Raw genomic sequence first — 144,179 nt, 5'->3', positions numbered from 1 at the left:
ACATTTGTTATTTCCTGACTTATTAATTGTAGCCTTTCTGACTGGTGTAAGGGATAACTCATTGTGGTTTTGATTTGTATTTCCCTGATACTGAGTGATATTGTGCACTTTTTCATGTGTCTGTAGGCCATTTGGATTAAGTGTCTGTTCATGTCTTCTGCCCATTTCTTGACTGCATTTTTTGTTCTTTGGGTGTTGAGTTTGGTAAATTCTTTATAGATTTTAGATACTAGCACTTTATCAGGTATGTCATTTGCAAATATCTTCTTCCATTCTGTCAGTTGTCTTTTGGTTTTGTTGACTGCTTCCTTTGCTGTGCAAAAACCCTTTTATTTATTTTTTTTAAAAGATATTATTTATTTATTTGTCAGAGACAGAGGGAGAGAGAGCTAGCAAGCACAGGCAGACAGAGAGGCAGGCAGAGGCAAGGGAGAAGCAGGTTCCCTGCCGAGCAAGGAGCCCGATGTGGTACTCGATCCCAGGATGCTGGGATCATGACCTGAACCGAAGGCAGCTGCTTAACCAACTGAGCCACCCAGGCATCCCCCCAAATCTTTTTAAATTGATGAAGTCCCAATAGTTCATTTTGGCCCTTGTTTCTCTTGCCTTTAGAGATGTGTCTAGCAAGAAGGTGCTGCAGCCGAAGTCAAAGAGATTGCTGCCTGTGTTTTTTTCTAGGATTTTTATGGATTCCTGCCTCACATTTAGGTCTTTCATCCATTTTGAGTCCATTTTTGCGTATGGTGTAAGCCAATGGTCCAGTTTCATTCTTCTGCATGTGGCTGTCCAATTTTCCAAACACCATTTGTTGAAGAGTGAGTCTTTTTACCATTGGATATTCTTTCCTGCTTTTTTGAAGACTAGTTGACCATATAGTTGAGGGTCCATTTCTGGCCTCTCTATTCTGTTCCATAGATACATGTGTTTGTTTTTGTGCCAGTACTATACTGTCTTAATGATTACAACTTTGTAATTGAGCTTGAAGTCTGGAGCTGTGATACATTCAGCTTTAGTTTTCTTTTTCAACATTCCTTAGGGTATTTGGGATCTTTTCTGGTTCCATACAGAAAATTTAGGGTTATTTGTTCCATTTCTTTGAAAAAAGTTGATGGTAATTTGAAAGCGATTTCACTGAATGTGTAGATTGCCCTAGGTAGAACAGACATTTTAACAGTATTTGGTCTTCCAATTCATGAGCGTGGAACATTTTTCCATTTCTTTGTGTCTTCCTCAGTTTCTTTTGTGAGTATTCTATAGTTTTCTGAGTACAGATCCTTTTCCTCTTTGGTTAGGTTTTTTCCTAGGTATCGTATGGCTTTGGGTGCAATTGTAAATGGGATTGACTCCTTAAGTTCTCCTTCTTCTGTCTTGTGGTTGGTGTATAGAAATGCAGGTGATTTCTGTGCATTGATTTTATATCCTGCCCCTTTGCTGAATCCTGTATGAATTTTAGCAATTTGGGATTGGAATCTCCTGGCTTTTCACATAGAGGATCAGGTCGTGTACAAAGAGTGAGAGTTTGCCTTCTTTGCTGATTCGGATGCCTTTTATTTCTTCTGTTGTCTGACTGCTGAGGCTAGGACTTCTAGTACTATGTTGAACAGCAGTGATGACAGTGGACATTCCTGATGGGTTCCTGACCTTCAAGGAAAAGCTCTCAATTTTTCCACCATTGAGAATGATATCTGCTGTGGGTTTTCATGGATGGCTTTTATGATATTGAGGTATGTACCCTTTATCCCTACACTAGGAAGAGTTTAAATCAAGAAAGGATGTATTCTTTGTCAACTGCTTTTCTGCATCTATTGAGAGGATCATATGGTTCTTGTCCTTTTATTTATGTAGTGTATCACACTGATTGATTTGTGGGTATTGAAACAAGGCCATTCAAATAGTATTTAAAAATGTGAAACTGAATAATATCATTAAGGAAGTGAATTTAGATATAGAGAAGATAAGATCACTTTGTAGCCTCCACCATTGAGGTAAAAGAGGAAAAGAGCCTTCAAGAATGGGAAGTAGTTAAGTAGTGAAATCGACCAGGAGGAGCTGCTAAGTTGTGACCAACGAGATGTACTCAGGGGACCAAAAAGACTAGAATATTACAGTACTTTTCAAATAATCATTGCCATTATTTCTCTCAGCTTATGTCATTTTAAAGTTTTTTTTTAAAATGCTGGGTACATTCTCAAAATTAGTGGGTGATTCTGAAACCATTTCTTCCATTACTGAGAAGGAAATGCTGCACTTAGAAGTGTAAAAAGCTGAAATGCAGTGATTATTCAATACTATTTTCACTTGAGCTGAAACATTTGATCCTAGCTTTCTCTCCCCAGTGAACCCAGACTTTGGCTCCATTCTCTGAGCTGATTACTGAGGCCCAGCGAATGACTCTAATGAGTTATAGTAGCAACTCCCTGGTGATTATTGATTTCATCTGGCTCACTGAACAGAAATAAGTACTTTCTAATTTGTTGTGACATTGAATAGATGTGTTTATTTATTAAAGGATGTTGTAATGGCAGCAAGCCACCTTGTCAGAAGAAAGAGCAACTATCCTTTTTTTAGGACAGAGAGAATATCAAGAAAACATGGGCAAATTAGAGTTTGCTACAAGAGCCCAGCCAAAGGCCATCTATGTAGTTTTGAAATATGACAGAGGCATGAAAAAGAAACTAAAATTAGATTCAAGTACCTCTGAGTTTCTTCTCAACCCTGCCACACATGAGCTTTGAATTTTGGCAAATTACCTAATGTCCTATTATGAGGGTTTTCATCAAAAAGATGTAGATGATGACAAAAAGCCTCAAGGATCATCATATACATTCACTGAAAATAAATGAATGACTCTGAAAGGTTTAAGGTGATATGTAAATATAAAATATTATCAACATTATTAGTGACTAGTTTTCCATTGCCCTTAAACCAACTAAAGTTAAAACCAGAACAATTGTTATTACTCTTGGAATTTCTGCCTTAATTGAATATTTGAGCTTTCTTGAGTTTTAAATTTAATACAATTTGGGGGCACCTGGGTGGATCAGTGGGTTAAGCCTCTGCTTTCAGCCCAGGTCATGATCTCAGGGTCCTGGGATCAAGCCTCGCATTGGGCTCTCTGCTTAGTAGGGAGCCTGCTTCCCCACCTCTCTCTGCCTGCCTTTCTGCCTACTTGTGATCTCTGTCTGTCAAATAAATAAATAAAATCTTTAAAAAATTTAATACACTGTTGAAGATCACCACAATAGCATCAAACTCAATGCATCTGTAAGGAAATAGGTCAGAATATAAAAATTATGTAAAACTTCCACTTGCAAAGACCTTGTTGATGGCTCACTACAATAAAGACAAAATTATCTTCCAGAAAATATAGATGTTGTTATCAAAAAGAAATAAAGTGTTGATAAAAAGATACTTTGAATAAGAGGGTTTCTTCATAGATAGCGATGGATTTTTTGAATTTTTTGTTTCTATATTTATTGGATTTTTAAAAAGATTTTATTTATTTATTTATTTATTTATAGAGAGAGCACATATGCACAGGGGGAGGGAGAGGGAGACAGCCAATCTCAAGCAGACTCCATACTGAGTGTGGAGCCTAATGCAGGGCCTGGAGGCCAGCACAGGGCTTGATCTTACTATTCATAGATTATGATTTGAGCTGAAAGAAACCAAAAGTCTGATGCTTAACCAACCAAGCCACCAAGGCACCCCATTTTGTGATGGATTTTTTAGAAAGTTCATACTCACTGTAACAATAACAAAGGTGTGTAATGAAAACATGAGAAATATATACCTTCTGTATCCCAACCGAACATTTCCAATTTTTTTTTTTTCTTTAGAAGAAACAATGAAACATTTTGTGTCTACTTATCAATCCAGGGGAGTTAGGAAAACAAAAGTCTGTATTATGTTTCCAAATATGCAGGTGTTCGGTACAGTGTGGATAATTATTTGGATGATGGACAAACAGTATATTAACCAATAAAGAGCCAATGTGAAAGCAATATTGAATCAATTCAACTTTGACTTTCCCTCAAAATTAACTAGTTCCCCCTATAAACCAGAGTAGATTTCTCCCTGACTAGCCCCATTTTTGCACTTTACGCATTGTGTGTGTGTGTTTATGTGTATGTGCATGTGTGCCTATGTATATATATCTTTAAATAATAGTATAATATTAGATAAACTTATTAAATCTCATCAGGGACTTCTTTCATAATAATGTGGGTTTTTCATATAATAATATATATTTTTCAATAAAGTAAAATACACATAACACAAATTTTACCATCTTAATAATTTTTAATATACAACCCACATTAATACATTCACATTATTACGCAACTAATCTCCAGGACCCTTTTCTTTTTAAAAGATTTTATTTATTTATTTGACAGACAGAGAGAGAGATCACAGATAGGCAGAGAGGTAGGCAGAGAGCAAGAGGGAAGCAGGTTACCTGCCGAGCAAAGAGCCCAATGCAGGGCTTGATCCCAGGGACCATGACCTGAGTGGAAGGCAGAGGCTTAAACCACTGAGTCACCCAGGTGCCCCCCAGAATGCTTTTTATCTGGAAAAACTGAAACTCTGCTTCTGTGTTTTAAGAGTTTTATAATTTTAGGTCTAATATTTAAGTATTTGATCAATTTTGAGTTAATTTTTATATATATCAAAGTAAGGATACAACTTCATCTTTTGCATATGAGTATCATCAGTTTTACCATCAGCATTTGTTGAAGAGACCATCTTTTCTACTGAATTGTCTTGGCATCCTTGTGGAAAACTAGTTGATCATATAGTAAGAGTGTATTTCTTGGTTCTTCATTCTTTTCTGTTGGTCAACATGTCTATCCTTATGGCAATGACTACGGTTTGATTCCCATAGTTTTGTACTAAGTATTGACATCAGGAAATATGAGATGTCCACTTTGTTCTTTTTTAAGATTGTTTTGGCTATTTGGGGTCCTTTTAGATTCCATGAATTTCAGATGGATTTTTCTATTTCTGCAAAAAACAGCATTGGGAATTTTATGATTTTTTTTACATTTTAATAATATAAATATTTTATAATTATATCATATTTGTAGATTGTTTGGGGTACTAGTGATACTTAACAATGTTAAGTCTTCCAATCTATGAGCAAAAGATATTTCTCCATTTATTTGTGTCTTCTCTAATTTCTTTCAGCAGCATTTTGTAGTTTTCATTGCATAAGACATTTACCTTCTTGGTTAAGTTTAGTCTTTAGTATTGTATTGTTTTTGATGTGGGACAAGCTGGACTCTGTAATACTGAGTTTATGTTAGAATCACACATGTTAATGAAGGGTCTGGCTGGATATTTTCTGGGGCCATTCTTTTCAAAAGTCCTGAGATTTTGGTCAACATGGTCTTGCAGTATCATTCTCATGTTGTAATTACCTATGCAGATAAAGAGGTGGTCTGAGGAATCCCAGGTGCCCCTCTCTTCCTAAGACAACTAGAGAGTTGCACTGGTAGTTCTATCTGAGTCCCTTTGGAGAGCCCATTTTCTAGCCTGCTTGAAATGCAGTTTCTTCAGGATGTCATCACCAGGAACTTCTAATTGTAGAAATATCTCAGAATCACAACTTTTTTTTGAAGCTGCCTATTTGATAAATGCAATGTTTCTAACTTGGATTAAAAATAAGATTTACATAATTTTCACAATTCTGAACATCACTAATTTTATATGTAGTGGAATTTTGAGCCTGAAAATTGGAATCAAACAATCTTAATCCCTAGCACCTGTGAAACTAATGATGATTATTTATGTCCTATGGCATGATTGCTCTTAAAAAGGAGGAAATTATCCAGATGAGCTTGAATTAATCACATGAGCCCTGAAACAGAGAACTTTCTCTGGCTGATAGCAGAAGAGTAAGACAAAAGGGAAGACAGACACGACAGAAGGGCTATCAGAGACATGAAACATGACAAGTTACCCTGTTGTTGTTTTGAAGTTGGAGGAGGCACATGAAAAGGAATGTGTAGGACTTCTAGGAGCAAAAAGTGGTCCCTGGCTGACACGCAGCAAGGAAATAGGACTTCTGATCTAAAACCACAAAAAACTAGATTTTGCTAACATTTGGAATCAGCTTAGCAGATTCTTCCCAGAGCCTACAAATAAGAGCCCAACCTAGTCAACACTTTGCTTTCATCCTTGTGGTATTTTAAGAAAAATCTCAGTGAGTCGAGCTGGACTTTTGACCTCAAGGCATAGGACATTAAGTTTGCGATCATTTCTCAAGCTACAATGGAAAACTAACAAAGGATCCAAAACAGCATTTGGCACATTGAATGTATTGAGCGCTTTTTGCAAGCTATGACATTTGTTTTGCACAGACACTGATTTCATATACCTTTATGTAAGACAACAAAATTGTTACCATGCAAGGCATTACTGAACACCACCTTCCTCAAGGTTTGTCTGATCACTCCTGAGCAAAAAAAGTTTTTTTTTTTCCTCTTAGAACTACCATAATGGTTTTATTTTTATCTTTTTTTATACTCTTACTGTATTGTGATAATTACAATTATGTGTAGGTATCTTCAGAACTAGGTGACATCCTTTCAGAACATAGACTGGACTTGATTCATCTTTACCTCTGATTTTACTGGTTGACCCTATAACTTGTGCACATTTGTATCTCCTCAAATGTTTATTGAATAAATACATATTCACTGATTCATTACTTGACATATTCTACGATCAAATATACTCAACTGACAAAGAGATATCTTATTTCTAAAGTTATACTTATCAGTGGAACAATAAGCTGATAATAACTGTGGAGTAAATATCTGTTACTAAATAGAAGAGAAACAGTACAAGCAGAATAATTACCTTACAGCTACTCATTCTATTCTGAGCCCACTATTTCATTTGTAGCTGTCCAATCATCTGCTTTATTTCTTGTCTTACAGATGAACTGACTTTCCAGCTGCTTCAAGGTAGTAGGCGTCCCATTAATGTTAACCCAGAGAAAAGCTTTGGGAAAGTATTTGAAACATTTAGATTAAAGCTTTAATGTGAAGAATTCTCCTCCATTTGAAGAGGGCCAAAAGTCATCAATAATCATTATAGTACCATGCAAGGTCAATATAACTTAAAAACATTTGTCAAACAATCTTTAAAAAATACTTACCTTAATAAATAAGTATTTGAGAATTTAAAGAGCTATAACATAAGTGTTTATGGGTTCTTTACCTTGTCATTGCTCCTCAGTAGTTTTCACAGAAGTAAATGATTTATATGGAAGAGTATCAAAGATCTACATTTTTTTTTGCTCTCTTTCAAGTCTAAAAATAAATATAAAGGAAGAAACTAATGTTATTTCCAATATTTATATAAATTTGTGTTTTAAGGTATATTTGCACACTAAATATAATGATAAATAGCAAAATTAGAATATCAAATAAACGACGAGAATTTCTACTTGCCACAGGAATAAAATTATGCCTTTAGAAAGGCCAAAATTAAGGTTTTCAGAGGGAATTGACTATATATTTTAATTAAACAAATAAGAAAGCAAGAAATTCACAAACTTTTTAAATAAAATTAAACCATTCATAGCTATAAATGAAGTTCTAAAATAACTTCCAATATTCCTTTAGGAAACTCATTAATGTGGTTAAAAATACTTACCTTTCCTAAATTTTACTTTTTTATGTTCTTAAAAAGTTTAATTTTTCTCAGGAGGTTAAACTTTCATCTGTTGTAAACCAATTGGTTTATGCTGTGTGATAATAAAAATCTGGCTTTGTGTCATCTGCAGTAATTTTAGCTGTGGTAATTCTACAAATATAGCACTCTGTAAATAAAAATTTTATATACATATATATACATATATACACACTTAAATTTGCATATACACAATTATTATCGTCATTTTATTTAGAGTCAGATAAGGAAAGGCAAAGACAGTAAAAACCTGCAGTACTGTATCCCAAATACTTCTAGGGATCTTAATATGTGAAGATATGCTTGAACTGAAGAGATAAAAAGGAAAACATCTGTGCTAAAGGTAAAGAATATAGTTAATTATTAAGGCAAACACTTAAAGGTAGAAAATAAGGTTGAACAGAAACACTGATAAAGAAAGTGTTATTTTTATTTGAAATTCTTGTAAGTAGTTCTGCAAAAGTAAACTATTTACAGAGAATATGGGGCATTACTATCACTGCATGTTTTGTGAGGAAATGAGGAAAAACTAAAAAATGTTGGGCAAAAGCCTCAGCGGAGGCATTGTGTGTAGATGAAAATAAGTTTGTGTAAAATAGACGACTGCAGCAAGTAATCTTTTTGAAAAGTAATAAGGCAAAAGTAATAATAATAAAAATGTAATGAAACAAAACGCTCATCCGGTTTATCTTTTCAGAATTCCCAAAGACTATCCACTGAGATGGTTAGTAATTAGTACTGTGATTATCGATATTATCCGAATCAATACATACATAGAACTTCAAAGTTTACAAAAGATATGTGTATGACTATATGCATATACAGTATAAATACACTGCTATATATATGTACATACACACACACACACACACACACACACGTAGTTTTTCACAACATTTTGGTTATTATCTTACCTTGACATAAAGAAACAGGGTCAGAGAGTTAAAATGGATTGACTTAGAATATATAAGACTATAAAAAGGGGAGATGGACTAGTCAGTAATCTACTTAATAGTCTTGGAAGCTTTTACTTTATTTATTTTTTAAGGTTTTATGTATTTATTTGAGAAAAAGAGAATGAGAGAGAGAGAGAGACAGAAAGAGAGAGCATGAGTAGTGGGAAGGAGCAGAGGGAGAAAGAGACTCTCCAGGGAGCAGGAAGCCCAACTCGGGGCTCAATCCCAGGACCCTGAGATCGTGACCTTAGCCCAAACTTAACCAACTGAGCCACCCAGGTACCCTGGAAGCTTACTTTATAATCCAAGCTATTTCCACCACACTTCCCTGTCATGAAAGAATACATGTGTACTAATTTAGTATAAAAATTATGAATGACAGGGATACCTGGATGGCTTAATAGTTAAGCATGTGCTTTCAGCTCAGGTCATGATCCCAGAGTCCTGGGATGGAGTCCCTCATTCGGCTTCTTGCTCAGCAGGGAGCCTGCTACTCCCTCTGCCCTCTTGTGTGCTCTTTTTCTGACAAATAAATAAATAAAATTAAATATATATATATAAATGACAATATAGAGGACTCTGTTAAATTAAACAATGTTTTTGGTAATTAGTAAGATGGGGAATCATTTCCTCGACCCTTGAGGGCAAGTCAGTCCCAGGATGTTATTTATGTGTACATTTCTATATAGAAAAAGTTGAACATTATCAACGTTGGGAAAACCCTTGGATTTCTCACCTGGTGTCTGCTGCTGTGGTAGCCTCCTCTTGAGTGTGGGTGAGATCTGTAAGTTCTAAGCAATAGAATGTAGGAAAGGTGAGTAATCCCTGAGACTACATTACATTCTACAGATCTTCATTTTAGCAGACTAGAGTATGAAATTCTCCTGGTTGGCTTGGTAAAGTAAATGTCCACCATGTTGAGAAAGTTCACAGAACATGGAACTACTGGCTGTCTCTGGAACATGAGCCTAGCCACCAATCCCTATCCAGCAAAAAGCTGGGGCCTTCAGTCATGCAGCCACAAAGAAATGAAATCTGCCAACCATCTGAACGAATTTTTTTTTTTTTTAAAGACTTTATTTGACAGAGATCACAAGTAGGCAGAGAGGCAGGCAGAGAGAGAGAGAGAGGAGGAAGCAGGCTCCCTACTGAGTAGAAAGCCCGAGGCAGGGCTCGATCCCAGCACCCCAGGATCATGACCTGAGCCAAAGGCAGAGACCTCAACCCACTGAGCCACCCAGGTGCCCCATCTGAATGAATTTGAAAGCAGATTCTTGCCCACACCAACTTCCAAATGAAAATACAGCCTAACACTTTGGCTGTAGCCCTTGTGAGAGCCTTAGTAGGGGATGTTGCTAAGCCATGCCAGATTATATCACACAGAATCTATGTGGTAATTGTTGTGTATTGTGTTTAGCTACTACATTTGAGTCCATTTGTTAGGTAGCAATAGAAAACCATTATCAGTTTGGTACCAGACATGGGGTGCTTCTGTAACAACTGCCTGCACATGTAGGCATGGTTCTGGAGTTGCTAGTGGGTGGAGTCTGGAAGCAATTTGAGGGACATTGTAAAAAAAAAAAAAATACATATATATATATATATATATATATATATAATCACCTTACACCAGTTAGAATGGCCAAAATTAGCAAGACAGGGAACAACATGTGTTGGAGAGGATGTGGAGAAAGGGGAACCCTCTTACACTGTTGGTGGGAATGCAAGTTGGTGCAGCCTCTTTGGAGAACAGTGTGGAGATTCCTCAAGAAATTAAAAATAGAGCTTCCCTATGACCCTGCCATTGCACTCCTGGGTATTTACCCCAAAGATACAGATGTCGTGAAAAGAAGGGCCATCTGTACCCCAATGTTTATAGCAGCAATGGCCACGGTCGCCAAACTGTGGAAAGAACCAAGATGCCCTTCAACGGACGAATGGATAAGGAAGATGTGGTCCATATACACTATGGAGTATTATGCCTCCTTCAGAAAGGACAAATACCCAACTTTTGTAGCAACATGGACGGGACTGGAAGAGATTATGCTGAGTGAAATAAGTCAAGCAGAGAGAGTCAATTATCATATGGTTTCACTTATTTGTGGAACATAACAAATAGCATGGAGGACATGGGGAGTTAGAGAGAAGGGGGTTGGGGTAAATTGGAAGGGGAGATGAATCATGAGAGACTATGGACTCTGAAAAACAATCTGAGGGGTATGAAGTGGCGGGGGGGGGTGGGAGGTTGGGGTACCAGGTGGTGGGTATTATAGAGGGCACGGATTGCATGGAGCACTGGGTGTGGTGAAAAAATAATGATACCGTTATGCTGAAAATAAATAAATTAAAAAAAAAAAAAAGCCTAAATCACTGTGAAGAGAGTGCTAGCAGAAGCCTGGATGTTAAGCAAGCTGACAGTAAGGGCCAGAAGGAACAAGCTGGAGGAAGTGGGTTCTTCTGTAGTGGCAGAGGGGCACCTGGGGGGCTCAGTGGGTTAAGCTTTTTACAGTGGCAGAGAATTTAGGGAAAAGATCTCCTACAGTTATAGGTCGGGCAGAACAAAGGTTTTTATAGCAAAGGAGATTTCCAAGCTAAGTATTGAAGGTTCTGCCTGTTTAGTTGTTGTTCCTTCTCCCTGCAGTTTATTGCAAAATGATAGATTAGAGAGATATATCGAGGGAAAACTGTTTAAAAGTGAGGGGTCAGGATTATAAACTGGGGACCCCCTGAAGGATTTAAATGTGGGGATAATGTGATCAGATTTATATTTTAGAAAGATGACGCTGGGAATGTCATGACCAAAGCAGAGATACTGGCTGAGGATACTGGTTCATCCCTCCTCATAATTCAAAATTAAAAATAATCTTACTTAAAAAGCCCTTCATAAGCATCCAGTAAAAGTCCAACGCCCCTTTTCTGGACTGCCACTGGTATTTGCAAAACTCTCTAATACTCTTGATATTTGTGTTTGATTACTGAACAATTTGTCCACATAAGATGCAAACTGTATATTTCTTTTGGGCAGCTTATTATTTTCATATTCCTGCAAAAGCAATTTCCCACCAATTTAGTGGCTTAAAAAAACAGAAATCTATTGCCTGTCTGTTCTGGAGGTCAGAGGTTTGAAATTGATCTTATGGGTCAATATCAGGATTTTGGTAAGACTGCATTCTTTCTGGAGTTTCCAAGAGAAAATGTTTTCTTTTTATCTTATTTTATTTTTTTCTCTTTTTGTTTTTATGTAAGTATAGTCGACACACAATGCTACATTACTTTCAGGTGTACAATGATTCAATAAATTTATACATTATGCTATACTCACCACAAATGCAGCTACTATCTGTCACCATACAACATTACTACAGTACCATTGATTATATTCCCTATGTTGTATATTTTATTCTCATGAATTATTCATTCCATAACTGGAAGCCTGTATTTTCTGTTCCCCTTTACCCATTTTGCTCATCCCCAATACCCCCATCCTTCTTCCTTCCAGCAACTATCAGTTTGCTTTCTATATTTATAGCCCCAGTTCTGCCTTTCATTTGTTTATTCATTTGTTTGGATTTTTAAAATTCCCTATATAAAGTGAAATCATGGTATTTCTTTTTCTCAGTCTAACTTATTTCATTTAGCATAGTACTTTCTAGGTCCATCCATATTGTTGCAAATGGTAAGATCTCATCTTTTTTTTTTTTTTCCTCTTATGCGTGGGTAATATTCCTGTGGGGGTGTGTGTGTCTGTGTGTGTGTGTGTGTGTCTGTCTGTCTGTCTGTGTATCTCACATCCTCTTTACCCATTCAGCTAGCAATGGATACTTGGGTTGCTTCTATATCTTGACTGTTGTAAAAAGTACGGTAAATGTAATTTTTGAATTAGTGATTTTGTTTTCTTTGGATAAATAGCCAGTAGTTGGAATTATTGGATCATATGGTATTTGATAACCTGTTTTCCTGAGTTTCCTTGGGCTATGGTCCTTCTATTATCTTCAAAGCACATCCCTCCAACTTCTTCTGTCATCATAGTTCTCTCACTATGTCTCTCTTGCCTCCCTCTTTCCCTTATAAAATCCCTTGTGATTATGCTGGCCCTTCCTACATAATCCAGAAAACCTTCCCATCTCAGCATCGTTCTTTTAATCACACTGGCAAAGTCTCTTTTATCACGTATGACAACTTGTTCGTAGGTTCTGGGAATTAGGCTGTGAACATCTTTGCAAGGGTGCGGGGGCATTATTCTGCCTACCATATGCAGGGTTTAAGTTTTCCCTGTCTAGCATTGCTCTGAAGCCATAGTGGCACCACAATGCCTGAATAATCAAAGGTTTGTTGATAGTATAAATATGAGACAAACATCTAGCCTTTTTTACAAAGTGTCACCTTATCAAATGTTTCTTGTTATGACGTGACACTCTCTAGCAAACCTCGATCTTCTGGTGGACTCAGCTGGCTTCACTGTGTAGCCATAGGAGAATCTCTGAGAAAACTATTATTCTTGATGTAATGACGCTATCATCCTGTGACCACCATGACAGAGAGATATTGGAGAAGACACAGTCCCATCTCTTCCTTCCCCATATCATCATTTTTTTTTAAAGATTTTATTTATTTATTTGTCAGAGACAGAGGGAGAGAGAGCGAGCGAGCACAGGCAGACAAAGAGGCAGGCAGAGGCAGAGGGAGAAGCAGGCTCCCTGTCGAGCAAGGAGCCCGATGTGGGACTCGATCCCAGGACCCTGGGATCATGACCTGAGCCGAAGGCAGCTGCTTAACCAACTGAGCCACCCAGGCGTCCCTCCATATCATCATTTTACAAGTTTGTATGAATGTAACATTTCATAAAATTCTGATGTTTCCTGTTGGCACACAGGCTTCTTGGGGAGGATTCTGATAATTTTCCTTGTCTTTAAATCTTCTTCAAGTCTCTGTTTCATCTTCCCGTGCCTTTAAGAGGTCCTGCTCTTTACCACAGCATTCTCTACCACAAGAAATTCTTTTGTCTTAAGATTAATCCATCTGCTTCTATTTCTTCACATCTTACTTTGCCATCATAAAAGTACTTTTCTAACTTTCTACTTGCCTCATGTGTTCTCCAGTTCTAATCAACACTGAAATCATTGCATGGAGGTGAAATACTAATATAAATCACAAACTTCCATAGTTTCTGCTGAATCCTGAAAATGCATTTAATTATATAAATCTGTTGTAGATATGATAAACTGATCACAGCAGAGATATTTTCAGGAGCTTCTTATCTACTCTTGTGGCATAACATGTGAAACTTCCCAGAGAAGTATGGCAAATTGACATTTGCCAAGACACCATTGTAAGCCGCTATTTCCTTATTGACTGAACACCCTGAGGAGCCACTGTTCATATCCTTCCAAGGTCATGTCAACTGCAATGAGAAGTTTTAAGTAAACTAGTGCCTCTAGGTAATTCTTATCATCCATCGTTTCATCTATCAGTCACTGGAAATAAGGATGTTGTTCCTAGATGCTTTGGAGTGTCGTCTCAGACTGATACATTCTTATAAGGCAGATCAAAGCTGTCTTGATGTCAATCTTCAATCACAGGCATTGAATACCACTGGTTATAAAATCTAAACACATAATCACAAGCATACCATTAGGCAATGTTGGACACAAGATACAGCATTTGATTTTGAAAATATATCCAACCTTTTAAAAATAAATTTCTTACAATTAAGATTGAATGGATAGTGCCCAAATGAGACAGATACATGGACTGCGAGACAACAAATTCCTTGGTGATATCTGTAGTTTATAAAGTTCCAAAGGAGGAAGACCTCTAGATTGTTTTCTGAAATGTCACGAATGCTATGATAGAATTCACTTATATTTTCTCAGGGTAGAAATAATGATGATAGAGGACATTTATTGATGCTGAACTGTTGTTATAGATATTATTTTATACATAGTAATATAGTGCATACTCAATGTAGTTATTTAGCTACTATTTTCTTCCCATTTACGATAAGAAGACCAGAAGAAAGTCCAGAGGAATTATATAGTTTTCCAGTGTTTCACAACTAGTGAGTGATAAAGCTCGACTTTGTTCTGCACTCATATGGCTCTAGACCTTGACCTGGACAATCATGGAAAGAGAAAAGTTTTTACTGCTGCCTTGGATTGGCTCCTCGAACTCTTCCCTCCTCTTTCTTTGAGTTACTGGTGAATTCTAGGAATACGAAGTGGAAGAAAGGGAGACATAAATAGTTTACTTATTTTTCTTGTTTTATGTATGTATATGTTCATGATATGTTTCCATTTTAATATAACAACTGTGGGCCCTGTTACACATCAAGCATAAGGTCTATTGGAAAGTTAGTGAAGAGAGAATGCATAATTGAAGGCAAAGAAAGATTCGAAGGAGAAGATAAGGAACAGGCAATGATGAAGTAGCCAAATGGCGCCAGCTATTCTCGAAGGACGGTCAGAAAGTAAACATGATTTTGAGGCGTGCAGATCTACAGGGTGGAAATAGGGCAGTTCATGCATATTAGCTTCAGCTCGTTTGGGGTAGAAAGTCCTCATCAGCAGGGATCAAGGAAGATTATGAAAGTTATGGTACCTGAAAAGTTAACTGTTTCAAATATTTCATGTGTCAGCTAAAAAGACCTAGAAAAACAAGTAGTCAACATTGTTTGTGATTTGCAAGGCTTATTATTGCTGTTGTGTATGTGTTCATTCCTGTGTGTGTGTAAGTGTGTATGTGCATATTAATCTGGTTGTAGAGGCAAAGAAAACACTTCACTTGGATTCATTAAAGTTTAGAGGTTTACAGTGAGTTCTGAGGTCGATAAAGTTAAAGGTGTCAACTGGAAGATTTGCAAAGGCAACGGTGCAGCCCATGCTGGATAGAGAAAGGAGAAAAAGCAGTATGTGGTCAGTGGCCCATAGAAATACAGAGGTTCTAATGTTTTATTTATATCTAACAGGAGATATAGTGACAATAAGGCTGTTGGTGTTCTAGAATGATGATGGTTTAGGCAAGAGGATGTTATGTTAGATTAATGTATCAGAAATAGATTCTGGGTTACTATGACATACTAAATATACTCACGAAGTTTGGTTGTCAGAGTGACTGAACTAGACTGAGGCTTTAAAGAAGGTCAAAGAACTCTGAAGGTGCAGTGTGTGTTCGTTTCCTCACATTAATATAGATGTTACTGAGAATAATAGTTGGAGGAGACAGATGAGGGCTGTGAGTCCAGAGCCACCACTGTCATGGAGAGTGATGGGTAAACCTGCCACTCAGAAATTCTTACATGATTATTCAGGTGACATAAGCCTCAAAAGAGGGTGTTCCTGCCTGATTGCTGAAGAGAAATGATGTGTAAGTGGTCATGTCACTCCTTAACATAATATACATTATACTTAGTTATCTTGTTAATTATCTGCTCCCCCCCAGCAGTATAAAAGCTCCAAGAGAACACAAAATTTTATATAATTGGTCCCTGATTTTTCCTTTTTCTTGAAATTTGCCCGACATATAGTTTGTGCTCAATAAATATCTGTTGGATCAAAGCTAGAAGAATAAGTTCAAGAATGATGAATAAATTGATAATTGGAAAATAAGAATGTGATCTTTTGCTTCCTGGCCCTATGATATAAGCATGAGAATAAGAAGCATGATATAAGAAATGGGGTATGTTGTGGGAAATCTGATTTTTAGTGAAGGCAAGGAGGCAAAAGAAGATTTTGACAAATTATATTAAAAAATGATGTAGTCCAAGATGAAAATATGGAGAGTAATAAGAGAAAGCAATTAATGGCTAGTCTGCTAATTTGGCAGATATGAGTAAAAAAAAATAGTGTTAATTTTATGGCATAAGTAATAGTAAGTAAATTATTATGCCATTATATCAGTTAGGGTCACCATGAGAAACAGATGTTAAATTCAAAGGTTTAATTACAGAGAATATAATAAAGGGCTTATTTATAGGGATGTGGGCAAAGTAAAGGAATCCAACAAGAGATGGTGAAGCCTCCAGGAACTAGCATCACAGAAAGTCAGTGTTGCCTTCCTGAAGAGTAAGGAAAGACTGTGGTGCTATTAAACCTTACAAGAGCTCCTAATGTGAGACGGGCATCAAAAAGGAACTCTTGTCTTAGGTAGAAAATTTCAGCCACTGTCAAACTGCAATCTACTAAAGAGAGATGGAGGCAGGGGCAACAGACACACTGATTGTGCCCTACAACCTCCTGCTCATTCCTAGTGGTGTCGACCATTGGCAGAGCCAAACAAGGAGTGGTAAGTTGTGGAGAATGAATCTGGAGACACACACCCATTTATCATGATGTTGAACACCAAAGGAGATGCAGATGCAGGAATATGTGTATACACTTCTATATGTGTGTGTGCATGAATGTTTGAGACCTGTTCGGTTTGTTATATTACGCATTATGCAAGTGGTTATATCAGGTCAGCATATGTGCTTTTTATTCGTGGTTCACATTTTTATTGTACTGTGCTGATCTAGGGCTACTAAGAAAAGAGGTCTCTATGGGGAATATAAAATTAGATGGGTCTGAGTATTCCTAGGTTTCTCTTGGTAGATGTGCAGAGAGTTTTCTTCTCATATCATCTAACTTTTTTTTTTTAAAAGATTTTATTTATTTATTTGACAGAGAGAAATCACAAGTAGACGGAGAGGCAGGCAGAGAGAGAGAGAGAGAGGGAAGCAGGCTCCCTGCTGAGCAGAGAGTCCGATGCGGGACTCGATCCCAGGACCCTGAGACCATGACCTGAGCCGAAGGCAGCGGCTTAACCCACTGAGCCACCCAGGCGCCCCTCATATCATCTAACTTTATGATCTTAGATAAGCTCTACACATATCTACCCAGAAAGATATACTGATGAAAGTCATGGCTCACAAAGAAATGGTGGTACATTTTATATTGATGCTTTATGATTTCTATAGGAAAATTTCCTTTAAGTTTCATTTAGATTTCTCATCTTTTACCCTAGATCTTGAAAATTTTATCTTTGAGATCTTAATTTATTACTAGCTGAATTGGGAACTTTGCAATATACAAGGCTTATCCTAGTATTTTCATAGTACTAATTCCAAGGTACTTACCTGTCAACTTGAAATTAGAGAAATATAACAGAGTTTGGGTAAGCTTTGATTTTAATTTGTTTCATATCTGTGGCAACAATTTCAAAGGTTTCTTAGCAAAGGACATGAATAATTTAATTTAATTTTTATTTATTTTTTTCTTTTTGCAGTTTTTAAAATTATATTTTATTTTTTAAATTAACATATAATGTACTATTTGTTTCAGGGGTACAGGTCTGTGAATCATCAGTCTTATACAAGTCGCGGCACTCACCATAGCACATACCCTCCTCAATGTCCATTACCCAGCCACCCTATCGCTCCTACCCGCCTTCCCTCCAGAAACCCTCAGTTTGTTTCCTGAGATTGAGTCTCTTATGGAGGGATAAATGAAACAAGATGGGACCAGGGAGGGAGAAAACCATAAGATACTCTTAATCTCAGGGGACTTGAATATTTTTTAAAACCTTGAAAAGAATTTCAATATACCTATCATTCTGTTATCTGCTATATTCTTCCTTACTTTTATATTACACAAATTTCTAGAAATCCCCTGCAAGGTATGTTAAGCATTGCAAAACCGAATAGGACTCTTGGGACTTCATTTATGCCATTTGGTCCCATTATAATGAAATCTAAATCCTAGATTTCAATACTTTTTGGCTATTAACATTCTATTGAACTTTATAAAAGAACTAAGCTATATAAATCTTATGCCTTGGCTAAGCTGCATTGAAAAAATGACATTATGCTTTCCAAGAAAAAGATACTTGCTTCTTATTCTATGCAAAGTATTGCAATATCCAGTGTTAGAGGCTACAAGAAAGATCTTTAGAAGCTGCTCTGAGAATTCCCAAAGTACCAGCTCGAGAAAGTCGAGGAATGGCTATTGTATGGTTTTTTAGTTTTGGTGGCCTGAGCTGCAACATAGTAAGTACTTTGTGTATGTTGTTTGCTCAATGTTTACATAATTTAATTTGACTAGGAAATGTGTATTTTGGAGACATCTTTTCACCAGTTAAGAGGAGTCAGTTGCTGGAGTTTTCTTTTCTTTTCTTTTTTAAAATCTAATTTAATGTAATTTTTTGGTGTGTGTTCCAAAATTCATTATTTATGCACCACACCCAGTGCTCCATGCAATACGTGCCCTCCATAATACCCACCACCAGGCTCACCCAAGTCCCCCTCCAAAACTCTCCATCTGTTTCTCAGAGTCCACAGTCTCTCATGGCTTTCTGTAAGTCAACTTTGGCAGAAGCCCATGACAGACATGTGACCTATTTGGACTGGAACAAAAAAACAAACAAACAAACAAAATTTCCCAAAGTAAACCTTGGTTGGGGGGAACCTTGGAGAGATTACAACAGAATCATAACCAAAGCAAAGCATAGGTCAACTTTATTAAGAGGAAGCCAATGTTTTATGGCCAAAAAAATTTCTGGATTTAAGAGCTAATAAATCTCATATTATCTTTTTCAGGAGATATTGCAATTGAAATTCTCGAATTTAAGGAATTAGCTAATACAAATGGCACATGTAGTGCTTGCTTTGGCAGCACATATACGAATGGCACATGTAGTATCAAATATTCCTGAGTCGTAAGCCACTGATTTAGGAATTTAATACGAAATAATACTAACAATAGAATTAACAGTATTTAAAATAAAATATTTTTTTAAATCTTAAGGCAGGCTTTTTTTAAAGTAATTTACTTACATGTACTGATTTAGTCATCAAAATAACAGGTTAAGTTTTATTATTATTATTTTTGTGGATGGGAAACCAGGCCATCAAGAGTTTAATAAGCACTTGCCCGCAGTAGATGGGAGGGGACATGATGAGCTAGGCTTGAGTTCACACCCATTTGGGGAGACTAACAAATAAGATAAAACAAAGCCTAAACAGATGATCCTGTTTACCTCTGGAGTATGTAGGTTGCAGGGCTACAACTTGCTTGAGCCTGCCTGAAACAGGAAATGTGGTAAGATCACATTTGAGCAAGATTTTAACCATTAGGCCCAGGAAGGAGCTCTGTTTCACAAGGCACTTCATGTCTAAAATTTTCTTAAGAGTCAAACTTCTGGAGCCTTGTCAATCACTTTTCAAGAGATGTGATCTGTAGAACGCTGAGCCCGTGGTCAGCTAGGGCCTTCTCTGGTCTTCTGCATGCTCACTGGTAGAGATGCAATAATACAGTCTTAGCAAGGAAGAGGGGCTTTCCGGAACTATGCAGTTATTAGCGTGTAAAACTCCTCGCACGTGCATAAATCCTGTTATTCTGAAAATTGGAGGTCATACATGATTTTAACCAACCCATGTTACTCAACTCATCTTCATCTGGCTAGAGTACCATTTGATAAGTGCTTACCCTATTTTAGGTACATATCATTTCACTTAATGCTTAAACCAATCCTCAGGTATAGGGACTGCTGTCTTCATTTTTCTGATAGGGAAATGGTGGGTCACAGAAACTAAGTAATGTGTCCCAGGCCACATAACATCTAAGTGACAGAGTAGGAACCTTTGTGTCTGTATCCAAAGCCTAGGTATATAACCCCTATGTTACATAAACATGCACTCACAGATGTGGTATATATACACAGTTTCATTTCAAAGACATAAGCCTGTGGAAAAGGAGAAGAAAAGTGATATTTACTTTTGGGGACAAGATTGAAATGTTAAAAATTCACAATTTATTAAACTGAATTATCAATATATAAATATTACTTGAGGAAATGTATAAATGAGAATCTGGAAAGGAATAAAAGTTTTAAAAATTGATATTTAGTAAATGGGAATGACCAGGTATCATTACATAAGAAAATTTTTTCTTTAGTGCTTAAAACATTTGAATTAAAAAACGTTTATACTTTCTAGCACTAGCCATTTAATACTGAACAATTATTTCACTTGATTCATTTATTTTATTGTTTTCTGATTATCCATTGTATGGATTCAGTCTGCACTTAACCCACATCCTTGAATTCATCTTTCCATTTTCATACATGAGCATAGCTTCTCACTTTGGGGATGAGCTGCCTTCAGACTTCTGGACCCCACCTTGCCCAAGAGCTTGGTGGACTGGGAATGTCTCAGAAATCACGTGCCTCAAATGAAGCTGAACTCCCAGGGATAACAGAAAAGTAGGGGTGAGTGACTAAACATCCTAACTCCCTCACTCTGGCCACACTACTTCTGAAACATGTCTCACACTGTTTCCCAGAGCTTCCTGGGACAGTGACCACAGAAGTTCATTGAACAATATGCCCCTTATTATCTGCCTTCCCTTCCCCAGGTCATTTCCCCACGACTCTGTCAGCATTCCTCCAAAATGACAAATACTCAACCCTTGTCTAAAAATCTGCTTTTAGGAATAATCTCAACTAAGGCATTTCTTACATGCAAAGCACTGTACTGATAGTATACTCCTATGAGACAAAATGTTTTTTGTCCACAAAATTAAAAAAAAAAAAAGCAACATTAACACTATTTCTAATCACTTTTATCTATTCTTAAATGTTTATGCGTGACCATTGAGGGTAAAAGCAATGTGAATAACTAGCATGTCTATACTATATACAGAATATGCATGTAGCATGTGTAGAACGTAAATACATGCACAATCACCTTGGTTATTCTCAGCAATTTTAAATTCATGAGAAACTAAATATAAAATTTAGATCTGGGAGAACTAGATCTAAAATTAGGACAATATATGGTGTAAAAAGTATTCATAAAGGTTTCTTTTTATGCACATAGAAACATGTGCAATATGCAAATCATAAAAATATTATCAAGAATTGAATGACTTCAAAGTTGGCAAGAAAAAAAAATTTTGTTTTTTAGCTGTGGCCACTGAAGCTGAGAAACAAATTCCAATGACATAAGTGTCTTGAGTCAAATATTGTTGCTTCCATGCACTGGATTTTTCTGTGAATGCTTGTCCTGTTCTTTTATTTCTACCTAATTTTACAATTTAAAATATTTTCATATCTAGTAGCAATGTTACCCACACATTCATTATTTAGTATTACTGTTATCACTACTAAAACTTATACTTAAAATCCTTACTTGTGAACCACAAATTGGATGTAACCAAAAATTACAATAAAAAAAAAAGACCAAGTAAAATAATGTGACACATTCTGCTGTTAATTTAGAATTAGACACTCTACAAAATACTGATGTAATGCAGCAAATATTTTAAAAAGACACTAAAGCAGAAATGCTTATAATTTTAAAATCACGATGGAAGGGGCATCTGGGTGGCTCAGTCGGTTAAGCATCTTGTAAGGTTTTACAGGTGAGATAAACACGACACCAGGCGAGGTAGGCACGAGGCAAGATTTATTAAAGGTGCCCTTGGGTGAGGTTCTGCGACTCAGGAGAGGAGAGTAGGGGAAGTCGTGCTGGGAGGGAGTCATCGGGGTCTTTTATTGGGCCCAAGCAGGGCATGGGTTCACATCCATATATGGTAAGGTATTTGGTAATCAGAGGGGGGTGCTCCTGATGCTCCTGTTTCCTGCCTAGGTATTGGGTTACTTGTGGAGACATGACCTGGGCATACATCCTTATGGCAGGAGAGTCAAGTGTTAGAACAGGGGGGTGGCCTGGAAGTTGGTGGCCCAGCGGTCATTTCTGTTGTTTCTCCTGCATTCCTGGAGCCACCGACCCAACACATCTGACTTGATTTCAACTGAGGTCATGATCTCAGGGTCCTGAGATCAAGTCCCAAGTCAGGCTTCACACTCAATGCAAAGTCTGTTTAATATTCTCTCTCCCTCCCCCTCTACCCCTCTCCCTGCTCCGGTGCTCTAAGTAAATAAATAACATCTTTAAAAAAAGAAGAAATGAAGAAAACCAGTATGTAAACAGGCAAAGATGATGGGAAAATGCTTGTGATTGGCTTCAAGATCCACACCATTATCATGCAAAAAATGTGTAGATTTATGCAGTCTGAGAGTATCTTTCCTATATTTTGTATTTATTCCTACAGAGACAAGTAAGTTTTATTTCCCCCCAGTTCTTTTATTTTTTAGTTTCGGTATAGTTAACATGCAGTGTTACATTAGTTTCAGGTTTATAACGTAATGACTCACAATTCTCGGTGCTCATCGTGGTAAGTGTACTCTTAATCCCCTTTATCTAAAAAATAAGTTTTGAATAACATAAATTTTGAATTACAAAGGTTTCTTCCAGAATATATCTCTAGCACAATATGTGAATATTTTTTCCAGGTTATTAAAGTGTGAATTTTACAACATCCTTAGAGAAGGGTTAATTGAAATCTACCTAAAATAATGGATTTGTAAAAGCAACTAGATTTTTTTTTTTACCATAACTTGTTTTGGTTTTATAAAACACAATTGGTTTACTTATTATCACAATCCTCAACATATATTTATAATATCCTTCTGGATATATTTTCTGAATATTTTGTTATATAGGTTTCAAATGGTATAAAAAAGCATAAATGATGTAAAAAACATAATTCAGATATTTCATATTAATTTCTAAATCAAATGCAATATTTGTAATGGAGTCATTTTTGATGGCAGGTTTTATTTGAGATTTTGTGTTGTTTGTGTCAAACATTTAGGTAGTCAAATTTCCCTAGAGAAGAGTGTATCTTTACAAGGATTCTGTGGCATGATTACAAATATGGAATTATTATATATCACTTTTGCCTTGATATCAAATGTGCCAAGTACCCTTAGATATTATCATTATTCTAACATGATAATTAAAGTGTTTGTTATAATTATTATGATTAGTATCTCAGTTTTCCATTTTTATTCTTTTTCCTCCTTATTATCTGTCCTGGTCTATTTCTTTTAATATTTTTAGTTAACAGACACTATTTCATAGTTTCTTTAAATCTTAAGAAGGGAATTCATGAAAATTAACTGAAATTTTTCTTTTCTTTTTTTTTTTAAAGATTTTTTTTTTTTTTAATTATTTGACAGACAGAGATCGCAAGTAGGCAGAGAGGCAGGCAGAGAGAGAGAAGGGTAAGCAGGCTTCCCGCGGAGCAGAGAGCCTGATGCGGGACTTGATCTCAGGACCCTGGGATCATGACCTGAGCCGAAGGCAGAGGCTTTAACCCACTGAGCCACCCAGGTACCCCTAACTGAAAATTTTCAATCTGCATGGTGAAATAAATATTTCCCCTTTGCTATGTGAGTATAGTTTTGAAAATTGTAAACATAGTTGAATAAAATCAACCAAGTGGAAACATATAACTTTTCTTTCTGCATTTATTTCTTCCATATTTTCTACTTCTCTTTCTTTCTCCTACCCTCCTTCTGATATTCCTCACTCTGCGAAAACACTAAAAAATCTTTAACACAGATAAATGCTATGGCATTTTAGAAACACTTTGTACTGACTTATGCTCAATTTCAGCAGGGTGTTTTTCAACCTAAGAAATAAATCAGCATATATATTTAATTAAGTCAACATCAGAATATAAAAGGATCAGATTAAGTGTGTGAAGCATTAGAAAAGCTAAATATTTTCAAACGTTTGTGCTTCTGAGTCCAGGCATGGCATTGGACTTCCATTTCCCCTCCCCAGAAACTGCTTGAGGGGCTTTGGAAAAGCAATACATTTTTTTTTCCCCTTTTTTGTTAACCTCTGACTTTTACCAACTGCCCTGAAGCTAGAGTTCAACAGGAAGGAGGGTATTGACCCTTCTTTCATCTGGGAGCTATATTCGGTCTGCCCTGGGCCAAACATCTGAGCCATGTAATAACAATTTCTACCAGGTGTTAACGAAATTAGGGACACAGTTGTAGGTGGCACATTCGTTCCTGAGCTCACTTCCTCCCTTTTTAGATTTTCATTTATTTATTTTTGCACGCGTGAGAGAGAGAGAGAGGCTGAGCACCTGGAGGGGTGAGGTGGGCAGAGGACAAAGGAGGAGCAGACTCTGAGCAGGGAACCTGATGCAGGGCTCCCTTCCAGGACCCTGGGATCATGACCTGAGCAGAAGGCAAACACTTAGCCACCCAGGCATCTTTTTGGCCCCTGTTTTAACCTAGAAATCAAAAAGACTGGCGTCAACAACCTCTAATTCTGAATACCAGTATCTCATATCACGTTTACAAGAAAACAAAATGATAACAAAAGGGTAGCCCACTGAGAGCACTGAAACAAGGGAGGATTTCTCTGTTTGTGTGAGAAAGTATTTGCCCTGGGTAGTTTCATGTGTCAACTTGGCTAGGCTATGATACCTATTACTCAAGCAAACACTTACCTGGTGGTTTCTGTGGAGATATTTTGTTGTGGTGGTTAACATCTACCATTAGTTGACTTAAAGAAATCACTTTGATAATGTAGGCAGGCTTCATCCATTTGGTTGAAAGTCCCAAGCAGTAAACTGAGGTTTTGTCTCATGTTTGCAACATCAGCTCCTGCGTGAAAATTTCCAGCCTGCTGACCTGTCCTGCAAGTTTTGAACTTGCCAGCCTCCACAATCACGTGAGCCGATTCCTTGAAATAAATGTCTTTATTTTATAGATGTAGATACAGATACAGATATAGATGTAGATTTGTTGGTTCTGTTTTGCTGGGGAACCCAGCTACTGTAGTATTATTTACACAATGCTCAGTAAAAACATCCTCTTCTGCTGGCAAAGCTAGCTTTTTAATTTTTTCAATATGCCAAGCATTATCTAAATTGTTTTTTAAATAGACTATAACCTTATTAAAAGACTGCAGTCACAAAACAGGACTGACACCTGTCTTCATTTTTTTCTCATAATACTGGGATTGCATGATATGATTTTGACGGCAGTATATAATGATTCATATTATAACCATGCGACTTTAGTATATTTTAAGCTGTTTTCACTTGTTTTGCTTTTTACTTGTACTTCTCTTTTACCCCCCCCTCCTATTTAATTTTGGTATACTTTAAATTTTGCCTGCTCCTCTGATATTTTCACTATTCATATTTGCTCTACAGTTATTAAGCTCATTCCCTTAGCTTGAAAGGGAAAAAATGAATTAGTTTTATTTCATCTTTAATTTAATAATTTTTAATAATTTTAATAATTTTTTTAGTGCTATCTGGAAAGCTAAGACTAAGAAGGATTTGTATTCCATATTCCTGATTAGTAGCAACCATCAATGTCTGATATTTGCCATATAGGTGTGGAAGAAAAGAGTCAGGAGAAAATGTGGTATTTTTTGGAAAATGGTTATCTACACATTGATGCTGGAAAAATCCATGTCACCAGCCCTGACCTCTCTTCTGAGCTCTAAGCCTAGATTCAATTACTTCTAGATTTTTCTTTTAAGTGACATCACCATTCATCTAATCCTCTAAACCAGAAAAGATATAAACTTCTTTTCTCTATGCCCTTCGTTCTACCTGACACCAAGCCTTGACAATTTTGCTTTCCAAAACATTTATTTTATCTGTCCACCTCCATACTCCCCTATCATAGCACCTAGGTAAAGGTTACTTTTTGACTTTTCCCAGAAGCAATGAATGTCTGAAGAACAGATTTTTCAAATCGGTCTTTGCACACCTCGTGGCCAAAACAGTGTATGATATTGAAAAGTTTACACTAGAGATGAACCATGAGAGACTGTGGACTCTGAGAAACAATCTGAGAGTTTTGAAGGGGTGGGGGGTGGGAGGTTGGGGGAGCCTGGTGGTGGGTATTATGGAGGGCACCGATTGCATGGAGCACTGGGTGTGGTGCAAAAATAATGAATACTGTTATGCTGAAAAGAAATTAAATTAAAAAAAAAAGAAAAGAAAGGTTTACAATAAATGTTTGTTACATAGAGAAACAACCTCTATGAAGGCCATTCATTCCTGCCAAGAATAAGTCTAAATTCCCACCTCTCTTTATGTCCTTACTTCCTCCTAAATATTTCCTGTAAGATACTGGAGAACTTGCTCACACTTATTCATTAACGTGACTGTATCACACTAGTACCTGTTAAGTTGTTTATAGAAATCATATCCCAAATCATTCTTGTACCACTTGTACTCAGCACAATTTCTGATTTTTATTCTCTCAAAAATGATCTGCTTACAGGAAGGGAATAAGAATTGTTGAGGAAAAGAGCAATCAGGAAAGACATTCATAGTCTAGATTCCAGATGCTTTTCTAGGCACAGAGAACAAATATTCTATTTTAAGTATTTATTTTCTATTCATTTTATTCAGAATTCACATATGAGTGTTCTGGATCAGAAATATTAGTTTTTTTATTTAAATGATAGTAACTTTACTGGCCTTCTTTGCCCCAGTTTTATCCCTGAGATGACATAATGAAAACCAGATGAAAAAATGCTAGTCCATGTGTGGCCACATGTTCCATAGGTGAGGGAGGAAGTAAAATGGATTTTCTTTGCTTATCTCAAGGAGTAGGAGGCAGCTGCCTGTCTTCTCTGCCAAAAGGAAGCACAAAAACCTTCTGCTCCTTGGATATGGGATGAAAGGATCCCAGGTTCTCACTGTCATAATGTAGGATGTGAATGTATCTCTCTAAAGGCTAGATATACCCTACTGTTTCTGGATTTTGCTACTCAGGGTCCTGGGCATGATTTTCCTTTGCAATATAAACATGTATCTCAGGAGTTAGGTAACTCTCTTTGGAGTTCTATCTTTTATTTTTTTTTAATTTTTATTTATTTATTTGTCTGAGAGAGAGAGAGAGAAAGACAGTGCACAAGCAGGCAGAGAGGCAGGCAGAGGCAGAGAGAGAAGCAGGCTCCCCACTGAGCAAGGATCCTGATGCAGGACTTGATCCCAGGACTCTGGGATCAGGACCTGAATCTAAGGCAGCCGCTTAACTAACTGGCTGAGCCACACACACATGCCTGGAGTTCTATCTCTGTAGGTGAATATTAACCTCCCAACACGTGTTTTTAGCTCAGGGTCCAAGATTTCAGTGAAATTTATTCAGAAAACTCTATCTCTGCAGAAACACAAAAATATTTCCTTTATATTGCCATAGTGTGGCTATAATCTTTCAAGACCCAGCCACCCTTCAGTGAAGGTAGTTTTGGGGAATCATAGCTGAACACAGGATGTGGACTAACAGAACCAAAATATAGGAACTTCAAGGCCAGCTTAGACAATTGGACCAAAACAGCTATCTCTACAGAGTGGAGGAACATCTGTGTGAATTTATAAATGTAAGCTTATATCATGATACTATGACAATGAAAAGCAGCCACATGATTGGAATGAAGTGAAAATAATCCTAATATCAGAATATTGTAAAATGTGTACCCCGATACACACTCCTAAAGCATTAAGTCTAACAGAAAAAAAAAAAAAAACTTACCTAACAATATCAGTAAATCAGAGTGCTACATTAAAATGATAATACATGATTACTTGGTATGTTTTACTCTAATAATGAATACAAGGCAGTTTAAAAGTATTAAATCTACATAATTAAGCGCAACAATAATTCAGAATTGAAAACAATTTCCATTACCACTACATTTAACAAACCGATTATAAAGATGCAGTAATGAAAACTGAAATATGACACAGGTATCAAAGGAGAAGAGCAGATCCAAAGGATCACTCAGAAAACTCAGAAGTAAATATATGTATGAACGTGTGTATGTTTGCATTCATTTGGTATAAATGAACAGTTAGTTTCTATATGCTAAGGAAAAGATGGGTCAGTTAATGAATGGTGAGGGGCAGAGCCACCTGGGTGGCTCAGTTGGTTGAGTATCCTTGACTCTTGATTTCAGCTCAGGTCATGATCTCAGGGTTCTGAGATGGAGCTGCTGTGGGCTCTGTGCTCAGCGGAGAGTCTGCTTAAGATTCTCTCTCTTCCTCTCCCTCTGCCTCTCTCCCTGTTCTGTCTTTCAAATAAATAAACAAATCTTTTAAAATAAACGAATAAAATAAATAATGCAGGGCAATTACTTCTTTGAGGGAAATTAAGTGAAAGTATCATAGTTGATCTTAAGTTGTAAAATTTCTGATGGATTGAAGAATTAAATATAAAAGAATTTAAACTTTTTAAAAATATGAAGACATTATGAGTGAGTATTTATCTTGATTGAAGAAGGCTTTTCCAAATCAGGCATCAAAGACCAAAGATGGATAAGAAAACAAACAAGTTATTATTAGTACAGTTCAAGTGATATGGGAAGCAAAGGCAAGAGAAAAAAATTAAGTTTCCTTACTGCCCACATCCCACTGACAAGTCCTAAAATAGGCAGAGTGATATTCCTCTAGGAACTCAGCTGCCTTCATGTTAACACTCTGCTAAGGGAAAAAGGCAATCTTAACATTAGTCCGACCCTCCCCAGATCCTGTAAAACTGCTTTAACATACAAAAATTCCTCTGGAAACGTCCTTTATCTTTATCTTTGAGATACATATTAGCAGTCATCCCCCAAGCATGTGCTAGCTGACCACTGTACATGAGAAGGGTCTCATGACTATGGTTTTACCTTTTCCTAATAATAGCTGACTACCTCAAGGTTCTGATAACCCTGCTTCCAAAATTAGAGACTTATGGTATCCCTAACCCCTTCGCAACTTGAAAAGTGTATAATCTGCCATTCGTCATGACCTCCTGTGTAGTTCTTTCTGCCCATGGTTCCTATTCCTATGCTAAAAAAAGAAAAAAAAGTCATCTTTTTGCACCAAAGATGTCTCAAGAACTTTTTCTTGGGTGTGGGCCCAAACCCTGCATCTTTCCTACATAACAATGGAAGACTAAGAAGAATATTTATGATATATATAATGAAGGAATAATAAATGTCCATGATATTTAAATTGTACTGACACAACATAGAAAAATTGAAGCACATTACAGAAAAAAAATTGAGAAAGAACATGAACAGAATTTTACAAGTAATGTGAATAAGTGATCTACAAAGCAAATGAAAATAAAAATTGGATAAGATTCTCCTCTAATATAATAATGAGAATTATCATTACATTGTATAATTATATCATATAATATTATCATTACATGATAATGTAATGATAATATTATTATTATTGTTGTTGTTAAAATCCCCCACTTTTGCAATTGTTTGGGAAATGGACACTTTCCTGTACTGTTGTTGAGAAAGCAAATAGGAACGATTATTCTAAATGTTTATCAAAAGTTTAGAAGATGTGCATTCTTTAATTCTAATCTGGAAAAGCATTCTCTGTGAATAACCAGAGATTTCAACAGAGATTATAAACAAAAATCTAAGAAAAAGCTTATATTAAAATTTCATATATATGGTACAAACTATGAACCATAACTCTCCTATGTTTGATGAAAGTAACCTGCATGAAAAAGACAGGAAAATAAAAGCAGATTACAAGTTATGGATGTCATTTTTTTTGGGATGTCATTTTTAATTGACAATAAAAATATATTTCTTAAAGAATTACAACAAAATGTGGTTGCTTATAGATGGCAGGTTAATGATTATTTAAGTTTTATCACTCTTCTTCCTCCTTCCTTTCTCCAATACCCAGCTTTCAATGTGTTCTTCTTTCCTTCCTTCAAATCAAATCCTAAGAAATTGTTGGGAATGATGATGTGGGCCATTTAAAAGAGAATGAACATTGTTTTCTAACCAAGATTTTTTCTGTAGCAGCAATCACATGCTTATAAGCTTTCTAATCTGAGTTAAAATGACTTAGAAAAGAAAAAGTTGGTATTATATTTCCATTTCTTAGGTGTTTAGATTTTTTTACATTTATTTACAGTGGAAAAATAAAATTACTTGAAGCTGATCCTATATGTCTATGAAGTACCGTAGTAGATAAAGTAATAAGAAGCCTAGAAAGATTAAGTATAGTTTAAAAAAATCTTTTGGAGACACCTGGGTAGCTCAGTTGGTTTAGCGTCTGCCTTTGCCTCAGGTCCTGAAACCAGGGTCGGAGATGGAGCCCCGTTTCAGGCTCTCTGCTCAGCGGGAGCCTGCTTCTCCTTTTCCCTGCTGCTTCCCTTGCTTGTACTCTATCTCTGTGAAATAAATAAATAAAATCTTTAAAAATAAATAAAAAAAAAAATCCTTCAGGTCAGATTCCTGAAAAAAATATATACTTACATTTTTGCTACCAATTATGCTACAACTTATGTCTACATAGATATACATGCACACATTCTTATATAACTATATACATACGCAGAAGGAGACACACACATGTGAATATAGGCACACACACAGACAATAGAACCTCCATGCCTTCTTTAAGTTATTTTCTCAAAGAACCACTTGGGGAGATGCACAAGGAATTAAGTAAACATAGGTGAACAGCATTATACTTGTGTTGCTCTGATGTAGAAGTTTTATTACAGTTAAATTTTTGAGCACAAATGCCTGAGGCTTCCATTTGCTTCATCAATCCTCGGGTTTTAACTTGGTTAAACACCATACCATGAAAGTTTAGAGAAATAAATTGTAGTCTTTGGGGACAAGTGCAGAGTTTATAGAAATAAATAAAATAAATCTTAAAGTGAACATTAAAAAATAAACGTGAGAGAATATTCTCTGCTTTTACAATTCCACCTCTTGTCTGTTTCCATTATTCATACTTTTTTGCTTTCTTCTCAGTTTCTCTTTGCAAATCTGAGCTGCAAAGGAGTATCTGTAAATCATCCCACTTATTTTTTCAAAGTGAGATACATGTTAATTTATGAGTTACAACTAAAATATTTTTGAATAATGAATCCAACTATAAAATAACAACTTCACTTCATCATTCACTGATAATATTCATATTCTACATGTGTGTATATATCAGTCACGTACTGTTCACTCTTAAGTATCATTTCAGTTATAGAGCATTGAGTTATGTCAGCAGACATGAACTCTACAATTATAATACAAAGCACACACACACACACACACACACCTGCCTGAACACCTAAACTAGATGGTAGAGTTGACATCCTGAACATGCAGGCAAGAGTTCAAAGCTGTCTTCCCATTTTAGAAGCACCTTCAAAGTGATGTGCATTATTTCTTAAAAAAAAAAAAAAGTTGCTGAAATCCACAACTTGTTCTTAAATGTATTCTGTTGGTAGATGAGACGTTATATGAAGTCATGGAAAGATATCTCCTATCATAGCCTCTGAAGTATAAATGCAATAAGAGAATTTGTTCAACTTTTCTTAGAGTCACCTTTGATTCTTCTAGAGTTTTAATGTCAGCATCCAATTTGTTAATAGAAAAACTTTTTTTTTTTTAAAGATTCTATTTATTTGGGAGAGAGAGAGAGAGAAAGCACAAGAGGGGGGGTTGCGTCAGAGGGAGAAGCAAACTCCCCGCTGAGTAAGGACCCTGATGTGGGACTTGATCCTGGGATCCAGGATCATGACATAAGTCAAAGGCAGTCACTTAACCAACTGAGCCGCCTAGACGCCCTGCAAAACTTGTTTTAAATACATGTTTGACATGGTTTCAATCGTTAAGGTTGCTAAGATTTTGTCACTGATGTATTCATGTCAACAAAAAAGGCTACACTCTTGAGGATCAGGGCAGATGCCTAAAGAAAGACCTCTGTGTGCAAAATGTATTTGTGTGAATTTTTGCATTCAGTGCAATAGTACTTGCATTAGTTTGGGCAAGTCATTATCAGAACTATTTCTCACAGCCTATAGAGAGAAGAGAATCTGAAGAAATATTTTCTGACAATAATCTGGCAACCACATAGCCCATTTTACTCTCCTGCACATACATCCCCATATGCAGTCCACCAAGAAGACATGCCTTCACTGTTACATAGAAAAATACTATGATTTTGCAAATAAAAATTATAAGACTTAAAAAGACTCCTTTTTTAAAAATAGTGATACATCCAATAAGAGATGACACTGGGAAAAACAGTGTCTTCTGCAATTCCAGCCAGATATTCATCCCTTATAACACAGGCAAAAACAAAATTCCACCAGACAGGATGAGTGATACAGCATGTGAGTTAGATCTTAAAATGCCAAAGGAATAGCAACTAATAATTTGACAGAAAAGAAGAGGGAAAACATCTCACACAGAAGCAAAACCTATTGATGCTGTTGAATGAAATATTGGAAATGTTGTCTGATTGATCTTGAGCCCAATTTTCTCTTCAGTAAAAGGAGGGTTTAAATGAAAGCTCTGCTTCTAGTGTGGCCCTACCTACTAGCAGCCTCCACAGTCCACAATGGTATACTAAGGGTTCTGTAGATAGCATTCTTTAGAAATACCAACTGTCCTCAGAATGCTGAGAGGGAGGATACAATAACATCATTCATTCATTCGTTCATGTTTTCATGCATTCAAAATCTATTTATTAATTGTTTACTATGTGCCAAGTATAGTGCTATTTCTGAGAATAGAGAGGTGAACAAGACTAAAACCTTATCTCCACAAGTCCTTGTTCATGTGTGTTTATGTGTCTGTGTATGTGTTTGTACATGCAAACAAACATGATCTTTGTTAACCGAGTATGTGAGAAGTGAAAATATATAACTTTGAATCAGAGAGGGAAAAATGATATATGCTGAATCACCAATTCTTGGTACTGGGAAAGTAGAATACCATTGGGCAAGTGCAGGACATAATCACTGATGTACTATAAAAAGATAATTTTGTGGCAATATATCCTACAGATTCATAATACAAGAGAATGACAGGTGTGCCTGGGTGGAGGTTGGTTAAGCCTTGGGTTCTTCATTTAGGCCCAGGTGGCAATCTCTGGGTTTTGAGTCCCACATCCTACATCAGGCTCTGTGCTTAGCACAGAGTCAGGTTCAGATTCTCTTTCCCTCTTCCTCTGTCCCTCCTGATCATGTTCATGCTCTCTTTCCCTAAAATCAATCAATCAATCAATCAATCAATCTTAAAACAAAAAACAAAAACGAGAGAGAGAGAGAATGACAAAAGCTAGGTTTGGTTGTGATTATTATAGAAATGTAAAGGAGGGAACTGAGCTTCAAGTAACAAGCTTGTCTGAGCTGCAGAGTGGTATTATGAGGTAGAGGAAACATGTAATGATGTTATTTTGCAGACTTCACATATCAAAAGCAGTATAGATAGGCAAATTAAATCAGTTTGCTATCAGCTATTTCATTTTGTCTCATTCTTCCAGTGGACCAATATATTTCCTGCTTTTCCTGAAAGATTTACAATCATGGAAACTAAGGTGGGAAAAATAGTCAAGAAAGAGTCAACATTCATAGGCGATACATTCCCAAAAGACTAAGTCAGATTTGCACTCAGTCGAGGCTGCTAGATGTGACTATTATCAACGACCCCTAAAGGAGAAATTTTGGTAGAATCATGGAATGTGCTTTGCAAAACAAAACGTGTTTTTTTTCTACTTCCCACCCTATGACTATTTCATCAGTTTTCTAACCACCATTGGTTTTGGGGACATAACAGAAATTCAGAAACGACTCTTGAATAAATGAGTGAATAATGATCAACTAGGAAGGGTTAAGGACTGGATGTTAAAAAGTAGAGGAAATAAGTGTAATGTATAATCTCTAGCACAAGTTAGTAAATAATGGTGTGATGAACTAGCATACATACGTCTACACCCCTTAAAGGTTATCTCGGGTTAAGGAAAGTTGTTTTGGAGAGTAGAAAAATTGGCTACAGACACTGCCAGAGGAGAGTGACTGGAAGGGAACTTGGGAGAGATACAGTATGAGAGTAAGGAGGACAGAACTGAATGGGGGGGGGGGGCTTAATATGTAAATGAAGATAATCTTAGAAAGAAGAGTCTCTTTTAAAGATTTTATTTTTTTTAGCTTTTTACTCTTAATATTTTCTTCTTTGTTTGTTTTTTTTTTTTTTTTGGTTATTCTTTTTTTATTAGTTTCAGAGGTAGAATTTAGTGACCCATCGCTGGACTATAACACCTAGTACTCATTACATCAAGTGCCCTCCTTAATTCCATCACCCAGTTACCCCATCCCTACACCCACGTCTCCTCCAGCAGCCCTTCGTTTGTTTCCTAGAGTTCAGCATCTCTTATGGTTGGCCCCTCTATTTTCATCTTATTTTATTTTTCCTTCCCTTCGCCTATGTTCATCTATTTTGGTTGTTATATTCCACATATGAATGAAGCCATGTGATGGTTGTCTTTCTCTGACTGACTTATTTCACTCAGCATAATACCTTCCAGTTCCATCCATGTGTAAGTAAACGGTAAGTATTCATCCTTTCTGATGGCTGAGTAATATTCCATTGCATATATGTATCACATCTTCTTTATTTGTTCATCTGTTGATGGACTTCTGGGTTCTTTCTACTGTTTGACTGTTGTGGGCATTGTTACTAAGAACATTGGGGTGTAGGTACCCTTTTGGATCACTACATTTGAATCTTTGGAGTAAATCCCTATAGTACAATTCCTGGGTCATAGGGTTGCTCTATTTTTAGCTTTCTGAGGAATCTCCTACTGTGTTTCAGAGTGGCTGCCCCAGTTTGCATTCCTATCAACAATGTAAGAGGGTTCCCCTTTCTCTGCATCCTTGCCAACATCTGTTGTTTCCTGTGCTGTTAATTTTAGCCTTTTTTTTTTTTTAAAGATTTTTATTTTATTTATTTGAGAGAGAGAGACAGTGAGAGAGAGAATGAGCGAGGAGAAGGTCAGAGAGCGAAGCAGACTCCCCATGGAGCTGGGAGCCTGATGTGGGACTCGATCCCGGGACTCCAGGATCACGCCCTGAGCCAGAGGCAGTCGTCCAACCAACTGCGCCACCCAGGCGTCCCAATTTTAGCCTTTCTTACTGGTATATAAGGTGGTATCTCATTGTGGTTTAATTTGGATTTTCCTGATGTCGAGTGATGTTGAAAATTTTTTCACGTGTCTGTTGGCCATTTGCATGTCTTCTTTGGAGAAATGTCTGCTCATGTCCTCTGCCCATTTCTTGACTGGATTTTTTTTTTTTTTTGGAGGGTGTTGAGTTTGATAAGTTCTTCATAGATTTTGGATACTAGCCCTTTAATCTGATAAGACATTTGCAAATATCTTCTCCCACTCAGTAGGCTACCTTTTAGTTTTATTGACTATTTCCTTCGCTGTGCAAAAGCTTTTTATTTTGATGAAGTCCCAATAGTTCATTTTTGCTTTTGTTTCTCTGATCTTTAGAGGTGTGTCTAGTAAGAAGTTGCTGCAGTCAAGGTCAAAGAGGTTGCTGTCTGTGTTCTTCTCTAGGATTTATTTTTTTTTTAGAGTGGTTTTAAGTTCACAGCAATATTGAGAGAAAGGTACAGAGGTTTCCCATACATCCTCTGCCATCACACAGGCACAGCCTCTCCCCTCTGAGCATCCCCCACCAGAGTGATACATTTGTTATAATTGATGAACCTACACTGACATTCATGATCATTCAAAGTCTATAGTTTATCTTAGGGTTTACTGTTGGTGTTGTACATTGTATGGGTTTGGACAAAAGTATAATGATGTGTATCTATCATGACAGTAGCATGTGGAGTATTTTCACTGCTCTAAAAATCCTTTGTGTTCTGTTCTTATTTTCATTTTCAGTGTTATACTGCATATAAAGGAGTAAGAGGGACAAACTTTCTAAAAGGCTTTTAAAATATTTTTAACATTATTAACATTTTTAGTCAAAAACTGAACTTCGTTTCAAGGTAATCAGGCCAATCAAACCTCAGAGCCAGGTACCTAGGGAGATCAGTATATTTTTCTTAAGGGAAATTTTTAATGACAAGACAGATAGCCATCTGATAGACTCCATTTGATTCAATTGCTTCTGCACTGTTGGAAAAGGTGACTTTGAAATGGCTTCCAGCCCTATATTTTTATGATTCCATGATTCATTTAAACCATCAGTACTAAGTATAGAATAATAATTCAAGCAAATCATAAAATTTTGGTCCCCAGGTTGTGATCAATTTATCTGGGGTCTTGCATCTCAAACAATTGCTTTTATTACAATTACAAACACACACATGAAGGTAGACTCTGCTTATACTTTATTGGAAGACAAATATTACATTCTTAAATTCTCATTCAATAATACCACATGTGACTTTTAATCATTTACTTACCCTGCCAGAGCTCTCAAATTAGTGTACATCATTTTTGAATTAATATTTCTAGTATATGCTAAAGTATTAGAAATGAAATTGTATAACATATATTTAACATAGTTATTTTAATTTCATGCAATAGCTGTTATATCTAGCACTTGTTATTTGATAGTTCCTTTCCTTAAATAGGCGTGTAGGTAATCAAAAGGCAGTATTTATATAGAGGCTACACTAATTTATGATCTGTTAAAAAGCAGATATGTGTCATGGATTTATTTTTGCCAGTGCTTTGCAAAGCTGAAAGAGTAATTACCTCTCTAATAGTTTCTTTTAAAATTGTTAATGAAAGAAATCATCATTGAGGTTCATTATTCTTAATTACTTTAGGTCAATTGATCCAGCATAATACTTATAATACAAAGTAGTATATAGCATACCTTATTGTCTAACAACTTAATAATAGCATAAAAGGAGGAATAAAAATTTTCAGTATAGATTTGAAAAAAATTATGAAAATTTTGAACATAATTTACATTAGTGTTCAAAAACTCATGTATTTTAGAATTGACCAAGTATTCTAAAAACCAAACTGACAGCAATAATTTTTTCCCCTAATTTATGTTAAAATATTTGTGCCCAGAACCTATATTATCCGGACAGGTTTTACAATATCATATCAGATACAGAGGGGAGAGATATAATAAAATCTGATATCCTAAGTTCTTGTTCCTCTAAAGGCTTCTCTAACTTTTCACTGAATAACCTAATTAGCTTTATTTCATGATTATTGATCTCAATCTATCTTGTCCTTGTTAACCAGACTTTAACTCTTTAACTCAGAATCTGCCTTGTATTCTTGTCAATCTCAAGATCTTGTTTTGCCTCACTCTTAACTTGCCATTCTGATGTTTAAAGTTCTTTCCCATCCAGTTTAATTCCTTGGTTCACCTAATATGTGGCAAGACTATGAGCTAGTATGAATTGGATTCCAGGTGAATACCAATCCTAAATAACTAGAATCACTTTTGTTCACTTAACATCTTTTTGACTTAGCAACCAAACCTGCCCTAATTCTTACAGGTAAGACTTGGAAAAAATATATATTTTAATGATAACAATAATACATGAACAATGTTTAAAAAAAGTTAAGTGCTACCTAAAAGTGTAGATTAAAAAGTCAAAGACTTCCCAAGATTCTAATGAACTCTTTGGAAGCAACCACTATTGCTTTTTTGAGGTTTGAATTCTTCTGAAAGTGAAATCCATAATTCTAAGTAATAGTATTCTTTTCTCTTTAGTCATTGTTAGGCAGTATTTACAGACTTTGTTTTGAAAAATGAAGACGACTTCATTTTCTATCTCAGCATTTATTAGAGATACTCCAGGACTGGGGGCCTTCAATACAGAACACTTGGATGGTAGATGACAAACAAAAGCCATTATTTTAAATATAGCATGATTTTCTATATATTAAAGAAAATACCCAATAGCCAAGAATAAAGAAGGCTCCTGCTGAGAATATGGAAACTGGCAAGAGACTGTAGTCCCTTTCTAAGAAGAATAAACTGGAAAACCTACCAAATTATAAAACACTGTAAGGCTTCAAAGGGCTGAGATTGTCAAATAACCTAATAAGTAAAGGCTTCCTAGAAGAGGTGAGGCCCATGCAGTCTCACCTTTGCCAGAGCAGTGGGGGAAGTATTTTTTGGAGTTCATTAATTAGTTTCTCTCTCATTTCTTTCTTTTAATAAGACTCTATCACAGTTCAGTTGTCTGTTGATAGTTTTTGACAAATGACACCTTACTCTTCTCTAGAAAATCCATCCTTTTACTTTTGTCATGTTTACATATGTCAAACTCTTTCATGTCATGTATCATTATCACCTAAGAGATTAGCAAATGTAAGATTAATACCAGTCATTCATTTACTAAATGATTATCCTTTGGTCATCTACAATATTTTAAGCACTGTGGTAGCTGCTGTGTATAAAGGAAGTCATAAAAGAGAATAAATCTTGCCTTTCAACATACACTCTTTAGTGGGGAGACAGACCTTAAACAAAGACACAAATAAATGGCTGTAACTATAATCTGTAGGTAATGATATAAAAAAAATAGAGTGAATAATAGGAAAAAGAGTTTTTCTCATCTCACCCATAATATAACACAGTAGTTTTCCATAACGTGGTTAACTTTTTGAACAAATCTCACTGTTTTCACTAGCTCACATTTTACTTGTGTTATATTTGATAATAATAGGAGAATTCCTGAGAATATTTCTTTTTTAATATTAATAATAGATCTTTGGGTGTTCAAAAATGTGGCAAAATATTTGATATTTAAGGGAAAATGTTAGATGCTTTTTCTAAGAAACACAATACATTAAAATTTATCCAATAAAAAGAAAGATTATACCAGGTTCTGATTATTAGAAACTTATTTTAAATATAAATATATAGAGACATTTAAAGTTTTTAAAAATGAGAATTATAACCACATATAAAAAGATATATAAAAGATATAACTAAGCATGAGATAAGTAGAGTGGTTATTTTAATATCAGAAAAATAGACTCCTGAACAAAGAATATTAAGTAGATAAAGAAGACATTTCATAATGTGAAAGATGCAATCTATCAAGAACATAAAATACCTCAAATGTCTACAGACCTGGGGGGAGAAAAAACCACACTTCTCTACAGCAAAGGAAAGGAAAAACTCTGTCTCTCCTCTGAACACCCTCAGAATGTTTTACTTCTGACACCAAGTATGTGGGATTTTCCACACCAAACAATTCTCCTTCTTTTCAGACACCTCTGGGTATCCTGAAATTCCACTCAATTCTAGAAATAGCTATGTGGAGTTAGCATCAGGTCAAAGGGTTCAGTCCCACAAGACTGCCTCCACTTCAGACACCAATCTCAAGTGACCTATATTTATGACTGACCAGCTATAAATTGGGGATTCCCACAGCCTCCTTCTTGCTTTGATAATTTGCAAGAACAGCTCACAAAACTCAGGGAAACACTATGTTTACCAGTTTGTTACACAGTAAAAGTTATGATAAAGGATATAAGTGAACAGACAGATGGAAAGATATGTAGGGCAAGGACCAAAAGAGTCATGAGCAGAGGAACTTCCGTCTCTGTGGAGGCAGGGTGTATCACCTTCTCAGTACATGGATGTGTTCACCAACCCAGAAATCCTCCAGACCCCCTCCTTTAGGGATTTTTATGGGTCTTTGTTGCATAGGCCTGATTGTTGCATAGCCTTGATCTTCAGGCCCTCTTCCCTCCCTGGATGATGGGAGGTTGGGGCTGAGAGATCCAAGTATCTACTGATGGCTTCATTTTTCTGGTGACAAATCCCCATTCTGAAGCTAATAAAGGGCTTGCCAAGTTGCTTCATTACAACAAAAGGTGCTCCTATCACCCAGAAAATTCCAAGGGATTTCGAAGCTCTCTGATAGGAATTGGAGTCAAAGACCAACTGTTAGAACAAAGAATACTCCTAGTATCCCTATCACTTAGGCAATTACAAAGATTTTAGGAGCTCTATGGCAGGGATGGGTCAAAAAACAAATAGAACAAAATGCTCCAAGCATTAGGAAATTGCAAGGGCTTAGGAGCTCTATCTAGGAGCTGGTGACAAAGAGCAAAATATGTATTTCCTATTATATCACAATTCCACCAAACTTATTAACAGAGCATTTAAAGACTTGATACAAAAATGGACAGAACTTAAGGCAATAGACAAATTGGCAATTATAGTTACAAACTTCAACCAGCCTCTTTCTAACAATTGCTAGAATAAATAGACCACAAAAATCAATGGGGATATAGAAGTCACTAATAATATTATTAACCAAATCAAAGATTGAAGACATTGCTTTGAGAAACTCAAAAAGAATAATAAAATTAAGTGTGTAGAAAGAATAAAATATTAAATATAACAGCAGAAATAATGAAACTGAAAATGTACAGCAATAGAGAAAATCAAGAGAACAAAAAGACTTTTTTAAAAAAGATAAATATGATTTAGTAAATCTCTGGCTAGATCAATCAAAGCAAATATCTCACAAACTTCCATCATTAAAAATAAAAGGGGGGTATCAGTACCTATCTTAAAGACAATGAAATAAGAATGAAATATTATGAACAGCTTTTTATAAACGGATTCAATAGAAAGAAAAAATGGGCAAATTCTTTGAAAGCCACTGTGATAGGCAGAATGAGCCCAAATACATCTGAGCCTTAATCCCTGAAATCTGTGAATCTGTTATGTTACATGGTTAAGGGAACTTTGTAGATGTAAATAATATAATGAACCATAAAGCAGGGAGAGTATCCTGACTTTTTTGCTGAAATCTAATCATATGAGCCCTTAAAAGCAGAGAATATTCTCAGGCTGGTTTTAAAGAGATAGGGCAGAAGAAGGGTTCCAAGAAATTTGACAGATGAGAAGGACTCCTCTTTCTTGCTGGAGAGATGTCACATGGAAAACATGAGAAGGAGTGTGAGTAGATTCCATTTGACTGGCAACCAGGAAACCTGGAACTCAGCCCTACATTTGCAAGGAACTGAATTTGGCTAGCATCTTAAATGAGCCTGGAAGTGGATTTATCTTCAGAGCCTCTCAAAAGGACATCTTTGGGAGACACAAAACAGATGACCCAACTAAACCATTCCATACCTGGGTTTCTGACCTATTGAAGTGTGAGAAAAAAATGTCTTGCTTGATGGCACTAAATTTGTGACAGTTTGTTATGACTGCAATAGAAAACTATTACAAATATAAAAACTGACTCTAGAATAAACAGGTAATTTAAGTTGACCTACATCAATTAAATGAGTATAATTCATAGTATACAGTCTTTTCACAATGAAAACATTATGTCCATATAGCTATACTGGTAGATTTTGTTAAACTTTTAATGAAGAAATAATACCAATGCTATATTATCTTTTTCAGAAAGGAAGAGGGGTGCTATAATAATTCATTGAATGAGGCCATCATTAACACTTAAATAAGAAAAAAATTTACTTTACTATTGAATTCCATGGCATAATACCTTACATTATTACTGATGAATATATCAATACAGAATATATTAATATATTATATAATAATATATTTGCATATAAAAAGCAATGATGTATAATAGTCTAATACACTATGCCTGCAGGGTTTTTTTTTCCCCCTAGAAATTCAAGACATACATTAACTTATAAAAACAAATCAGTAAATTTTTCCATATTAAAAAAATGAAGGGGAAACACTATGGTCTAACATCCTGTCTCCTTTCACCAAGACTGCTACAGTAGCATACTGATCACCTGTCAGATTTCACTCTTGCCCATTCTCTCTGTACAATCTAATGATATTTTAGAAAGTGTTAGTTAAAGCTTGCTATATGTTTACTCAAACCTCTAATGGATTCCCATTACAATCAGTAGAGAAAAAAAAATGAAAGAAAAAAACAAAAAACTAAGCTCTTTATAGTATAGTCCAATATCGCTTTGCCTCTTTCTCTGACTTTGCACCCCATCTCTGATCACTTCTTCTATTGAAAGAACATGGTCTTCTTTCTACTCTTTACCTGTCTGTACCAAGCTCAGACCTATGTAGGGGACTTAGTAATTTCTTTACCTTCTTCCTGGAACATTCTTTCTTAGACCTACCCATGACTTGCTCCCTCATTCCATCTGGGTCTCTTCTCATAGCGCATCAGCTCTGAGAGGCCTTTCCAGACACTACTCTATAAAATCTCCCATTGAATTTCTCCCCCTACATCGCTTTGCTTCTTGTTGTAATATTTACCATAGTACCTCAACATGTTTTGTTAACTTATATTTATTCTTTTTCTTTTCCCCAAGTCAAGGAACTTTTATCCATATGTTCAAATTTTGTAGTACCTGCAGGAGTGCTTGGCATAAACTAGAGAGTAAATATACATTTATTAAGCTAAAAATGAGTGAATTGATAAAATGATGGCTACTGTTATCCCCTGCTAATATTCTCCTTATTTTTCTGTTTCAAGTTATTTGACTATTTCAGGTTTTTCTTAAATTCATGCTGTAGAGGTGGATAATGCCTTTGTATCTAGAAAGATGAAAAAATACACGACTGAAGGAGGTCATTTATGTGAAGTGTAAACCTTGTTGGAAATTATTAGAGAAAATATCATAAATTTTTCCATACAACATTTCAAGCACAACTTTAATGCATTAAAACAGAGTGGACCTGAGGAATTTTAGGGCAATGAAAGTATTCTGTAAAATGCTATAATGGTAGATATGTGTCATTATATATTTGGCAAAATGTATAGAATGTACAAGACCAAGAGTGAATGGGTTTTGCATAATAATGATATGTCAATGTTGGTTTATTGCTTGCAACAAATGTGCCACTTTGGTGAAAGGTGTTGACAGCCCGGGTGTGCTGAGGGGTGGTGGTGCTGGGGGGAGGCCATTCCCGTGTAAAGAAAGGCAGGGGGTATATGGCAACTCTGTACTTTCTGCTCTGTTTTTCTATGAACCTCAAATTACTCTAAAATTTAAGTCTATTTTTAAAAAGAGTAGATTCTTCAATTTACTTGGCAATTCAGTGCACTTGACAAGCATTGACATAGAATGTTTTTAAAAAAATATTTCAAAACATTCTGTGATATTTAATATTTTATGGCAATTACTTGTATTCTTTGAAGTGAGTAGACACATTTATTTGCTCTAACACTTAATGCTGTTTACTTAACCATTCTATTCTAAGGTATTTTTAATTATTATGGGCATAGACAAATGCTTAGGAAAATAATTTATAATGACCACTTTAATTTGTGAGTTCTTGCATATACCCTATACATTATTCCCCATTTATCTTTTCTGAAAGATAACAAGCCATTATTTCTCTTAACCAATAATAAAGAATGCGACAGGCACTGAAAGACTAGTATTTGTCATTAGATCAAATAAGATTTAATTTTAGTAAGAGATTTTTAACTATTGTTTTAAAATAGGCATCAAAGCACATATGCTACAAAAATACTAGAAATGAATTAAATATTCAAGGAGTTTGTATGGATCCTATGGAAATTATCTGTTTTGAGCTGTAATCCAAAGAAAAGGGTTCACCCATATGGAAGAGGGGCTTGTCAGCATTAACTTGGTATTTTATTTTTAGGATTTCCAGAATTATACACTTAATATAGATCTGCAGGCCTTTATTTGAAATTTTACCTGAGACCCAATAAATTCTGAAAATCTGAAGGCTTTTTTAAAATAACTCATCTGTCTGTAAAATCTGCTTTGACTGAACTTGTTTGATGGAATGCCTGACCTGAACAAGTAGAAGGCTAATTATAGTCTTTATTGATTCCCTCCTACTGTGAATATTTATATGTTTTTCTGAAGAGATAATAATATGGTCAATTAAAGAATAGTACCTTAGATCCAACTGAAAGGTATTGTAAAATAGATTGCGTATACACTATACTACTTTTTGTACAATCTAGTAATTCCTGAAATCTAAAAGGCCTCTGGCCTCAGTGGCTCTGGATAAGAAACTGTCAGTCTAAACATGCTTATGAAGATAAATTTTGAGCAATATGGATGGACATTCATTGAAAAGTAATGAGCTTAAATTAACATCTGGTATGTAATAGGTGCTACATAAATGTTAACTAGTATTATTAACCTGAATTATTGGTCTCTCAACTATAAAAGAAGAGGGTTTATCAACTAAAAATCAAGTACAACATCTCAAACTCAACATGAATTCACTCCCACTTTCAAACAACACAGTAAATATTCTTTATTTTTTTTTAAAAGATTTTATTTATTTATTTGACAGAGATCACAAGTAGGCAGAGAGGCAGGCAGAGAGAGGAGGAAGCAGGGTCACTGATGAGCAGAGAGCCCTGTGCGGGGCTCGATTCCAGGACCCCGGGATCATGACCTGAGCCGAAGGCAGAGGCCTTAATCAACTGAGCCACCCAGCTGCCCTGAACAGTAAATATTCTTAATCTGCAACCTTTCCCATCCCATCTCAGTTACTGCAAATCTAGACTTCTAGTTATTCAGATCCAAAACCTTGGTACCATTCTTGATACACTGATACTGCTCATTCTAGAATACAAAATAAGCTCTTTCTAGAATACAAAATATTCATTCTAGAATACAACAGAAAATCCTGTTGGAATCCGTTGGCTCTAACTATAAAATATATTCAGAACCTGGCCACTTTTATTCAGCTCTGTTATTAACCCATGTTCTAAAAAAATCTATCTTATCTGGATTATAGCAATACCTTATATATTTGATGGCTTACCTAATTTTATTTGACCTTACTCCACCTCCTGTGTTCTTAACAAGAGCACCTAGAGATCCTTTTAAACCTAATTCATACTACCCAAAGCAATCTACGGATTTGATACAGTCACTATCACAATGTTAATGGCATTTTTCACAAAACCAGAACAGATCATACTAAAATTTGTATGGAACCACCAAGAACTCTAAATAACCAAAGCACTCTTGAGAAAGAAGAACAAAGCTGGAGACATTGCAATTCCAGATTTCAAGATATACTACAAAGCAGTAGTACTCAAAACAGTATGATACTGGCACAAAAATAGACACATAAATCAACAGAACAGAAAAGAGAGCTCAGAAAGAAACCTATGCTTAAATGGCCAATTAATCTAAGGAGGCAAGAATATACAATGGGGAAAAGATAGTCTTAAATATTTAAGTTATTTTCAAGCAGCCACAAACAATAAATCAAATGAATATTTTTAAAATCAAATCCTCTAAGAATCTTTACTAGGTAATGCACTAAATTTTCTATTAAGCTGATAATGGAAAATCACTAATTCACAATTATATGTACATAGCATATTCTGAGTCTATTTTTACTAATATATGAAGTTGAAAATGATACAGCTGCTTAAATATTACATAATTATAAATCTTCTTTATTATGTTTGCCTTCCCTGTAATTGGTACTGAGACTTTATGATGCATACTTGAATGCATACTTGAAAATAACACATTGAAGCCTACTATGCACCAAATATTAGTATTGTTTTATATCTCTCACTTAATCCTCACATCAATTTATGAGGAAAATAATATCTATATCTACAGATGATGAAATTTTGTGTTACCACATAGATTTAAGCCTCTTGCTTTTTCCACAGTGCTACTTGTGTTAAAAGATATATTAATAGATCTACTTATAAAATATTTTATACTTTTCATTTGATGAAATGTTTGTTCATTTGTCCATTTTTTCTTGCACAAATCTCTAGTGATTTTAGTGCTGTGGGTTTCTATAATAAGCTGGATGCCCATGCCAAAGAGAAATGACATTATCAATAAAGTATGGGTTAATTTACAGAGTGCTACAATTTTCTATACATTTTATATTTCTATACATTTCTATAATTTCTATACATTTTTCTATACATGTTTTAGGACCTAAAGTCTCATTTTAAATGCTGCCTTTGGAGAAAATGAGCCTCCCAAAACAATAAATGTTCTCTAACTGGTTCAAATCTCTGCACTTCCATGTTCCCAAAACAATTTAGTGGCCAAGTTATTCTGCCTATTTAAGTCATTTAAAATTTAAAGTTAAAATAGCCACATCTACTAATTAATTGGGGTGCAGATGTCAGATATAATCCATTAATTCTTTCAACCAAAAGATGGAAATATAGGAAAGTGGGGGATGAAAATGCAAAATAGATAATCAAATTAGATTATTATAAATAACGAAATTATAATATTAATAATAATTATACATCCAAAAATAAGGAGGACCCAAATAGAGAATATTTTCAGGGTGAACAGATTGATATTTTATAGAAGGTGATTAGGATAAATTTTAAAGTGTTAAAATTCAAACTGTAACAAAAATCAATTAAAAGACGTTGTTTGAAGAGGAAATGAAGAACATTTTCAGGCATGGTTCATTCCATGTGCAAATGTCCTGAGAATAAGCCATATTGGCTTATTCCAAGAATTCAAAGAATATTAGAGTGCCTAAAGCACAATGAAGGAAAGATGGCAGTAGTCAGAGAAAAGCATGGAGAAATAGAGAGGAACCCAATTACACAGTAACTTTCGGACCAAAGTAAGTAATATGGTTTGATTCTAAATGCAGTGGGAAGTTACTGAAACACGTAATCTACAGAGAAATATGATGAGATTTATATTTTAAGGTGGTGTAGCAGCTGGATAAAAAATGGATTGGGATAGAAGATGAATAGAAGTGGGGAAGGAAGTTTATATGGTACTGGTAGTGTCTAGGCTAAAGATGATGGTGGTGTGGGCTAAAGTTCTGCAGGTAAAATGAGTAAAAGAGGATGAATGGATTATAATTTGTACATAAGATTGAAAGGATCACTGACATTGATTCTTTTGGAGAGATCATGGAGACATGGAGACAGGCAAAGAAAGAATCAAGACAAGAAGTCTGGGTTAGGAGGACAAGGAGACAATGAATTAATTAGGGAGGCATCAGCAGAGAGTTGATTTTTCAATCTGCTGGAATTTATGATTATCCTCATAAGTTAGAATATTCAGAGACCCAAGAAGTGGACTCACGCTTTTACCCTGGGGAACCTAGATATGTGGAAGGAGGAATGAACAACAGACTGCAAGGCAAATCCAGAGAAGTAAGAGGAAAACCAGGAACAATGGTATAAACGATGCTCCCCCTCCCCTCTATCCACCCACCCCTCTCCAACACACACACATAGCTTTCAAGGAAAGAGATTACTTTGCCACCCTGTCCTAGTTTCTGGAAGGCGAAGTGAGATGAAGATAGACAAATGTTCCCCCATTTGAATAAGTCTTATTGACGGTAGTAGAGGCAGCATCCAGTCAGTAATGGACTAACGAGCAAATGCAGCTGGAGTTGGTGGTGGGGGGGTGGAGGGCTGGCCTTGGACCAAGGGCAGCATTGTTTTGTTTTGGTTTGGTTTATTCTTAAATGCTGTTTTTAAGTGGAGCAGTAGATCACAGTTTAATGCTGATATGGATATCTAGAAAGAGTTTTATGATGGCATGGGGAGACAGGATGAGGGAAATCATGCAGACTTTGAGAATGAGACAAGGAGTAAGATCTGAGCTAAAGTGGGGGAAGTACTCGGATGGAAAGACAGAGGTTTTCATATTGCAAGAATAGGTAAGAGAGAAAATGGGATTCACACATGTACACGTTTGTATACTCAGCAGCATTTATTGCTAACACTGCACATAACATTTATTCAGGCATTTGTATTAGACAAGGACAGTGATTTTTCTCTGCTATTTGTATAATTCTCTTACATTGGATCTCATTAAGAAGTCTTTCTTTTGCCTTTAAAAGTCAGCACTTTATGGGGTGCTTGGGTAGCTCAGTCGGGTAAACATCGGCCTTTGGCTCAGGTCATGATGTGAGGTCAAGCCCAGTGGTTGGCTCCCTGCTAGGAGGGGAGTCTGCTTCTTCCTCTCCTTCCGCCCCCAAACCCCCGCTCCTGCTCTCTTTCTCAAACAAATAAATAAAATATTTTTAAAGAATCAACATTTGTCAGTAATCCCATTCTTGTGCAGAAGTAAATTATGGTTTGAAATATTTAGATAAACACTAAAGTCAAAATGTTCTTTTATTAAGTTACTGTATGTTGTATAGTTCATTACAGAGCACAGAGTGTATTAACAGAAATTGTTAATGCATTTCAAGATTTGCTTTTATTTTTCATAATATTTCTGCAATTTAAAAAATTCTGGGGGCACCTGGGTGGCTTAGTGGGTTAAGCCTCTGCCTCCGGCTCAGGATGATCCCAGGGTTCTCGGATCGAGCCCCGCATCGGGTTCTCTGCTCAGCGGGGAGCCTGCTTCCCCCTCTCTCTCTGCCTCTCTGCCTACTTGTGATCTCTGTCTGTCAAATAAATAAAATCTTTAAAAAAATTCTGAATTGAAATATTTCTTTCAACAGTTTAAAAATATATTTCAAGTAAGAAAATCTCCCTTCCTATAACCAAAAAATGAAATACTATTTTTCTAGTATTACACATGATTTGAATAATTAGTACAAGAAAATTTAACTAATGAATGAAATTGGATTTTGCTTTTAAAACATGGAAAGGATAAAGCATTAGAATCTGGATCATTCTGAGAAATTGATCATAGCTTTCAGAATGTGTGTTAGCTGTGGATAACAGCTGTTTTTGCATGAAGTGCAAAGGAATATACCTTTCATAATGTCAAAGGTACTTGCAGAGTAGCAAACAATGTTTGACCCTCTTTTAATTTCTACCTCTTCAATTCCTCCTTACATAAAGATTTAATACCAACATATTGACAGACCGTATAAAATATATACCAATGATTTGTGACCAACTTAATAACTTTTGGGTTTCTTTCTGCATAATGAAACAAATGATTTAAATTATGGACTTTTTAGTCCATTCCATAAATTTATGTATTCCTTTCTTGAATCAAAAAGATATGGAGTTCCCCAAGGATGGATACATGCTTTTAAGCCCATTTTTTATTTTTCTTTGAAGACATCTCATAGACTACCACTACTATATGGTGTTTAAATAATGATAAATTGTGACAGAATTTCAATGAGATATTGAAAAATTGTGCAGAGCACATGATATGTATATTAAATTATTTCATTTCTCACATATGAGCTATGAAGCTAGGACTGGCCCAACTTGCAATCGATGAAAGTGTCATATCTAATTACACTAATAAAATGTATATTCTCAATCACCAGCTTGTTTAAAATACATTCGAAATTCCAAAGAGTTTACTAAGTGAACAAATTAAAATCACTCGGCCTTGGCATAGTTAGGGTATGATATATGGCACAGTTTACCTCTCAAGCACTCAGTGTAGGCTTCCTCATGGTTTTAAAATACCTTTAGAAATGTTATTACCTTGAATGTTTAGCATAGGTTGGCTCAAAAATTAGGCTTTGGGCTGATGCAAAACAGAATGTGAATTAATTCCTGTCTGCCAAGTACATGTGAAACAACTGTTCTTAATAAGTCAATTTATATCCAGTGTTGCAGGGAAAACTCTCTTGTATGTTGCAAAGAGTCACCAAATATAAGAATCTTCATTTCTGAATGCTTGCTCTTATACAAGCTATTGTATTAAAAATTAAGTGCCTCTGGATTATGTAACTGCCTAAACGTGCGGATGAAAGTTTGTTATGGTAAACAAAATTGGCATGGAGAGTTTACAACCCAAAGAATTCATGAAGAAAGAGATAAAGTGCATACTTTGAAACCTTGCTGGAGCTACTCGTGATACATGGTGATACTCATTGACAGTATACTATATAGTCATCTGAACTCATTGAACATTGATAATGCTTGGCCCAGCCTAGCATCCCATTCTCAGGAGCCTGATACTGGTCAGGAACCAGCCTCGGACAAGCCACAGACATCATGGCTGATTATAGCTCATTGCCTGAGAGCCGCATTTTAATCTATCTCACGTTCTGCTTTGTGGTGCTTGGGACACCTGGGTGGCTCAGTTGGTTAAGCAGCTGCCTTCGGCTCAGGTCATGATCCCAGCGTCCTGGGATCGAGTCCCACATTGGGCTCCTTGCTCAGCAGGGAGCCTGCTTCTCCCTCTGCCTCTGCCTGCCATTCTGTCTGCCTGTGCTCGCTCTCTCTCCCTCTCTCTCTCTGATAAATAAATAAAATCTTTAAAAAAAAAAAAAGATCGGACACAGAACTCATTTTAGAACAACAGCAGAGTTAGCCAATGCAGCAAATAAACTAGGGAGGGAAAGTGTGTGTGTTTGTAGTGTGTGTGTGTGTGTGCGTGTGTATGTGTGTGAATGAGTGTGTGGTAAAAGTGGGATTTCCATAATTCTGTGGCAAAAGTTATTAGTAGAAGTTCACATAGTTTTGCAACATACACATTTCTTTAAAATGTTGTAGGACATAGAACATTTTAATGGAAATTAGCTAAATGAAAAAACCTAAAGATATTTCAAATATTGTTTCTCTCTCTATTTCCCCCTTCAGAAATTTTCTTTCTTATCTTAGACAGCAGTTGATCTCTAAGCCAGAAGTTATTAATCTTTTCAGAGTCACCAACTCTTTAAATTTGATTCCCGGAAGTTAAAAGGACCTATTTATAAAACCAGAATATTTTGCATATAATTTCAGTGCAGTGTGGCTTGCCTGAAGCTCACCTTCAGATTAAGAAACTTTGACTGGAAAGAACTAATAGGTTTTCCCCTTCTTGGTGTGTACACTTCAAGGCAGAGTTCTCCTATTAGTAAAAGGTAAAAGAAAGTTTTCAAGGACACAAAATAAATTATCCCACTAAGGTTTAATATGGTCTTATTTCACAGGGGAGGAAATACTTGGATTTCTCTCTTTGGGGCTTAGAGATGTCTCCTGCTTGCAGACAAGATTTTCATGTGGAAACCAACGTGAATCCAGCTTAACAATGACATGTGGCTTGCATTTCTTGATGTATATCACTAGTTAAGGAGAGCAAATAGGGATTTAGGGGTAATACAGTAGTAAAAAAAGTATGCATGTGGCTGGACAGCCCATTCTTGGGATCCTGACAGAGGTCATGGCAGCCATTGGAGTCAGGGATCAGTTTTTCCCAAGGATAGAATCATATCTCTAGCTTCTGAACACAGATGAATCATTTTAAAATTATGCTAATACTACACATCTTGTTAGCCATATACTCAGAAATGCATACTTGTGCATACCGTCTTTCACATTAGACATTTTAGGCACTACAGTTTTATCTCAGCTTTGCATTTAGTACAGATACCTGAGAGTTGTGATTTCTTTTTGCTCACTCTGGGAAGACATGTTTCTATAGCACTTCTTTTTTGAAGTATCTACGTTTTACATCCCAGAGACCAAGAATGTTATTGGTGTGATTTTGGAAAAAACAAACAAACAAACAAACCAAAAAAACAAAACTCCTAAAATGCAGAAATTGGCTGACATTGTTTTTCTCATTTTGTTGTTAAGTTGATGTTAAGCTGCCTGATGTAGAACTATGTTTTCTTTCTTGGATTTTGCCATCTTTAGAATCACAAACAATGCCTCTAAGATAACTGATGGTAGACAAGAGTAGAATTTGTTATGTAAAGCCTCATTGGGACATATCCCAAGATCTTAGCTTTCTTGTAGTTGTGTTTAAATCAACTGGTTGAGACCTATTAATGGTATACCAAAACATTAGCTATTAAGATTTTTAATTGCCTAAAATTCTTAATATAGAAGTCAAAATCAATGCAAATGGGAGTTATAGGAACATGACTTAAAATTTTGCTTTATAGTTAAGTTTACTGGAACTTAGTATGATATGGATAACAGTGTCCAATTAAAGGTAACTTTATAATCTGCATTTTGAAAAGATATCACTACGTTGTTTAAAATTATTTAAAAGTAAAAAGTAATATTTTAGGTGCAGAATTACTTATCCTTCATTTCTAATTCATGGCTCTGTGGGAACTGTGGTTTAAAGTTTTGTTTTTTTATTTTTTTTAGAGCACTTACTTTTGGTGACTAGTTGTTAAACAACAAGTGGGCAGAAATCTAAATGACCGCTTGCCCCTAGGACACTTCTGTAATTATAATGAACTTTCTAAAATTTAACTTACAAGTTTGAATTTTTTGCTTACTTAGTTCTGTTATCTGAAGTGAATGTATGCCTTTCGTATATATTCATGTATGAAAGTATTTACTTAAAGAATTAAAATTGTTATCAATGGTAAAATGTATTTTGTTCCTTCTCTTACATTAAATTCTATTATAAATGATGGATTTAAAAATCACTGAATATCTGATTTATAATATCAGTTCAAGAGTACTCCAAGATTTTGCTAACAGGCAATCCTGTCTCATTTCTGCAGTGCTTAATGTTGATACAACTTCTTGAGAAGTTGTTGGAACTTACAATGGAAATGTAGAAAAAGCTTATAATAATGTAATACTGCAGCATGATAGAAAGTAAAGAAATAGTGCCACGTGGTATCACAACACAAAATGGATCAAAGAGACAAAGTAATGAGATCTGGATCTAATGCTTCTTCAGGATGTCAGAGGATTATTAAGATCAGTTTTGGCGAGTCCAAAATGCATTCTTTTTGTTACTATTTGGTAGTTAATATGACTTTGTACTAGCAGTGAATTCTCCTGAGAAATATTTATTCAACAGTTGGTATTAATGAGTTTATTTTATTGTTGTTCATATTTTTTGTTCATTTTGTTTAGTTTTTTTTTTTTTTTTCCTTCTTAGCTACTGCCATGAGTGAAGTGATCTTAAAAAGACTCAAGGTATGGCCGAAAGTATACTCTGAAAATTACTAATAGCATGATGCAGACAGGTTATTTAATCTTTCTCAAATTCAGCTTACTTCTTTGGCAAATTGTTTCAATCATACTTTGAAGGAGATTTGTCAGGGTTAAATAAGGGAGCACAGATGAAAACAGCTAGTACCTCATTTGGCACTGTGGTTATTCAATAAATGTTCTTTGTTCCATTCTTGTTTGAGTAATAATTCCTTGGTGAACCCTTATGTTTATAATTTAAAAATGCAAAATTGTGCACATGCTTGGAGACAATAATAACACAATTTTCATTTCATAGGGATATTTATGTTACAATGGATGAGTGATTAGATTTTGTGAGCTTTGTTGACAGCTCATCCATGGACTCAATAGATTGCTCAGGTTTCCTTACTCAAGAAAAATGAGGATGATATTTAATATCTAGAAATCAATTAAAGATAAATTGGGATTAAATTCATTAAAGGGATTTAATTTAGCTGTGTTTCTTCTTTAAATTTATTATTCTCAATAACTTTTATCCCACTTAGGAAATTAAAGCACAACATTCTACTTAAAACATTTCTGGGCTGAAAATAGAATGTGCATATTATATATAACCCAAACCATGCATGTATTTTTCAGATATATAAATGCCCTTCTTAAATAGTTCCATGCCATAATGAAAAATTAATTTATGTTGAAAGTCTTTTATAGTGGAAAATCCAGAGCTTTTCAGTGTAAGGAAGTGAACTGATGATCCATTTCTCTCCCTTATTAACTGTAGAACTTGAAGTAATTTACTTATAACTCTTTCTCAGTTTTTATTTCTACAAAATAGCTCTACTGCTACTACTATAATTGATACTATCTCCTACCACTGTCTCTACTACCTACTTATTAAGACGATTATGAAAGCAAAGTAAAATGAAAAATATATATGAAAAATGCTTAACCAATGTCTACATTGAAGATCATCATTACTACTTCTGAAACTGAAAACAACTCCTCAATATTTTTCAATATACATGGCTCCATCTCCTACTTGGTTCCAATATTCACTTCTACTATTCTAGCCTGTCTATAACTAGTAAAACACTCTTAACTATATGGAAAATAACTTGCCTTGACTTTTGAGGTGTGTGATTGCTTAGATTATTCTGTGATTTGTGAGACTTTTCCTTGTATTTTTCTATCAAAAATTATTTACTGTTATTTGAAAGTGAGAATTCAGAAAGTCATAACCATATATTGGTTGTTCTATCAAATGCAGAAAATTCTATAATTTTCTCTGAATCCTATAAATACATTATGCATATTATTTTTTTTTGGAAGCATCATCCAAGAGATTTGGAATTCAATTAACATTACCATCTCAGGTTATATGATGGAAGTCATAAAGACAGAAATTAAACAAAGAGATTTATTTCTTAATGATGGGTAGCAGCTGATTCAGGACTTCTGGGAGACATGACAAATTGGGAAGGAGAGATACCAGTTTGGACTAAGGCACTGAAAGACTGCATGATTCTGGGAGATACAATTATTACTGAACATACAGTTACTAGGAGTTGATATAAGGGAGGACAGCATACAGAACATATGAAAACAGTAACAAAGTTTTATTAAGTATCTATGATATCTTAGTTCATTAAAGATACAGTGTTTCAGAGTGTGAGTTTTGTAACCAGGAAGACTGTGCTCAAACCTAGGTTCTGCAATTTACCAGTGAGTGACTTTGAGCTGTTTACCTTGCCCATCTAGCTAGGATTCCTTACCTATTAAGTGGGGATAATAACAAGAAAAATAACAATATTTAACTCATAGAATTATTTTGTGGGATTAAGTTTAAATATCTAAAGCATTGAGAGTATGGGAAAGGTCTGTTCTAACTTTACAGATTAGGAAACCCAGACCTGGTAAGGTGAAGAACTTGGTAAGGTCTTTGTAATCAGCAAGTGTCAGGACTGGAATCCATCTGCTTTTCAGTTGATGCTCTTTCCACTGTGCCAGAATGAGGCTATGATACTGACAGCTGTGAAGGGCTACCAAGAAGATGGAAATACAAATGAGCTATGCCTGAGTGAAGGATGAGGGAGGGAGGTTGGCAGGGGAAACAGGTAGACTTGATAATACTTTTTATTACAGCTAATAGAACTTGAATGTCTAACAATGTACTACTTGATATATGTGAGGTGAATTGGGAGGTGTTTTTGGAAGGCTTGATAACTTATTTTTGGATGTTTGCTGGTCTGTGGCTGATTTCCCTCTGTTGATGTATCTACAGCCCTCTCTACTTTTCTCCTTCTCATTAAGTCACATTCAGTGATTTTCTTTTCTTTTTTTTTAAGATTTATTTTTTTTATTTGAGAGAGAGAGAGCAGAGTGAGAGAGAGCTCGAGCCGGGAGGAAGGCAGAGAGGCAGAAGGAGAAACAGATTTCCCACTGAGTAGGGAGCCCAATGTGAGGCTCGATCCTGGGACCCAGAGACCACGACCTGAGCCAAAGGCAGACACTTAGCCCACTGAGCCACCCAGGTGCCCCCACATTCGGTGACTTTTCTATGCAATGGTCCCAGCCCAAGGTGACTAAATTTAAAAAGGCTTTTATGAAAACACAATCATCTTGTAACAAAAAGTTTTATCACCATGGTTGAAAACAGTCATGCCTCCCCTGGTCTAGTTAGCAGACTAAGATTAGATTACAAAATCTTCAGTTCATTCTTCATGTATTTGCCAGCATGAGTTTTCGAACAATGTAAATCAAATGTTGTCCCACCCCCAGGCTTCAAAAACCTTCGAAGTTTCCAAACTAACTTTCAACGAGACCTAAACCACTTACCGTGATCTTACCGTGGTCATACACATTTTGGTGTGTGTTTAGCCCTCCCATATCAGTTCATAATACTATGCTAGCTTATTCAGCTCCAACCACACTGAGCTTTCTTCTTTCTGTCCCTTTACTATGGAAATCATACTTCCACTTTTTGCTATTCCCTTTGCTGAGATGGTCTGCTTTAAGGTCAGTTCTTAACATTTATATCTATTAGAAAGTATTTTCTTTATTAATTTTTTTTTACTTGTCTATGTTCTCTTTCACTCACATATAAAATATAGTATAAGTGCCATGAAATCAGGGATTTATGTGTCACGGTTAGTTCTGTAACCTTATTATACTTACGTAAAATAACATGTCCCTTACACACAAGATGAATCATCAGTATGATCCACATTTAGATGATCACCCCTCCTTTACTACTGAATTTGCACTAATCCATTTTCTTTTGTAATTCATTTACTATATAATCTGTAACCAAAAGGAATTCAAGATGTCTCTAGGGTCAGAAAAGTACATGAAAAAAAGAAAGAATTAAAAATGGAACCCATATGTTCCTGAGGAATGCAGTTTGGTTTTCTGAGGCAATCCATTGAGTGGTTACAATGGCCTCTTAAGCAATTGTATTTTCTTGAATCAGTATGCTGTGACTAAGCTACTTGTGATAACAGAGGATTGATTTCCCTCTTATACTTCCTTTCCAAGTTCCAACCCTACCATAAGAAGAAACAATTAGATTCCCTTTAAATGCGATGTTACTGATGAGCTTGTTCCATGGTCAATGGTGGAAATCAATTTTCATTTAAGAACCTACAGTACTTTGCCTTTTTCCTTTTTTTGTAGTCTTTATTGATTCTTTTTCTCGGGGAAAGACACTATCCATTCTGCTATAGCCATGCACGGTTTCTGAGTTCTATAATAATAGAGTAAAAGTTCCCAGAGAGCTTTCCTAAATTGGCAATATGTCCACTTTTTAATATGTAGATGAGGGCCATTCTATCTTTTCTGGAACATGGGAGAAGACATCCATTTAGAAGAGAGAAACATTATTGTAGCAAGATTCAAAGTGAATTCCTAGATTTATAAAAACAAAGGCATCTGCCTTGTGGAGAATGCCTCTTCATCTCTTCGTTTCATAGCAAGGTTGTTTTGGAGACTTGCCTCCTCAGATTAGACAGTCTTCCCTTCTTTGTTTCGAGGAAGATTACCCATGAAAATTTTAAAAAGTGAAAATGGTCTCTTTCACATTTAGTTTTCACATGTACGTATTTTCTACCGTGACTTTCCGGATAAACATTTAATAAACTCCTCTTCATGTAAAATTACTTCATGTCTTTTGTAATGGATAATGTGTCATTTTTTTAAAAATTAAATTTAATATTTTTCAGTGTTTCAAGATTCCTTGTTTATGAACCACTCCCAGTGCTCCATGCAATACGTGCCTTCCTTAGTACCCACCACCAGGCTCACCTAACCCCCCCCATGCCCCTTCCCCTCCAAAACCCTCAGTTTGTTTCTCAGAGTCATTTAAATGCAGGAATCAATAGGAGCAAACAATGGCAACAGAGCTTAAAACATAATAAAATGTAATTATTCCTGTTATTTTATTTATAAATTACAGTTGAAAATGAATATGCAACCTCTTTTAATAGAAACAGAAAGAAAAAAAAAAAAAAACTGTTTCCAGGATCCAAACGAAAAAAAACTTAAAATAAAACAAGTTTTGACTCCAATACTTTGGCATTGCACCCTGCCAACAAAACTGTATCTTACTTTAACTTTTTTTTTCATTTTTAAAAAATGAAACTAAAATAAAATCATCTAGCCATATGTACTTTTTCTGCCCTACTTTGAGTTATTTCTACTATCCATTTTTTTCCCAATTGAAAATTATAGAACATTTATTATCTGAATTATGTTATAAAGTATTCTAGATTATAGAATTAAAAACTTAACTTGGCAATAAAATGAGAAAATTATTTTCTTTTTACATCATGCTTATGAACACATGTTAATTTATCTAACTTTTTAATTAAAAATACTTCTAGTCATCGATAACTTCAAAAATGAGCTTTAGCTGTGTTTATTAATTGGAAATTTGTGCTCCGTTTTTATTTAAAAGTGTTATATACTGTATGTGTTTGACTACTTCATAATTCTAGAGATTTGGTATGGTCTTTATTTCACTTTCTTTGTGGATCTCTTAGCATTTGTAGCATTTGTAGCATTTGCATTTGTTTTCACCAGTGTAAGCAGATTTTCCCTTGGCCTCGCTGGTGGATTTGAGCATTGCACTCTCTAGTCAATGGAGTTGGATAATCAGACCTTCCCTGGTTTACTTAAGAAGAAAGTCTTTGGAGTACACAGATTTTGGATCAGATTGGCACAGCAACCCCACCATCAAGACTTCGTGGGGTTTCTTAAGAGTAGTCTCTCTAGGGGCGCCTGGGTGGCTCAGTGGATTAAGGCCTCTCTGTCTTTGTCATGATCCTAGGGTCTTAGGATGGAGCCCTACATCTGGCTCTCGACTCAGCGGGGAGCCTGCTTTCCTTCCTCTCGCTCTGCTTACTTGTAATCTCTCTGTCAAATAAATAAATAAAATATTAAAAAAAAAAAAAAGAGTAGTCTTTCTATAGAATGTTTTCAGCTGTGCTGTGACCGCTAGTCTTTTCCCTCCTGGGAAATTCACCTGTATACCAGCAATGCTCCTCGGATTCTAGGATTCTGTTGACCCCTTGGCTGGTCAGTCAGACTTCTCTGATCCAGCCGGTAAATCAAGCAAATTAAAAAAAAAGGGAAAAAAAAAAAGGAAAGAGCCAAATCAACAAAGTAGATGTAAGACCTGGTTTCTATTACCACCTAGATATCTACACTTTCTAGAGTGAAAAAGTATGAGAATCAATTTTTTTTTTTAAAGATTTTATTTATTTATTTATCAGAGAGAAAGGGAGAGAGAGCGAGCACAGGCGGACAGAATGGCAGGCAGAGGCAGAGGGAGAAGCAGGCTCCCTGCCGAGCAAGGAGACCGATGCAGGACTCCATCCCAGGACGCTGGGATCATGACCTGAGCTGAAGGCAGCTGCTTAACCAACTGAGCCACCCAGGCGTCCCGAGAATCAATTTTTAAGATGTTTCATAAGGAAGTTTGAGGAACAATGTGTGTATGTATATATTTAAGTGTAAGTTAATGTTAATAAGGTTAAAATTTTAAATTATCTACAATGTATATATAAGTATATAAAATATATATGTATATAATATATGTTTATATATAATATATATAAATTATATAATCACACAATGATAATATCTTATCATTATATATTTATATATTTTATATATAACCACATAATGATAAAATATTATCATTATGTGATTATATATTTTTCCTTTTTATTGTTACTGAAGTTACTTATACAAATAAGAAATTATCACTTAGTTGAAGCCCACACTGAAAGATTTAGAGAGGAAAATTGGAAGGAAATTTTTGTGCCAGATTCTTCTCCGCTAACCATGGATTAGTTTCTGGCTATCTCCCACTCACTTTGTGGTTCATTAGTATGTTTTGTGTATATTCTGATTATCTTAGTGATCCTTTTTATAGTCTTTATTTCTGGAGACGTTTACATTTAAATTATATAACACGCTCTTCATCTGCAACTTGGAACCTGACAAAGAAATAGTTTCACCATATTCATGCATTGCCCTCCAAATTTAGTAAGCTAAGTGTATGAAATTAAATGGTATGTTTCTAACTAAAAGAAGCATATTTTCTCATGGTGGATAGGGTTGCCGGAGAAAATACATGATACTGAGTTAAATTTGCATTTGAAATAAACAATAGACATTTTTATTATTATGAGGATGTTTCAAGTATTGATTGCATGGGAATACATTAAGAATTGTTTATTATTATCTAAAAATTCAAATTTAATTTTAGTGTAAGTATTACCTTTGAAATATTTGGGACATACTTATAATAACAATTCTATTAATCTTTTTTCTGAAGTAGAAATTCAACTCAATATACATTATATTTATTTACCAAGTTTGAGAATTTAACAGTGGGCAATTAAAGATATGGAAATAATATAAAATATATTTAAATGCATAACTCTAAAATGTAGACATGATTACTTGTAACATTTTTTTTTAAAGATTTTATTTATTTATTTGACAGACAGAGATCACAAGTAGGCAGAGGCAGGCAGAGAGAAGGGGGGAAGCAGGCTCCCTGCTGAGCAGAAATTCCCAGTGCGGGACTCCATCCCAGGACCCTGGGATTATGACCTGAGCTGAAAGCAGAGGCTTAACCCACTGAACCACCCAGGTGCCCCTACTTGTAACATTTTAATGTACTTCCTTACAGACTTTCTATATGATTATTTGACCAGAATTGAGCTCATAATATGTTTTTACTTTAAAAAATATTATGGAACTATTGTCACTAGACTAAAATTTGAACATAAGTGGCTTGAAGACAGGTAATAATATTTGGTAAATGTATTGGTCTTTCCAACTTAGTAAAAAAAAATGAATTATTTTATAACTTTTAAAAGACAAAATATTGTGATTCAGTCTTCTTTTATACAAAAATAAAGTCATCTCAATGCAATTTCAATATATTTATGCTAAGGCATATTAAGAACTGTTTGGTTTAGTGATTCTTCTAGCATGGGACACTGTAAAAATTATTCGGTTTTTCATAATTTAGAAAGGTTGGAAAATCATTTTTCTTCATAGTTCCAATGAAACAGCAAAATAATTAAGCAGTATAGCAACAGATCTGGTGCAGGAACTAAATTCCTAGAAACTGAAAAGAAATGACTACCTAAGAAAGAAAATTAAGGGAAAAGATAGTGAATAAAACTTCATCTTTGTGTAACAGAATCTAATAAAGTGACTCCTGAGTTCTGGTTCTAAAGTACTTAATAAAATACATGAAAATTTCTTTATAAATGATTTCTCATTTATGAATTTTAATTTCTTTTCATCTCTGGTGAAGTAAAATAAATCTAGCATTTCTAAAAAAGTAAATATATGGATGGTAACTTTTCCAAAGCTTTGTATATTTAAAGAGAGTAGTGTTTTCAAATGTAGAAATCATTAGATACATTATTTCTGAATATTAATTTATTCTTTCAAAATTTTGAAAAAAACAAACCGATTGTCTTCTTAATACCGGAGGAAGCTATGAGACCGGTTTTGGTACAGCCTTGTTTTCTGTGCTCTAAATTTCGTGTCTATTTTCTGTACTCACATCAACAGGCCTTTTTTCTTTTGCTTTCATTTGAACATTTATAATTTATTCCTCAGGTACTCAGAGATCCCTTCAGTTCAGATCTCTTCAGAGATCCCTTCACAAGTTTACCTTCAACTCAATTTTCTTCTAGTTGTTGTTTATTACCTTTTAGATCTTTGTTTTTATTTGGATAAAAGATATCTGAATGTAAGATCAACACTCTTTCCTTCATGCTTGTTGTGATATTTTCATTTGCTTACCAACTGCTTTTTCTCCTTTTTATAATCCTTTTGAGACATATTTTTCATTTTGCATATCATCAGGCATATTTTGCAAGTTCACCCATTTTTAGTATGCACCTCAGTGATATTTAATGAATTTATGAAGTTCTGTAATCATTACCATAAATCAGCTTTAGAACATTTTCATCATCCCATTGAGATTCCATTTATTGCTAACCTCTGTTCTCTCCAACATCTGGCCCCAAGGAACCACTAGTTTGCTTTGTTCCCATAGATTTGCCTTTTCTGAATGTATCATGTAAGTAGAATCATACGATTGATAGTCTGTTTTGATTGGCTGTTTTCTCCTCGTCTCTGTGGGTACTTCTAGTTTGTCTTCTATATCAATGATTCAGTGTATCTCCACATTCACACATATTTCAATCTCATGTTGTTACCGTCTCATCTCCAGTAGTTAGCACTATGTGCTAGTTTTTTAGGAGATTGAAATAGGTTTATACCTCAATTAAAGGTAGCATCTACGAAGTACAGAGAAATTTTCCAGGTTGAGCAGATGGTATAGTCCATAGGTCTTTAGGAATATACCATGTAGGGACATGACAAAATGTCTTATGGATAGATTCTTTTCAGGTAATTCAAGTTCTTTAGAAAAATCTTTACAAAGAATTAAATTGGGTGGAGTGCCTGGGTGGCTCAGTGGGTTAAAGCCTCTGCCTTCGGCTAGGGTCATGATCCCAGGGTCCTGGGATCAAGCCCCACTTCGGGCTCTCTGCTTGCTGGGGAGCCTGCTTTTCCTCTCTCCTATCTCCTATCTCCTCTGCCTACTTTTGATCTCTGTCTGTCAAATAAATAAAATCTTAAAAAAAAAAAAAGAATTAAATTGTACCATAATTATTTACCTTGGCATTTATTATGACTGGAACCAAGTAATTTATTTATTTATTTATTTATTTTTAAAGATTTTTATTTATTTATTTGACAGACAGAGATCACAAGTAGGCAGAGAGAGGCAGGCAGAGAGAGAGAGGAAGGGAAGCAGGCTCCCTGCCCAGCAAAGAACTGGATGCAGGGCTCAATCCCAGGACCCTAGGATCATGATCTGAGTTGAAGGCAGAGGCTTAACCCACTGAGACACCCAGGTGCCCCACTAAGTAATTTAAATAGTCAATAAAGCAGTTAAAAGTATGTCATCTAAGAGAGATACATAACTTAATGAGATTCAAGCGTTGAGAAAAGAAAGGATGCTTTGCCTGGGCCAATTGCCACAAACAACTTGTATCAGTGATTAGTTGGGTGGATAGACTTTCAAGAGGTTTAATTATGCCCCAAAATTCTATACAGAATTGTCTTTGTACGTTTATTTTTCTAGGGACTTTTTTAATGACCTACTAAAAGGGAATTAATCCCTGCCCTCCAACTTGTAAGAACTTCTGTCAAGTCTTCAATTAATTTCTTCTTAGTAATGGCACAGAGTCATTTGAGGCATGTAATTGTTTATATTTGATTTCTTTTTAATCTTCTACTTTATTGCCCAGGTTGCCCTATAAAACAACAAAAAAAATCCTTTTTTTATTTCTCTGAGTAAAAACACTTAGATATTTTATAGTCAGCATTCATAAAGAGAAAAATACGATTGATATTCTTTTGTGTATACAATTTCAATGATAAATAATTGTGCTGAGGATAATGGTCCTCGTAAAAATCTTATCAGAGAAATTAGTCTCATAAAGACAGAACTTCTCTCTCATAGGATTGTTCTTTAGGATATCTGACCTATGAACCAAAGCAACATTTCTGATAAAATCTAGAAGCATTAGAACTTAAAAAAAAAAAAAAAAAGATTACAGTGTCAGAATATAAAGCAAATAGATTAACAAAAACTCTATCTTTAAATTATCAGGTCGCATAGGTATATGTTGATGCAATCATAATATATTGTAAAAATGATTCTCTCATTGTCTTTTTTAATCAGATTGTAGTCTGAGAGCTGAAGCTGAATGTTATATGAAATAATCACTACGTCTATAGAATACGCAAATGTTAACAATGACCTTGATTGCCATAGTAAGGGTACAAGGTTCACTGAACAAAATATTGGTAATTAGCTCTGATTTTACTGTTGTTCAAAGTGTTAATTATTTAACGAGTTTTCAAGTGCTTAGCTGTGTTTTTTTCCCTCAATGAAAAATTTATACAAATGGATAATCAACACATTTTTATTTGCCCGTTGAGGGAAGGAAAAAACACAAAAAATGTTTTTAATAACTTTTTAGTCAAAATTTTAAGAGAAATGTATCTCTTCCAAAGCCCATTCCCTTATATTCTTAGAAAAACTGAAATATTGGTGGAAATATTTAGGAAATTTGAAAGCAATTTTCTTTAAGGAATATGCATTTGTTTCTAAATCTGATAATTAAAGGAACTTAAAAGAAGTACTTAGATTCTTTATGGTGTTCTACGATTCTCTGTAAAATTATTCATCAGAAATGTAAAGTCTGCAAGAAGTCAAGTTAAATGAAGTTAAGTGAATAATCTAACAGTGTTTAAAGTTATAATGAAGAGTCACCTCAGTAGATATATTTACTGTAAGCATATATGGAGGAAATTTGCAGTAGTATAGGACAGTCGCACTTGGTGTAACCTGAATTTTAGTATAGTTGGAGGCTATTTAAACTGTGGCTTTGTCACTGAGTTTATCTTCTCTACTATATGGGAGAAGTGAAAGTAGAGGTAAGAAACAAGTATGTCCATCACCATGAAAGAAAATAATAAATAAACAAATATATAAAAAACTCACAAAAGCAAACCACACACAGTTTAGAGATCCATAATAATTGACACATGAATTTCCAAATGTTTGTCTACATCATGACCTCCTGTCCACTGGCACACACTGAAGACATACACAGATCTCATGGAAGCCATCAACACACAAAAAAGCCATCAATACACAAAATGTATTTCTACTATTTCACATTGTAAAAAATAATTTTATTTTTTACAATGTGAAATAGTAGAAATACATTTTGTCCTGGCATGATGAGAGTGTTGTCCAATAAAGAGGCTGGGAGGGAAAGAGAACCAACTTTGTTTTATTTTAGAGTCCTCTACTTCTAAATGTGTAATTTCAGGTTTAGATGATTTGTGTTTAAAAATTAGCACCAAGATTCATTGCTCTTCCTCTCATGAACCAGGACGGTGAAAAATATTGGTTTTCTACTTTTGGGAAAGGAATGCTCTCTGCCTTTACTTCACATTTCAGCCTCTGGCCAAAGAGAAGTCATTTCTGCTCAAATTTTGTCACCTTCTACATTCAGGGGAGCAGAATAAATGCCTCTCTTTCCATTCTCTTACTGTCTTTTTTGAAGGAAGAAAGAGACTGCTATTCTAATGATTCAGAGGACTAAGCATTGGTCATTCTTTAATAGGCATTGAAAGATTCTGTGCATCCTTGAGGAAGCTTTTTTTCTTTCCTTTTTCTTTAGGTAAGCCACTAAGAGTAGAACTGTCAGGGCCTGCTCCGGGCAGCTCTAGCAGTTAAAATCTTACTGAATCCTTAGTAACTCTGTAACTGAATGGAGCAGAGGATTCTACTTCTGGTCTGGAGACAGAGCTGTATCCTTCTAGTATTCCTGAACATATAACTCTTAAGAATTAGTTTCACAGAGAATGTTAGTAGAAACAGATTTGCTCTTTGCTAAGTAACATTCACTAATTCATCATTTACTGAAGTTTAGTCTTGCAATATGAAGCATCTTTTCTATTACTAATCAAGTGTTCACTTTCCTTCATTAGGCTATGGACCACATTGAAGAGGATCAGATCACAAAACCAGCATTTTGTTTTGTTTTGTTTTTAAGATTGTATTTATTTATTTGACACAGAGAGAGAGTGCACGCACAAGCAGGGGGAGTGGCAGGCAGGAGAGGGAGAAGCAGGCTCCCTGCTGACCAGTGAGCCCAACGTGGGGCTTGATCCCAGGACTCTGGGATCAAGACCTGAGCAGAATACAGATGCTCAACCAATGGAGCCACCCAGGCGCACAAAATCAGCACTTTTATAGAATAGATTCCTTATTATTATTATCTTTTTTATTTTGCTCCATTTGTCCACTTTCATTGTATCCATATGAGCATATAATAAGAACTTTTGATGTAAATTTTTATATTTTTAAATAGGTTGATAAGTAGATTAAGCAACTACTTAAAAACTCAGACAGTGATCTTTTTTAGGAATTATTTTCTTAGGGTGCCTGGGTGACTCAGTCAGTTAAATGTTTGGCTCTTGATTTTCACTCAGGTCATGATCTCAGGGTCTTGAGATTGAGTCCCAAGTCAGCATGGAGGCTGCTTAAGATTTTCTCCCCCTTTCCCCCTGCACCCACCCTCCAACTCACATGCATTTTCTCTAAACTAAATAAATAAATCTTAAAAAAAAAAAAAAAAAAAAAGAGGGGGCGCCTGGGTGGCTCGGTGGGTTAGGGCCTCTGCCTTCGGCTCAGGTCAGATCCCAGAGTCCTGGGATCGAGCCCCGCATCGGGCTCTCTGCTCGGTGGGGAGCCTGCTTCCCCCTCTCTCTGCCTGCCTCTCTGCCTACTTGTGATCTCTCTCTCTGTGTTAAATAAATAAATAAAATCTTTAAAAAAAAATTAAAAAAAAAAAGAGTTATTTTCCTTCCTTCTACCCAAATTCTCATGTTGAATTTCCCCTCATTACTTCTATATGGGAAATATTTTACCCAGAACTATGGTTTCCTTATTGATTAAGTGGCAACATTACAAAACCACAAATCAATGTAAGACACAGCCTGGAATTGATTGGAAAAGAGCAACATTAAGTGGTGAGAGGATTCTAGTTATAAACAAACTAAGGAAAGCACTCAAGGAAATCTAACCAGTCTGAGCTGGAAGCAGTTAAGTCTCATTGAAGAAAACAAAAGAAAAATGAAAGAAAGAAATCAAAGAAGAAGGAAGAAGTAGAAAATAAGATGTCAATGAGGGATATCTTACAGGTCTTATCTGGGGAACCAGATATCAGAAGCCAAGGCAAGCCTTTTAAACAGGTTCAACAAAGTTCCTGTGTTTTGCCTTTATTAATTATCTGCATAAGTTTACAAGAATAAGCTAATCTTATTGCCTTAAAAAAAAAAACTAATGGTTTCTTATTTTATTTTTTAAATATCATTTTATTTTGAAGTAATAGAACAGAGCAGAGTAGAAAAATAGGTTTAGGTATTTTTTCAATTAAAAAATTTACATTTTATCATGTAAAATATTTTCTAATTTAATAAAATTAGGAGTTGAAATAGATGATCTTAGGTGGATTTTTCATTCAGCAACTACTTTAATGTATAACACATATTGTGAGCTTTTTAGTTAAAAGTGGAAAACTTTATTTTACATTGTTAAAAACAAAAATTCTATTTGAAATTTAAAGAAAGATATTGCCTGAGTTCAATTTTAGAATTATGAAAGAATTTGGTTAAAATTTATTATTCTGAAATATTTTATGCCATTATCTTAGTTCTTTATTAATGTTTATTTTTCATTATGAGTTATATGGCAAATATATATGGCATTTTTAAAATAAAATAAAATGGTGTATGAACTGAAAAAGTTAAAATGGTTAGATATGTATAAAGACTTCTGAGTAATAAAAGCCCTGAGTAAATTATAACAACATTTATTTACCTTTTGTTGTCTTCTGTACATATGAGATTGATTTTGTTTGAACTTTATTTAAATAAAATTTTATTTCATTTTTCTGGTTGTATTTTTATGATTGCTTACCAAAAGATAGTCTTTTATTCACCATATGACTTTTCTTTCATTTTATGTCAATGAAAAATGAAATTCATACTTTTAAAGTAAGAAACTAACTTATTTTAGAAGGTTGAACCTCTCAATATCAGCTTTTCTCTTTATACCTTTTATTTTCTACCAATTCTTGATTAAGTTAGACTCTGGATGGGAGGCAACTTAAGGGCAAAAGATCTGTGCAGAAAGACACTAAGATGATTCCCATGATCCCCACTTGCTGATGTTCACACACTGTGTCATATTATATCTTTGAGTGTGGATAGGACTTACCTTGCTTCTCAATGTAAAATACCATAGGGTGACAGGACTTTACTCCCAGTATTATATTATATTATGTTATATTATATTATATTACCCTGTCTTGCCAGAAGATGCAATCTGGAGACTATCTCCTCCTTGTCTGCCTTTTAAGAAGAAGGTCGCTAAAAAATTAAAAAAAAAAAAACAAAAAACAATTCTCAGATGGATAAATCATTATCTTGTAGAATCTTGGTTTCCCAGGGCCAAGTACAAAGATCTTAAGTTTCCTGAAAAAGAAAAAAAGAAAAGAAAAAAGAAAGGAAAAGAAAATAAGAGAAAAAAAAGAAAAGAAAAAAAAAGAAAGGAAAAGAAAAGAAGAGAAAAAAAAGAAAAGAAAAAAAAAGAAAAGAAAAAAGGAAAAGAAAAGAAGAGAAAAAAAAGAAAAGAAAAAAAAGAAGGCTGTCAGAAATCTTTCAGGTCAAGGGGTTGAATGAAGCCAATGACACATGGGGCAGCAGATACTTCCCTAGTCCAACCTCCACTGAAATGTTTTTGAGATATAACGTGGTGTGAATTTAAGGTGCACAAGACGTTGACTTGATACATTTATATATTGTAATATGATTGCCATTGTACTCAGAGTTAGCACCTACATCATGTCACATGATTATCATTTCTTTTTTTGTGATTGTAATTGAGATCTAGTCTAGCAAGTTTGATACTTAATATTGACTATATTCATTATACTGTGTTTTAAATCTCTAGGGCTTATTTATTGCTCATTGGAAGCTGATATCCTTAAACAAAATCTATCCTATCCCCAAATCCACGAACCCCTAGTAATTGCCACTTTATTCTGTTTTTTATGAATTTGACTTTTTAGATTTCACATATAAGCAATGTCATAGAATATTTGTCTTTCTGTCTGTGATCTCTCACTTAGCATAATGCTCTCAATATTTACCCATGTTGTCCCAAAAGGTAGGACTTCATTCTAATGGCTGAATCATATTCCATTGTGTTTACACACACACACACACACACACACACACACACACACACTCTTCGTCCATTCATTTGTTAATGGGAACTTATGTTGTTTCCCTATCTTGGCTATTGTGAATAAATCCTAAAACTGCAATTAACATGAAGGACATATATCTGTTCAATAACGTGTTTCCATCTCCTTTGGTATAGACCCCAAAATGGAATTGCTGCATCCACAGTCCTTGCCTGTAGATGAGGACCCAGCTGAAAGATACTCTGCAGCTGTTTTTTAACAGAAGAACCTGCTGAAATGTGCCTGGATTTCTGACCCTCAGAAAGTGTGTGATAACAGAAGTGTGTTATTTTAAGCTGACAAGTAATAGATATCATTACACATCTGAGAAAACTAATACCAGGTTCTAGGATGATAGTTTCCTGAAGAAGTTCTTCTTCTCTCTGTTGCTATCAGCATGATAATTACCTAAACACATATTTGTATATCATATTATCGTCAGGAGCTTTCAAAATTGAAAGGAGAGCAAATAAAATTCAAGTAATAGGAAATGACTAGCTCAGATTATTGGTACAGTGAGTTCCAGGATGTTGCTTATTCTCAAAAGAAGAAAGTTGTTTCATATATTCTGTAGGGAGTGATGAGTTAATCATTTCTACATTTCTTTCTACATTTTCCTTTGGCCCTTTCACTGCCCCTGACACAACTTCAGACTGATTATAGAAACTAATTAATGATAAAAATGATTATTTATTTTGGTGACAAATTATTTTGTCAAGTTGGCTTAAAATATGTGGTTTGTTGAAAATTATGTCAACAAAAATCTCTGAACATGGATGTTTATGGTGGCTTTATTCATAATTGCCCAAACTTGGAAGCAACCAAGATGCCCTTCAGTAAGTAAATGGATAAATAAGCTAAGATACATGCAGACTATGGAATACTATTGTGCTAATGAGTGCTAAAAGGAAATGAACTATCAAGCCATGAAAAGACGAGGAGGAAACTTAACTCCATGTTACTACCTGAAAGAAGCCAATCTGAAGAGACTGTATAATTCCAACTATATGACCTTCCAGAAAAAACAACATTATTGAAAGAGAAAAAAGACCAATGGTATCCTGGGGTTGAGGGCTTGAGAAGGATAAGCAGGTGGGATACAGAGTATGTTTGGGGCAGCAAAAATGCTCTGTATTATACTGTAACCTTGAGTACTTATCACTCTAGGTTTGTCCAAACACAGGCAATGAATAATACCAAAAGTAAACCAGATGGTAAACTAAATATGGGCTATCAGTGACTATGATGTGTCAGTATAGGTCTATCTTTGGTAACAAATGAATCATTCTATTGAGTGATGTTGGTAATAGGGAGGAGGTGATGGACGTGGAAAGGTAAATATATATATATTTATATATATATATGTATATTTATGGAATCTCTGTACTTCCTCCCCTGCCACCGCTTCGTTTTGCTGTGATCTAAAACTGCTAAAAAAAAAATAAATAAAGTCTTAACAAAATAATTTTTATAACTTTATGGTTAATTCCTTACTCTATCTTAAATCTTTTTCCTATGTTCATATAGTAATTTCTTATGGTAAAACATTCTTACGGTAAAACAAAGTAGCCTGTAGAATTTATGTATTTAAAGCTACGAAAGACATTAGCAAACACTTCATTTTAAAAATGTATAATATACAGAATTGTAAAACTTCCTGTTATTACAATAATCAATAAGTACAATAATCAATAAGTCCTTCTACACGGATCCAGTCCTCTCCTTTTTATTTGTGAAAATAGCACAATGTTTGCACCCTAGTGTTTTCCTCCTGGGTTTGCAGTGAAAACAACAACATTTGAATTAATTAAAACACAGGAGTTGTACTGACACATCAAAAATCATTTTATTAATTCTGTTAGGAAGTCATTGGAGTTTGCTAGTGTTTTAGGAAGAGCAATATTTTTGTGCCTGTAGAAAATTGGTCATTAACATTGCTTTGTTAGTACATTACATTAATTCCATGCCATACTAGTATCTGCTCAACTACAAAAACAGATTTGTAATTTTGATAACAATTTTAACTGAACCTCAATGCTTTGCAAAAGTGTTTCCGACAGTGTTTTGCTTCTTGTAACCTGTTTCTAGTTTAGAGAAGCTGAATGCCATATAAAATAATCATTAGTGCCTATAGAATAAGCAAATGCAAACAATGACCTTGAATCCCACAATAAGTATGCAGGATTCATCATGCACACATATTGGGTAATTAGCTCTGATTTCACTGTTGTTGAAAACATTAATTATTTAATGAGTTTGAAGTCCTGAAATATTTGCTTCTGATATGTATATATACGTATATATGTATATGATTATATATATGATTACACTTTAGTAATCAACACTTGGGCTTTAGTCCAATGAATGGAGGCTGAAGTGATTTGTCAAAATCTGATTGACAAATTAAGTTATGTCTTTTGGAAATAAAGAAGCAGAGATAAGCTATTTAGATCCCAGATTATATGGTACTTGATGCTGTAAAATAGATTAATAGAACAGGTAAGAGTGAAGAAATCTGTTCAAGATATTGTGTCTTTAGGCAGAATAGGTACCATGCTACCTTCAGGTTTCTTTTAAAATAAAAAAGTAAATGTAAACAAATTGGAATTTCCAATTTTAGGAGAAAAAAAGTGAAGGTACTCTGTATAAAACAAGATAAATCTTAGAACACAAAGGTCTTTGCTCTAATAGGGTGATGTATGGAAGTGTTGAATCACTATATGGTACACTTGAAACTAATAGTACACGGTATATTAACTAACTGGAATTTAAATAAAAACTTGGAGAAATGCAAAGAATAAATCAGGGGTAAAAAAAAAAACCCAAATCTTCTATGTTCTCTGAAATGCAGATAGGCACCAATATATGATGGTTCTACTCAGAACTTTTTGACATTCTGATGGTACAAGAGCAATAGGCATTCAGTAGAAACTAGAATTTTGTGATCTTTTTCTGGCAGGTGCTCTGCAGTAGGATTCTCATTCATGATGCTGGGCAGAAGTGAGCCACAGCTCCCAGACAGCCACATGATCTGAGGGCGAGCAATCAACACACAACAATTTTGGACCCACACAAACGTTCTTTTTTTTTTTTTTCCTGGTTGTTGCTGGTTTCGTTTCATTTCATTTCATTTCTTTTCTTTCTTTCTTTTCTTTCTTTCTTTCTTTCTTTTACTTTTAGTACAGTAGTCAACAAATTACATGAGTTATTCAGTACTTTATCATAAAATAGACTATGTGTTAATGACTTTGCCTAACTATAGACTGATGTAAGTGTTCTAAGCATGTTTAAGTGAGGCTGGGCTAAGATATGATGTTTGCTAGGTTACCTGTGTTAAATGCATTTTCAGTTTACGATATTATCAATTTCCAATGAATTTATTGGGATGCAATCCCATCAGAAGTAGAGGAAGACCTGTGGATTTAAGGAAATTACCTACTCTAAAGAGTAGAGACCCCTAAAAACAGAACGCATAAAATAAGAGCACACCGTGGTATAAAAAACTTATAAGAAAAATACAAATGGTGGCAAAGAGGGACACTCTCCCCCAGTATGTTCTTTGTTTACTTAAAATCCTTTAACAAGGGGAGAACATCTGGGTCAGTGCACTACAAAGTGCTACAGTGTATTACAAAATAAAAGAACAGCATAAAAGCAGGTTATTGAGGAGTATTTTAGTCTGAGAGGAGAAAGAATGTTTACCCTTCAAAGAAAGAAATGAAAACAGATCATTCAACAGCTCACCAGAAGATAAAATTGCTATCACTTGGAAAAATATTGTGAAATTTTTTTTAAAGGAAAACAATACCATGGACTCGAAAGAACAAGAATAGGATCTTTAAAGTTAAAAAAAAATAGTCAATTGAAATAAGTTCAAATGTTTGAGTTAGCGAGTACAGTTTTAAAAATGGGATAGTTGAGTCATAAACAACTTTCATCATCAGTGAATGACAAGAAGATTGTCTCTCTATGCTATGATTACGGTATGGTACACATTTGCTTTATAAAATAATTATTGGAGCAAACATAAAAAGGAAGAATTGATCTAAAAAGAAAGCCAAAAGGTAGGCAAGACTGAAAAAAATTAAATCATAGCAAATATTAAAGAGATAAAATGAAATTCTGCACTGAAACCTGCAAATATATATATTTCTTTCCTTTTTAATGAGTTATCAATAATATGTAATAAAAGTCAACCATTTTACAGTGTCTTGGTCTGAATTTATATATTTTCACTTATGATTTGGTTTTGGAAACTTCATTCTCCTACAATTATTAGAAAACTAATGTTTGCTGCAAATACTATTCCACCTAGAATATTTCTATGGCAATATAAACTCTTTAAATTGAATTCTCAAAATAAAGATGTCTTCAAGGAGCAAACAATATAAACTGTTATATTGCCAGTTTGTTACACTTTTTGTCTCCAGGAAACTTCTAGGAGAATGAATCTTTTTTTTTTTTTTTTTCATAACTTAAGTGGAATTTGTTTATCCAACCCAACTTTATCCTACTTCTGATGAAATACGTTCTAAATCCATTACAAAAGGAACATCATTATAACAGAGTGCACTAAACTGAAAGTATTTTAGGATCCTCGGTAATGGCCAAGAATAACACTGCTTTTAAAAATCATTTAGAATGAAAATCATTGTCAAAAGTTATTCAGTACAGAAAGTGCTTTCCTTTCCCAGTCCTCCTTCGTATCTTCCTAAGTTAAAAATAAAAAAAGGAGGCCAAAACCTTGATTGGGTATCTTAGCACAAATTCAAAGAGGGCATAACCCCGACTTGCTGTCACTGGAATGAGATTTGACCCGTGCGTGTTCTAAATTTTCTCTTCTCCCAGGGAAGCCTGTATTCTATAGACTAAGAAGAGAGAATCCTTGCTTCATGTTCCCCTCCTCTATGTTCTTTCTAAACAAGTTCTGAAGCTCTTCCAATAACAAGCCATTTTTCCCAGTGAAAATGTCACCGGCTATTTAGAGCAGGTACCCCTAAAGGTGAGTAAGGCTGTGTGCTATAATGTGATTTCTGGATTAGCACTTAAATAGGCTAAATATAGTTCGAGAGAAGGCTCTTCATGAGCTAGTCTTTCCATCTACCTCTGTTCCCTCCGTGTCCCAGCAGACTAGGCTGAACCTTCGCCAAATTCCAGTCCCTTCATTTAGCCAAATGCTCTCCACCTTCCGAGTCCTTTCACATACCACTCTTTCCTGGTGTCTGTTCCTATTAACACCACCAGCAACGTTCTTTGCATCTCTCTTTGCTCACCTGATTTATACAAGTTACTTTTACAGTCTTTGATACATGAAAAACATATGAGATATGTTATATTCCAACAAGCATCGCACTAATGAACTATCATTAATAAGGCATGCAAATGCACTTTTGTCATCCTAGCAGCGGCAATGTTTTCCTCCTAACCCATATATGTATAACCAATTAACTTAAGGGGAAAAAAAAAAAAGATTTAAGATGGCCTTCAAGTATTTTAGAATTTTAGCTGCAGGCCACCAAATAGGAACAATGTTTGTTTAATCTCTTATTTTTCCTACACACTTTACTCTCAACAAATAAATCCCTCTTCCACATTATATTAACCTACTTACTCAGCAAAGCCCAAATGAAAAATAAATTACCAATATAAAGACTCTGGTTTCATGAATTGATTCATAATACTAATAAATACTTGAGAGTTTCCAAATCTTCAATTTATGAGCTGGATAATTTTAATCCTGAAAATTAATTTGACATTTGTGCAATGGCCAACACTTTCACAAATGATTACACATAATTATTTGAATAAATTAAATTTAAATTATTGAACTATTAGTATTTAAAGTATTTTGTATTTTTAAATTGGATAAAGGAAAAAAAAACTTGTTTCTCTTAAAACATTTCATTAGAAAGTATAAGAAACACATGGCTCTGACATAGGGACAGCAGTCAGCAATGAATGCTTGTTTTCAATGAGATAATTTCTTTCCACCTTTGATTTCAGTTGTAGAGAACAACTAATAGTTATGTATGGCAAGATCTTCATTGCTCTGTAGTGCTAATTAAAACTGACACATTGTAACATAAGCCTGAAAGCCTAATATTTGTGGAGCATGAATAATGATCATCTCAAGGAAAATAGCTTTTTTCTATTCATTAGACCTCATCACCAGCATTTACTCAGCTCTTTCTGACTGTAATCATCATTTGCATATATACATACACTGGGTTTACCTAATCCTATATCTGTCTGAGGTCAGGCAATAATATACATCTTTTAAAAAAATATTTATTTGTTTATTTATTTGAGAGAGAGAGAGAGGGAGGAAGCATGAGTGGGGAGAGGTGCAGACGGAAAGGGAAAGGGAGAATCTCAAGCCCACTTCTAGTTCAGCAGGGAGCCTGATGCTGGACTCAGTCTCAGAACCCTGGATATCATGACCTGAACCAAAACCAAGAGTCAAGTGCTCAACCCACTGAGCCCCCCAGGCGCCTCAGTATATATCTTTTTGATGGAAAACAAATAGACATTTAAAAAACTTTTTTCTACCATAGATTGCTGAGAAGGTTTGCAAAAGAAGCACAGTATCGGGGCGCCTGGGTGGTTCAGTGGGTTAAGCCGCTGCCTTCGGCTCAGGTCATGATCTCAGGGTCCTGGGATCGGGCCCCACATCGGGCTCTCTGCTCAGCGGACAGCCTGCTTCCTCCTCTCTCTCTCTGTCTGCCTCTCTGCTTACTTGTGATCTCTGTCTGTCAAATAAATAAATAAAATCTTTAAAAAAAAAAAAAAAGAAGCACAGTATCAGTGAAAACATGATGTTGGTAACACACATGCTTGTTGGTAATTAAGTACAAAGTGATATGATTCTTAATTTTGGTGGGAGGGTGAGAAGAGTCATTACCATAAATGGTGCCGTAAAGAAAACTCAATGTTCACAGCATTTCCCTAGAGGGATTAAGAGGCCAGTAAATCTTGGTTTGCAATGTTGTTGGGATGGAAGACAATATATATATATTTTTTTACCATAATTTACTTTTACTTTTATTTCTGAACTTATAACCTACCTAAGCAGCTATTGTTGCTGCTGTCATTGTTGTAATTCTCCTTCCAATTTTAGTCTCACATCAACTATCTGTCACCTCACTAAGCTGCACTCAATCAGTTGCATTTAAACCTCTTATTTGTTTGCAAAGTTTGTATAATCAAAGCGGTTATTCCCGATTACTACATGCCTTTTCATTTAAGTCAAACAAGGAAGATGATTCCAACTTCATTATCACAAATCTTTCTTTTCATCTTCTCTTCCTGATAAGTGGGAATTTTGAGGTAGCGTGTATTGTCAAATGATATTCTGTCTCCTCTCTGAGTCAATAAAATCCCTATTCTTCTGTGTAAAGGGGGAGGTATGTTTTTTTGAAATATGGTTTTTAATACCTTGATTACTTATAAAATGTTTTGCTAAACATCATGAATATTGCTAATATAAAAAAATTGACATCTGGAAAATATCACTTATTTTTCTCTTGAGGATCAAATGTAGTGATTAAGTAGGGAGGTTTCATAGGTGAGGTTAATTTTCTTTTGTTAATCAATTTTGGTTAGAAGTCTGGTGAAACAGAGGAATTTCATTTATGTGTTTATTTACTTATTAATGTGTCAAGTTTTTATTTAAATTCTAGTTAATTAACATATAGTGTAATATTAGGAATAGAATCAAGTGATTCATCACTGACATACAACACCCAGTGCTCATCACAAGTGCCCTCCTTTTTAGTGGCATACAGGATAATGTTATCAAATAAAGTTGATGTCATTACTTTATAATGATCGTTACCATTAAACAAATAATTATTCTTACATAAATTATTGGATATTTATGATTTTCCTTTAATTATTTTCCTTTTATTTCAAAGCTTTATGAATATAGAAAATAGTACTTCTTTACAGTTTCTCATTATTTTTGTTAATCATGTTTAAACAGGTTTCTGTAGATTTTCTTTTTGTTGCTCACTTATGCAAGAGGTTATCATTTGTTGCTTTTTTAATAGATCTGAATTATTTTTCATTTTTCTTTCAAATACTGATTCCTAAGGCCATATATGTTTTAATGTCTTGCTACACTTGGCTTTCCATCATGTATTATAGATTTATCTTGTGTTATATTTGAACTAAATAAAAAAGATTGAGTTTGCAACTTTAAGACCTTTTTTGATGTTAGTAGATGTTATGACTGAAATTTTATATTTGCAACCAAGGAGTATTTGCAATCCACTGACAGAAGAGAAAAAAAATACATATAATCATAATTATATTTAATAGCTATATTATTATTAAATAAAAATGATAGGAATATATCAGAGTATAATGATATTTTGGAAATGACATGAAAAAAATAATTTAAAAGGATGTATGATGTGTAGTGTTATAATTTCACACTTATTAAGCCAATGTTCAGTTTAATTTCCCTACTGGTCTGCTGGTTTCTTTCTCTCCTTCAATATTAAGCTTACTGTATTCTCATGTGTAATATTTTACCTTGCACTTGTAGCTCTGAAAGAAACATGTGCAATTTCTCCCATTGGATTCTCCTAAGTCCCCCTGCCTTGCATGGTCTTGGGGATTTAACTCTGTCACGAAAAGATATCGTATGTGCATACACTGTTTAATTGCTTTTTTTAATCTAATGGCTTTTACTAGGGTCTAAAATTATCGGTAGCAAAAGCAATGTCTCTAACTGGTTGTGTACAATTCCAAAAAGTATGCTAACCCCTCACTACTTCAAAATCCACTGCTCATAGTTACAATATATCAGAGCATGTCTAACTTGCCCTTCCTTTTCTTTCATAGCAATCATGTCATCTATATATATTTTTTTATCTCTCTTTAAATTCATCTTGTCCATTGAGGAGCTTTCTTTTTACTGTATGATTTTATTAACAACATACTGTCAAGAAAACAGGGCACCTCTTGATGATACTTTCTTTAATTTTCTTCCACCATAGATTTTTATGCAGATGTTTTAAATAAAAGGTACAGTGCAAAGCAACAAAGAATAGTTGTTTCTTTTTGGTAACATGACATGTTATTATTATTACTTTTTCAATATAAGTGTCCCACAGTATCTACCATTCTTCTCAAAATTACTAAGAATACTTGGAGGGACATTCCAGTGACTTATAGGAGGGGGTGCATTTACATCTGAATCTCATAAGATAGAGTACCTCAGTTGATATCTACCTTGCATTTATACATGCTATAATTAACAAAACAAACAAACAAAAAATACGGGCACCTGTGTGGCTCAGTTGCTTAAATTTCTGCCTTGGGCTCACGTCATGATCCCAAGGTCCTGGACTTCAGCCCTGAGTAAAAGGTTCCTGCTCAGCAGGGAGTCTGCTTTTCCCTCTCCCTCAGCCCCTCCTCTTGCTTATGTTTGTGCTCTCTCTCTCTCTCTCTCAAATAAATAAAATCTTTTTAAAAAGTATTTAAAAATGAAAATAAATAAATTGTGAAAAAATAGATTCTAAGAAGCTACTATTAACAAATACGATGAATCAATAAATAATACGGCTAGAATTTAACTCTTGACATCAAGGGGTAGAGAAGCTTTATACTCTCAAGCTTGCTCCTTTGTTTTGGGTAGCATATAGAAAATAATCCCAATGTGGGTAATCCATGACAAAGTAGATCACATGGGTCTGGAGGATTGCTATAAACACAATATATACTCGTGTATATTCACCTAGAAAATAGCATATGCAATTAGACACCCTCAGTAAAATCTGCTGTGTAAATTCTAATAGGTGCAAGTAAATAGTTGTCCTTTTACACAAAGGCTAATAGGATTAACAGATTTTGCACTTAAAACAAACAGATACATCAGTCAGGAAAGGCCAAGCTATGCTATAGTAATAAACACCAAACATTACTTCCCCAGAACAACAAAGGCTCATTTTGTACTTATTCTATATGCTATTCACTCTAAATATGCCATGTTGTCATCGTTCTCAATGTAGGACCCAGGCAGCTGGAGGATCCACAATCCAGAATATATCTACACACTATGCTTTATCCACATAAATCATTGACTAAAATGATCACATGGCCCTACCTCTTCCACAGCACAGGGGAACAGGGAATAAAATGCTACCAGATGGCAGAAAGACACACATACCTAGCAAACAGCAGTAAAAGGCACTATAGTTGGCCAAGAACTTTGTGTCCCTTTTGGCCATTTGTTTTTAGTAAAAGAGAACTACAGTACCTGAAGTGCTTTGCCAACAGCTCCTTTTAAGAGTGATTATGCTTATATTTCAGGTTTCCATAAAGGAATTCTTATTGCCATTAATGTCTCAAATATCAGAAAAATATATTTGAATATTTTGATAGACCTGCATTTTCTGCCTTGGATGAAGTAATAAAAGTGATTGGCTCACTTCTCCCTTTATAAAGTCATCCCCCGTTTCCACTCAAGTGAATTACATCAACTGTAGGATTTTAGGTGGCCACAACTTTGATGAATTTTTACCTTCAGTGTAGGTAGAGGGCAGGGAATCTAGATACCATTTGACACTGTATTTGAAAAGAAACAAACAAACATAAAGAATAAAAACCACAGCTTGCATGGAGCACTGGGTGTGGTGAAAAAATAATGAATACTGTTTTTCTGAAAATAAATAAATTGGAAAAAAAAAGATATTGAAGAAAAAAAAAAAGAATAAAAACCATTTTGGGATGTTTTCTGTCTCCTTTTATATTGACATTTTTATCTTTTTTTATTTTTGACATTTTTATCTTTTTGTAGAAAAAAAAAAGACTAAATTAGACTTTTGCCAAGAGAGGTGCTAAATGCTTGATTCTGATTTTGGTAGGACTGTATAGAAATTGCAATGAAAACACAATTAATTTTGTAATGTGAAGGATTTATGTCCAAGCCTGAATCAAATTAGTTATATGTCCCGAGGCAATTATGTATTCTTTCAGCATAGGGGTTGGCAAACTATGACCTAAGAGCCAAATTCAGCTTGCTGCTTATTTTGATTGACCCACAAACTGGATTTTGTATTTTTAAATCACTGAAAAAATATAAAAAGCTTTATTTCATGACACATGAAGAGTACATGAAGTTTAAATCTCAGTGTCTATAAATAGAATTTTGGAACACTGTCATGCTAATTTATTTACATATTATCTGTGGCTGCTTCTATGCTACAATAATAGAGCTAAATATTTGCAGCAAAGACCATGTGATTGCAAGCTCTAAAGACTAGGTGATTATTCCACATAAAAACTGAACAAAAGGAGGGAGACAAACCATAAGTGACTCTTAATCTCACAAAACAAACTGAGGGTTGCTGGGGGGAGGGGGCTTGGGAGAAGGGGTGTGGGGTTGTGGACATTGGGGAGGGTATGTGCTTTGGTGAGTGCTGTGAAGTGTGTAAACCTGGCGATTCACAGACCTGTACCCCTGGGGATAAAAATATATGTTTATAATAAATAAAACATTAAAAAAAAAAACTGAACAAAAGAAGCTCTGAGATTGGGGACAGCAAACACAAGATAGTAAGGAGATAAGATACCAGACTGAAAATGTAGGGCAAAATACTTCTAAAGACTAGGTTTTAGAGAGATGATGGAAGATTTTGCTCTGATGAAATAAGAAATAGAAGGATATATAAAAGGAAGCATATGAAAATAAGAAAGAACCTTTGGTATCTTATAAAGTCTTCTAAGATTAATAGGAACATTGAAAGATAAAGCAAAGAAATTCTTTAGGAAAATACATGAATATACAAAAACATGGACATGGAACAAAAGACACAAGAAAACTGAAGGTTAAATACTGGAGATCCAATTTCTCTCTAATAAGAATTGTATAAAAAAGACAGCAGAAGTAAAGTGTGCATGGAATTTTAAAAGCAACATTAAAAAAAAAAATGGAGGTAGAGTGTCTCTGGATTGAAAGCTACATACTTTGAAACCTCAGAATCTGAAGTACAAAGACAAGATGCTAATCTTCGCTAGAGGAGAAACGTGATATGTTCAGTTCTCTGCTCAACAACAACATCGAAAACCCTTCTTTTTGTTCACACTAGCCTCCTCTCCCTTCCTTGAGAGCACCATCTTGGCATTTGTTATTTCCCTGTGTGGAATGCCTTTTCCATAGATATTCCATGGCTTGCTTCCTCAGTATAGTCAGGAATTTATCCTTTTATTGTCAAGAAAGGATAACAGATCCATAGTCATTTCAATATGTCATGTATAATGTCCACTAAACAAAACAAATTACTGTTTGTACAATAAAATAGGGAAGTGTAATTCACAATAAAAAGCAATCTGTCTGTCAATAGAGAAAAATCATAAGATAAACAGACTTGGGGATTGGTAGACAGAGACATTAAGACAAACCATAATAAATAGTTTAAGGAGTTAAAGGAAAAGATGTTTAAAATAGGTAGGCAGATGTGATTATTGACAGAGAAATTAAAATTATAAAGAAAACAATGGAAAGTAAAGTTGCTGGATGAGCTTTATAATAGATTGGGGACAGCAAAAAAGTGGGTATTTATTGTACAGATAGATCAACAGAAATTATTTGCTCTAAGCAACCAAAGGAATAAAAATTGAAAGCTAAAATCAAGAGGTTCAATGTCCCCTGGTAAATATTGTTTGGCCTAGTATACACTTAACTGAGTCCCAGAAGTAGAAGAAAGTACATTAGAATGAATATTGAGACTACTATGGCTGAAAATTTTTTAAATTGAGGGGAAATATCAACTCATGATCCAAGAATCTGAACAATAGTTAAGCCTCTTAAAATCAGAGAAAACAGGGGCATCTGGGTGGCTCAGTGGGTTAAGCCTCTGCCTTTGGCTCAGGTCATGGTCTCAGGGTCCAGGGATCCAGCCCTGCATGGGGCTCTCTACTCAGTGGGGAGCCTGCTTTCCCCTCTCTCTCTCTCTGCCTGCCTCTCTGACTACTTGTAATCTCTATCAAATAAATAAATAAAACCTTTAAAATAATAATAATAATAAAAATAATTAACCCAGCGAAAACAGTACCTAGGCATACTGTATTTAAATTGCTGGAAAGTAAATAAAATAAGAAATTCTAGAAAGCATCCAGAAACAAAAGGTACAGTACATTTGGCAAAACAATTATACAAAAGATTACAGGCTAGTGGTTAAATACAGCATAATATCAATGTTGTATTTACCAACTTAATAATTATATAGTGGCATGTAAAATAATGACATTGTTCTTAGGAAATACACGCTGAAGTTATTAGCAATGTGATGCCTGTAGCGTTTAAATGGTTTAGAAAAAATATGTAGATATATGCATGTGGGCTTATGAGAGTTCCCGTTACTCTTTCTACAACTTTGCACTAAGTTTAAAATTTGTAAAAATAGAAAAGACATAAAAGGAGCGAAAGAGCTGAATGTACAACCAGATATGTATTACAGATGATTTATTTAAAACATTCAATTTGCAATGGTGGAAACCATTCAAACTTTAGTAGAGTAAGCAGCCTCTTCTTGACTTGATTGTTGATGTGTAGAAATATGTGTCTGTAATAGAGAGATTTTTAAATTTTTATCTAGATAAACTGGAGATACAGAATTTCATGTAAAGTATTTTACATACCAGTACAAAGTAAAAAGTATGTACTGCACATTTGTGGCCATGAATTTGTAATCTCACTACTGATACATGTGAAAATACTTCTGAAGTCACTTTATAACTTTATAAAATTTTAGGTAGGCTTGATTATTCAATAATATGAACGTTTTAATGTGGAAGCTTTGGATTTTAACCTATCTCTTCTTTAATAACAAATTACACTTTTGATGTTGTTGCTGAATTACAATTCAATTTAAATATTATATTGCAAGCTTTTTGTCTTCATAGATGGATTAGTAAAAATCATGGCTAAGATTTTCTAAATTCTGCACTTCTAATATTTTCATATATTAATTTCTTATATTTTAGCTTTATAAACCTATAATTCTAAATCATGTATATCCCAAATTCCTTCTATTCCTATTCCATTCCAAGACTAATGTAAGCAGTAAGGGTGAGGGTGAACAGCAGGGCTCTAATGCCAGGACTATATTTAGGATTTTGCATATCGTACTACAGGGAACACGGAAACTAAAGACTGGAGCAAAACCATAATAACTTCAGAAGTCCATTAACTCTGAGGATAGGGGAAGTGGAAAGTCACCATAACTGAATGGAGGTAAAGTTACTATTAAATTTGGTTTATAGATTCAGGTTTGTTCAGAAAACAAGACAATCCAGGAATAGGGCAAGAAATGTGCGTTTGTGTGCATGTGTGTGTATGAGAGAGAGGATAGATGGATAGATTGATTATGGTCGTAATGATTAAGGGAATAGTGAGGTGGGAAGGAACAGGAAAACTCTGGTCATTTTGTGAAAATACCTGTTGGTGTCTCTATATTTATTTAAAGAGTTGGTATGGAGAGTGGTGTATACCTGTAAGCCTGACTCCAACAGTCCAAGGTAAAATGGAGTCTCATACTGTAGATAACACAGCCGATAAAATAAATCAAATCCCTTTGCCCATATTAAATTTCAGAAGCTCATCTGATAGCATTTATGTGATTAATGAATCCCCATTCTACTTTTATATGTACAGCAGGTGCTGGTTTTGTGTATGCCATGAGAATTGTGACTTAATTGCCTGATTGATGGTTAGACTGTCAACATTATAATGCTCTTTTCTGAACCTTGAGCCCATATTACATCAAAGAAAAAAATAACTGTTACAGTCCTAATATGCTGTAAAATATGCAGCATTTACCTTGTCCTTCTTATTAAAATATCTCTTACAGTCCTTACTTGTCCTAGATCTGTACCCAGAATTGCTAGTGTGCTCATACTTTGTGGGGCTCAGAAAAAGCTCTGTTTGCATTGCTTAAATACTATCACTCTTCAAAATTTGTTTTCTGTTTGCCTCACTCCCACATTTTCTCAAGACCTTTCTCTTTACTAGATAATAATTTATACCTATTTAAACATAGTACTATGATTAAGATTTAAAGTGACTTATCTCTATAGGTACAACTATTTCTACATTTCTACATTTACCGAATTTTATGTATATGTATATATTCACATATATCTATCTATATGTGTGTCAGTATCTCTATATGTAGATATTTATATTTATATGGAGATGAAATAAAATCAGAATGTAAGACCCCAGAGTGACACAAAACTTCTGAAGTATCTCATTTTAAAGTCTCTTTTTAAATAAAGAATATGATCAATGCATACATTTAAAAACATAATCAGTTAAATTATTTGTTATCCACAGAGCTTCTAATATTATTGTAATAGGCAAAAAGTTTTCTTCCCCCAATCTGAATACATTTGGATTCACATGTATCCATATGTATATATGTACACACATCATACATGCACACACCCATATCAGAGTTCCTACTTTCAGCAGGGATTAAAGTAGGAAGAAACAGACTAGCAGAACACTTTTTTTCCGTTCTTCATTTAGCAAATGGTTATCTTCCTGAGGCACACATGCATCAAAGACTACCTGTCTGACTAATCGTAGCCTGGACTTCACAGAAAGGTTGTTTAAAGGGAGGAGGCATTAGGCCATTGGATTTTTAGTAACACTACTGTGATAAAGTTAAATGGACTAGTTAGAAGACTTTTTTTTTTTTTTTTTGGTTAGAAGACTTTTAATTCTTTCATCTTCTGATCCTTTCTATCACATAGTGGCTCTTGGAAGGTTCCTGTGATATAGAAACCCTCAGGACAGTTTGCTGAGATTATAGCATGGACGAATGAAGGTATGTATAACAATCATTCTGACTGTCCATGAAGAACACTGATATTACTGCCCTAACAGAGTATTTTTCTCATTAAGGTAAGATATGCATGCTCTCCTAAATTCAGAACTACAATCTATTCAAGACTTTACCTGAAGTAAAACCTATTTCCCAGCTTGGGAGGGCTGAGAGTCAAACTATGGTGAAGAACCAGTGTTCTTGTCCTGGGGTTTATGGCTAGGTTTTCTTTTATAACCCCATTTATTGAAAGTGTCTCTAGGAGGAAATTTTAGCATGTTTAATTGACAGAATATGCAAAATCAACCAAAAGAACTGTATACGAAAGACTAAGTTGTCAATCATGGGTGATTTAGACAGTTTAGAAAGGGCTCTCATAATTACAGATATTATTTTTTCTTGTGCAAAATAAACTAAATTTTAAGAACTTTATCTATCACTAATTGCAAAATACAAAGTGCCTGGTTGTTCTGCTGATTTGTGCAGGTAATTTTCTAACTATTTATTTAAACTTCGTATGCATAATGAATTTACAGCTGATTCTAACCATGATTATAAATACAAATGAACTATTGTAAATTATCACATCAAATACAAAACTTGGGAGTAATACTTTACAACTAGTGTTAAATTTAAATAGCAAAAATAGAATCCTTACAAGTCAGTTAATTGTTAAGGTAAAGACAGTAAATATACCTCCCTTTGAGGTTGACCACTGCTTCGGATTACCTACTGTTGAGTTGTTCCCTGCTTTTAAGGTCCTGTTTAATTTATATAAAGACTATGGAAAAGAGCAAAGGCATTCTTTAGAGTAGAACAAATTGATTATGTGCTCGTGTTGGAAGGTTGGTTCTTTACTAATGCATTCAAAATTGTGAAGAATTGAAATAAGTATATAGACCAAATGGGATAGATAGGTGGTATATAAGGACATATGATTAGGAAATTATAGAAAAAATTTGGGTCAAATTAAAAATTAAGCCAAGTCAGTCATTATTTGTCAAATCCACCCATTTAATCAGGATCAAGCACATGCACATATAAAAATAGACACACCTATACACACATCCAGCCTCTGCCTTTAGCCCTGAGTCTTCCATCATTGGTGATTAGGACCTCTTTAAGGTAAACTACACTTGTAGATTTACTCCCATTCCAGAGCCTGGGACCTACTCTGATCCCAACAAAGCTCAGTATAAGTAGTTCTAGGTTAATATATTTTCAATGATACAGGCAATTATATGAGAACTCTGTAATGTGTTATATTCAGATAAATGAAATCTTGTCCATTTGTTCCAGCCAGATTGGTCTTCCTCCACATTGGAGCTCCAGAGTTTCTGCATTTACTGTTCCCTTTGCCTCAAATACTCTTTTCTAGATACATGGCTTCTTTTTTTTTTTCTTTTTCTACAATTATCTGCATAACTGCCATTATGATAATTGCTATAAACAGCATCCAGCCTTGTTATTACAAACTCCTTAATTTCTTCCTCTTTCTCCCCCTGCTGTAGCATTTGTCATCTTCTGACATAAGACATATTTACATTTCTCTTATGTTTCTCTGCCCTCAGTACAAGTCTTCACAGTGCAGGCTCAATGAATCAAAGACATCATTTTGTTTACAGTTATATTCCTAATACCCAAAAAACATCATTTTGTTTACAGTTATATTCCTAATACCCAAAAGAGTTCCTGGCTCTGAGTAGGTGCTTTTTACATTTTTATACCATAAATGAATTAAGATTATTCCAATGCTGTGTTCTAAAAGGAATATTACAATGATTCAGCTATTCAGCCATCATATTATTGGATAAGGATACAGAATACTTCAGGCACAAGTAGAGGAAAAGAGCAGTCTTTTATATAAAGTAGCACATTAACAAAAAGGTTGTCAGGGAGGGAAAAACAAAGGAAATACATCCATCTGGTGAACTGGTGGAAGAATTTCAGGGTTAAGCTCTAATGCTGTTTGACTAAATGGAATTTGTCTTCAACTGAGAAAAGGAATGTCCAACACTCTGTAGCAACTCACTTTAGCAGGAAGTTCATAAATCATGTTTTCATGCTGAATCCTTCTACCTTCTACCTTCATCCAGGCTAAGTCTAATTATTCCTAGACAGATGACTATTTTTTTTTTTTTTAGGATTGTCTTACCTTTTTAAGAAGCCTTAACACTTAACCTTTAGAATTTTAAAAGTTGCACCTGTGGTGATATCATCATCCCAGAACTGACATGTATTGGAAGGCATGGTTACTTTGATAATTCACATAATAGCGATCATTCCCTGTGTATCTAAAGATATTTTCATCGTACCAAAGCTTGTTCATGTTCATTATTTTCAATATTGATTATGTTTGACTGATAAACTCCCTTCTAACCCCCTGCAATTTTAATTTGGTTGCTTCATTACAGATACTGAGAGATGAAGGGTAAGAATCCTTGAGAATTGGCTCTGAATTATTTTCATGAATATACAGCAGAAACTGATGGGAAGTGCGGGGAAAAACACATTGGGAGAGCTAGGGTTCATGTCTTCTCCCCCAAGGTGATGACTCAAGATGAATGTTGCTGCCACTGCCCATCTCGGGAGCTCAGGAAAGGACTGTCCAGGAAAAGAAGTATCTGAGATCACCTAAGAGGCTGGTTGCAGGGGCTTCAAAAAGAACAGAGCTCAAACTTTCTCCTTCACTCCTTGACAACAGATGACTATTTTTCTAGATATCTTCCAAGAAAAAAAAATAAATAAAAAGGACAGTATTTATTAGCACGTTCACAATATGAAATTCCAGGCATCTGCTATGAAATTAGCAGCTTTTCATTGTGAAGGGGCTACAATATTTTTAAGGTTCCCCATCTCACATATAAATGCTAGGTTTGAAATCTGAAAAGTTTAAGTGTTACAAATTTGTGTGACAAATACAGAAATATATTACGTGTATACAATATACTAGACAAAGGGTTAGGAGATTTGTATCTATTAATTCATTGAAAACAGACACACACACACACACACACACACACACACACACACACACTAGAGATGAAAGATTGAAGCTCAGAAGTTAAAAACCATGCTCAAGGTCACAAAACCAGTAAGTTCAAAGCCCTATTTACGCTTTGGTCTTCTGATTCAGAGTCCAGTAATTGCTCTCTTATATCATAGCTACTTCTTCTGATGTTTCAAAATAGATGACTATTTCATGCTTCTATTTTAATATTACCTTTATATTGCTAACATTCTCAATTATTTACTTTATCTCCTATCATGTTTTTGAAAACAAGATTCTTGCTTTACCTGAGGAGAAGTAATTGTCAAAGTTAGTCGTTAATGATATCATTTCTCCTACTTGTTCTACTTCTGAGTTATTTTTATCTGGTGGTTTATTTATTTTGGCACAGCAAGATTCACAGCTTCCTCTGCAATTTCGTAAAATGTTCTTGCCTTGTAACCTTGTTGGCTGCCCTAATTGCAATGTTTCTTTAAAATAAAGTGAATTTGGAATGTTATTTAAATACTTTTAAAGTTTTTTGTTTAATTTTATAAGCTTTAACTGCATACAGAATAGAGCATATTTGTGACTATAATGCACATTTTTTGTTCTCCATCTTTTCTTCTTATCTATATTCAGTGATTTTCTTGGAGACTTTATACCTTATGGTTTTGCCTTCAGAGACTGCCTAAACAAATATTTTTTATTAGTTTCCATATTGGATTGAAATAATTCATATTTCTAAGAGCAGAGCATGTTACTCTTTACCCAAGATTTTTATTCAATGTGCATTTCAATAGTACTGCCCTGTTTTTGAAAATACTAGCCAATCAATTCATTAAACCAGTCATATAGGCATGTTTGCCAGATCAGTATGGCATTTGTGTATTTTTACTTGACGTGTGTGTGTGTGTGTGTGTGTGTGTGTGAAGTGTTTATCCCACTTTGGAGTACACTGTTGTTCTCCAAAATTTGTTCATTCAACAAATGTTTATTGAGTGTTTACAATAAAGCAAACTTTGTGAGAAGTTGGAAATGCAAGGTAAATAATGAAGGTCTACCTCTCAAGGCTTACAGTGAAGACAGAATGTACATCACATATTTCCATATGATGTTGTGCTAAGTCCATTCCAGAGGACCTAGGGTTGCTGCAGGTTTATAGAATAATCAAGAAAGGTAGTGCAGTAGAAAATTGATGTGTAGAAGGCCAGATATCTAAGGCAAGATTGTGATATTGGGAATTTGAAAATTGTTTCTTTCAGCTGCATGAAAATTTTATGGCGTGAATGAGTGCAGACTTGGGTAGGGAGGGAGGAAGGGATGAGTTTATATATAGCTCCAGAGCCTAAGGCATAAAGTTTAAACTTTATGATAGAAGCTAGGGAGAACAAAGGTAAACGTAATACCTGTGGGCCTGTGGGCTTCTTTATAGATTGTTCTGTTTATGGTAGAAAGATTGTTGACCATTGCTGTATTTAAAAAGCCAAAGAGAGAAACTTTTCAATTCAATGCATGATATGTCTATGCTTGAGGTTTTCTGCTATGCTTAGCTTTTGGATAATTAACCTATAAGAAAAATTCAAGCTCTCCATTTCTCACACCATATGTTTGATTATCTCTAATAACTGGCAAAACTCTAATTAGAAGTGCAAAATTTATTTTAATACTAGCTGGTGTAATTGGGATGTAGAGGGAAAATTAAAAGGTCCAAGTTCCAGTTTAATTCTTAACAATTATTATTAGCTAGAAGATGGACTGAGCATGGATATCATTCAGATACCATCCCTAGGTATTTATATACATTTTTATTCTACTACTGTCTATGAAACTAGTTTTATTATCTTTACTGTGTGTGCATGTATAGGATTTTCTCAAACAAGTTAGGTGTATCTTGCTCGGATTCCTAAAGGTAATAGGTGACAAAAAGTAAGTTTTAAACCAGATGTATCTGATTCAGAGTCTGAACTTTCTATCCCTTCCTCATTTCATTCCAGGCAAATTTTTTTTTTCTTTAAAGATTTTTATTTATTTATTTGACAGAGAGAGAGAGAGCACAAGTAGGCAGAGAGGCCAGAGAGAGAGGGGGAGGCAGGGTCTCTGCTAAGCAGAAAGCCCAATGTGGGGCTTAATCCCAGGACCCTGAGACCATGACCTGAGCTGAAGGCAGAGGCTTAACCCACTGAGCCACTCAGGCGCCCCTCCCCAGGCAATTTTAGTTACTAACTTTATAAATCCCAAAATTTGTCAGATCAATGGTTCTCAAAGTGTGGTACCCAGATCAGCAATACCTAGGGACATGTTAGAAGGTCAAATCCTTGAGTCTCACACCAGACCTATAGAATCAAAAACTCTAAAAGTAGATACAGCAATAAGTGTTTTAGAAATCCCTCTAGCTTATTCTTATACACATCAAAATTTGAGAACCTATTAGAATATCATGTTTTACATGATGTTTTTCAACCTTGACTGCACATTAGAATTACCTTGAGGACTGGAGAAATACTGATACTTTGGCAACCTCCCAAGAGATTATGATTTATAATATTTGTTCTGAAATTGGGTGTACTGTACATATATATATATGTATAAGTATATGTATACTTATACACACACACATATATGACATGTATGTAGTCTCCCAGGTGATTCTGAATATGTATTTAAGGTTGAGGAATATTGTAATACATTAGTGCTTACCATATTTAATGTGTATTTAAAATACCTGGGGATTTTGAAAAAATGCTATTCTGGTTCAGTGTGTCTGGTTGAGGCTGAGATTCTGCAGGTCTTGCAAACTACCAGATGATGCTGATATTGTTGGTCCACAGGACATATCTGGAATACAGGATTCTCTGAAAATTTTTAATTCATTGCATAAAAGAGGTAATACTGCTTTGTCTATAAGAGGGTATGCTATGTTCTGAGGTTGGATCTGAAATTTTGCTTAACTGTGCTATATAACCTTGAACAAATTTCTTATTCCCTCTGTAAATGAGTTTCTTCATAATGTTAACTACCTTAGATGATTTTGTGGATATTTAATAGATTAATCAATGAAAAATGATTGTTACAGTGTGTGATATTATGATTCTAAGTAATGCATATTTGGTCAGTCAGATGACCAAAATATATTTCTCACGTATATATGGTCTTCCACAGTTACTAGTTTACAGTTCCCAAAAGCTTTGGAATTTGTTAAGTGATGAAAACCTTATAGCTGTCTTCTGTTAAGTTAATGAGGCAACATCTGGATCTCACCTAAGGATGGAGGCTGTCATTCATGTAAATAGAGGGCTGTAATTTCCAGTCTTACTTCCATACATCAGAAAGGAGGGGCTGGAAACTGAGTTCAATTACAAATGGCCAATGATGTAACCAGTCATGCAAATATAATGAAACCTCTGTAAACCCCCTACAGGATGGTCTTTGAGAGCTTCTAGGTTGGTGAAAATGTGGAGAATTGGGGAGAGTAGTGTTGTCGTGGACAGTTCTCAGAGCCTTGCACCATTTCCCCATTCTTTGCTCTACATATCTCTTCCGCGGACTTTTCCTGAGTTATATTTTCTGATAAACAAGTCATCTAGGAAATAAAATGTTTCTCCAAGTTCTGTCAGCCATTCTAGCAAATTAATCGGGCCCAAGAAGAGGGACATGGGAATCCTTAATCTGTTAACACAAGTACAGCTTGGGCTTGTGAATAACACCTGAAGGAGGGAAGATGTCAGTCTTGTGGGTCTGAACACTTAACCTGTGGAATCTGATGTTATTTTTGAGTAGATAGTGTCAGAATTTAGTTGAATCGAGTTTAATTGTAGAACACCCAGCTGGTGTTTCAAGAATTTCTTGTTCATGTGGGAACACCCCCACCTCCAGAGGAATTGTATCTGCACAGATTTATAATATTTTCCATTTCATAATAACTTATTATTATTAATAATATTACTGTGAACTTTTCATTTTAGTTTGACCTATATTAGACCAGTTTAATACATTTTGCATAGCAGTGAATAGCACATATAGAAATATCTACATGTGTTTTTGTGGTTTACATAGGATTATGTTGAAAAATTATAAGCAAAATATTATTGAAAAAAAGAGAAAACCACAACACAGATTTATTTATCCTCAGCACCAAATTGGTAGATACATGTAAAATGTGTAACATCCCAAAATGCCCAGTACTGTGTAGTTGGGTACCAGGTATAATACTTTCAATCACCTGAGTAGTGCTTTAAATATTTGAGTATAAAGCTTATAACCTGTTTAGGCATATGTCCTTCTCTGAAAGTCCCTGAGTTCTGGACACATGGCTTCTAATAGAACTAATCTTTGATCCAAACGCTTTTCTATTAAATACAAAGGATTTCCGAAGAGCTTCTTCACAATGCAGTACTAAAAAAAAGTTTGTTGGATATAATAACTAATTAAATTCATAGTTTCTGATTTTAACAGGCCTCAAATTGCTTTGTATTTTCCCTTAGAGAGTTTGACCTACTTAGCAGATCGGAGAACTTTGTGATCTGAATCATATTCCTCTCTGACAGCAGGAATTCAAATCCCTTGAGGACTTACCTTAAGTAGGATTCATTAGTCCTCTGTAGTCCAGTGCCCCAGCTGCCCATGCTGAAGACAAAAGGGTAGCCAATTTAATTAACCACAGCCTCGAGGAGCATAATTCATTACCAATTTTTTCCAAGTAATCTAAGACTATATCAATGCTCCAAATGAAAAGATAGATGGAGCCAAGTGGTCTATTCAGGAAAGAAATCCCTTAAACCTAATTGCTCTTTTGACTATTTAATTGAAGGTAAAACCAGAGGCCATGACAAGACCACAAAACTTATCATCAGAGTGGAGAGACCTATATTTCTTTTATGTGATAAGAAGTCAATAAAGTATACAATTAAGCTTTGGGAGGAGAATTATCTGTAACCCATTGTACCAAAACATTGTATCTCTTCTTCTACTCTTATTTATGCAACTAATTTTATGGCAAATGAACAACAGTTGAATGGTTTATTTTGATATTACTTATAATAAATGTCTGTCATAAATCCAATAACTAAGAGTAGGTTCCCAACAGTAAATTAATTTCATTTACTCCCTCAGATATTAAATGCCTACTATGTGTTGTGCTAAGTGCAGAGAAGGTAAAAACTTTTTTAAAGTGGTTTTTAAATGCTATCCACTTATTATTAAATAATGAGAGATAATCATAAGAAATGACATTTTGAAAATTGAATAAAGTGAAGTAAATAATGGTAACAATTGTGGGCATAATTAGGGAAGATGACTTAAAAGAAATATTACTTGATTGGGTCTGAAAGACAGATTTGGAAATCACAAGGGGGAAGATGGGTGAAGGAAACTTGATACAGGGACTATTATGTGAGGTGAAACCCTAGCATCTCCCTAACTTTTCTGTGATAGCATGGCTGGAGAAATAAATAGAAGTGAAGTAAATAGAAAATAAAATTATTGATAACAACTACCCCCTGATTTTATGGATCAGGTACTTGAATATGTCTTTTCCACATGTTAATTTATTTAGTCCTCTAAACAACTATCAATGTTTTCAATCTTATCTTCACCTTTTTAAATAATGACATTGTAGAATTAAGAAGACATGTACAAAGTCCAATGTGATTTATATGTGATAAATGAAGATAAAGCCCATGGCTTTACCTACATGTCTACGTGATTCAAGCTTGCAAATCTTTTCATACTCTGTACTAGCAAGCACTTGTAGGCTATATTACGTCATATTCTATACACAAATACTGGTCCATTATAATTAGGAGATGAGTGACTACACTTGATTTCTCACACATACACACACACACACCAGCAACAAAAACAAAACAACAAAATCAGAAATCCAGCAACAGATTAGATATTTTATGTTAAGGATATTGAACACAAGTAAGAGATTAAGAGAAATTGAAATAATTTCAAATTATTTTTAACATATTATATTCAAATAAATGTTAGAAATATGTAAATATAATTATTTACTTTCTTTAATTAAAAATACATATGAGGGGCACCTGGGTGGCTCAGTGGATTAAGCCTCTGCCTTCAGCTCAGGTTATGATCTCACAGGGTCCTGGGATTGAGCCCTGCATAGAGCTCTCTGTTCAGTGGGGAGCTTACTTCCCCCTCTCCCTCTGCCTGCCTCTCTGTCTACTTGTCATCTCTCTCTCTCTGTCAAATAAATAAATAAAATCTTATACACACACTCACACACACACACAAACACACACACACATATATATATGGGATACATTTTGTGCATATTACCTCATTTTCAGTAAATGGTATGTGGTATATTATTTTTTTTTCCAATTTATTTATTTTCAGAAAAACAGTATTCATTATTTTTTCACCACACCCAGTGCTCCATGCGTAGTGATCCAAAGGGGCACGTGCACCCGAATGTTTATAGCAGCAATGTCCACAATAGCCAAACTATGGAAAGAACCTAGATGTCCATCAACAGATGAATGGATCAAGAAGATGTGGTATATATATACAATGGAATACTATGCAGCCATCAAAAGAAACGAAATTTTGCCATTTGCGACAACATGGATGGAACTAGAGCGTATCATGCTTAGCGAAATAAGTCAAGCGGAGAAAGACAACTATCATATGATCTCCCTGATATGAGGGAGTGGTAATGCAACATGGGGGCTTTAGTGGGTAGGAGAAGAATCCATGAAACAAGATGGGATAGGGAGGGAGACAAACCATAAGTGACTCTTAATCTCACGAAACAAACTGTGGGTTGCAGGGGGGAGGGGGTTTGGGAGAAGGGAGGTAGGGTTATGGACATTGGGGAGGGTATGTGCTTTTGGGTAAATTGGAAGGGGAGATGAACCATGAGAGGGTATGTGGTATATTAAAAGGAGATTGTTCTTATCATTATTATGTATCTAGTAAGGACTATAGACATAAAACAAAGAAATACAGTAATAAATACTTTTTAATATAAATTTCATTGATTAAGAGAATAGTAACAATGTCAAACTGTGTTACTCAACTAAATTTAAGTAAAAGTACAGCAACACTCCTTGTAAATTCAAGAAGCAACAATTTTTGAATGCCTACTCTATACCAGGAACACATTAAAAGGCACAATAAACTTTGGCTACTTGAATCTGAGCCCTATATTTTCCCCAGAGTAACTAGTTGGTGGGACTTTGAGGCCCTATATTGATTTTCATCTACATTTCATTACTCTTTGAAACTAGATGTGATCATTTCAAATTGCAGCATCCAATTTCAAAAATATCTGTGTGCAAGGTCTGACAGAAGCATAATAAAATAAGTGATTAGGGAAAACTATTTTTGACAAGCTCTTCCAACTCTTGAGAAGTTCCAATTTATTTATGCCGAGCTCTGCTTCCTCCTCAATCCATATGCCACTGAAATGTGTGCCATTCTTCTCAGCTCCCCAACGTAATGTACAAGCATCTGTTTCTATAATTACAAAACTTAGCAATAGATATACATATAGGGTTTTATGATCAATAATATTCAGTTCTTACTACAGTAATTTGAAGATTGATCAGATAATTGTATCATTAAATATAAAGTGGCTATTATTTCATTGGACAAAAAAGAGAAAACTGGTTTAGAAGAAAAAAAAATCAAAGAAAAACACTTAAATGACTTATAATAGAGTAAGGGTCAGAAAATAAAGGTGGAAACTCTGAGTGGATTTGAAGATAGACTCAATATAAGGGAACCTGTCTTAGCAATCTATTGTTGAGTAATCAATTACCCCAAAATGAGCAGCTCAAAACAACATGTGTTTATTGTCTCAGTTTTTATGGGTCAAGAATCCAGGCACAGCTTAGCTGGATCTTCTACCTCAGAAGCTCTCACAGACCACCCTCCATGTAGGCTGGGCTGCATTCATCTCAACTGGAAGAGTCTGTTTTCAAGCTCTTGTGGTACAATTCAGTTATTCCCTGGATTTTGGCCTCTCTAATCAGGAAAGCTGGCTTGTCTGATTAAGGTATGCAGTCCATGAGAACAGTAGATCTGCTGGCATTACAGAAATCACAGTCTTTTGTAACTGATCATGCAAGTAATGACCCATTGTCTTTTTGTTCTGTTGGATCACCAGCTCTGTCCCACTCTCAGGGCCTGAATACTGAGAGTACTGAGAGGCAGGGATCACTGCAGACCATCTTAGAGCCTGCCTACCAGAGAGCTTATATACATATCTATGATGGAGAAGTTCTCAAGAGGCTATAAGCAGCTATTGTATAGCTTTCAACTCAAAAATTAGAAATATTTTAAGTTACTATTTACCAATAAAAAAATCCAAGTTGTTGTTCGACCTTAAACATTTGCAAATATTTATACATACATTTTTAACCATGTTAACTCTGGTAAAATTTCAGGTTTTTTTCTTATTTTTTAATATTCATGAAATTCACAATTAAAAACAATTTATTATGAAGTTCTAACTATTTGAAAATTACAAAGGAGGACATTTGCAATTATTTATCACTCCATATCAAAGCAACGATGAAGGGGTCAAATCCCTTACTTTAATGCATAGATTAGTTTTTTTTTTTTTTAAAGATTTTATTTATTTATTTGACAGAGAGAAATCACAAGTAGGTGGAGAGGCAGGCAGAGAGAGAGAGAGAGGGAAGCAGGCCCCCTGCTGAGCAGAGAGCCCGATGTGGGACTCCATCCCAGGACCCTGAGATCATGACCTGAGCCGAAGGCAGCGGCTTAACCCACTGAGCCACCCAGGTGCCCCTAATGCATAGATTAGTTAATATAACTTTAAACATATATGTGTGTAAATATGAGCAATATTCATTGATAGATAAACAGAGATTGTTGTTGTAGTCGGCTTTGTGCCAATAGCTCTTGTATGTGTGCCAGATGTAGCAGCAAATAAAACAGAAAACGCCTCTGTTCACATGTTGTTTGTATCCCAGTGGGTTAATGAGACAACTATCAAAAAGGCAGAAGTCAGTTACAGATAGTAATATGAGAAAGGTAAAGTAGGTGGAGGGACTGAATGGTAGGGACCCTTCTGAAGGTTGGCTGCATAATGCAGGACTTAGGAAAAACGGTATTTGAGCAGAGACCTGAATGACAGCTCTCTTATTATCTGAGAGCTGAGTATTTGGAAAGAGGGCAAAGCAAGTCAAATGTCCCTGAAAACAACAAAGCAGACAGGCTGCATGAGAACTAAAGATTAAGGTGCATGTCCATAGCGCATGATGGATGGGGACTGGTCTATATGAGTTTGCACAAGCCATAAGACACTTCATAGAGATTCTTGTGGACCCTGTAAATAATTTGAGGTGTATTCTCATTGAAAGAGGGGACCATTGGAAAGTTTTCACATAGAGAGTGGCAGGACCTGGAGACAGCCTTTTGTGTGAAGTCTTGGGGGAAGTAGACCTGTGTCTTGAAGGGCTGAGAAGTAAAGTGAAACGTTTTTTGAAGATAGAAAACCATTTTATTTAATTATAGGAACCATCCAACATAAAATGATGCTGCAGAAGAGAAGTGACCAATTACAATTCAGAAGGAGATAGTAGGTAATTTCATAGGATGAGTGGAGATGTTGGCCTTAGAGAGAACATCAGGGTCAAATCACTCATTTTAACAGAGAGACAAGTAGGTGGATGAGTGTGGAAATGAGATGTTGTTGTAGAGTTGAAATGAGATAAGAACTTCTTGATGGCATTTTTAGGAGGCAAGAGAAACATTAGAATCTCAATAATATTTCTTCATAGGATGAGATTCTACGACTCATATATATTCCTTTAATTATGAACTCACTGAGACTCTGTGATTTCTGGGATAAACATTTCTTTAGGCTATGCATTCAAAAAGAGGAAAACTTGTTCTAAAACAGTCATTCCCAAATGCTAATTGACACTAGATGCACAATGAGAAAAATGAAAATAGCTTCTGGTGAATTTTTCATGAAGCAAAATTTTAGTTTATTCAGGGGTTATGGTCTTTCTACCACTTGTGTTAAAATGTCATGTTTTTTTATTAAACAGTGATGATGAAAGACAAATTTGTTTTATTACCACTAATTGGGAAAAGGTTAACAGAGTTGACAGTCACAGATGGGGGAACAATTCCTTTTTCTTTTCTTTTTTTTTCCTTTTTCTCTTCTGAGCATCCCCAATTTTTTCCCATAATGTTACTTAAGCAGTAAAAAATTAAATTATTTTATAAGAGAACACAAATTATTAAAAGGTACTATATGTTGAAGAAAAACAATCACTTTATGAGAGAACAAAAAGCAATAAAAAGTATCCCTGCCTAACATCAGGGCTACCCTTATTATACATTGCTTCTTAAAGAAGTTTATCTGGAGTATTCCTTTTCAAGGATCATTCATTGGAGAAATCAGAAAACCAGTATATTTTAGTTAACTTTCAAACACATGAAATGTATCTTATTGTCTCAAATTTATTGATTTCAATAACGTGATTTGTTGGTCTCCAGTATAAATTAAGAAACAGAAATGTGCTATCTCAAAAAGGAATTTTTTATTAGCCTTTTCTAGGAAAAGAATCAAGATCAGGAAATACCCTAAAAAAAGATTAGTACATCCCTACAGAGACTAGAACAAAGGACTCTCAATTCAAGCTTTCTGATTTATATAAAGATTGCTATTAAAAAAAAAAGTTGTATATGTATCATTACCTATATTCTCATCTTCTCCATAAATCTAGATAGGGAGAGAGGACACATTTACACGTACATTCAGACATAGCATATATTGGATATACATGTTTGTGTGTGTCAAGCATCATCTTATTATTTATTTATTTATTTATTTATGTATTTAGTGGGCTCCATGCCCCATGCAGAGCCAACACGGGACTCAAACTCATGACTCTGATCAAGACCCAAGCTGAGAACAAGAGTTGGAGGCTTAACCAATTGAACAACCCAGGTGCCCCTCAAGCAGTATTTTAAGCACTTTGCAAATAATGTTCCAGATGTATAGCTTGAAATCGCTCAGCTATAGTAATTTTACAGTAAGTACAATTTGCAAAATTTTAAATATGCAAATAACTGTAGAAGATTATTTATAAAGGAGTTTTAATTCCATTTGGTGTTTTGTTTTTGTTTTTGTTTTTTTTAACACATCAGTTTTAATGGCCACTTTTTGTCAAACCTACTTTCTTTTTTTTTTTTACAATTTATTTATTTTCAGAAAAACAGTATTCATTATTTTTTCACCACACCCAGTGCTCCATGCAAGCTGTGCCCTCTATAATACCCACCACCTGGTACCCCAACCCCCCAACCCCCCCCCCCCGCCACTTCAAACCCCTCAGATTGTTTTTCAGAGTCCATAGTCTCTCATGGTTCATCTCCCCTTCCAATTTACCCAAAAGCACATACCCTCCCCAATGTCCATAACCCTACCCCCTTTCTCCCAACCCCCCTCCCCCCAGCAACCCACAGTTTGTTTCGTGAGATTAAGAAGTGGGTAGGAGAAGAATCCATGAATCAAACCTACTTTCTGAGGGCACTAATGAAATACAATGTCATCTTTCTGAAGGTTTCCTAAATCTAAATTTTTTCCCTGCAGTTTTTAATTAATCATGGCTAATATTTATTGAAAATGTATTATGTCTCAGACCTTTCTTATCCATCACCAAATCCCATCTTTAGAGCAAGATAGGGTACTTAATATCACTTACTTGCTTTGCTCTGTGGAGAAACAACCTACAGAGCATAAGTAACTGGGCTATCCCATGATGCATCAGGAGCTGAATTTGCGTCTGTTGGTTCCTAAAGCACAAACCCGCTTCCAATGAAACATTTCTGCAGTTGAATATGTGAAAATGTGTATTGGTATTTCAGAGGACAAATCCTGTATGTTGTCTTCTCTTTTGAAGTCACTAAGGACTTGTGCTAAGTAAGACCTTAAGAAAACATTATGGATACGGATCCATGGTTTCTAAGGCACAAAGTCAAAATTTTTTTCCTTTATTTTTTCTTACGTATATGAGGTTTCTTAGGCTTCCTTAAGGTACACCCAGGTTATATATTCTCATGTGACAAAGAAAAGCAATTATCTTACTTTAAGGAGAATGTTATAACTCTAATCCATGCTATTCATGAATTTCTACTTTTTTATTTTTAAGACATAGCTAATTATTGAATTCCATATATATATATTTTTAAAATTTTACTTTCAAAGATTGGATAGATATTAAAGCTAAAAAAAGTTATACTACTAAAATATCAGCAGTTATGTTCATATTTTCTTATTGCCTGGCACATTTATGCTAGCAACAATTTTCTCATTTGATATCAACTAGATATCATGTTATTCTCTCTGGCCTTTTCAGTGCTTCTTTCTATCTTTGCTTCATCTTCTCTCTCTCTCTCTCTCTTTTCTTTCTTTCTTTCTTTCTTTCTTTCTTCTTCTTTCTTTCCTTTCTTCTTTTTTAAAAAAAGTACAACCATAAATATCTATTGCACAAACAAATTTTTGGTTTGTTTACACATTTCACATCCAATTTCTTAGACTTTTCTTGTGCAGAAGAAAAATGAAGAAGGTGCTTGGGTAGATAGAAAGGACACCAGACTGGGAGCCAAAGGCAATGCTCCACTCCTGCCTTATGGTGTGTTGTGCAAATTAGATTACAGGATTCAAGGTCTCTGTCTTCATTTGCTGACTTCCTCAATGGAAATAACAATCTGCCCTTTCAATCTCAGGGAAAGTGAGGATGAAATTATGTAGACAAAAGACAAAGATATGGAAGTCCCTGGCATTTGTAAAATGTTGGAAGTAAAACATTGGAGGTATTATTAAGAATACTTTCTGTTTCTGAGATCCTCCTGTAAGCTTGGATCCTTCTAGGAAATTTACTGTAACTACAAGTAGTATATTCTTACTTACTTGCTTTCTCCTCCTCTTTCTAGAATATCTCCCTTTTCAACTAAAGGAAATTTTTTGGAAAGATAAGCTTACTTTTTATGCTCTTACTTGATTTTTTTTTTTTAAGCACACTTAACATTTAAAATTCTTGTGATATGTGATCTTAGAAACTTACAAGTTCTAAGTTCTAATTAATTTAATTAATTCTGGAATAAATGTATAAATTGTAGTAGGACTTGACTATAATCATTCCTTTGAACACAGATAATTGCAAATTCTTTTAAGATGTAGTGGTGGTTTTTAATGGCGCAAGAACTCCTTTTTCTCTGAAGAAACGCAAGAGGTAGATATGCCTGGTCTGATTTCTGGGGGATTGTGATGTGAAAAATTTGTGTTTGGGAATTAGGTCTACCCTGACTTAAAAAAGGAAGCCACCTAACAAAAAATGAACATATTTTATAAGTTTTCCTACCATCTTTATCAAGTTTTTAATACATTTGTGTAAAGTTTGAGATTAAAGCAGTTTGTATAAGGTGGTATGACTTTTGTTTTTATTTCCATTTTGGTTTTGTTTTGTTTTGGTAAAGTTGTTAGCCAAATTTTGGAAAGAGCCCAAATGTCCATCAACTGATGAATGGATACAGCAGATGTGGTGTATCTATCTCTATATCTGTATCTGTATCTATATCTATCTATATCTATATCAAAATATTAGTCATAAATAAGAATGGAATCTTGCCATTTGCAGTGATGTGGATGGAGGTAGGTGTATTATGCAAAGCAAAACAAGTCAGTCAGAGAAAGACACGTACTGTATGATTTCACTCATATGTGGAATTTAAGAAATAAAACATATGGACATGGAAAAAAAAGAGAGGCAAACCAGAAAACGGACTCTTAACAATAGAAAACAAACTGAGGGTCACCTAGAGGAAAGGTGGGCAGGGGGATGGGCTAAGTGGGTGACAGGTAGTGAGGAGGACACTTGTGGGGAGCACTGGGTGTTGTAAGTAAGGGATGAATCATTAAATTCTACACCTGAAACTAATATTACACTGTATGTTAACTAACTGGAATTTAAATAAAAACTTGGAAAAGAAAAAAAAAATTAAAAATAAGTTACAAATTTTCTTACAATGTTACTGAGTAGTTCTATGTATGAGGAACTAATTTAAGTGATTGAGATAGATCAGTGAAGGAAATAGGCAAAGATCTCTACTTCTGCGGCATTTACACTCTGGTCAGGGGAAACAGATAGTACACTATAAATATAAAAATACACTTTGGAATCTGACAAGGCGCTGTGAAAAAAGAAGTTTAAAGCAAGATAAGGGGCTATGGATACCTGAACAAAGAAGGAAAGGATTTAAACTTTGATAAGGGTAGCACTCACTCAAACTGTGAAATAATAGTTAATAGATAAAAAGTTAGAGAGAGACCTTTAAACATAAGACAAATTATGTTCAAAACTCTGTTGGCCTTCTATTTTATTGAAATTAAGAGCCACATTTTTGCAATAGCTTATATTTCCTCAGCAATTTGAAGGCAATTTGTGTTCTTAATCAATGACCTCTTCTATATTAAGTATAAAAATAGCTGCTTCAACAGAGGAATCTCAAATTTCAGTGACTTAACATGATATAATTTTTTACTCATTCAACTCGAAAATGAATATCCCTGATGAATGATAGCTTCTTTTCCAAGAGGTGATTCATAACCAAGCCCCTGCTGTCTTATACTTTGACATTTTTAAACATGTGGCTTCTTAGGTCGTAAGATCCTTATCATCAAGCCAGAAGGAGCATATGGGGGTTCCTGAGAAATAACGTTTTTGGAGGAATACACATATTGCTTTCATTCGCATTCCACTGGCTCAAACTCAATTATTAGATCACTTCTGGAGAGAAGGGAGGGAATCCAACTGTATGGCCAGAAAAGAAAAGAGTTAGGTAATCTGGTTGGGCTCTTCATGATAATAACTATTATTCCTCTCTGTCTCACTCTTCTCTAGCCAGGCTAGGAACAGTTAGATATATTCCTGCCTCAAGACCTTTGCATTGGCAATTCCAAATCCCATTGCATTTCTCTAGCCGTATGCATGACTCCCTTGCTTGCTTCATTCCTTCAATTATGCAAATGTTACCTTATTATGGAGGCCTTTCCTGGCATTATATTTGCTCCATTTTCTGTTTTATTGTTCTCCATAACATAATATTTGTTTCACAAAAATAATATGTCTCTCCTTTGTAACTATCCTTTTTATCTTGTTCTAGGAAGTTTAATATTGCATTGAAGGGTCATAATCTGCTTGCCTTTCATGCATATATAAATATATATCTCCCTAACATATTTATTTGTTTATTGGCTGTCTCTTTCACTAAGCCAAAAGCTATGTGAATACAGATATATTTTCTTTTGCCAGTGTAACCCCAGAGCAAAGAAATGTCTCTACCACATAATAGGTGCTCAATAAATATGTTTTGGGATGAATGAATAAATTAAGGAGTATGTAAATGTCTGCACAATGTCACATATATTTTTAAAATTATGTTTTCATATAAGTCTCCCTCACTGGGCTTCTTGAAGGGAAGAAAGAGTACATTTCCTATTATGTAGGAGATGGATGATAAATTTTAGATGAAGAAAGGGAAATAAATAAACAGATGAGGAAAGTTATGTTGAGAGAGTAGAGTAAATTTTATTCTTCTTTTTAAAGATTTTATTTATTTATTTGAGAGAGTGAGAACGAGAGAGAAAGCATGAGCAAGGAGGAGGGGCAGAGGGAGAGGAAGAAGCAGACTCCTGGCTGAGCAGGGAGTCAATGCTAGGCTTGATCCCAGGACCCTGGGATCATGACCTGAGCCACCCAGGAGCCCCCAAATTTTCAATTATAGTAATAGGTGATTACTATGTGGTACCCATCTCCCACTTCAATAAAGGGTTTTTTGTTCTGCAAAAAATATGTACACACCCATATGCGTGTGTGTGTGTGGGTATGCATATATATCTATATATATTAATTATCATGTTCTTATTCATGTGGCCTCACTCAAAAACTCATGTTATTTTCTCTATCAGGTTGTTTCTGAGCACTTACAAATTTCTTTTATTTTGGCTTCGCTTAATTCAATATGGCTTTGTTCTTCATTAGTTCAATAAGCACAATTTGACATTCTTTTTTTATTTAATATAAACCCAATCAAACAGTATATGATAAGTTATTAAGTATAGATGTAGCATATTCTGCTAGGTTTTAGTACATTAAATGAGGATTTTGATAAAACTGAAATATCATTAATTTCAAAAAGAAAATATACCCAGGGCACCTGGGTGGCTCAGTGGGTTGGGCCACTGCCTTCGGCTCGGGTCGTGATCTCAGGGTCCTGGGATCAAGTCCCGCATCGGGCTCTGTGCTCAGCAGGGTGCCGGCTTCCCTTCCTCTCTCTCTGCCTGCCTCTCTGCCTACTTGTGATCTCTCTCTGTCAAATAAATAAATAAATAATCTTTAAAAAAGAAAAGAAAAGAAAAGAAAATATACCCAAACACACCAATGAATCATAGAGAACACAATGGACTGTGCTTATATTTTATGACATTCAATTATAAGCTTACATTTAAAAAAATCTAGTCTCTAGGGTGCCTGGGTATCTCAGTGGGTTAAAACCTCTGCCTTCCACTCAGGTCATGATCCCAGAGTCCTGGGATCAAGCCCCACATCAGGCTCTCTGCTCAGCAGGGAGCCTGCTTCCTCCTCTCTCTTTCTGCCTGCCTCTCTGCCTACTTGTGATCTCTGTCTGTCCAATAAATAAATTTTAAAAATCTTAAAAAAAAATCTAGTCTCATTATTTCCCTTTGTGATAAGATATTGCATTTTTCTCTTATCCTACTAGACTATTTCAAATAATTGGTAATATACATTTATACACTTACACAATTAAAATAGGCATATTTGATTATCACAGTCTTGGACTAAATTTTCTGGAGAATTGGGATATCATCTGTGGCTTGATTTTTATCTCTAGTTTATGTCATTTTGCCCTTCCCTTCACTTTCAATATCATCTTATTTCTCTAAGTTATAAAATGCTATGACCTTTTATTAAAGTAGAAAAAAATAATAAAAAGTCTTTTGAAATGATATAGAGAACCACAATTTGTTAAATTCAATACCAAAAGAGCATCTATGACTCATTCAGGACATAACAACTCTAAATTGCCCTAAGAATAGGAGGCATACATGGTATAATACATAATACTAATGGTGAGGGAATGACTGTGACTGGCTTATAGAATTAATTCCGAGTATATTCAGTGTAGTTTCTTGGGAAAGATATTTAGCTTTAAAAATATTAGCTCATAAAGGTCCAAAGTCTTTATTTTTAAAGAGAAATTGAAATTCTACCTGGAAAGCAAACAAGACAATAGATTGATATAAGTAGTCGCTAATTATGATATGTCTAATGAGAAATTTCACAAAATAAGCGTCACTCTTTTTATACCTAACCTGTAAATCCTACTTTGGTAAGTTTAGTACTTCAGTGAAGGGGCTATGCATATTTTCACTTGTTTGGATCCTTGGCCTAAGGGTAGAACCATCTAGTAATATATTTTAAATTATAATTTGCTATAACCTAATTAGCTAGAATTTCTTTATTTACATTTATAATTATTATTTTTGTCATGCTCTTCATAATCAAGTTTTCTGTGAAAAATAGCCACACAAAAGCTAACTAAAACAGAAAAAATGCTCTTGGATCTTAGTGCATATGAGGTTTTAAGATCTCTTATAATAAGGGCACCTGGGTGGTTCAGTGGGTTGAGTTTCTGCTCCTGATTTCAACTCAGGCTATGACCTCAGGGTCGTGAGATCCAACTGAGTAGGATTCCACACACAACATGGGGCTGCTTGGGTTTCTAACTCTCCCTCCCACTCCCTGATCCCTTCCCCCTGCCCATGCACATGCTCTCTTTCTCTCTCTCTAAAATGGATAAATAAAATGTTTAGTTTTCTTACAATATATTCTCAATAATAGACAGAAGAAGAAATGTCAATAGGATATAAATCACACATTTAAGGGCGCCTGGGTGGCTCAGTGGGTTAAAGCCTCTGCCTTCAGCTCAGGTCATGATCCCAGGGTCCTAGGATCGAGGCCCGCATCGGGCTCTCTGCTCAGCTGGGAGCCTGCTTCCTCCTCTCTCTCTGCCTGCTTCTCTGCCTACTTGTGATCTTCGTCTGTCAAATAAATAAATAAAATCTTAAAAAAAATCACACATTTAAGGAAAAAATTATTAGATGAAATAAACATATGAGGCAATATGTAGTTTTACTTTATTATATGTCTTAAAGCAAGCTGTTAAGGATAATTATACTTAATAGTACTATTTCTTTACAGTTGATTTAAGTAATTGTGTATTTCAATGGTAATGTAATACTATTATAAGTGCTTTATAAAGTCTGGTTCAAGTAGAGGTCTTGTAGACACTTAATACCAACTCTTGATTTTGGTGTTAAGTTCCAATACTTAAATTCCATAGGATATTTTCTGAAGAATTCCAAGCAACATTTTACCTCAGTCTGACCTGATAATTTGCCTTATGGAGAGTCTAATTAGTTATCAGCTAGATGGGTCTCTATGCTGTTTTTGTAGCAATTTGGCCTCAAATAGGCAGTAAAATAGAACAAAAGTTTTATTTTCCTAGGCAGTCACAGTTTAAGAATTGTAGGTAGCGATGTTATTTCTTTTCAATGTAAGAAAGACCTTACTGGGTGCCTGGGTGGCTCAGATGGTTAAGTAACTGCCTTCAGCTCAGGTTATGATCCTGGAGTCCAGGATTGAGACCCACATGTGGCTTCCCTGACCAGCCAGGAATCTGTTTCTCCCTCTGACTCCCCCCCCATTCAAATAAATAAATAAAAAAGAATAAATAAATAAATAAAGTCTTTTTTAAAAAAGATCTTCTTAATAATCACACCTCTTAAAATGGAAATTTCAAGAACTGGAAGTAAAAATTCTGGAACAAAGTTTTATTTATTATGTAACTTTCGGTAAGTCTCAACGTATCTATTTCTCAGATAAGTGTATTATGCTCTAGCTACCTAAATTCTGGAGTAGTTTTGAGGGTTACACTAAGTTACTACATGGGAAAATGCTTTCTATTCAGGAAAGTGCAAACGTGAACTATTTACTGATTTTGTTAGCATTTTTAAACTTGTAAATTCTTTTCATTAAATGACTTAATTTCCAGTTATAGTCTGTATTAATCAGTTTTGTTGGACAAATTTTTTCTAACGTTTTCTTTGTTAAGTAACCATTAAGAAGAAATACAATCATGATAACAATTATGGTGAAGATAATAATAAAAACAATAAGATAATGATGGAAGGTATTTATATGGGCTGCATCAGTATTTTAAGTTATATATATATACATATATGATAATATATTATCACTTATATATATCAGTTATATCCTGCAAGCATCTCAAAAGTTTGACCATAGCACTCTGGAGAGGTGTATTCTTGGTTATGTAGTTTATTAATCATTTATGTCTTAGGATAAGACACTTTCTCTTTTGTACCCATATAGAACAATAATAGAGGATTAAATGACAAAAATCCATGCTTTAACCAATGTTTTCAATTTCAGTGGGAAAGATAAAACTACACTGGGGCAATCACAAATGAAACAACCTCAATACCACAGTTTAAACTATTTATATATAAATTTTGTGTTGTTGAAGTGTAATTTTTAAAAAGTCAAAAACGTGATTCTGATAAAAATACAACATGGAAGTGTGGGAGAAATTTCATTCAACTCATTAGTGATTGAACCAGTAAGGCATTAAGTTATTCAGCTATTACTGAGCTAAAAAGAATATGAAGAGGTAAGTATTTATAAGCAACTTAAAAGGTGAATGTTGAAATAAGTATTTTAGTCAAGCCACAAAACTGATTAATGTTCTACAAAGCAATAAATTGTTGGGGTGCCTGAGTGGCTCAGTGGGTTAAGCCTCTGCCTTTGGCTCAGGTCATGATCTAGGGTCCTGGGATCAAGCCCCACATCAGGCTCTCTGCTCGGCAGGGAGCCTGCTTCCCCCTTTCTCTCTGCCTGCCTCTCTGCCTACTTGTGATCTGTCTCTGTCAAAGAAATAAATAAAATCTTTAAAAAATAAAAAACAAAACAAAAAAAATCCAACAAATTGTTGTCAAAGGGGTGATCACTTCTACCAGACAGAAATCTACATGTTTTTCAAAAGAAATTTCATGTTTTTCAAAGACTTTAACAGGCTTACCTGCAGTTTATAAAAATCTAGAAGTACTTGCTTTTGATTTTGCTAATTCCTCTTTGGTTACTCTCTAGACACTATACATGTATACATTGCTGTGATTAGTGGCCTTTTAAGAAGGGTAAGAAAAAGAGAAGCCATTCTCCCTCTATCTCATGAGAGCATAGCAAGAAAGTGGCAGTCTGCAAACCAGGAAGAGGGCTCACCACAGCAACCAAACTGGCTGACGCTGATGTCGGATTTCCTGGCCTCCAGAACTGTGAGAAACACATGTTTACTGTTTAAGACACCACCTAGGGAGTTTTGTTGTCTGCACGGGCACACTAAATAAATACTATCATGTAGAATTCTAACATGCAGAACTGATGAAAGTAAATTGTGTGGCTAGATTTGTTAGAAGCTGAAACCAAACCACTCTCAGAGGGGATCCTAGGGCATTATGTGTGTGGTGTGGTGGAGTGGGCATGAGAAAACGCGGCCTTCAAGCCAGCCGCATCGTTGAAATGGTTGCCAAAGCTCTGGCTCCTTAAGCTAGAAAAGAAGGTAGTCATGAGGTACTTAGGAAGTGTCTTTAACTTTTTTTGGTAAAAAAGCATTCAACTGTTTAATATCATCATGAAAAGAATTAGAAGTAGGAAGCATTAGTTTTGGCTTATTATAAAGAGAAGTTTTGTGATAGTGAAATATGGGTAGAGATGAAATGGTGCATTCATTCACCAGAGGAAAATATTCCCTGAGAGTTGAGCGTTTTTCCCCATACTATTTCACCCAGAATTTTACCCCTGATATAATACATTATACACTTCTATGCTATGTATTTTCTCCAACAAACACATTTTTGCTATTAAAATTTTCTCTGTGTTAAAATCCCTCTTTTAGATTGAATTAAATTATAATTATTATCAATATACTATTGGCATCCCTACATATATGGTTAATTTGCAAAATAATTATGAATTAAGTGATTAATCTGGAATGCATTTTTAATTAGATGAATTAGTTTTCCTTCAGTTAGTTCATATGATATACTAGGATCTTAAAGCTTTCACTATTAATTATTTTATCCTATTTGATTTTTATAGATGTGAGTCCTGAGAAGGTTTGTCTGCATGAAAAAAATAGTTGGGATTAGAAAGAATCTGGTTATAGCTATGTGACTCAATTATTTTGGTCACCATATCAATTATATGACAAAATCACATAGTGTTTTATCATTAAAAGTTATTTTTAGTGATTTATTAGCTGACAATTTGATGTTCTCCTTCAATTTTCTTGAAAGCAAGGAGTTGGAAACCTCCTGCTTTGTGAAGTGATTTGTTACTCACTCCTTGGAATCATTCACTCTCTCACTAGTGACGCCAATATTTCACGTTGTAATTTGTTTGGTATCCTGAGGGTTTTACACCCCTCAGCAATGCACCCTGTTAATATTAGGCTATGTGTGAAAAATATACCTTCTTTTTAGAATATAGGAGATGGAGATATGTGAATATAATATGGGAAAGGACAAAATCAGATTTTTTCTCAGGAGAATGAATTTTAGAAGATAGTCCATGTAGAAATGAGTATTTCAAAAATCAATGCTTTTGAAGACCGTGTGCATGAGTGTCCCTTGCAAAATAATTGCACCTACCTAAACATTTACCCTGTATCGAAGGCGGTGGGAACTTGCTCACTGAAGAATCCAAATCATCTATGACACTGTCACTGTTCAATTTTAGGGGAGAAAAAAAAACAACAACTGTACAAATGATACATAGGAAAAATAAATAAAAGAAATCAATAAATAAAAAACTTTATGCATTTGGTGTTATTCCCATATTATCAAAGAGGAAAATTAAATCAAAGTTGAGAATTCATCGTATTTATTCCTTTCGATTGGCTCTGAAGTGTTTTGCCATTGTTGCACGAAACATATTTGATTGATTATAAGTGATGGTTCCCCTGGGACCGCATGAACATGACTTAGGGGTCCCGGAGGATACACCTGGATTCAACGTCCAGTTAGTTAGGATAATTAAGATTACTAAAAGAAATGTTAAATTATAAAATGATGGCTATTTTTATATCTACCAATATACTTAGTATGAGGTTATGGTTTATGCAAGATAGGAATGTATACATTTTTCTATATATATTTTTCAGGTGCACATATGCTAGACTTATAAAAAATGTTATTTTCTGTTTTATTCATCATCATGAATATTCGTATTCTAGTTCACTCGGATATGATTATTGATGCTTTTCTAACTCCTAATATCTTTACATAATATGCAAATGTTGTAAAATATATATTGGGAAGTATTATGTGAGCTAGTCTTTCTGGGATATTCTCTAATATGGCCATCTATTTTTGTTTTAAAGATAAAATTCTAAAAGATATCCTTCTTTTTTTTAGCATTTTTTATATTATTTTTTATTTTTTTAAATAAACATATAATGTATTATTAGCCCCAGGGGTACAGGTCTGTGAATCACCAGGTTTACACACTTCACAGCACTCACCATAACACATACCCTCCCCAATGTCCAAAACCCAACTACCCTCTCCCTACCTTCCTACCCCCAGCAACCCACAGTTTGTTTTGTGAGATTAAGAGTCACTTATGGTTTGTCTCCCTTTCGATCCCATCTTGTTTCATTTATTCTTTTCCTACCCCCCAAACCTCTCATGTCGCATCTCCACTTTCTCATATCATGGAGATCATAGGATAGTTGTCTTTCTCCGATTGACTTATTTCGCTAAGCATAATACCCTCTAGTTCCATCCACGTCATCGCAAATGGCAAGATTTCATTTCAAAAAGATATCCTTCTTAATATGAGGTTGCTTTGCAGGCATTATGATTATTTATATAGTTTCCTCATATGTTTGGCAGAAATAGAAAAATAAACCATGATACAACAATTGACTCCTACTCCTTTTCTAGAATGACTTTTCTGCCTGTTACATTTAGAGCACGGATATAGGAGTAAATGCAAATATAAATATGGATTTTTTACAGATAAATACATATTTAAGATATATCACCGAATTTTTCATATTGATGTACAAGGTTTTTATACTGAAAGACAAACTAGTAGTCTATGCAATATCTCAAAAATTAGTGAAATGGGAGGTAAGGATTCAGTAATAAGTACTTTTTTAAAAAATATTTTATTTATTTATTTGATAGACAGAGATCACAAGTAGGCAGAGGGGCAGGCAGAGAGAGGGGAGGGGGAGAAGCAGGCTCCCTGCTGAGCAGAGGACCCTGGGATCATGACCTGAGCAGCAGGCAGAGGCTTTAACCCACTGAGCTACCCAGGTGCCCCAGTAATAAATACTTTTAATACTGATTTTTATATCAGGTTAATGCAGCTGTATGTGTACCCCACATGTTAATAAATAGTGACTATAGCTCTAAATGGCCAAAATCATAATCATAAGAAATATTATATTTTATGAGAGTACCAAAAAGATAATTTTCTTGATGTAGAATTAAAAAGTAAAAAAGATATCTCTTAATTCACACTTTATCAGTCTATTTATTAGATTGTGAACTTTTTTTTAACTTATTTATTCGACAGACAGAGATCACAAGTAGGCAGAGAGACAGGCAGAGAGAGATAGGAGGAAGAGGGCTCCCTGTTGAGCAGAGAGCCCCATGCGGGGCTCAATCCCAGGACCCTAGGATCATGAGCTGAGCGTTCAAAGGCAGAGGCTTTAACCAACTGAGCCACCTAGGTGCCCCTATACTGTAAACTTCTTAATAAGGATCTAAAATGATGAATTTGAGAATTTTATTCCACACATACAGTCAGTAGGTGGTTTTTGAATGTATATATAGTCAATACTGTTACAGATTGCTTTGGGTATATAATACTATGAAATATGATTTTTATCAACTACATGTTGATTTAATTCAGTTTTTATGCAGTTTAATTTGGCACTCCTCACAAAGTTGGATATTTATTGAGAAAAGAAATATGATTAATATTATATTTCTTATATCAACTTGGGGGCTTTTATTAACTCAGATACTCATGTAAACCATCAGATGCCAGTGAGTTAAACACATAATAGAGACCTATCCTGATTTCAGGCTAGTGGTTTTCTCTGGGACCTCACTTCTCTACATGGGTCCAAGAAAAGTTGTTTTCTTTGTTCAGCTTCTTATTCTTGCAAGAATGAGAATGACAATGTCTAAGGTCTTTACCAGAGCCTTTACATGATATTTTAGGTAAGTAGCAACACCAATGGAATATGAGTAATGATGATCTGATTGGGCATTATCATGAAAAAGGAGTAATTCTACCATATAATTATAACAGTTTTTTGTTGTAGTTAGTAGAACTGTATTATTACTCTGATAATAACTAGTACTATTTTCTTCTTTCTACTTTTCTTTTTCTAAACCCTGCTGTACATTCTTAATTTTCTATGAGAAGAATATAATTAATTTATAATAAATTTCATACAGAGCATAGGTATATATGCTCACTCAATTTCAAAATTATGTGAAAATATAGTATAGAAATGATTATTTAAATGACCAAAAGAGGAAAAAGCATAAACATTTGAAGTAGAGGTGTCAATTTAACCAACAGAACTGTAATTCAGATTTGTTTCTAAACTTCCAGGCAACAAGAAAGAAAAAAATGGGGTAAACATGATGAACTACCTAGTGTTCTTCAGAATGTTCTCAGAGAAAAGAAAACTTCTTAGTGCTCAATTACATGACATTACTCAGCTGGCAATATATTTCATAAGAGAAATGGTGAAATGTATAATGTCCTAAAAAATGTGACAATGAACTTTAAATTCTATTAATTCTTGCACCGTTATATAAAAGTCAAAAGCCAAATATAAATTACATTCACAGTAATACATAAATCGAGACAGTTTTGTAAGAGATAAACTAATTTGGTTCAAGTATGCAGAATCCTCATTATTCATTGTGATCTTGGAATAAGATCTATAAAATCCATAGAAGGAGATAATGCATATTGAATATTCACTTCCTTGGTAACTCTCCGAGATCTTCTAATTCTGCTATTCACAGCATTGTACATTTCCCTGTCACATTGTATCAGGTTTGCTCTGTATAATCAACAGAATATAGCAGAAGTGATGGCATGAGGCTTCTGAGTCTAGCATGCAAAAGACGTGGTAACTTTACTATGCTTTTTCTTGGATCATTTGTTCTTAGGGAAAGAAGTTGTTGTGTCATAAGGACACCCAAGCATCCCAATGGAAAGATCTGTGTGGCAAGGGACTAGAGATTCTTGCCAACAACTCTTGGAAGGGGATCCTTGAATTCAAAAGAAGTTTCCAGTTGACTAAAAACGCAGCCAACATCTAGACAACAACCTCGTTATAGTTTCGGAGACAGAACTACTCAACTAAGCTATTGCCAAATTCCAGACCCACAAAAATCAGTGTTGTTTTAAGCTCCTCAGTTGTGTTACACAACAATACATAAATAATTCATGGCATCTTTATCAAGTCTTCCCTAGATTTCCTCTGTCTCATCTAGATTTGGGAGGGGAATTGGAGAGCAAGGGATGGTTAGACTTCTAAAAAACTGGTTTTTAGTATTGCTTCTATTCTCAAACATTGAATGTAGCATATTTTGTTTTCAAAATCAGATCTTTTTAACAGGTTAGAGATTTTATTTAACATTTGCTGGACTTAAAGTTCATCCAAATAACTATGAAAAGGTGAGTTATCGTCATCAATTCAATAAATATTTAAATTAGTCTGTTCTCTCCCAAGCATTGTGTCAGCATTGTCACTTAGTCATACAGATTTATATTCTCCTTTTGTGTGGAGTAGTTCTACTCCTGTTTTCTCTTGTGAGCAGGTTCTCAGTTGAATAATCAGAGACATCACACCAAAAATGTAGACAGTGAAATGTTTGGAAATTTTCAGTAATCTTTAGAACACTGGGGAAGAAAATCAATATACCTCTCATGGATTATCTGATTTTAAGCAACTTGGTTTCTTAGTGCACCTGCCAGGATTAATTATGAGCAAATTGTTCCTGTATAGATGAATTGAGTTGCTGGGTGGAATAATTTGATATAAACCTGCTGATTTTAGTGTACTATCTATCAAATCCAATGATTTTGGCTTAAGAATAATTATCATTGAGCCCCTATTTTTGGTTGTATACTTTATATAAAACTAAAAATACAGAAAGATGAGAAGGAAACAAGAATAAAGACTTGAAGAGGTTTTTCAAGTGTGTTTTTACTCTCAAAGAAGTTTATTCAATGAAAGTGCAAAGTGGTAGTTTTGGGTAGCTCCTATTATTTTCAGGAAGAAAATAAAATATAAGTGACAGAAATAGGTTATTTTTTTTTTCAAAAATTCATTTAACATGGTTCAATAGGCAGGCACACATTTTCAAAAATTAAACACTAAAATTTTTAGTTACTATCACTGTTCTATCAATGTCATCATGTGATTGCATTCACATCCACTCCTGCCTCAGCACCAATGGGCTCTTCTTCACATCAAGCTCTCATGTCTGGAGCTGACTGAAAATTATTCAGAATTATTCTGTCAAATCTGCCATACTTCACCCAGACAGGTGATAGCTCCTGAAAAAAGGGAAGATCATCAATGCAAAAAGAACGCAAAAGCACTTCCATAATTTGCCTTTGCTGGAGCATATGATGCTTCAGATAAGCAAAACTTTTCTGATTATGGAAAATTGGCTTGTTTTCCCTGAAAGGGCCACCACAAATACCTTTTTGTCGAGGGGAACAGGAGAAGAGTACAAATGGAGGCCCCAAACTGCTAAATAAACTATGTTCTATCCTTTAGCCCAACAGTAAACTTCTATAATAACAGCATTGAAGTGGCGGGGTGGGGGGGGTGGGAGGTTGGGGTACCAGGTGGTGGGTATTATAGAGGGCACAGCTTGCATGGAGCACTGGGTGTGGTGAAAAAATAATGAATACTGTTTTTCTGAAAATAAATAAATTGGAAAAAAAATAACAGCATTAAAAAATATGTACAATTTATGGTTTTATAGTATGTATATGATTTACATATGAATTACACATATGTTGTATATATAACATAACACAGTGATGCATTGTATATTAATGTCTATTTTCCATTTACATATAGCTTTGCGCAGTGGCAGTATCGTAGCCAATGAGGTTTATCCGAGGCGCGATTATTGCTAATTGAAAACTTTTCCATTTACATATAAATGCACATTTATGAATTTACATATTTACACATTTACATAAAAATTTATACTTTTATTTTTATAGTAATACATTTATATATTTATGTAAAGAGAGAATGTATTTAGGCCTGGACTCAACAGTTTGGGATCACTCAGGAAACTGGGAATTAGCCTGCTTTGTCACACGATATCTTAATATTATTGGACACTGGAGTGTCATTAAGAGTAAACTGTCTGGAAAAGTTTTTGCAAGCATTTTCTGAAGTAAAGGGTGAAATGGTATACTAATTCACAGTCTTATCATCCTGAAAAAGGATACACTGAAATAAACAGTTGTGTTGTATTGACCAGATGGTCATTGTTATTATTATAACATGTATTAATTTAATTATATCAATTGCTATTACATGTATCATGATAATCATCTTGTAATGAAGTATCGATATCTATATTTTTTTCTTAAATTCTTCTTCTTTCTACATTTTTATTGCTGGTTTTTTATAACAAAATTGATTTTTAAAATAAAACTGTTGTAGAAAGAAATTTTGTAATTACTTTTTACATGAATCTTTTTTTCATAGCCATGCAAACATTTTCTTTACTGATAGTGTTTTGTATAATTGGAATGTCACTTTTGTTGTATGTTTCCTATGGAGATTTTTTTCTTTTAGGTAAGATGAATTTTTAAAAAATACATATTTTAATTTTCTTAAAGTTAAATAGCCAAATTTAAGATGGTTTGAATTTTTATAAGCTATCATTAATCATAGCAACTAAAGCAATAATTCATACTGAGTAACTAAAGAGAAAATTCAACATTAATTTTTTGGCCAAAGACCTGAATTGGGATTAACTCTTTGTGATCTTTCTCTTCCCCTTCCCATTCTTAACTTTTCTGTGCACCTTATATCTTCTCTGAATTCAATCTATTGCTTTCACAGAATTTAGGCAGGATTACCATAAGTTTCTAAGAGTGAATTTTATGTCAAAATCAATATGTTTTATCAAGACGTCTTAGTTTTAAAAGCACAGATGAAAATTGAAAGAAAAATTGTAAGCAATCTGAATTGTTACAAAGTCATCATTTCTAAATACAGATGAAATATGAAAAAGCATCATGGATTTTTGGCCATAATTTTGCTTCTACGTTTTTCTTTTTCCTATACCAGAGTGGTAACATTATAATAAACTTATGCTCAACAAATATTTGTATTTCAAAGATTAAGTTTTTATGTTTCAGTTCTTCACTTAACTCAAAATCTATATTTTTTAACACCTGATTTTCTTGTTTTCTTCTAATAGTTCAACAATGTACAAAATAAACATTAGTTGTTCAACAAGATTTCTATCACTGATAGTACCTAATTGAAGTGTATAATGTTACATTTACAATTTTATGTATAACTTCTCTCAGTATATTACCTGATAAATGAATAGTATTATTTTTATTTTTCAGGCTAGATAATAAATATTTGTTTCATTATTTTGGTATCCATCCTATGTGTTCAGCCATTCCAGCATCTAATTTCAAAAAATCATTTTTAATAATCTACCCTTTTTATTGTTTTCTACAAATATATTGCTTTTAGAAGCACTGGAGAATAAATATAAAAAGAGGTATATTAATTTTTTAAGTTCGTCATGATTGTAATCTTTACCAGAATTCTGTGAGTTGACTGGAATTTGTATCACCATTTTTCTTCAGTCATAAGATGGCATGTACTTATCTGTGTGGAAACAATATTAATTAACTCTTCCTTTTACAAAGACTCTATAGTGGCAAGGTTTTTATCTGACCTCTTTGAGAACTTGAAGAGAAAAACTTTCTTGCTAATTTTTGTTGTTTTGATCAGTAATTAAATCTCTATTAAGTCAAGAATTTGTAATATCTTAGCAAATTTTTTGTGGTTGTATTGGACAGAAATTTGCTCACTTTTATTATCTCCATTTAAAAATTTTACTATCTCCATTTTATTATCTCCATTTTTAAAAAAATACGTAGACTGCTTCTTCGAAGATTCATTCTCACATTTTAGTTTTTCATTAAATGAAATTACTGTTTTCTGTTTCTAACATGATTTTGAGTTCTACTCATTCTGAATAATAATCTAAATAATGTAAAGAATAAAATTTAGTTACATTCAGAGTGTATAATATTTAAATATCTATTCATCACAAATAAAGTAAGTGCAAAATTAAAAAATAAAACTTTTTTATATATTTCCAAAGGAAATTATTTATCTTCTAATCCATTAAAATTGTTAAATCCATTACAATTATAATTAAATATTAAATTTTAAAATTAAACTTATTTAAATAATCTGAAATTTATAATTTATTTAATTAAAAATTTAACTGAAATGTATGATCTTCACAGAAATAAAATTATTAGTTAGAGCTACCAATAAATGGTACCTTGTGAATTAAAGAATTGGTATCGTGCTTCCTATATGTCTTATCTAGTCTTTTTTTTTTTCAAGATTTTATTTATTTACTTGACAGAGGGAGAGACAGCAAGAGAGAGAACACAAGCAGGCGGAGTGGGAGAGGGAGAGGGAGGCTTTCCGCAGAGCCTGGAGCCCTGCATTGTTCTCTATCCCAGGGTCCTCAGATCATGACCTGAGCCAAAGACAGATGCTTAACAACTGAGCCACCTGGGTGCCCCATGTTTTATCTAGTCTTATACAAATTTAAAAAGGAGTATCAATATATCAATTTTTTTTAAAAATATTTCTCAGTGACTAATTCATCTAATAGTGCTATGCTAATTCATAAGTACCTCTGGAATTGCAAACTGGAACAACAACCACAACAAAAAAGGCAAGAAAATAAACACAGAACCAATGAGAGATTATTCTTTCCTGTGCAAAAACCCATCGTGTGAACAATTACATAAGAGAAAAGATTTGACAGTGAATTTTCTACTTGCAAGTTCTTCTGCTAGTTAACTCCTCACTGCCCTTCAGAGCAGCTCCATGTCCTACATGGACTGTTATTAATACAGCCCTCAAAACCTTACTCAGATGCTTTTGGTCCTAGGACTAGTTGAAGACTAGAAGACAAGTCTGGCCTGGGGGGTTGAGCAAGGATCACCATGAGATTGAGTGTTTAGGGTTGGGGTACACAGTGTTGGTGTTGAGAGATAGATCTTAGGTGACAGAAAGTGACATTGGTTCTCTAAATGTTTTTGCAATAATACATGTGGGGCCCTGTAAAATCTGAGGCCCAGAGCAGTTGCCCCCTTGTTTGAATTTAAGATCGCTAAAACTACTTAAAACTATTTAAGGTACTAAAACTACCTTTATTTTTTTCCATGTTATTTTATTTTATTTCTTTTCAGTGTTCCAAAATTCATTGTTTATGCATCACAGGCAGTGCTCTCTTTAGTTGTCAGTGAGATTCATGTTATGGGAAAATATTTCAGAATATTTACTTGATAATTTCTAGTTCAGACATTTTCAATTCTTTATGTTTGGAGTCAGACTATAAATAAATCAGATAAAATAAATATATATTTTTTCTTAGAAAAAATACAATAAAATGAGATACATTAAGGATAGAGAGTCAATATGCTGTAATAGAAAAAATGATTTTTCTGAGTTTGAATTCTGGTTCTCTTACTTCAGAACTGTTCTGTACTTTCCCTTCGGCTAGATGGGCTAGCTGAGTCTATCTTTAGTGGGTATCACTGGTTCCTTCTCCTCTCATTTCCTTCTGTCCTCCTTCTCCCACTGACCTGGACTCCTTGCATTTGGAATCTCCTCTTTTCTACCTCCAATTCAACTTGCTTTCTGATCCAAAGTTTTAGACAAGAGGCTTAGTCTATTTTTTTTTTTTTTTCTTTCCAGGAACTTGGACTATAGGAAAGAGTGAAACAGGAAAACAACTTTTTTGGTCCAGCTCCAAAGTAATATAAATATGGATTTTTTTGTTTGTTTTTTTCTGAGTAAGAGAAATTTATTGCATTAGTATCCCTAGAGTCGTCAATCTCCCTGTGATATCTGAGAATCTTTCTATCATTTATCTATTATTCCTATTTCTATTACCTTGGCTGATTACCTGATTATGAGCCCAAGCTCCTGGAAAGTGGTGGTAAAGAAAGAAGTTAGGTTTGGAGAAAATTTTGTTCATATGTGTTTCTCTTGCCAGCAGAATATGAGAAACCAGGTACATAGAGTATCAGGATATAGGATACTAAAAGTAATATACTGAGACTCTTATCTTTCAAACTAACCCCGTATGAATCAACCTGTGTCAATAGAATTCTCCTCTAGATGTCATCAAGACTGTTGTTGTACAGGGGTCATTTTTGGTATTGCTTTGAGAGATATAAATTATCACTGTTCTCCTCTTATTTGATAACAACACAGTGACATTGCTAATATATTTACTGTACATGAAAGTTAATGACTGTTGTGTGCAGAGTTCTTTATATTATCACCTTATTTAATCTTCACTGCAGCTATCCCTGCAAATTTGTTGTTATTAGACCTTATTTTAATGATAAATCACAGAGCATTCTGAAAGCTTATGTGGCTTCCCCCCAAGCTACTCATCACAGGATTTAGAATACAATGTTGGATTCTAATGCCTGTTCTCTTTCTATGGTACTACACTCAATATCTGGTACATAGAATGAAGACCAAAAACTAAATATCTAAGAAGAATTTATTTTCCTGTTACTCTAAATGAAAGGAATATATTTTCTTATCATGTGGTCTTGAATGTATTTCTATCTTTATCATGAATTTTGGGATTGATAGTCTTTTTCATAATTATCTATAATAGTGTGTCTCCTATCTTACAGGCTCCTTTCCAAGGGATGGTGACCCTTCTTCCACTTCTATTGAGAGATGCGGACCAGGTTCCCTTCCTTTGAGTTGGGGAGGGGTTGTGACTCTGACAGAAGTGATGCTATGTTGCTTCCTCGTCTAAGTCCAAAAAGATAATACACGGTTTTCATGGGACACTTACTTTTGAATCCTGGCCACTGTTCTCTGAGATAACCCAAGAACTCCATGGGGGTTACCCAGGGCCCACGGTACCAGCTGAGTTGTCAGCTGACAGCCCAGCGTCAATTTGTCAGCCATGTGCGTGAGACATCTTGGATGTGTATCCTCTCGTCCCTATGTCAGCTGATACTACGTAGTACAGATGTAATTGTCCCTGCTGAGCCCTGCCCAAATTGCATATTTGTGATTAGAATAAATTATTGTTGTTTCAGACACAAAGCTTTGGGTGGTTTGCTTTGTAACAATGTATCTATTGCTAATATATCTCAAATAGTCATCTAAGGTACAATTTTCTCCCAGGACAGTTTCAAATTCTATATACCTAAGGTAAAACAACAAAATGACTTAATAGATATTTATAAGGATATTTATTTGCTCATACTCATAACTACTCACCTATGATGTGACTGCTTTTTGTCTAAACTACTGTAAAATAAAATACACTTGAACAATAGATAATTACCTTACTATCTTATTAAAAGCTTTTTTCTTATTGAGAGAGAATGCATTTTAAAAGACAGCATTTTCATCAAAGAAATATTTTTAAACCTCTGAGTTGGCAGGAAAAAAAATCAAAGCTTAAAAGCATTGGTTGTATTCATGAAGTACTTTTCTTATTAATTGCTGGAGAATGCCAAAGTCTCTTGTGGAACACATGGCAAAACAAGCTGATTAAGAGGCTTAGTATTATTTTTAAATTACTTAATTGCCATTTAATGAAATAGGAAGCTCTGACTTCCACGCTACCTAATAAAATGGTTACTCTGCAAGGAATGAATTGCTGGTTGCTCTGACCTTGCAGAGCAAGCTGGGTTTAAAGAAGCCACATAATACATTTCTGCAATGATGGTATGGGGACTGAAAGCCGTATTACTGGAAATGTGCATGTTAGCATTTATATCTCTTTTATAATTGCTGAAATAATGGCCAACATACATTAAGAAATGTCTGGGTATTCCACTGGGTGCCCTGATTGCAGTCAAACCACATATATGAATACCTCTTAATTGCCAAAGTAATTTCTAAGGAACTAAAAACACAGTTCATTTGCTTTTCTACCCTGCCCTTGGGAACCTGCAATTTTGCTTCATTACAACCACTCAACCTTTAGCCCTCATCCACTTCAAAATGGTTTGCAGTGTTTTATATATAATAAAGCAGTACCCATATGTAGGCATCCACAAATCCATTATTATTATTATTTTTTTTTTTAGTATACTCTTTCCAAGTTTGGATTAGCTAAGATAGAAGCCAAGAATTTAGCCATATCAATGCTCTTTTATTATATGTGCCTATTTTAAATAAATATATATATCCCCTTCCACTTAGTGCATATATCTTTCCTAGTAGATTTGCAAGAGCAAATGCATATTTGAAGAGGGAGACTGGGCTACTTTTTGTTTTATTTACTACATCAACTAATTGAACTAATTAGTTTGATAAAGAAACAGAATTTCAGGAGCACACATTGTGTCTGAGATTTCCAATCACTTCTACTAAACACTAATTCTGACAGTAAATTTACCATTAAGTTAGAGAAATAAATTTATTTCTATATTCATATATGTGTATATACATATATATACACACATATGCCATTATGTAAATACATATGTGTTCTCCCCCAGCTCGCACTCTCTCTCAATTAAATAAATAACTAAAATCTTTAAAAAAAACCAACTTAGTATGTTTAGGCAGATTCTAGTCACTAAATAGAGAAACTCTACTTTTCTTACATTACTCAAGGACAACAGTAGCATCATTTCTTATTTCCTGTGATAGTTCACTTTTGTCATATTTTGTCCTATATACCCCTTGCTTTTAGTAACTAGCCCATTTCAGAAATAATAACGTCCAGAATCCTCTGGAACCAGAAAATTATTCTGAAATACCTATGCAAATAAAGGGAACCAGGGGTGTATTGGACATACTAAAAATTAATAGTAATACATAATAAAATTAATACAATTGTATCTATATACTACATACATGGAATATCAAGGAACTAGAGAAACAATATATAATATATGGTATTTCTTATAAATGATAACATTGTTCACATCAAAAACTACTTTGAAGAAACTTTCAAAATGTTGAAATGAACTATATTTATAAAACCAAATTAAATGTAAAATAAAGAATGACATACAAATGGCAATAGACAGGTTACCATCATGTTTAAATAACAATCAAGATTCATTATCCTTCAAATAGGAATTGACCTTACCTTTCCCTTGATCATGATTATCACTTTTAGTCAAAAACATTCATTTAAATTCAAAGAGTGCTTATAAGTAAATGTGTAATTATAACTGATAGTGACAAATTTCACAAATCATCTGGCTAACACCCAAAATTTCAGATGATTTTTGAGGGTTATCCAACTGTAAAAGGTCGAAAAATTCAGTTCATCAAACATTTTAGGGTACCTTCTTATACTGTGGGAACTAAAATGTTGAATAAGACATCTTCCTGGTGCTTAAAGGTCTACCGTATGAAAAGATTCAACCACATTACCCTATGTTAAGTACCATGATGGGTTTAGCAAAAATTACTATGAGAAGATAAGACTGTTATATCTCATTATTCCCAAGGGAGTTAATGAAAAATACCATATTAGGACATAATATTTGGATAAGAACAAGAAGATATACCAAATATTTAGTGGAGGGGTAAGGGAACCATTTCATGCAGAAGGTCCACAATGTTATAAAGAAATGTAAATCTAAGAGCATATTCAGAAGAGTTTTCCTTAACCAAACCTTAATCAAGTTCCTCTGAGCTCTGTTTCCTGTTAGGGCTGAACCCTGGCCCCTGTACCTTGGGCCCGCTCAGCCCAGTTTTAGCAAGAATCTTCTCACCCTTAGTAGTTAATCACCCTTGACATCTGACCAATTTCTTCCTCCCCCTCACCTTTGATGAGTAAATCCTTGCCTGCCTTTAGCAAGAATTCTGTTAAGATAGTCTAGCCAGAATCACCTTATATCTCTTCTTAATAATTTGCTATCCATTGACCACTCACTCTTTTCATTGGCTCTAAATCCCTGACTGCATTTCTGTATTTGGAGTTGTGCGCAGTCACGCTCCCCTACTATGGTATCCCTACTGCAACTGTCTTGCACAAAATCTTCCTTGCCATTTTAACAAGTGTCAGAATATTTCTTTAACAATATGACACATCCGAAGATATTTGTTCAGTATGACTGAAAAATTGTGGGAGATCAAAATCATTCCCATGCTTAAGAAGCTTACAGTGTGTTTTAGGAGATAAATATGGAGCATAATGCAGACCAATGCAATAAAGTATAAAATAAAGTTACATATAAATATGTTCAGTCTCTGGGAATCCGTTTAATTCTAATTTGGTAGGCATTGGGAAGGCTTCAGCGAGAAAGAAATATTTTAGAGAGCCATCAGGGAAAAATAACATGTCAATAAGCAGAGAAGGGATTGACGGTTGGGAAATGTGTTCCAGCCAGAGGAAAATGGGTATTTTAAGCCATAAAACCTTAGTGTAGAGAGTGATGGGAAACCAAATACCATCAGTGTGCAGTGAATGAAGTAAGTTGTGAATTTAAAAAAGTAGAGTGTTTTAAATTTGTTTAAAGATGACAGATTGCACACAAGTGTTTCCTTACATTCCCTGCCAAAGTCTCCTATAAAAGACATAAATGACATGAAATGGAATAAATAGTCATAGGACAAAGAGAATGAAGGAAGACATAACAGTAAAATATTTTGAAAAATGAAAACGGATAATTGATAAATGACTTCACAAATGTAGCAAACCAAACCAAACAAACAAACAAACAAACAAAAATTCCCCAAAATCCTGATCCTAAACAAGCAATGGGAAAAAGGAAAAAAAAAAACTTCAAAAACTCCAAAACACTTAGGAAATGGTAACAAGGACTACCTCTTGATGTGAGGTGCTCTCCAGCATAAAATTCAACATCCTTTAAAGAGAACACAAACTACTCACAACGCATCCACAAAGTTTAAAAAAATACTTTATATATATATATATACATATATATATTTATGTATATAAATGTATATATATACATTTATACATATACATATACACACATATGTGTGTGTATGTATAATAAATATATATATTTATGAACACATAAATATATATTTTTTAAATATTACATATAATTTTTAATATGTACATGACATGAGAGAAGCAGAAAAAGAGGTCTAAAATCAATTTAAAAAGAGGAATGATTGATAGAAATAGAGCCCAAGATAACTGAGAGGTCAGATTAGCAGACAAGGATTTTAAAACTCTAACATAAATATGTACAAGGTGATGAAGAAAAAGATGCACATGATAAGCAAAAAGATGGGAAATCAAATCTATTTAGAGGTCTGGAATGGACATGGAAATTCAAGAATTTAATAGTGCTGTTTCTGGAAAGAAAAACAAGTGGGATTAGCAGAAAGTTGGAGGCTGCAATATAAATAAATAAACAAACAACAGGAATGATTTAAAAAGGGATTAAAAAATAACTGAGAGAATAGTAACAGAGCTCAGTGTTATGTGGGGCAATATTAGTAAGTCTGACGTAAATACTGTGAAATCAATGGAAGTGAAGAGTGATTGATTCATGGAAAAAACAAAAACAAACAAACAAACAAAAAAAAAACAAACCACAACAAAGCATTTGAACAAATAACCACCAAAATTGCCATTATTTTAAAAAGTATCCAAATCCAACGAGCTAAACAAACTCAAGTGGGACAAATTCCAATACTCCCATCATAGTCAAGCACCAAAGAAAAAAACAAATCTTAAAAGCATCCAGAGAAATAGGACACATATTTAGTTACCAAGGATATACATATGAAACAACAATAGTCTGTAATCACACATCATGAGAACGGGTCAATTTAAAAAGAAAAAGAAAAAACACATAAACACCAAATGTTTCCAAGGATGCAGGTCCGTATTTCAAACATGGGTTAAGATTAAGCTCTAGCTGCCCACAATGAAAAATTGCTTGCTAAAGCACTCCATTTCCTTCCGGACTTCCCTGTCTCACTCCAGTTTCTTATCAGTCTTCTCTGGGATCACTATCCCAGAAACTATTTGCACTCGAGTCCTTGACCCAGTCTGTTTTTATGGGAATAAAGACCAAGACAATTTCAGGGATGCTATTGATGTTCATGGACTACTTTTACTGATTCTCTGCTCCCTTCCCTTTGCTATTCTGTGCTTCCACATCTGTTTTGTTGTTTGTTTGTTTTGTTTTATTTTGTTTTGTTTTTTCAGAGAACGTCCCTTGAGCTTCTAAGTGTTCTTTTCTGGAATTGTCTTAATAAATTGATTGCATAGAACTTATTTCTCACTATTTCCCTCTAAGCAATCTGGCCTCAGACAACTATCTTTTCCCTAGTTGACCATTACTTCCACAATTTAAGCATGCCCATTAGTTGAGGGTTTTAAACCAAATATTTCATGTTATTTAGTTTATTTCATAATATAAGGAAATACCTGTCTATATACTGTTTTTCTGGGGTGATCATTTTTAGATTGCTTACTCTTAACCTTTGATTAGGCCATTCTATCATTCCTTTTGTATTATTTTTGCATAGGTCCTGGCTTAGTCCTTTTCTATTTAATATTTGTTTAATAATATTTAATATGGGCAATTGTGAATTCATTTATCAAAACAAAGGTGGATAAATACTGAAGAAAATGAAATGGGACAGTAAGCAACTGCAGTTCAATAATTTAGAAAAATGTCTTCCTGGATCAGCTAGTCATTTTTAAAATGTTTTAATGTGGTTTAACATTAGGTTATAAATAATCATCTGACTTGTAGAGATGCTCTGTAGGAACAGGATTTCCATTGTTCTTATCTGTCTTGGCTTCCACGATCAACACTTACAGAATTGATTTCTGCTTCTCCTTCCTCTATATTCCTTGTCTTTCAAAGAGTTTATAGGTCTTCCTTTTCTCATTGAGATAAATATTTTTAAATAATTAAATAAAAGACAGTGGCATTATTTGTCTTGACAAAAGCATAATTTAGATTCTGTTTATTCACATGAAATGCCAAACTTAAACTAATATCAAGTGAACTGTACTGCTCCTTGCTTAACATATTTTCTAGCTTATCTATGATTTTATAAAGGACACTTATTTTTGGTTATCAGTTCATGATGATCATCAGTTCAAACCAGATCACCATTTTTCATTTGAAGAAAAAAGATAGAATAATTTTTAGTTTTTCTCTTCTTTATGATATTTATGCATAAAGAGTACGAGTGAGACAAGAGCTATTAGGGTTAAGAAGCTTCTTTACTAATCATGAAATTAGAGTTTAAAATTTGCTAAGATGCTAAAGTTTTAAGAAGTTTTGTGAGTATTTCAGGATTTGAGTAATTATAAAAATTTTAACTGCTTGGCGGAAAAAAACCCTAATTTTCACCAATCCACTTAACTATACTCCATAGAAGTTTACTCAAATGGGAAATTCAAAGAAATATATCACACAAGGATATAGTTTAAAGTGGTCATATAATAATGAATAACGACAATGGAACTCCCATCTTTTTAAACTCTATTATATCTGAATAATGAAGCAGTGATAGTTCCAATGTCATGTATTTAATTTTAAATAATATTTTTTAAAACAATATATCTTTGTCTTCTTTATTTGAACATAGAATCAAGGTGTTTAGGGACACCTAGGTGGCTCAGTTGGTTAAGCATCTGCCTTCAGTTCAGGTCATGATCCCTGGTCCTGGGATCAAGTTTCACATTGGGCTCTTTGCTCAGGAGGGAGCCTGCTTCTTCCTCTCCCATTCCCTCTGCTTGTGCTCTCTCTCTCTCTCTCTCTCTCTCTTTCTGTCAAGTGAATAAGTAAAATCTTAAAAAAAAAAAAGAAAGAAAGAAAGAAAGAAAGAAAGAAAGAAAAAGAAAAGTGTTTAAGGAAACAGAGAAAGCATGTAGTCCAACCCATCAATGTTCTAGATGAAAAGTTGGGATAGAAGGGTCAAGAGCCTTGTTCATTATTACGTAATATGTCATCTTCAGGGCTAATTTTGGAATCCACATCCCATATTGCTTATACTTGCCTCATTTTATTATAGCAGAAATAGTTTGATGTGGAGGTCTTGCTACGTTGTTTCTGTTTCAGTCAGAACCTGAAAGAATTGTAGCATTAAATTTTTTATTTATAGATAGATAGATACATAGACAGGTAGATGTAATAAATAAAGGTTTTGGACATTTGTACATATGGCAGAGATTTCCTGACCTACTTTTGAATCAGTATTAAATGCTTATAGAAGTGTGATGATTTGTTTTGGAGAAAGGGGGAAAGACTGCTCATAAACTGACGTCTCTCTGTGGAGTACCTCCCTGACTGACACCTGAAAATCCTGACAGGAGGACATAATAAATAAGGCACCTTCGCTGCAGCTTGTAATTCATCAGATTTCAATCATCCTCTTCTCATTCTGTTAACAGTAGGAGCATAATCAGATTAAGAAAAAAGTCTGTAGTCTCAACACTCATGTTGAATGTCAGTTCTGGATTGTGTTCAGATTCTGATGTTAAGGGTGGTAAATCATATGCATCTGTCCTAACAGGCTGTCATAAACATATTTGCCAAATTCCAAATTCTTTGCAAATAGGCAATAAGGAAATCCCCAATTATGTAAATAATTATGTATATGTGGCCCTGAAGTTATGGAAGTAACAATGTTAAAAAAAAAGATATTTATGTAGTGAAGTGTTTGAAAAGGATTCTTATAAATAAGGCCCTTTAACATGGCATCGTTCCTGGAAAGATTTAGTCATGTCATATAGCCATGCTCATGACATACTACAAAACACCAATGATACAATCTGGTACTTTTTCTTGAGAAGCAGCTTACTTTGAACACTAACTAGAACAGTCACATTGAGAATACCTTTCCAAGCCTTCAGTCTTTTTAAAATAAGCATTTTGAGGGGGAAAAAAAAAAAGCATGGTATTTATTTTTTTTATATATGCCCATTGATGGACTGTCAAGCAAATTCAGTCCTCAAATAGGGTTGGCATCAACAGTGACTTAGTCTTTCATCTAGTTACCCTTGCCAATGTCTGGATTCATTGACAGAGAAAGGGGAAGCTGAGTTGAGGCATAAATTCATTCAAAATTTGTCCTCTGTTTGAACCTCGGGAAATGGTACTTGTATGGTATTGGAAAAAAGGGGTAACATTTTAAGATCTTAAATCAACCATATACTCAAAATAGTAAGAATCTGGTCATGATCTTGCTATTAAACAAGTAGAATAAAATATATTACTACTTTTTTTAAGTTTAATACTTCTACCTGAAACATTTGAGAAAAAAATTGAGAACAATGAGATTATTCAAACGGAGGGTTGATGGAGATGCTAATAGGAAAAATCAAGAGAAAATGAAGTTGCATTGAATAATAAAGGTTATCAGAGGCCACATGGGGGTGGAGGACACAGATGATGAGATTCAGATGACAAGAGGCCAGAGAGAGGTTGAAAGAGATTATTAGGAAGACTTGTTATGTGATAGAAAATCTAAACCCTAATCCATACCCCCAGGAAAGCTTCAGTAAAATCTATATTTTCTATCAATGCCTTCAGAGATCTTTGCCTCATGAAAAAATGCATGAGTTTATTCTTAATCTCCTTAAATGACTTTAAGAGTTTTCTTCTGTGATGATACCTAAATTGTTCAACTAATCATCAAGAAGAAACAATAAAAGTCATTTAAGATCATAACTTGTCAATTTGGGAAGCTTATATTGTTGCAACCTTGGGTATTCAGAAAAGTTGCCAGCAGCATGCATTTCTGGTGGTAAAAATCTAAGAAACTTCCTTACAACATCACAGGCTATAAATTATGCTTAATTCAGCCTTTGTAAACTCACAATTTCTCTGGACACTTGAGTCTTTCTTGGTAAAAGAGAAGAGGTATATGGCAGATGTGCTTAGAAATAGGATCCACAGAGACAGGGCTGCTCACAAAGGACAAGACATAAAATAAGTTTGAAAGTGCTTGCACAGGTTCCATATATACTACCAGACACTAGAGCAGTGTTCAGGAAGTCCAGTGCCAGACATGATCATACTTCATAGATCATACTTCTATGGTAAGAAAATGCCACCAAATTGTTGCAGATTTGGCACGTGTATGACAGAAGTTAAGAGAGGTCACAGAATTTCTATTGGTGAGAAGCGATCCAAAGCCCCAGATCATTGATCTGCCCAGAGAATATCAAATTGTACTTGAAAAGATTTCAGGCAATGTGGTCATTTGCCAAGACTTTGTGTGCAGTCTCCAAATACATTCTAACAGGGAGGGACCAAAAAAAAAAAAAAAAAAAAAAGATTCCTAAATGTATTTACATATTTGAATATATGAGAATTTACAGCAAATACTAAACCCAACAAGAAACTTTAAGAGAAAGAATTATTGCATGAGGTCAGAGTTAAAACACTGTTGTAATAAGCTGTATTTCAACCGATGTCAAAATTCTTGTTATTATAAGAATAGAGCATATTTTAAAGTCTAATTACAAATGCTGTTAGAGAATTTTAGGGTGTTGCCTGATCCGGAGACTTCTTTCCCCCAAAGAGATTCTAAATCCTACATATAGATCCAGCTCTGCTTCCTTCTTAAGATGGATTTTAACTTTCAGCAGGGGGATTTTCAAAGCTGCTGTTTAACATGCTAACACTCTGAATCATGTTACACTTGACTGCAAGTCAGCCTTCATCCTGTGGCCCCGTTCTTCAAACATGGTTTCTGTCTTATCCCTAAAGCCCCATCTCTAATTTGTTATGGCAGGGGGCTTTCTAACTGGTTCCTTCTACCCAAGGCCCTGTGTTAGTAACCCATCTAAAATCCCGTTTCTTTAAGACCCAATTTCTGTCTTGCCTGGTCTTTCGCTTCTTTCTTCCCCAAACACCAATGTGTCTGCAGTGCTGCCCCTGGCCAGCATACACCATGACACTGCTTCCTGTGTGGATGATTAAGTCCTGCTCTAGAATTCACGCCAAATCCATGATTTGCCCTTTTTTGCTAAGATCAAGGCATCTCAAGTACTCACGCAGGGACACAGTACTAAATAAAATCGCTTCTTGTGCCCTGGGCTATCAGCTATCACCTGTGAGTGTGATAAGTCTCCCTAATAAATGGATCCTACAATCCAGCACTTACCAGTCCTAGTACAATTGCTCCTAAGGCAAGAAATCCAAACTTAAGGACTATCTAGTGCAAATATTTTAGTATTCTGGGGTACGGGATATTAGAGCCCTGGGTGCCTCAGGAAAAGCAGGGTGGGAGTATGAGGAAGTCATGTTTCAGAATGCTCAGTTCTCCATTCATTCAATAGATACTTATTTAATATTTTCTGTATGGCAAGCACTATATTAGGAAGTTTATTAAAAGGAGCTGAGTTTTAAATCTTACAGTTCCACTGTTTAAAAATATTTTCTAAACAATTATGATAGTGCAAAATACCAATATTTCAGAATAGTAAGAAAAGGAACAGAGGTTTTTGTTTCGTATGCTACCTTACAAAGCTAAAAATGATTTTATTTATTAATTCTTTTTTTAAAGACTTTATTTATTCATTTGACAGAGAGAGAGGGATCACAAGTAGGTGAAGAGGCAGGGAGATAGAGAGGGGGAAGCAGGCTCCCCGCTGAGCAGAGAGCCTGATGCAGGGCTCGATCCCAGGACCCTGAGATCATGACCCAAGCCAAAGGCAGAAGCTCAACCCACTGAGCCACCCAGGCATCCCTTTATTGAGTATTTTTTATGTGCTGAACATTGCAGTAGGTATTTTATTTTTTTAAAGAGAGAGCGAACACGAGCAGAGGGAAAGGGACAGAGAGAGAGGAGGAGGGAGAAGCAGACTCCCTATTGATGCGGGACTGATCCCAGGACCCCAAGATCATGACCTGAGCCTAAGGCAGACACTTGTCTGAGCTACCTAGGTGCCTCTGTGGTAGGTATTTTAGATATGGTGTTTCTTTTTACCTTCTTAACAAACCTGTTGGGTGGATACAATTGTTATTCTCACCGTAAATATGAGTAAAAGCAACATATCTATTAAGCTGTGAAGCCAAGCTCTGCACCCAGCCACCTCTGTCTCCAGAACGGTTTGGTCCTTACTGATGATGTTGAAAGTCTGACCTCGAATCCAGAGAACTTTGGAATAGAACCATGGTCACAAGGTGTCTCCACCTTCTCTAGTTATTTCTTTGCATTAGCAATATTCCAAACTTATTTCTCAAAAAAAAAAAAAAAAAAGATTTAAACCATTCATCAAATTACTTACATATCCTGGCCAAAGAGTAAATATATATCCTTAAATGTCTCTATCAAGAGAGGCTCATTGTTACCCCTTAAATCATTCTGAAAATGATGGTACAACTATCATGCAGGCTAAGAGACTTCCATCTTCATGTGTAATTTTGTTAGAGATGAACTATAGCTGGATCTCATAAAACATTTTTGACATACCAGATTATTAAATCTTACTTGGAAATGACCAAATTGATTTTTACATGAGCTCTATCTCATAACCTAGTGGTAGACTAAATAGTATTGAAAATATATGTATATATAGTATTGATTTCTCTTTATTAGATTCCATCAAAATATATTTAACAAGAATTTCTGTAAAGCAAATTCAGTTTTCAAACAAATTCCATCATAAATTTAGAGACATAGTGTTTTAGAATACAGTTTTTTAAAAGGTCAATTTTAAAATACTTACTTAAAAATAATTTTTATTAAAGACGGTTCATGGCATAACTCCACCAGTTGGGATTGTATTAGGATCCCTTTGAAAGTTAATATAACTTGAGACTCTGAGCTCTGGGAATATGGTCCCCCCCATCCCTCCCACCCCCACCCCCGGCTGGGTTCAATTCAGTAGAGACTTACACAGATGCAAATGAATGCTCCACACAGGATACACTTTACTGATAATATCACAATGTTATATCTGAGATAAAGGGTAAATATTAATAGAGAAGTGTAAGTAGAGGAAAATATTTAGTGTCTAAGTATGTGTCTTAGTATTGCTGAAAATGATAAAGAAAAACTTTTAGCTTATATCTTCAAATACACACACATATTTTAATAGTTCACTTATCTGTACTGTTAAAGGGAAAGAAGCTATTAACATAAATGTGGATTTTTCAGATATTTGAAATGTAATTTATAGGACTACATAATAAATCCAGATAAGCATTAAGTAACAGGATCAAGGGAGTTAATATAGCTCCAGTGTGTTAAACTAAGATTACATCAGTTTTATTTTGTTCATTCATAGGGTTACATTTTTAGAGGGATATTTAAAGATAGGAGCCCATAAAAAGGATGATGTTCAGAGTGGGAAAATATCTAAAAATCATTCACATTTGAAGATAGCTAAAGAAGGAGAAAATACTTATTAGGGAAACTAGTATCTCTTCTCAAGTAACTGAATACCCCTTATGGAAAACAAACAAAGAAGATTAGATATCCAATAGTGGAACAAACACTAAAGATTGAAAGTATAGTGGATTTCTGTTCAATATAAGAAGCAGTTCTAATGATCATAATTGTTCCAAAATGAATCTTTTTGTCACAGATCTGTTCAACCAGAGGACAGAAAAATACCTTTCTTAGAGACACATTTTATTCGGAGAAATTCTATACCACTTTTTAAAAATGTGTTTTGTTTTCAAGCCATAGGTAAATACTGAAGAAAACTTAGGAGACACTATATTTGGAATAATATTTATATTTGACATTAGTTCAAAGATTCCAATAATCACAAGACATTTCTGATGTGCATGCATGGTTAGGAATAACAATGATTGACCTAGCTGAAAATGCTAGCGGAAATCTAAGTAGCAAGTTGGAGACGATTCCTGGATGGGTTTGCTATTAGACTGATCTGAAGTAGGGGGAGGGGAGAAATATACCCAAAACGGCTAAGATGGTGGACAAGGCAGAAGCAGCAGGATGAGTAGACACGAGAACATGAAAGCGTAGAGAGTTGCAGGTATCTGGCAGTCCAAAGAAGAAGACTGCAGTGAGAGGTGAATTCAGAAGGTGAGGAGGCTGGCACCTGGCTAAAATACATAGATTTCTCTGTGGTTTTTCAGGGACAGCCAAAGGCATTTAAAAAGGATTTATCTGGCAAGTCTCACAGGGAAAAGCTGCCCTTCCCACACCAGATTTGTGCACAGCCAGTTCCTGGCAGTCTCTGAAAAGAGTTGGAGTCCGGGCTCTGGCCCCCTGGCGGGGCCCGGCTTGTATGCTTATCTGCATTCCTAGCCTTGGCAGAGGCCTTCCTCAGGGCTTGGTATCAGGAGAGGGAGAAAATTTGAAGACTCTGATTTGTCCTTCATGCTTATCTACTCCTAGCCTTCTGCACTGCTCTCTCCCAGCCCACAGTTCCTTCAACAGAAGGAGCCTTCAACCGCCCTCCCTGGTGAGGCAATTCTCCACATCCATGCTGATCTACTGGCCATTCCATGGCTACAGTCCCGTAGGGAAAAATGGAGCTGGAGGAGTCAATATTTTCTCTAGTTAACTGCTTACTTATACTATCACAGTAAATGACTAAAGCCTTCCTGGTTCATTTTATTTTGGTTTTCATTGGTTTCTCTGACACCTGGCATCTTAGCTCGCTCCAGCTCAGCTCGGCCCCTGACGAAAGGAAGGAAGTGATCATTCAGAACCTCCGAAGTTTTTGAGTTTCCCTGAAAGAATTCCACAAGAGTAATGATGAGTGTCAGAACGTTAGTCTTAGCTTTATGGGAACACCGATGATTTCAGTAGCTGTCTAAGGGGTAGACTGTATAGAATTCAATGATTGATGATCTAAGTAAGAGCTTGGTAAGTGGTGAAGATAATCAAGGTGAGGAGTTTGAGGTATGGAGGTGTTTTTTGGGGTCTCTGGATAGGCTCAGTTGTTCACTCAAATAATAGGTATGAGTCAAAGTGAACTGAGTTTGAGTGGGTATAATTTCAGTTTGCAGTATAATGAAGTACTTATGGGATATCCAAATGAAACCACCCAGGAGCCAGCTGGACCGATCAAACTTATGTTGAAATAGGGACGGGAAAAGAGAGGAGGGAAGAGAGGGGAGGAAGAAAGAGAGAAAGGAAGAGAGAGACTAGTTGTTTTACTACAACCAGGAAGGTTTTTGAAGTAAATTTAATATATATATTTTATATATATTATATGTATATGCATATATATACATATATATATATATATAGTAGTTACATCATGATAGTATCTAAAATCCTCAAGAAAAGAAAAATGTACCCCATTCATTTCTTCCTTTTACAATTTTAAGACTCCCCACATGCGTTTTCTTTCAAATTTCCCCAAACCTAAATTTCTACTACTTTAGAGTCTGTGAAACAAGTTATTTTTCCCATCTAGAAAGTGCTGTGATTGGCCTTCCCCTGCATCTGCTGGTCATCTATTACCTACCTCAGTTTAAAATAAATCCTTTCCTTTCTAAGATGAGTAGAAAAAGATCAGAAGGATGGAACTAAACATTCTGTGATCAGATCCCTGCTCTTCTCACCTAAGAGTTCTGACTTTGGCAAGTCTCTTCACCTCACAGCCTCCTCTCTTATAAAATAGATCATGAGGACTAAATACCTAAAGTGCATAGAAGAGTGCTGGCCCAGGGCAAGCTCTCGATCAACACCAGCGGTCAGGGTGCTGTGTCCTGAGCACCTGTCTCTTCCCTCCATTAGCCTTGAAAACCTCTTTGAGGAGGAATCATGGCTGTCTTACCACTCTCTCCAGGACTTGGAAAATAAAAGGTGGTTAGTAAAAAGTGGTGGATTAGGTGACTCTTCAAATTTTGCTTTCAGCTTAGTGCATGGGGAAGTTTTCAGTGTTTTTGCATATATTGAATGCTCAAAGGATATATCTGTGAATCAGGTTTCATCTGACTGACTTTGTTTCTCAAAGGGTGAGAACCCATGGTTTCCAAGGTTAGTTTCTTTTTCAGCTCAGAAAAATTTACTTCTGTTTATACTGTGATATTTCTTCTGATTTACTTACCTTGCTTTCTCCTTTTGGAATAACAATTTATAGATGAGTCCCCAAGGCCTACTGATTTATCTCTTTGAGATACTTTAAGGTGGTAGCTTGGGTCATTTTAGGTAGTTTCCTGGGGTGTCTTCCAGGTATACAGGAATATACATGTTATTGAACATATTTTTTTGCTTTGTTTTTGTCCTATTAATCTGTCTTTTATTACAGGGTGGTCTCAGCCAAGAACTTAGAAAGGTAGAGAGAAAATTATTTTTCCTCCCCTACTGAAGGAAGGAGGGAAGAAAAGGAAAGAAGGAAGGAGAAGGGAAGGAAGAGGTGAAGATGGAAGGAAGGAAGGAAGGAAGGAAAGAAAGAAAGAAGGAAGGAAGGAAAGAGTAAGAGCCTCACATGAATAAGGAAAATTTTTCCGGTAGAGCAAGAGTAATCCTAGTCTGAAGCCAGGAGCACTTTCTTTGGAGTCATGACTAAGAGAATAAGAATGAAGCTGGGAGGTGGGTGAAGCTATAAGTCAGGAACAGGATTCCTGCAGTTCCCAAACTGCCTGGACATGCAGATGCAAACAAAAGCTTTGACCAAGGTCAATTTCTGCCCTCTGCCCCATTCACTAAAGTCGGGCAGGTCTCTCACAGCCCATTTATTTCTCAGCAACTATTTTCTCTATGCTATTTCCCCAGCCATATATCTTGATAGGAGACAGAACCAAGTAAACTGATAAATTACAGGTAGCAGTATAGTCAATGAATGACCCAGACCCCCAAATTTATTTTACTGTGTCCACCATGAAAAGATTGAAAAGTCCAAATACGAAGACCCAAAACTTTCTTATGACACAGGGGAGGAAGTAATGATTGAGGGATGTCATTTGCTTAATCAGAACCAAAATTATATGGTTCACAGGAAAGATGACCATAAACGGGGAAAAAAGACAAATCAAGTAAATATTTCTTCAACAAAATCCCCGTATTTATATTTCTTTACATTATATGAGGATATAAATTGATGACAGCATGCATTGATTAAATTAAAACATATGGATTCATGACTAATAATACACTAAGAAAGATGAAAATTAAAAATAAAACTTTTAATCAAATGTATGAATTAACTCTGTAAAACAATAAAACAAAAACTACTGGGTAAATGTGAACATTAGCTTAATGAAGATGTAAGAAATAAAGGCCACAAAATAGAACTTCATTTTTATTTTATAGCTCTCATATATCTGTTAATTTTAATTCTTATGATGCTGGACGACCTGGATTGTCCCAATTAATTGCATATTTGGGATCTAGAAAGCAAGAATATTCCCTCTTTTACAAAATGGTACCATTTATAGTATATCCTATAAACACTATGTAACACCACTGAATAGAATAATTAGTCACAGACTCAGTTCACTTTTGTTCTACAACTCAGTTTATATTATTATCTGCCCCCCTCCTTACTGGTGCTAATTCTTTGTACAACACCAGTATAGAGTGGCTATAGCTCAGCTTGGAAGGACTTGAATTCTGCTTAATGCAGCTTCATTAAAAATATCTCCCTTTGAACAGAGTATATCGGCCATTCCTCTAATAGTGAGACTCTTCCAATATTACTTGAAAAGTTATATGACTCAAATTAATTGATTAATTAATGCTATCATCAAGAATTCTTTTAGGGCATATCTTACATGGTCATAGATACCCTAAATAACAATACCATCTTATTGGCTAGGAGAAAAAGTTGAATATCAGAGAAAGTAAGAAAATTCAGATCAAAATTTGAAAACCGAGGTATACTTTAGATGTAGAAAATCATAATAGAACTCAAGATATAGTAGGAACCATCTTATCTGTCACTAGAAGGTAGGAAGAAGGTCCATAGATGTGGAAATGAAATAAACCCAACAAGAATTTCATATTTCAACAAATATTTACTGAGTGTCTAATATGTGTTATTCTATCTTCTAAGTACTCAATAGTGGTTAAAAAAAAAAAAAAGTTGCTATCCTCATGGAAGCCATAGTCAACATTATATAAATAAAACCAATTTAAACCTTGCAAATACAGCTTTGACTGGTCCCTTTTAATTTCTTTATTTACCAATACATGTGTCTTTATTGTATTGTGCTTACACTATGGCCAGGCCTAATGATCACCTATCTCCATTATTTTTACCCAGGAAAATGGCCTTTAGTAGGGTTTATTAAGCCTTTGGAAGCCCAGGCCCAATAAGAGTGGGAATAACAATGGATTGACATGCTGGTGGATCTGTGGGTATCCTGCCGATGGAGGATTTATTGCTTGCAGTGACTTTTATTTGTGGTCACTTGTAAACAATGAACTTTATTTTTATAGCACCTATGACTATTCTCTGTCTTTTGCAATTTTAAACTTGTCACATCTTTTCTTCTAAATAGAATCCTATAATTAATTTCAAGAGGTAAGGAGAAGTGAACTCTTCCCAGTTTTTGCTAATACACTATCATCATCTCTCCTTGTGTTTTAGACGATTGTGGACCATACCAAAAGAATGTGAGCCACATCTATAAACATTAAATATTCTAATTAAGAAATGGTCAAAAGGAAGTTAGTTTTCACAACTTATTCTATTTAATCTAACATATCTAAATATTACCATTTCATCAAATAACTAATGTAAAATTATCAGTGAGAAGTTTTTCATTCTTTTGTTTTAAACTAAGTATTCAAATCCTGTGTTTACTTTACACTAACAGCACATCTCTGTATGTACTAGCCAAAATTCAAGGGCTCAATAGGCACATGTGGGTAGTGGCTAAGGTCTTGGAGTTCTAGGACACTGACGTGGGCTTGTCTTCAAAATCGGATTTGATAGTCCTTTATAGACATTTGGACTTCGGGTTTCCAGCCCCACATGTAAAGAACTTGGAAGTCATCACTCCCATCCTCACCACAGGGGAAGAGCAGAACAAACTGGAAGCCAACAACTCTTCTTACTTTAGTCAGAGAACTGAGGTTCACAGGGCAAGCTACCACCTTCAAAATGGAATGAGAGACGTCCAGAGGATCACCACGTACTGGGAGCAGAACTGCTGCTAGAGGCAGCTTCGGGTAGGAGCACTTACAGGGTAAGTGATTAATTACTGGAATACTGGAACCTGAAATAGGACTAGTTTGAGAACTAAAAACTCTCAAAGCCTCAGCCTTTGGGGAGGCTTTTGTGAGTTTTAGCTCTAGAGGTCTTACCAAGTCCTCAGGGCAAAGATCAGAGAAAGTTCTCCTCATGCCTCCTTAAAAGGAAGGGAAAATCAACCATTTTGAAATATTCCCAGAGCACTCTATTCTTAACAAAGGCCCGCTGTTCTGCCAGAGCCTAATCTGTATGAGAGAAGAGAAATAGCTAACTCAAACCTCTTCTAGCCTTTGACATGGAGAACCCCAGTCCTCTCTAGGCTAAGAATTGAAAATAAATACATAAAAGGCTGAAAAGTACTGGCAAAGATTGTAGCCTAGGGGCACAAAGTCACTGAAAGACTGACACGTAATTATAGAATTAGAGAGAACAGCTTTTTCTCCCATGTTTTACCAGGTCATGATAGGGCTTTATATAATAAGAGGGCTCTATCTGGAAAGAACTGCAAGGCTCAAATCCTATTTAGGAAGCAGTCTCTTGAGAATCCCAAAGGCAACAGGAGAGAGGGTTCCTGGGTGGTTCAGTTGCTTGAGCATCCTACTCTTGATTTTGGCCCAGGCCATGATCTCAGGGTCATGAGACTGAACTCCACATTGGGCTCTACATTGAGCAGGGAGTGTGCTTGAGATTAAATCCCTCTGCCCCTCTCCCCTCAACTCTCTCTAAAATAAATAAATAAATCTTAAAAAGAAAAGTCAACAGAAGAGACAAAGAAGGACGCTATAGGAAATTGCAGCTTCTGACCCCTAAAGCTACAAGGACTCCTGATGGACAATTGAGGATGTCAAATCTTATTCCCTCTTTGTAGCTGCAGTGTGGGCCTGTATCAGGAAACTGATTTGAGGATTCAAAGTCCTCTGTCTACTCACATTACACTGGTATATTTTGGGATTAAGGATATTCGATGGTTAATACTTCTAAAATATTTCTACCCCAGGAGCGCCTGGGTGGCTGAGTTTCTTAAGCAGCCGGCTCTTGACTTTGGCTCAGGTCATGATTTCAGCCATCTTGAGATGAAGCCCCACCTTGGGCTCTGTGCTCAGCATGGAGTCTGCTTGAGATTCTCTTCTCCCTCTCCCTCTGTCCTTCTCCCATTCATGTGCTTTCTAAATACATGCATACATATATGCATACATAAAATCTTTAAAATATTTCTATCCCAATAGGAAGCAAGCCAGGAAAGGATTACTGATTTATATACCTGTGAATGTCGACATGTGCCTGTGTGCATGTATTTCTTCCTTGTCCTCATTAATGACTCCATTTATACATTTTAGGGAAAACATTGGTAGTGTTTCAAGCACCATTTCTGAAGTCTTTAGTTTCAAAAAAAAAAGCTTTTCTAAACATATGCTAATCTATAAATACAATGCTCACTCAATCATTTCTCCGGATTTCTAGATTATAACAAAGGCATGAATGTAAGAAATATGCTATTCATATATATTTTATGTGTATTTAGATATGACATCCAGAATTTCATTGCTGCCCAAACCATTTTATTTGTGCCAAGGGTCTATACTGTATTGTACATAGCTGGCTTTACTAAATATGTGATATGTATAAACAAACAAGTTTTTAATTCTTTCTCCCTTTCCATTTTTCTTTAAAAGGTATAAAGGCTGCAAAAGTAAAAACTCTTACTGGTGTCTATGATAAAAAGCAAGTTCATTCATTGTATTTATTTACCCCTGCCACTTATTCAAATAACATTTCTGCCTAATTCACATTAATGAAAGTTGTTCATATTTGTGGATTGATCTTCTGTAATGACTAATCATGTTATAAAATTTTTTAATTTAAAAATATAGAAAGAAGAGGGAAAAACTTACTAGAAGAATAATCTAAAGCTAAAAAATTACCGAAGTCTTGGCAGAAATTTTTTTTTAAAGATTTGTTTATTTATTTTAGGGAAAGAGAGAGAGCATACACACACACGTGTGCAAATGTGAGAAAGGGAGAGAGAGAATCTCAAGTTGACTCCCTGCTGAGCACAGAGCTCAACCTGGGCTTGAAAGGGCCTTGATCTCATGACCCATAAATTATGACCTGAGCCGAAATCACAAGTTGGATGCTTAACAAACTGAGCCACCCAGATGTCCCCAAAAATTCCTTTTAGATGAGAAGTCAATGAGGAAAATTAAAAATTTCTTCCTTGAACTACAGATATATAAGCACATTCTCAGCTAGCCCCAGATCATTTCCACTGACTCACTTCTGACCAAAGGAGTACAGAAGACCACTTTTTATCTTTGTAAAAAGAATAGAGTTCTATAACTCTAATGTCTAATCAGGACTCTGGAACATACATTTTTTAAAAACAATAAACACAAATCTTTAGCCTTAAAAATGCCAAAGAACTACCTATTGAATTCTTGGATTCTTACTTGGCTGTCATTAACCTCTTCAGTTTCTTTGTTTTTATATGAATCCAACAGTTATAACTACAAGGACCCAAATATGCTAGAGATGAGCAGGGACACAATCATCAGTGGATACCTGATTAACTGAGGAAAATAAATGGGAAGAAAAGCCTACATATCGGGGGTACAGGGGCATTTTTTATTCGAATGATCTCAAGAGGGTGCCGGGGTGGCTCAGTGGGTTAAAGCCTCTGCCTTCAGCTCAGGTATGATCCCAGGGTCCTGGGATTGAGCCCCACATCGGGCTCTCTGCTCAGCAGGGAGCCTGCTTCCTCCTCTCTCTCTCTGCCTTCCCCTCTGCCTACTTGAATTCTCTGTCAAATAAATAAAATAAAAAATCTTAAAAAAAAAAAAAAGAATGATCTCAAGAGAAGTTACAAAATTCAACAGACTCATCTACTCAGAAATCCTAAGAATTAGACCAAAAAAAAAAATGCTAAATCAGTCCAGAAGCCCACATATGATTATCTGGTATAAACTGGAATTTGGGTTTAGTTGTGCATAACAATTCTATGAGTTTCCCAAGGGAAATGTAAATACAAGGGAAGGGCCACAAAAATGGTGAATTGAATCAAAGAGCCAATTGAAATTTTATTAGTGAAGATCTAGGCAAAACACCGTGCACAAAGGAGAATGTTCATGGCGGTAGCAGCATTGTTAAAACCAGCCTTTAATGAGCATTTATCTCATGTAGGCATAGCACTTGATGCTTTCACTGATTACTGATGCAGGCATTTTCACTTACTCCATTTCTCAGATAAATCAATTCTACCCATCAGATAAGGCAACTGAAGTTCAGAGTGGGAAGTTCAGAAGTGATAATTTTCTCAGTATCACATAGGTAGTAAAGGTAGAAAATTTAATTATGGAGCCCCTTTCTTAAAGGCACCATACTATTTGTATTCCTTCTAAATGGTCTTGGAATCCTCTCTTTTATTTTATAAGGTATTCACATTTATTTAAAAAAAAAAATCTCCAAGCAAAGTTTTTCCTGATCTTATTTCAAATACTTCTTTACATATTCTTCCATTGCAAGTTAAATCTCCTGATTTTCAAAGCCACATACCTAGAAATGGCACAGTAATTTTTTTAAAAGATTTTATTTATTTATTTGACAGAGAGATCACAAGTAGAGAGGCGGGCAGACGGAGAGGGGGAAGCAGGCTCCCTGCTGAGCAGAGAGCCCAATGTGGGGCTCGATCACAGGACCCTGAGATCATGACCTGAGCTGAAGGCAGAGGTTTAACCCACTGAGCCACCCAGGTGCCCCGACACAGTAATTTCTGTTGCTGCTTTCTTCTCCAGAAATCTTTGTCCAGAGAATTCTATCTTTTGGGTAGTTGCTTATCTCCCCCCAACCACACACACATTTATTCAGCAAGAAAATTTTCTTCAAAAAATATTTAAGGTAGATATTCACAATGAGATCTCTTCTTGTCTTACTTAAGCGATGACAAATCCATTACTGTGATAATTTTCATCTGTGTGTTTTTACTAGAAACATGGGCCCGCCCTATTCTATTTTATCTTTATTTTCACTTAATAGATTTTATTTGGTTGTGCCTTTTCCTTATACCAGCAAGTTTTTTGAACTGACGAATATTCAAAATTTCAAATTTCTTAATTTGACTTATTTCACAATATGTCTGTTTGGGGAAAGGACGGAAACATGTCCATCAGAAGAGTAATGATGCTTACTGATTTTTGGAGGTAAACAACAGCTTGTTTGAGACTAAAGTTTCTTCAGCTAAACATAAATTTTGGAAAGTATTTTTTGTTGTTATTGCTTGTATTATTTATTTATTTATTTATTTAAATTCAAGTATTTGGATGCACTGGAGACCTATTAAGAGTAGCCACCCAAGTATCCCTGGGTGACTCAGTGAGTTAAGTGACTGATTCTTGGTTTTAAGTCAGTCAAGATCTCATGGGTTGTGAGATCAAGTGTGTCAGGACCTTACTCAGTGGAGAGCCTGCTTGAAATTTGTCTCCATCTGCCCCTCTCCCACTCATGGTCATATGCATGCACTCTCTCTCTCTCTCAAATAAATAAATAAATCTTAAAAAATAAGTGGACAGAAACAAGAGAGGGAGAGAGTCCTTCACTATTAAAATAAAGATAATACACCAAGAAAGATTTGCATTTATATGGCTTTTCATGTAAAGACAACTGAAAATCAGGCTGAGAGATATGGTTTTGATTGAGAAGTCAGTGGTCTGAATAAAGGATTGTCAAAGAATGTGAAGAGTCAGGGGGATTCTGGAAAGAAAGGAGGACCAGAATCTTTATGAAAGAGGCCCAAGGTCTTGAGTGGTCCCAGAATTTGTATGTGAATAGGAGACTCCAAAAATTATGATGGAAGGTGCCAGCGACAGGCAGGTTGAGGAAATAAGTGTAGAGTTTGATTATGACCTTGTGACCTACCACAGGAAAGTGTATTAGTTGTCTGTGTATGTATAACATATTATAAAAATATTTAGCTGCTTAACATAATGTTCATTACCTTATAGTTCCCATAACTCAAGAGTCTGGAGACATCTTAGTTGGATCCTTTGCTTAGGGTCTCACAAGCCTGGGATAAAGGAGTCAGCTGGGGCCAGAGTCTCATTTGAAGATCAGAATAATCTTTCTCTCCTTCTCCTCCCCTTCCCCGGCCCACTCCTCCTCCTCCTCCTCCTCCTCCTCCTCTTCCTTTTCCTCCTCCTCCTCCTTCTTCTTCTTCTAGTTGTTGTTGTTGTTGTTCTTCTTCTTCTCAGAATCATCTTCTAAACTCATTGTCTTTTGTCAGAATTAGTTTCCTTGAAGTCTCTCTCAAATCCTAGAGATCCCTTGCAGTTTCCTGACACATGACCCTCTCCATCATATGACAGTTTTGCTTTTTCAGATCAGCAGGAGAGGGTCTCCCTAGGCTGTAAAGACAGAGTCTTCTATCTATAATATGATAATGGGAGTGACACCCTATCAGTTTTGCCATATAATGTAACTTAATCAGAGGAGTGATATCCTATCTCCTTTGCCATGTTTCTTGGTTAGAAGTAAGTTACAGATTCTATTCAAATGAAAGGTTATTGAGGCTTGAACATGAGGTCAATCTAGGGTGTATTGGCCACTGGAAAACAAAGCTGAATTGAACCAAGGTAATGCCTTCAGGACCCCTAAATAAAACTCTTGTGTGGCTAGTAATAGAATATAAAGTCTCTGTAATATACTATCCAAGATGCCAGGCTTACAATAAATATTACCTTGAGATATGCATAAAAGGAAAAACTGAGGGTCGTATTTGAAATGAAACCTGAGAAGAAACTTCAGTTGGAATTAACTGAGTAAACAGAAATAAAGACCAAATGCAAAGAGTTAAATGATTTGATTGTAGATGGGGGAAAGAAGTAGTTACAAAGGACATTAGTGGGACAACTTATAACATGTAAATAGGTATTATATTTTAGATAATAATATCTTGTTAATAATAAATTTTGATTTTAATAATTGCATTACAACTATGTCATAGAATTCTATTGTTCTCAGGAACCAAACACTGAACTTTTTAAGGTAAAGGGGTATGGTAATCCAACTTAATCTCAAATGATTCAACAAGAAAATTATGTGTATCTATATGCCTATATCTGTATTTCTATCTATTTATCTATCTATCATTTATCTATTACAAGAGTAAGAGAGTGAGAAAGTGCAGGGAGATAAATAGGAGGAGTAGTACTAAAATGAACAGACAAAATTATTATAATTTGTCAGTCTAGGAAAAGGTTATAGATTTCTTTGTAATATTCTTGTAATTCTTCTACACATGTGAGGTTATATAA

The 144,179-nt window shown here is 35.0% G+C and overlaps 1 pseudogene; it reads left to right on the top strand.

The window, feature by feature from the left end:
• Window positions 1-114,627: 114,627 nt before the first annotated feature.
• LOC122890602 lies at window positions 114,628-114,746 on the top strand (annotated as a pseudogene).
• The last annotated feature ends 29,433 nt before the right edge of the window (window positions 114,747-144,179 follow it).

Source organism: Neovison vison, chromosome 11 (genome assembly GCF_020171115.1).
Source record: "Neovison vison isolate M4711 chromosome 11, ASM_NN_V1, whole genome shotgun sequence".
Classification (NCBI taxonomy): domain Eukaryota; kingdom Metazoa; phylum Chordata; class Mammalia; order Carnivora; family Mustelidae; genus Neogale; species Neogale vison.
This window is presented reverse-complemented; position numbering and strand designations above follow the sequence as displayed.